The following is a 115,711-nucleotide window of genomic DNA, read 5'->3' on the forward strand; positions in this document are numbered from 1 at the left end:
GTATTTTTTTTTGGGGGGGGGGGTATTTCCTGGGGCCCTAAGAAAGGCAAGGCAAGTTTATTTATATAGCACATTTCATACACAATGGCAATTCAAAGTGCTTTACAAAAAAAAAAAAAAAAAAGACAAGTATGAGAAAATCAAAAAACAAATAATACAAAAGATTAAAAACAGATAAAACAGATTAAAATGTGTTAAAACAGGCTATAAAAGAATGAAAAGGAACAGAAAGACACAATAGGGCAATCTGTTGGACGTAACACAGCGCTCATTCAGTATAGGCACAGCTAAACAGATGTGTTTTCAGTCTTGATTTGAAAGTGCCTAATGTTGGAGCACATCAGATCATTTCTGGAAGCAGATTCATGCAGCGAGGGGCGTAGTAGCTGAAAGCCGATTCACCCTGCTTTGACTGAGTTCTTGGAAATTCTAGTTTATCCTCTGTAAAAAAAAATAATGTCTTTGATTTTAACAGTAAAATTCTGTACAATCTACAGTGAAAATCTGTTAAATGAATAACAGCTCATTTCTGCACCAAAAAACTGAAAATAACTGTAACAGATCTAACCTTTGTTTTTGAGAAAGTAATCACAGTGTCTGAAATTGTACCAAACACCCTCATTCACTAGTCCCTAAATTAGTCAATTAGTTTACTTCACTAGACAGAGTGAATGACCACAAATGAGTAAATTTAGACACTGATGAACACCTGCTGTTAACAAGCACAATCACTGAAGGAATAAGAAATTGAAGGAAGAAATAAAATAGACACCACCTCACACCAAATTAACTGAATTAAAACTAAGGATTAAACAACTCCATTAAACAGCATTACCAGCTTCACTGATTACAGTTTGACTTCATTTCTGTCATGTCTGCAAGAATATTTGCTAATTAACAGAGGTTTAATTTTTTTTAAAGAAAATGTTTATTTAAATTCCATCATGGAGATCAGAGGCTGCATTAATTGGACTCTTGCACCTTTATCTTTCTGTCTTATTGTTTCTCTGGTTGTTATAATTGTGTTTCTAAAACTCATCAGTTACAGCAAGAAAGGTGATGAGAAACTATACTATGTTATTTATTGTTACGGATATAATTTACAGTGTTTTGTAAGTTAATTCATGAAAAGAGATTGCAAATATATTTATATTAATCCTGTTTAGATCAATACTGCAGCTTTACATTGAGGGTCAAAAAACAATTAAGAAGGAAAAAATAAAAATGTATAATTATGCACAAAACCTTGAGAGCTCCAGCAGCACATTTAACACATAGACATCAAGAATCAGGATATGAACCTCAACCATGGTTGCTAAAAAGAAAAAAGCTGCATAATTCATTCATGCCGCAAAGCATGCTGGGTGCCAGCATAGTACAAAACTCCCAGCATGCGTTATAGCATAAATAAATTATGCAGCTTGTTCTAAAAATTTCTTTGTTAGCCTTTATTTATTTATTTATTTTTATTTTTTTGGGGGGGGGGGGGGGGGGGTGGGGGGGTGATATTTCAGTAGAGTGTTTTGTATTGTTCTGGGATGTTTTTTATTTGATTTTTTTTTGGTTGTCACCATTATTGAGATTCAAAAACTAATTGTTTACGTCTGTGTGTTTTTAAGTTCTACCGTAGATCGAACATTTTCTTTATGAATGGTGTAATTAGACCTGTTAAGAAGTAATTGTTTGCGTAATTTAAGGTGCATTTTCTGCCACCTTCTGAATTGGAGTATGGAGCTCAACATGGTTGGAAATCTTGAGGGATTAGTAGCAGCCAAAATTAAAAAAGCTAAAGAGCCTAACTAAAGCAGAGTCTGTTCTCCTTTATGGTGATTTCAAATGAACCAAAATTTTAAAATATTCCGTAAATCGAATTTACAAATGTAAAATGTTAAAAACAGTAAATTACTAGCGACGTCAGTTGCTGGTATTTTTTACAGTAAAAAAAAATGAAAAAAAAAAACAGCAAAATACTGTAAAACGTTTTTTGGGTTACCATTGAGGACGATATAGCGTCTGTGTACAAGTCCAAGATGAACTGAGAGTATCTGATGTTATGCTGCAGCTTCTTTTGTTTAAATGTAACTGTGTAGTTAGTAATGCAGTGAAAATCTGTTTGCCAATTTCAATCACACATGAACACATTAATGCATTTATTGACTTACATTTTTGTGCACTAAGCTAAAATTTTTTTTTAACTGAACGTTGTATCAGTTCATGAAATAAGGTTATTTAAACTTAAACAGCTCTATAAAACTTCCATACTTTTTTACGGAAAAATCCTGGCAACCACAGCTGCTGGTATTTTTCTGTAAATTTTACGAATTTTTTTAAGTGTATGATCCTGAAGATCTGAGTGATCTGTTAGGTTTGTATTCAGTGAGCATATTTAAAATGTATTGAGGTCCTAGGCCATTTAGTGATTTATAGACAAGTAATAATACTTTAAAATATATTCTGAATGTGACTGGGAGCCAGTGTAAGGACCTGAGGACAGGTATGATGTGCTCTGATTTTCTGGTTCTGGTCAGAATCCTGGCCGCAGCGTTCTGGATGAGCTGCAACTCTCTGACTGTGTTTTTGGGAAAGCTTGTGAGGAGGCCGTTGCCTCACTTATTTTCTAAACGGCCACTAACCTCACTTATTCCAAAGTCTATGCTATGAACTATAGTTTTATTTTTTTTTTTTTCTAAATAAACAATCCATTACATATTTTAGAAAATTACATTGCTGGTTACAACATCATCAAAATCCTCTGTAACTCACTATCTAGCCAACACCCTAACTAACACCCTAAAACTGACAAAACACATGTATGTATGTATGTATGTATGTATGTATGTATGTATGTATGTATGTACAGTGTATGTATTTATGTATGTATGTATGTACTTAAGTACATGTGTTTTTGTGTTACTTTTTAAAATAAAAAACTCAAGACAATTTTTTTTTAAAGTTTAAATATTTGTAAGTATTAAAAAAATTATTTCCATGTGAAGATCCAGTATCTTAACCCACTAACACAGTTTACTTTAAAAAGCTTGGTTTACAGTGGTAAAGGAACTTCATTAGGAAAAAAACTAATTCAAATCTTGAATTGGGTGGCCTATGACCCAGATTTTAAACCTGGAACAATGAATAATAGATTTAAACAATGGGTATATTTAGGAATCTCTTCATTTTGTACAATTATAAAAGATGGCAGAATGTAATGCTTCTAAACTTAAAAAGATAAGTTTGGTCATCTAAACCAAGATCTATTTAGATACTTACAGTTGCGGGACTATAATATAAAAGAAATACAGGAAGAGGACTGGAACCTCCAGCTTGTTCAGATTTTCATTCAGACATACAAGAAAAGTATCACTAAAACAATTTCTAAATTATATAGAGAAATAAGTAATTCTAGAGGACACTAAACAGACTATATAAGATTAAAATGGAAAAGTAGGCGTTTTTCTGAATCAAGACCAATGGGTTAAAATATGTGCTGTCCCACACACCTCAACAAGCTCAAGAATCTGGCATGAGTTTTATTGGGAAAAAATTAATTCGATTTTTTATTACACCAAAAATTTAATAATTACAATCGGGGACTACTTATCCTTGTTGGAGGAACTGTTGGGTAAAAGAGGCACACCATGCGCATATATTCTAGCAGTGCTCAAGAATGAACAGTTTTTGGAAAACTGTACACTCCGCCATCAAGGATATTTATTGAAGATACTTTTGGCAACAAGAAAAAAAGCTATAACCCGGAAATGGTAAAAAGAAGACCCACCAACTAAAGATTAATGGTTCAAAACTATAGCAGAAGTTGAGAAAATGGAAAAAATGACACATGCACTTCGATTTATTATATCTTATTTTATATTTATTTTGATGAAGTTAATTTAAAAAAAAAAAAAATATATATATATATATATATATATATATATATATATATATATATTTGATATATTTGATTTGATATATTTGATTTAAGAGAGAATATATATATATATATATATATATATATATATATATATATATATATATATATATATATATATATTTGATATATTTGATTTGATATATTTGATTTAAGAGAGAATATATATATATATATATATATATATATATATATATATATATATATATATATATATATATATATATATATTATATATTGTGTTTATGCATAAATGTATATTTATGTATAAATGTATTACTATTTTTTATTTGTTTGTTTTGTTTCCACTGGTTATATGTTCCTAAAAATTCTAAAAAACCAAGTAAAAAAATTTTAAGTATTAAAACTATTATTCAATTTATTTTGTTATACTAAAATAGCGCTTCTACTAAGCATTGCTCTGGCCATAATACCTTAACATCCATGCTTTCTGCATCCAAATCTTAAGACAAGTGTTGTAGAACCTCCAAATGGAACCTCTTCTTAAAATCCCCAACCAGCCTAAATAATCTTCAGTGTATTTTATGTAACAGTCTTTGGAATGCCGTAGGTACCAATGACCATCACTGTAAAACATATTAAAAGATTCTCAACTGGTCAAAGAAAGATAGAAAAAAAGGTGACTTTTTTCATTTTGAGAGTTTAGAAAGATCTAGAGAGACATAATGATTGAGGCATGTAGTGACTGAAAGAAGAGCGGTGCTGATAGAAGTCCGAGGCAGGTTCTAAATCCTTTTCCCTGTGGATTTGAAGACGTCCTGTTTTACTTTTCCTTTCCTGCAGGAAGCTACTACACACTGTGGAAAGACCTTACACACATACACACACATTATTTCAATCACATGTGCAAATAAATAAGAACACTTACAACCAGTCCAGGTGCATCTCAAGTTTTTTAGTGCTCTGAACTTTTAAAGTTTGTGAGTAGATTAACACCTACTACAACCATTTCATACACCTATATGTGTGTCAAGGTCTAAAATGAGACAATTTTAGCATTTAGCTACATTAATGATTAAGAGGGAAAATTAATGCATGATGAGTGTAAAAGAGATGAGGTGATAAAAAGTAAAAAGTCAAACAGCTGTGTGGCGCAGTTGCCATGTCATGGCTGCATTAACGTCTCTTGTTGTCGTGGAGACATGATGCGATAAGATCTCCCATGATTCTGAGCCACCCACATGTAGTTATGCCTTTTGTACTGTGGCTGCATCAAGAACGTTCTCTGGTTGCTGGGCAACAGGGCATGGGGGTAAAGACCATCCCATCATACAAAGGCCTTGTTCACCTGAAGTAAACCTGCACATTTTCAATCAAGTTTGAGGATTTAAACATGGCAGCTGTGGAAGTTGTTGTTTTCTCATTGTGAATGAATTTTTAAATAGCTTTGTGTGTTAACTACCAACAGATAATAAATTTGAACTGTTTCTAATCATGAAGAGTAAAAAATACAGCTATTAAACACTAAATACATAGCAATATGACACCTTGGTATAAACGTTGGTATAAGTACCACTACTACTGCTACAATATTTCTAATTTTATTATTAACTGTACATAAATATACTTAGTAATTATTATTTGATTTTTTGGCTTGATTTTATTTAAATAGTGATATATATATATATATATATATATATATATATATATATATATATATATATATATATATATATATATATATATATATATATATATGTGTGTGTGTGTGTGTGTGTGTGTGTGTGTGTGTGTGTGTGTGTGTGTGTGTGTCTATTGCTGATGTCAACCTGCCACAGTAAGAGCAGAAGAACATCCCTCCCTCTTAATCCCCTTTTCCGATACTCCATTTTCATCTCCACATGCACATTTGCCTCTCACTGTTTGCTTCTCCGAAGGAAATTATCTATATGTAGGAACAAATACATTTTAGTCATTCTTGCTACTTTTTGGTATGAACGCACATCTTTACATTTGTTTTTCTGGATTATTTAATTATTTATAATTTCTATATATTATATCTATAGTGGGCAATAAAATAACCAATCCAAAAAACAAACAAACGTAAAGATGTGTTTAAATTAAAAACCAGCATTCTTTCTTTCTCTCTCTCTCTAAATATGTATATTTAATATCAATTTGCAAATCTATACCTATATAGGCTGATGTAGCCTATATTAAATATATTTGTAACTTACTTGTAATAAAGAGATCTTAAAATCAAAAAGTCTCTCTCTCTCTCTCTTTCTCTCTCTCTCTCTCTCTCAGAAAGATCATCATGTTTCACATTAGTCCCGCTGTACACGCTTCAATAGTTTTGTCATTTGGACAATTGCCTATATTTGATAAAATACATTTTAGTTAGCATTTGCATTATTTCTGGGGTAGTTAGCCTATACTACGAAATAATTGTGATAATAACTCTATGTAAATAATGATACATTTTTTATCATCAATTGTATGCTTTTAATTAGAATCGATTATAATATTCGAAACAATTTGTTCGAAAATTCACTGGATGATCAGCTAAATCTGAGTTAATATTGTAACACAATGCCATAAACATTGTTTATCTCTGCGTACTGGTCTGACTATTCTTTCGAAGTTTAATATCCCTACAATACAAAAACTATCTCACTAATATAGTAAAACCTGGTGAATGGCGACAAACGAGTCGGACCTCTAAAAGGCGTTTACACAATTTTTTCCCTCTTCAAATATAGTTTCACAGATAGCTATGTGATGGTTATGTTAAAAGACAATACAAGATAAAACAGTCTATGAGATGCCCTAAATAAATACAGTAAATAAAAGCCTATAGCTAAATGTGAGGGTCTGCGCGCATGACACCAACCCCGATTTTAGAAGCTGCGGAGATCAGTAATCTTTTATAATACAGTTACTAATGCACGCATTATAAACGAACGCCTATCTTTCCCCTCTCTCCTCCCTCTTCCTTCCTTGCTTCTAGACGGTCTATATTATTTTTCTCACTGAGCCTGTGACAAACGATGGATGTTGTTCACACCTGAAAGAGCATTTAAATTCCACTCTTTGACTCGTGGTGGGGGCTTAACAAACCTGGTGAGTTTTACAACTAAGATCTGATATAGCCTGGGTAAATTAATAAAACTAATAGGCTAAAAGCTCACTAAATTGAAAGTGATTTCTTAATTGATTTAAGAGAGAATATATATATATATATATATATATATATATATATATATATATATATATATATATATATATATATATATATATGTTCTCTTAAAACAATCTATATTTCTTATTATATATTTCTATTAAGAATAGAATAATTAAGAATAATTATACAAATAATTTTAGCTTAATAACCACTTAAGCTAAAATTAATATTGCCGTTTAAATGTCATGAAAAGTATTTTTATTCAGTTGATTTGTTCTATTTATTCAGCAAGCTGAACTTTCTGAAACTTATTGTTCAACTTGACCCATTATGGACGAAAATACAGCTTAACTATTTTAATTCGTTCATTTGAAAACATGCTTGTACTGAACTGTACTGCAACTTAGGCCTAATATTTCCCAACGGTTTCTCATTAATTTTTCTAAGAGGATAAACAGAAGATAAATGCTTAGCCTTAATTAATGAGTAAGCCTTTATTAATCTTGGAGTGAACAAGAGCATATTTGATCAGAATTAAGAGTTGTGTTTTGGCTTTACGTTGAATTTGTGACAACTATCAGTCGAATGTCTAAGCTCAAAACTAAATGCTTAAATATATTATAAAACTTAATTTCAATTCTACACATTTTATGTACCGACACTGTTGTGACATGTAAAGCGTCTTTTTCTGTAATTTGCCGTTTTATACACATCACAGTGAATTCTAAATGCTTGCAAACCAAATTCATTCATGTGTATTTTATTCTACTTCAATAATTTAGGAGTAACAATGTTACTGAGTTTAATCAAGCCAGCATGTGATTACTTCAGAGCGTCCGTAAAGGAGCTGTCAGGTCCAACGGTGCTGAAAAAGTGTCTCCGTGTAAACCTAAATGAGATAAATAGGCTAAATGATGCAAAACTTAAAATTGCTTTTATTATTATTATTATTAGGCTAACAGTAATAGTAAATAATAATAATAATAATAATAATAATAATAATAATAATGATAATTATTATTATGCAATTATTTAATAGATAGCGACAAAAGCTGGCTTAAGACAATATTCTAAATGTTGCTATTCTACACGAATCTTTATCAGTTCTAAGTAAATACAGGTCACCTAAAAGTAAGGTAAACCACATTTCTGTAGCCTATTTTAGGCAAGCTAGCGGGAATTAATAAAACACTTACTGCCAATAACCTGTGAAATAACAGCTTAATAAAAAAAAAGATAGCCTACGCAGACATCTACTATGCATTTGCACTTTAGTAAACTGTAGGCCTATTTAAATTTGTGTTTTTATGATTGTTTAGCCTAATGGTCAAGAGTAAAAACAACATTTTTGAAATTTTCAAAAATGAATTAGAGTTATAAATAGCCATCTATCACTTAAGCCCCTTATAGGCTATGCACAAACTGCTTTTAAAGCGTTTTTTTACCTTCGCAAATCCGGTTTTTATGAAATAGAAAGGAGCAGAAATATCCGTCAAATTGAATGGGTTATGTAAATATACATCTTACACCATAGGCTATACAATGACTTATGATTTTATTAATTTAACTGTAGACCTTTGCATGCATGACTCGGGTAGGTCTAGCCTAGTGGAAAAGTTTATTGTACAATTTAGTAAATTAAAATGATCTGAGCGATCAGTCACATTGTCTTAAATAATAGCCTAATTATCTTTAAATAAAACATTACCGTCAAAGTAATATTGCAAACAATAATTAGGATAATAGACCCTAGGCTATTCTTATATTCGTGTTTGTATTTGAATGCTTTATGAGCTATTATTTGCAATAAAAAATATGCTCATTAAAGGCAATGTCTGGCTACACATTTAAAATGGTTTGACTTCAACAGACTTCTGCACCTGCTTTACGAACTAATTATGTCTTCTAAACTGTGTCGGTTTCCAGTTGTTAGTTCAATTGTTGTGATGAGAGACATAGTTTATGAATTTATGAAGCGAAATAGATTAGTCGCTTTCCAGGCATACGAATCAGGAAGATTTATGTCGTACTGCATCAAATATGTGTGAATGTGAGGGAGTGGGAGGAAGAGAAGGCGGGATTAGAAAAACCGAACCACAATTTGCCCTCCTTCTCCAGGGGTATCTAGTTAAGAAACTCTGAAGAGCAGCAGCTTGCAAAACCTTTAACGCTGATATTAAGCTCCACAAATAGGTCTAACCTACAAAAAACACTGGGAAGGTAAAGAAAATATCTGTACATGACTCCAAACGGACGATTTTACTGCCATCGAAATAACATTGGTTTGCAAAACTTGAATTTTTATTAAGTGATTTTGTTTTGGTATAGGTTTGCGTGCGCAATGATGGCCACCTACCCAGGCCACGAGGATAACGGCATGATACTCATGGACACAACCTCGAGTTCAGCGGAGAAAGACCGAACAAAAGACGAAGCTCCTCCAGAGAAGGGACCGGACAAATCCGACCCGACCCAGAAACCACCGTACTCATACGTGGCGTTAATCGCGATGGCAATCCGCGAGAGCTCGGAGAAGCGTCTTACGCTGTCCGGTATATACCAGTACATCATCAGTAAGTTTCCATTCTACGAGAAGAACAAGAAGGGATGGCAGAACAGCATCCGACACAACCTGTCACTCAACGAGTGCTTCATCAAGGTGCCTCGGGAGGGCGGCGGTGAGCGAAAGGGCAACTACTGGACCCTGGATCCTGCATGCGAGGATATGTTTGAAAAGGGCAACTACCGGCGAAGACGACGAATGAAAAGACCGTTCAGGCCTCCACCGACCCATTTCCAGCCAGGCAAATCTCTCTTTGGCGGTGAAGGGTACGGTTACCTCTCCCCGCCCAAATACCTACAGTCTGGTTTTATCAATAACTCATGGTCTCCTGCACCCATGTCATATACCTCCTGTCAGGTGAGCAGTGGGAGTGTGAGTCCCGTTAATATGAAAGGCTTATCCGCACCATCGTCGTACAATCCATACTCGCGCGTGCAAAGTATAGGTCTTCCCAGCATGGTAAACTCTTACAACGGCATAAGCCATCATCATCACCACCACCACACGCATCCTCATGCGCTCCCGCACGCCCAGCAACTCAGTCCCGCCACGGCTGCAGCACCTCCGGTGACCACTGGTAACGGAACAGGACTGCAGTTCGCTTGCTCGCGCCAGCCTGCAGAACTTTCAATGATGCACTGCTCATATTGGGATCACGAGAGCAAACACTCTGCACTACACGCGCGGATTGATATATAGTTCGGGCATCTCGAGATCAATGACACATCAACATATTCACTGAAAGACAGTAAAAAAAAACAAACCAACAAATAAATAAGACGAGTCCAGCCATTTCAAAAAACAAAGACACAAATATGCGACATCTAGGAAGACTGATAATAAGGACGGACCGTTTACTGGAGCTAAATTATGGAAGCACGGGCATTGATGGCAAAATGATGTTTTCTTTCACGGGAGACGTGGACATTTATTTTCTGAATAGATATAAATTGTTCAACCGCATCGCTAAGCCAAGTAGCCAGCAGACTGAAGTTATCATCGTCATGGAATAATTACAAATCCTGCTTAGCCTACCTGAAACCGTTCGCAACATTTTGTCAGTGACTCTGGAGTGAATAATTGGGCCCTGAACTCCTTTACCAGTTATTCTTTTTAATTCCATTTGCTTTTGTTACTGGATACAGTGCATCTCAAGATAAACTGAAGCTCTGTGGAAATGTGTTTGTGAGCAACACACATGCCCCTTGTTGCCGTGATTAGGGTCTCAAAAAGGTCAGGACACGTGACTTCCAGTTGAACAATTGTGTATGTACTTTGTAAAAAAAAATCATGTCTGACACATTGGGGTTGCGTTTAACTAGCACTTTTCAATATTTTTAATAAATCTAATTTTTATTCTTTAATAAACTCTTTATCAGCTTGTCACTGTTTTGGATCTTATTTTGGATATTTATTACGTATGTAATAAGCAAATTTACGCCTGCAGATAAGAAACAATTGCTTGAGACAAATCATTTAGCTCAATGTCACGCAAGTCCAAAAGGATAAAATGTTTATTGTGTTTATGCGGAGTAAAACTATTATGGTAGTTCCGCTTGTGGCAGCTATCAAACAATGTTCAAGCTATTTAATTCAAGCTACATTTGTCGCATTTATTCTAAAACACATTACATTTAGCCTACGTGCTAGAATACAACTGCTGTAAAACTTTTCAGTAGGCGTCTAAAAAACTTCGTATTTTTATATGAGAAGCGACTATACAATCCAACAGATAGCCTAATTAATTTTAAATAAAGTGTTTCAGTTAAATAAAGTGCATGTTTTTGCACGATTTAATTGTAGGTTACGCAAGCCCAATTAAACAAACCCTGAAACAACCTATTTTGATGTCTTTAATACAAATACATTTGTTTCTTTATATATTTCATAGACCAATGATGATGAATAAATATACAACATGAATGTGCAAATAAAGTTTAGACCTGTTTCAATAAATAATTTTTACAATGAATTTACAAATGCTGTAGCATTTGGAACTCAAAAGTGTATGTTAATGTCTTAATGTTGTTGTTTATGTTAATGTTAATGATAACTTTCTTCTTGCGCGTAGGCCACCACAAGACAGGAAAGTCTGAGCGCTCCTGACGCGTCATATCTACATTTTTATTTTATCATTATTATTATTATTTTGTAAAATATGCTCACACAAAAGGTTTGCTCACGGTTTTAAAACTTACGGTTGAATCAAACAATGTTTTAGCTACATTTTAGTGCATTTGTTAAATTAATATATGACAGCCGTTATTTTATCTTAATTTACATATAGGCTAGCTACTACTTCTCTACTACCGATAGTAACATAAATAGGCCTAATAATAACAACAATAGACTTAAAATAAAGACAATAATAATAATAATAATAATAATAATAATAAACTAATAATAATAATAATAGTAATAATAAAAATAACAGACTCATAATAGCCTAATAACAATAACAGCAAAAAATAGGCCTAATAGGAATTAAAAAGGACGAAAAAGAACGTGATTATTTTGAGAAATTATTTTCTCAAAGAAAAAATAATAGTTGCAAAATTCTGCTCAAGAGATGACGATTGCTTTCCATTTTTAACTATTTTAGGCCTTGGCCCCATCCCTCCGTCAACCACAGCCATTATAGGTGCCAGGTGTGCATCACATAATACGCCCGCATACAGGATGCTTAAGGCCATTGTGAGTTAAAGGTGGGCCCCCTTTAAAGTGTTTATGTAGGCCTATTTTTGTGAAAGCGCATCGGAATGCTGTCACAAAATATCTCCTTCTTAAATAGTTTTGGAGATGTACAGGTGTATTGCTCCTCTTCAAGGCAGTTCATCTGCAGCGCACGTGTGTTTGTAATTAGAAACATTTTTCAATGACAAAGAAAATCATATAAACTGCTCAACTAACTGCAAAGAAACTGACAATTATAAGTAGGACTTAAACGTAAGATGTGTAAAATGTGAAAATATAGAAATAGTATTAAAATAGTTAGCTATTCTTTCGTGTACGTGCAATAATTTAGAATTAAATAATAATAATAATAATAATAATAATAATAATAATAATAATAATAGTAGTAATATATTGTGCAGAATTACTGAAGAATAATAAGAAGAAAGAACAAGAACCGTGGAGTCTAACTTTCGGAATTTAAAGCTTGATTGTCTAATCGCTTGTCATTTTGACTTTATTTAGGCTTATGTTTCATGTTTAACGTTAGTCTATGAATTTAAATCAATTTTGACTTTTAACTTTTTTTGTCAGAATTTTAATTATAACCAAATGTTTAACATATTGTAATATTCTTGCAGAGTACTGACAACTTTTCTACAACGCTTGGGTAATCTACGCTGCGTTAACAAAAAGTATTTAGGAATTGTTGAAGACTAAAGTGCAGAGAGACACGCGCAGCCACCTGCAGGACAACTCAAAAATTGCATTAAAATTATTTGTTTATAGATTAATGTTCTATTTACTTCTAGCTTAGCACGCACACACACACACACACACACACACACACACACACACACACACACACACACACACACACACACACACACACACACACACACACACACACACACACACACACATACATTTTCATCCATTTCTCAGTGAATATAGAAAATGTATTTTGGTGCATTTAAACAAAAGAGATTTATTAAACAAATATATTTATTAAAATAATATTTTTGCCACAAAACATATTTAGAAATCAAAAGATAATACAATTAAATTGAAGCAAAATATTGCAAAAAAAAAAAAAAACTCCAAAATTTCAACTAAATTTTTTATTTTTTTATTTTGCTTCTCTTGATTTTTCCTTTTTTAAAATTAGTATTTAATATATTGTTTTTTATAACAAATTTGGGTGTACTAGTTTTTGGACCGTTGTGGATATTTATAAATATGCTCCAGATTTGTGCTGACTAATCTAACGTACATGAACAAATATAATGAGATGTGTATTTATATATGCTGAGCACAATTAGGAATACTAAAAAAATTTAATCGAAGTTGAGCAACACAAATGCCCGGCCCAATGGTGCGCTTCCTATTTAGGTGCGGAGCTGACCGAAAGGCAAGAGTCAGAAAGTTTATGCATGCCAAATGATTTGCACCCAGTTACGACTAAATCAAGTTTCAAGTGTTCGGTGCATGGTCAATACTTTACACATTATGTAACATAATTCGAATTTGTAATGCAGTTTGATTGCTTTAATTGTGAATATTATAGGTCAACATAAGCCTAAAGCCTTGCTTGTGCGGTTTATTTGATTTTTCTCAATATTTATTGTTGCACGCGTCCCCTTTGTCAGCACTAATTCTAAAATATAATTGTCCTTGTTATGATGTCATGATTTTGATGTAAACTGATTTAAATCAAAGAAAAAGAATCGTTCAAATTATTCTTTTTTGAAAATACAGTAGGCTACTTTGTGGCAGCGATGCACAACGACGCAGCACAAGATTCCTTACGTTTTGGGATTACTAATTCATGAGTTCTTCAGCCCAGAATATGTATGATGTTCCTGAGGTTTCCGCTGTTCTGACCTCGCGTCACGACACATGCTGTCGGTTTCCCAGTGGTTTTCACACAATTGAATTCCCAAGATTGTTAGGAAAGCTTTAAACTGGACGCAGTGGTTTCCAAGAGCTCCCGTGCCCCTCGTCTATTGAAAAAGGGGAGAAGGGTCAGCTGTGTTTTCTATGCACAGGAAAATAGTCGAAGATTTGATTTGCACAAAATCCGGCAATTGTTATGAAGGACATGATTTTTGTCAGAATTCATAATAATTTGGTCAGTGGTTTCATTTTATATTTTTTCTCCATTTACAATTGGACATTGAGTGAAGATTCACCCTACGTGATGTTTTGTGTTATTACCTTTGATGAACAATAGACGACATTAAATAGGCATCTCTATGCCAAGATTATTATTGGGGTGTGTTATGATATGCCACACTCGTTTGTAAATAGGAAATGTATACACACAATTTGTATGGACGACCCTTTCACCCTAGAAGGAACACGAAAATGTTATAATGAGGTTCAGAAATGGTCAGCTAAAAATAAATGATGTGTCATTTCCCTCTGGAAGATAATGAAGACAAGAGATTCTTGCTGAAATAAAGCAGTGACCTTAGAACGACCTTTGTCACCAAGGTCATTCTAATGTTATCAGTTGTATGTAATTTACTTTACATTGTGCATGTTAAACACTTTCAAGATATATATAAAAAAAGATATAAAATACAAAAACATATAATTGGTTTTATATTATATTTTTAGTAAACAACACAATGGAAAAAAAACATGAAGATTTAACATTTGTCACCTTGGATTTATAAGGTTCTATCTGCAATCTGAATGATTTGGAGATATTGAGCTTCAAAGTTTTTGCATTCCATATAGCAAACAGTATATGTGTAACATTTGTTTTTAAATAAAAAGTCTTAAAATGTAAACAACTTATAAAAAAACATCCCATAATGTAAATAAGTCGTCATTTAATAAGAATATGTGAATAACTCAATTTTGACAAATATGTCGGATAGAACTTTATAATTCTAAGGGGATGATTTATTGACCATTTGAATCTGAATCAGAAACGTTATGCAGAAATCAAACATATGCTAGCTTTAACATCTGTTCGATTTTTTTAGAACTATCATTAAATTATTTAATTCTGTGGACTACAAACAACAACAAAATACTACAGAAGATGTTAAGATACCATGCTCCTTATTTCAGCATATGATAATATGTTTAAAAAGCATACAATTAGCAAATAACCTTCAAACCTCCATCTACATAGTTAATTACAGCAGTACAGTCATTCCTGAGATTGAGTATTTTAAACACCTCAAATCTAATTAAGCAACAAAAAAAAGTACAAGCAATTTTATACTTGGCCAAGGTTCTCAAATTATGTTATGATAGCCATTATTATGCACTAGGCATGGGGGCTCCTTTCAAGTGTCATGTGTGTCTAGTTAAAGATGATGCGATTAGTAGTTAGGTTGGTTTATATTCCTTAAACAAAGTGTTTAATGAAATCAAATGGAATGAGTGAAAAATGGAAGTACTGTTTTCCGGGCTACCCCTTTAAGTTACAAAGAAAAAAAAGTGTGGATCCATTTAGTCTACAATAATCACATAAGCATCTTTCATACATTAACAACATGAGTGAAATTATTATGAACACATATTGTCATTCTCTAAATAAATATAAACATACCAAACAGTTCCACATGTATAGAGTCATCTGTGGGATGAAGATTGAAGAAAGCTGAAAACATAAACACTGACTTCTAAAGTAGGAAAACATACGAAAGTCAGTGATTTCGGGTTTCCAGCTTTCTTCAAAATATCTTCTTCTGTTTTCCACAGAAGAAACAGGTTTAGAACAAATGACATGAGAGTAAATATAATGACAAAAAAAGTCTTGGGCAAACTATCTCTTTAATGCAAAAAGAAAATATCAGTTGATCCAAATTGAATAGATTTTTTTATACTCAAAATTGTTTTAAAATTATTTCATTACGACAAAATAATAAATAAATACATTCATTGAATTATCGGTTTTGGCTGAATTCATGTAATGTCTGTCACATGTAGTGCTTTCAACCAGGCCAGATTTATGAAACATCTAAAGCAAATTAAAGGGACTCAAATAATTACTGTAATTACATTTACATTCACGTTTTAGAGTGCACTTCAAAAGTTTATAAAAATTAACAGGTAAGAAAAACTTGTCTGTAAACTTAATGGATATTGTTCTGAAAGAAATAAGCTTTTAACAATTTCCCTATTTCATAAAGTGCATTATCATTCTTGTTTGTCTAACGAAATGTGTCAGTAACGAAGTAAAAGGTGCCTGCAATAAAATTAAATATAAAATGAATATTAATTTTTTTTTATACAGAATGAGGCTGAATGAAGTCAAAATAATATTTAGGTTTAGATGGAAATTAGCCTTACCACTAGATGACAGCACAGTGCCGTAAATAAAAAGGCGTACCAGGTCATTTGAAGAACTAAAAAAGGAAAGAGAGTAACAGCTTGGGAACATAAAAAATAACCATTTGGTTAATAAAAATGAGCAGAACTTTTATAGTTGTCTAATCTCTAATAATTTTCAATTGTCCACATATTTGACGAACTGATCTAGCCTACGCTATTAAATAATTATGACCCATTAATTACTAAGGAGAATAAAATTAACAATTAAACTAAAACCTAGACAAATCAAATTAACCGAAATCGTTTAAATACTCATGCCCAAACAAACGAACGCTGTTAAGAAAAAAGTGAAACAATTACACCAGGCAGCCAATACGTCCAGTGCACCGTCATCCCAGCGGAATGGAGGAATGCGCAAGCTGAGTGAGAGTCACGCAGTTCATAGCCTACGGCCTAGGAGAGGAGTTCTGCGAGAAGATATTTGCAATACATTAAAACATTCTCGACTGTATAAGTTGTCATCGCATTACTTTATGACTATTTCCGGGTGAGATCACGGCTAGGTTCGAGTGTCTGTGAGCTGAACTGTTCGCGAAATAGCGGATACGTGTGGAAAGGGAGGGTGTTCAAAGCAAACAGGGAAAAAACTGAGCGATCGCTTGTTTCGCTCAGCCAGCTGAAAGAAGCAGGAAGCGGATCAAATCAGTTCACCTGTCGAAGGAGAGACGGTATTGGGAAGCTTCGTTCATTTTTTTTTTTCGTCGTGTCGTGATTACATCTCAAGTCGATGTTTTTTGGAGTTTAAATCGCAGTAAACTTTTAACATTCATTCTTTCGCTAATCACACAGAACTGGTGTCGTACATTTGAGCCCAGTGGAACACTCTGTACGGAAGGTGAGTTTATTTTTGCGTCATTTAATATTATGTACTCGGTTGTGTTTGTAATGTTTATAATGTATTGGTTTCAGTTTGCCCTAGACTTGTCAGATTGCACTGATCCTCACATGACGGCTTCTTCTTTGATATCAAGTGCTGATTGCCTCTGTGTTAGTTTGCTTATATCCGGTTAAATAATATTGTAAACCTTGACAAAAACGTCAAATTCGCGAAGAGGAGTTTTGTTTCTGGTTAGTTCATGATCTAGGTTTGTTAATTCCATAAAATTACGTTTCTATGAAGATTTCAGACTAGATTTTACAGATTTGGTGTATCAAACCCCAGTGCTTTACTTTGATAAATGTTTTATAGAGTTATATCAGATTTTGATGTTCGTTTGGTTAAGTGAATACTTTGACTCGCTTTAGTAAACATTGCAAAGAATAAGAATGGGTTTCTACTGGAAATCACTATCTAGCCTGCTGGAATCACATCAGTTGTTCTTGATATAAAAAATAGGGTGAGTTGCATGACATTCCTTTACAAGTTAAGCTGACAATCCATATAACGTGGCTTAATGTCGTAGACGGATGCAATGGCATAATGCTGAACTAAATGACTCAAAAGCTGTACTGACATGAGTAATGAAGGCACTCAGTCTCCACAAGTCACGCCCACAGGCTGTTCACAACCTCGGGGACGTGCAGAGACCTTTTACGGGCTGGGGCAGGGTCTCACGTGGAGAAAAGAGGATTTTTTTTTTAAATAAAAATTAATAAATAAATAGATTTAAAACTGAATTCAAAAAGCCATTCAAATGAGTTCATTCAAAACAGAAAATCACGCAACCATTTATGGATATTTTACTTGTTCTAATTTCTTACTCTGGGATTCAATAAAAATATCTTTAGTGTTCAACAAAATAAAGAAACACAAAGATTCTATACGGGTGGCGCAGTAGGTAGTGCTGTCGCCACACAACAAGAAGGTCGCTGGTTCGAGCAGCTGGGTCAGTTGGCATTTCTGTGTGGAGTTTGCATGTTCTCCCAGTGTTTGCGTGGGTTTTCTCAGCGTGCTTCGGTTTCCCCCACAAGTCCAAAGACATGCGGTATAGGTGAATTGGGTAAGCTAAATTGACTGTAGTGTATGTGTGTGAATGAGTGTGTATGGATGTTTCCCAGTGATGGGTTGCGGCTGGAAGGGAATCCGCTGCATAAAATAGGTGCTGGATAAGTTGGCGGTTCATTCTGCTGTGGTGACCCCAGATTAATAAAGGGACTAAGCCGTAAAGAAAAGGAAGGAATGAATGAAGGAAAGATTTGAAACACTTTGAGGGTGAGCAAATTTTGGGGAAAACTTTCCCTTTTCAATCTATTATGATTTCTTTTTGTTGTTGAACAAAATAATACAATATTTTGAAGATTGTTGGAGGGACTGACCTCCATAGTGAGAAAAAATTACTATGGAAGTCAATGGATAGTCTATAGGTAGCCTACCTAATTTATTCATGTGTTAATAAAAAACACTGCAAAACCGAGAGAGAAATACTCTCAAATTTTATCAAATTTACTTTGCTGGTTCTGTCGATCACATTGTGCTAGCTAAAGTACGGTCAGATAGTAACACCTGTTTCACACACACTTCTGCTGCATTCCAATTTGCATAATAAAACTATTGTGTCCCAGGCCATAGTATGTTGAAATACACCAAAGGTTGCCGGATATGCTTCTATTTCCGGTAAAAAATCAAAGTGTAAAACCATCCATACTTTAACTACTAATATTGCCCACAGAACTACAAACTCGGGTGAATGAACTACAGACATGCGATACCAACCTCAAGTAGAGAGGCTCAAAGATGTTTGAATGACTAATTATTAGTATCTAGCCTACTGAAAATTGATTCAAAGCTTGCTTGGAGCAGGTGAACTAAAACCTGTATATACTTTGATATTTAGTAAAAAAAAATTGACAAGGAAAGCTGTTAAATATAAAGCTGCTAATTTAACTCACGTGAACATATAAATGCATTCATCCATTTTTCTTCAGCTTATTAACTTTATTCATCAGGGGTTGCCACAACAGAATGAATCGCCAACTAATCCAGCAAATGTTTTACACACCAGATGCTCTTCCAGCGGCAACTCAGTACTGGGAAACAACCATACACACTCACATGCACACTCACTCATACACTACGGCCACGTTAGTTTATTCAATTCACCTATAGCGCATGTCTTTAGACTGTGGGGGAAACCGGAGTACCCGAAGGAAACCCACACGAACACGGGAAGGGCCCATCTGGCCCAGCTGGAACTCAAACCAGCAACCTTCTTGCTGTGAGGTGACAGTGCTAACCACTGAGCCACCATTTCACCCTTACATATATATTATATAATTATGAGTATTTAAAAAAAGTAATAATTATCCCCAGAAAAAAGTGCTTTTTATTTCCAGGAACCCCTACCACACACCCCTGCATGTGCCTAATACTCATTATACTCTATATATAACACATGACACTAAAAGCGCATTGTGAATATATTTGTTCCAGAAAATTCCAAACTTGAACGTTGAAAGTAACATGCAATGTAAATGGTCTTTGACCAAACTAAGTTTGTCACCATTCCTAAAGTGACATCTATAAGCATTTAAACTGTTTATGTTTAACATTTAAACATAAATAAACATTCAAACTGTTATTTTCAGATATAGAAAATAAATGTTCTAATACAAGGGTGTCCAACTTGGTCCTGCAGGGCCGTTGTCCTGCAGATTTTAGCTCCAACTTGCCTCAACACACCTGCATGAATGTTTCTAGAAAGTCTAGCTTGATTAGCTAGCCCAGGTGTGACTGATGGGGTTGTAACTAAACTTTGCAGGACACCGGCCCTCCAGGACCGAGTTAGGGCACCCCTGTTCTAATAGAAGACAACAAAAATCCAAATATTTTCACTTTTGACTTGATCTGATACACATCCTTCTTAATTTTAATATCATTGTGTGTTGTGTTTTTGACACACATTCATTAATTCATCAGTAAACTGCTCTCAATTAGGATCTATTTAAAGAAGGAAATACTATCCACTGTTAATGGTCCTCAGGTGGTTTGCCAACTTGTACAATAGTGTCTTTTGGTTTGAGATCATTCCTAAAGCTACTTCTAAATTAAAATTTTATCTGCTATTTTCAGCTAGGGCATTTGTATCTTTTGTATTATCTGTGAGTCAACACATTTCTCTGTTTTCCATTCAATAAGAGATAACACGAACAAATCAGATCTGTTTTTTCACTCTGTTTATATTTTTACATGACATGCTATTTTCAGCCATTGTATTTTTGTGTCTAGACACGTGTTTTTTGTGAGTTGAGCTCTCTGGCCCTCACCCAACTACATGTGACAAGTGCTTCAGAGAGACTTTGGTGGCAGACTGTGATGTCATCAGTCAGGGGACACAAACACTTTGGGATGCCGTACACACTCCCTCACAGTCAGCAGAGAGGTCACTGTGGTGACAGGGGCCATGAATGGGCTGATTCTCTCAGTCATGTGAGAGCACAGTGCGTGTGTTTGTTTTAGAAGCGCAGGGAAACATTTTTCCTAAGAAATGGGTACAAGCACACACATACACACCCCCAGGACTAACTGTATGGTTTAAAGAGCATATTATGTATGACAGAGCCAGTTATTCTGTTTATAAATCGGTAGAAAATCAGATAGGGTCAGTGTCTTATTAGAAACAAGGGTCAGTTTTGCCTAATGGTCAGTGAGCTGGACTGGTAACTCAAAGGTTTCTGGTTCCATTCTCATTCCTGGCAGAAATTGAAGGTGGGGAGTGAATGAACCACACTCGTTCCATCTTCATTACCCAGCTGAGGTGCCCTTGAGCAAAGCACCTAATCACTATTTGCTGCTCGGGCACTGGAAGCAATAACTGCCCATTGCTCCGGGTGTATGCTCAAAGTGTGTTTGTGGTTGAGTGTGTGCTCTCAATCCTCACTTATATTGCATGTGTTTGCACTTGGATGAATTAAAAGCGGAGGACCAGTTTTGAGTGTGGGGAAAAATCATAACTCACAAGGCTCACATAACTTCACTTCCTGGACAGGATTTAAATTAAACCAGGAGTATAGGCCTTAATCTACAATAATGTAATAAAGTGAAATCATTCATCCTTGCATCCTTTAGCCTCACAGCATTGTCATTTTAATACAGTTGGGACATGTTTCTGGCATATATGTGCACAGATATGTTTCGGGCATATATGTTGACATATATGTTTCTGGCATATATGTGCACAGATATGTTTCGGGCATATATGTTGACATATATGTTTCTGGCTTATATGTGGACATATATGTTTCTGGCATATATGTGGACATATATGTTTCTGGCATATATGTGCACAGATATGTTTCGGGCATATATGTTGACATATATGTTTCTGGCTTATATTTGCACAGATATGTTTCTGGCATATATGTGGATATATATGTTTCTGGCATACATGGGACATATATGTTTCTGGCATACATGGGACATATACGTTTCTGGCATACATGGGACATATACGTTTCTGGCATACATGGGACATAAATGTTTCTGGCATATACGTTGACATATATGTTTCTGGCATATATGTAGACATATATGTTTCTGGCATATATGGGACATATATGTTTCTGGCATATATGTGGACATATATGTTTCTGGCATATATGGGACATATATGTTTCTGGCATATATGTGGACATATATGTTTCTGGCATATATGTGGACATATATGTTTCTGGCAAATATTGGACATATATGTTTCTGGCATATATGTGGACATATATGTTTCTGGCATATATGGGACATATATGTTTCTGGCATATATGGGACATATATGTTTCTGGCATATATGGGACATATATGTTTCTGGAATATATGGGACATATACGTTTCTGGCATATATGTGGACATATACGTTTCTGGCTTATATGTGGACATATACGTTTCTGGCATATATGTGGACATAAAAGTTTCTGGCTTATATGTGGACATATATGCTTCTGGCATATAAGGGACATGTATGTTTCTGGCATATATGTGGACATATGTGTTTCTGGCATATAAGGGACATGTATGTTTCTGGCATATATGTGGACATATGTGTTTCCGGCAAATATGAGACATGTACGTTTCTGGCATATATGGGATATACGTTTCTGGCATATATGTTGACATATAGTTTTCTATATGCCAGAAGCATCTCACTGATTTTTCCTGCATAAGCAGATTCTTGATTATTAAAGAATAAATAATTATTTAGTATTGTAATAGTTTCAACATCCACAAAACAAGAGATGCCCTACAAGATGGTTGAACTTGATCAGTTAATGGTTGGAGGATTTGAGGTTGCCTATAAAACATGGAACGAAGCAAGAAAAGTTTAGATTCGTATGCAACTGAGAAGGTAATGGCAATGGCAGCTGAAAAGAGTACAATCAAAGAATTTTCTTAACATAAAAAAATTATTTTGAAGTAAATAGCTTCAAGACCTCCTCTTATTAAAATTAACTGCACACATCAGCTGTTTAATTTAAAATATATATATTTTTAAATCAATTAAACTTTTTCATGCACATCACACTGGTGTGATTAGAACTTTCCATGCATCACGATTAGCTTTTAAATCTGCTTTCCTGCAATAGCTCTCACTCAGACAGAAAAGCAGTCAATTACCAGTTTTTAACATTGTTAGAAAGCTGTAACTTGGGAGTGCAGCCACCTTGGACATTTATGGAAGGTCAGTTCTTCCGGTTCTTGTATTCCTCAATGTATGGAGTATATAGATGCTTAATGGGACTATGTGTCCCATCTTTGCAACCTATGACTCCTGGGAAATTATACTTCATCATACTCATAGAACATTACCTTATCAGATAGCTTGGGTTGCAGCACCAGGGAAATTTATGTAATGGTCTTAATTCACAAATTTCCCTGCATAATCTGTTTTCTTTGGGTAACAGATGAAAGCCCGGGTTCAAAAAGTTAAATAATTTTCACTGAATTTGAATTATGACTTGCAATGCTAAAGACTACTTATGCTAACAATTTCCATAACAAATACACAAAATTATGTTTATGAAAATATTGATTAGCCCACATTAAGTATTGATTTGATTTATTTCATCAAACGTCTGTCTAGAAGTACTTTTAGCTTTTTGGTAAGCATTGGTCTTCACATAATTACATTTAACATACTCTAATTAATCCTCCAAATTATATTAATTTATAGTTAAACCTGCATTTTTGTAGGGTCAATTTAAGCCTTATTTTAGTCCTGAGATCTTCTTTTAGTCCCTATTCTTCCTCCAGCCTAAAATCTGTACTAGACCAAGTCTAGAACATGTATTTGCTACAGAAAACACAAGACACAGCACTCAGGAAAAGTTAATGCAGGATAAAAAGCACACCATAAAGCACAAAGGTATCCAGACACTGCCACTGTGCACCTGTAAACAGAAACTTGCAACCGAGTTCTGCACTTCCGAGATCTGACTAGTCCACTGCTTTGGAATCAAGTGCATGTTTACATTGAAAGAAGAAGTCCTTCAGCTTCATTGTTGTATTTTATGTCAAGATATTTTACCCGTTTTGCATACTTTGTTCATTTGAGAACATATTTTGCACTTCTTAAAGACTTAGTTCACCCTCAAAAATGGCATTTAGTTATTAATTACTTAACCTCATGTCATTCTAAACCTTAGTTTGTCTTCAGAATACAAATAAAAATATTTTAGGTAAAATTTGTGAGCTCTCTACTCCTACACAGACTGCAAGTTTCTCGGGTTATTTAAAGTCTTGCCGCATTTATAATTCACAATATATCATATTGTGGCAATTGCAATACCCAGTCCTATTCAAGACTGCAGGTGCTGCCTGGTAATTAGATTTTCTTTTCTGTTTTTATGCATATCATTTGTGGGTGAACTAACGTGTGCAGTAAATGTATGAAGTTCTTTTAAGCATTGTAAGTCGTTAATGAATTAAAAAAAAAAAAAAACAATGGTACACTTTCCTTTTACATTCTCTGATTCTGCACCAATGATCAATAATTTTCAAGACTGTCAGTGAGCGTAAGACACCTGTTTGTTTTTAAGCCTTGACATAAAAGCTGATTTGCATTCTCAAAATTTCAGCTAATTTCAAATGTCAGGCCTACGTTAAATACATATGCACACCTAAGCAAGTACATGTGTGCACACCTGTGTACTTTTGAGAGCTGCTACAGTGTGAGTTGAGTTTTAAGTACTAAGCGTGCCCACACTCAGAATTCTACAATTCTCTGTAAACAAGTAAGGACATGCTCAAGAATTCAGTATTGAGGAACAGGAAAGGAGGGAGTTGAAAAATACCAAGAAAAAGTGACGATAGAGAAGTCAAGAAAATATAGGAAGGATTGTTTGATAGAGGCATTCTTATTCATTTATAAACGTAAATCTTTGGAAGTTCAGTATGTCACAGAAGAGTTCTCAGTGTGTTATTTGAGCTGATTGAGACACATCTGTCTTCTTCTTTGCCCTCAAACAGAGCGTGATCCTGAATTTATTTATTATCTGAGCAGGTTCAATTCACTTGAATGGTCTGAATTGTACACACTGGATTCTTTGATAATGTTTGTATTCACATAAACATAACTGTCAATAATGTTAATAAAACAATGGATATATTTTAACACACTACCTTGTTAAAGCATAACCTTGGCCCATTTTGGCTATATCCAGCAATTAAAAATTAAGAAATGGTTATATAGAAAAAGTTTGCATTAAGTTTTAACTACATTAACACTTTAAATAATATTGGCGTCACGGTGGCGCAGTGGGTAGCACAATCACCTCACAGCAAGAAGGTCGCTGGTTCAAGCCCCGGCTGGGTCAGTTGGCATTTCTGTGTGGAGTTTGCATGTTCACGTGTGTTTCCTTCAGGTGCTCCGGTTTCCCCCACAGTCCAAAGACATGCAGTATAGGTGAATTGAATAAGCTAAATTGGTCTTGTGTATGTGTGTGAATGCAAGAGTGTATGGGTGTTTCCGAGTGTTGGGTTGCGGCTGAAAGGGCATCCGCTGCGTAAAACATATGCTGGATGAGTTGGCGGTTCATTCCGCTGTGGCGACCCCTGATTAATAAAGGCACTAAAGCGAAAAAAATGACAGAATGAATGACTTTTGTATGTGACACATACACAATTTTAATAATTTTGTTAGTGAACATATTTATATACAAATAAAACCTTTTTTTCCATACCACTGCTTTTCTTGTTAGCTGCTGTGCTGCAGTTTTGTCAATGGAATCAATCTTTAAAGGGATAGTTCACCCAAAAATAAAAATATGACAATATTTATTTACACTCAAGAAATTCAAAACATAAAGCAATGTATTCTGAGGAAAGTTGAACATCAGCAGCCATTAGCTATGTTTCATAATCTAAGATGTGAATTGGATTTATGTCCAAAACTGGACTATCGCATAAATCATAAAGGTTTGCTGTTGTAGAAGAAGCCACTGTGGCCTTTTTTAGATAGAACACATAACTTGCATCTCAGTAGACAAAGTGCAATGAACTAATAGTATATAGCTGCAGACTTGCACATTCATGCTTGTTTTTGAGGAGTGAGAGAAATGAGAGCACAAACTCAAGTGGTTATAATAATAATAATATAATTAATAGTGGTGGAAAGAGTGCTGGAAAATCATACTCAAGTAAAGTACCATTACTTGCCTAAAAATGTGCAAGTACAGTAAGTAGAGGTAACTGTTGTAAATATTACTCAAGGATGAGTAAAAAGTAGCTCTTTCCAAAGTACTCAGGAGTAGTGAGTTGTGAGTATTACACTGTTTAAAGCTGATGCGTTTACATGTAATTTGGGGATGTGTTTAAACGTAACATTCTGTAGTGCACCTAGTTATTGCCTAGCAGGCACACAATCTCATAAGACATTAATTTTAGGTTAGATTTAGAATGTGGTGTCAGGTGACCAAAATTTAACGTTTAGCCAGCATCTAAGGACAATGTTATTTTAATGTCCAATAACGACGTCAAATGATTTGGTTTATTTTAGGTTGTTAGAAAGTCACCAAAATCCAACGTTGAGCCAACATCCTAAATCAATGTCATATTGACATCAAATACTGAAATTTATTTGTCAGGTATGGCAACCAAAATCCAACATCTAATAGACTTCATAGTAATAATGTCGGCACAACATCAAGCTGTAACATTATTAGACATTGATGTTAGGTTGGTTTTAGGTTGGACAATGACGTTGGCCTGACATTGAGTTCTGCCATCTATCCGATATCCAAACAAAATGCAACGTCCCCATGACATTAGGGTACAACGTCAATCTGACGTCATCTTGATGTCTTGTGCCTGCTGGGTGTTTAAGGCCATTTCTGTAAATCATACAGTATCATCTTTTCATCAGTGACCAACAGTCTAAACAGTCTCTGGGACCAAGCGTGAAAATATTTTGGACATCTTAAACACTTTTAATGCTTCCTAACAGTTTGCTGCAAGACCCATGTCTTGACTAGGTTCATTATGATGCGATTTACCTTCTATGTGTGATTTCATTTGACAAGAATCACAGGACTGATTCTTCTAATGCCTATAGACAGGAGAAAAATAAAGTAGTGACTGCAGGTTGAAGTAGTGGAGTAATAGTACCAATACTGCAGTAAAAATGTACTCAAGGTAAAGTAAAAGTACACATTTTGAAAACTACTTAGTAAATTACAATTCCTGAGAAAAGCTACTTAATTACAATAATTTGAGCAGGAAGCACCTAGATAGCCCCTGGGCCCGGTTTTTCAAAAGGTTTCATCTGGATAAAATTGATCCAGATTTAGTAATCCTGTTTTTGCGATCCGTGATCACGTAATCCAGCTTACTTTTTGAGCCAGTTTTTCAAAGCAACATCGGATTGGATCAATCTGATCCGAATAGGAACTTTTCAGGATCACTAAATCTGGATAACCAGTGCTCAAACAGCATAGGACATCACAATGTAGAACTATAGATATGTAAAGAGCGACAAGTAGAATAGCCAGCATGGGGCCAATATAACTTTATTTTTATTTGAAATGAAAACTAAAAAGAATTTAATAATTATTAAAATAATAATAAATAATAAAAACAAGAAAAACCCCACCCCATCCTCTTTCAGCAGTCCACTCATCTGAGACCTACAACACTGTACATTGAGGATATTTATAATAAGTTTCAAATATAGATGTAAATAAAAAAAAGACTTAATTTCAAAAACTCAATAATTTCCGACTTCCTCATCTGATGTGGAGAGACCAGCTTGTCTGAGCGCAGCCTTTAGGAGGCGAATCTCAAGTCATTGGCCTTGGTTTGCTGCAGTTTGGTTAGAGTCAGTTGTTTCTCTGCCAGACGAAGCTGTGCTTCTGCCCTTTCAGTCTCTTTTTGCAATTGTTGAAAGTGATTTCAAATATCAGCGATTGCCATTCTTTGCAATTTTTTTTTGTTATTCTGTAATCATTGCATGCATCACTAATAAATATTCTAAAAAGAAAAATATTTTCCATTGTGATGAATATATATATCAATTAGTGACAGAATAAAATTGATTGTTTTTGGTCAGTTTTGACAGCTGTTTGGGGGATTATTTTATATGGCCAAACTCTTTCTACTTTGCTGTACGCCTATACTGAAAGGCTGAATACGTTAAAGCCTATACTTACTATAGCCTGACAGATGAACAAATAAAATTAAAACCTTATGAATAAACAGTATATCTCGTAAGATACTGCATGATCCAAAAATAGTATTATTTAATACATTTTTTAAGTTTTCATTACATTTTGGGCATGAAATCCACGCTAAATCCACCCTTCTGATGGGATCAGTTTAATCCAGGTTTTTTGGATCAAAGTGATCCAGATCCTACAAAAAAAGGTCTGAAAAACCCAAACTAAAGGTTTGATCCGGATCAAAGCCAAGATTGGATTACATGATCTAATCCGATTACGTAATCCGTTTTTTCTTTTGAAAAACCCATTTTCAAGATTTGATCCAATCCCTTATCCAAAATCCTAGTGGATTACTTTTGAAAAACCGGGCCCTGAAGATCACATGAGTTGCCTGCGAACCTGTTCTAAAAATAGCTCAGCATAGTCTCATTTACCAGAAAGCTGAGCATAAAAATCTAATATTTTTTACCTTTTTTATTTTACTATAAAACACTTTTTAAATCCCACTTGCATTGGTGTAAAATTGAAAATGACATGAAGTTATACTGTATATAAAAAAAACTATTTCATGTTGCATATTGATATTTATCGGTTTCCTACCTTGTTAAATTATTGTTGACAACTATTGTGAGAAATCATTAACATGATCAGTGTCTTCACATAGATGAATATCATTAATTATTAATAACATATAAAAGTAAATTGAGCAAGTTTGTTATTTAAGTGTGCATCAAACTGGTAGCCCTTCACAATACTCGGTACTCAAAAAGTAGCTCTCAGTTTCAAAAAGGTTGGTGACCCCTGAATTTGAGTATTTGTAATTAGTTACTTTACACCACTGATAATTAATAACAATACTGCACCACTGTGATGACAGACTTTTGCTGAAGCTTTTTTAGAATTATTTTATATTGTGGTCAATCTGCTGGTTTGTCCAATAATGTCGTCCCATTGTGCCTTTTTTATTTGCATGCTGGAATTTATTTGGTAAATGTGTTTCCATAAAAGTTTATTCTACTCAGTTGTGTGCATATGTTTTTATGCAAATTTTGAAAATGTATGCGCTTTCCTTTCATGCATGATTTCTTACATGCATATCTAAAATGTGCATAAAAATAGGTGGGTGGAAACATAGCATCATGTAGGCATAAAAATATTATGCAGGCCAATGGCTGCTTCTTTCCAGCGTTCCTCAAAATATCTTATTTCGTGTTCAATAGAAGAAGAAAACTTGTTTGTAACAAGTGGAGGATAAGTAAATGATAAATATTTTTAGTTTTGGGGGTCTTTAACAACCCGCTGATATGCATGCAAGGTCAAAAAAACACTTTCATTAACTTATAATATGCATTTAGTTTTACCTAATTATGCCAATGACTCCCATATGATTTGTTCAACGATTCATTTGTTCCCAAACCATCTCTTTGCATGACTCTAATTTTTGTTGATTGGTCTGATGACCCAGTCTGTTGCAATTGGTCGACTGCTTTCAGCACGAGATGGAAAAAAATGCCCACCATGGCTTGTCAACATTGTTGAAGCAGCCAGCGTGCAGAGTAACTGATATATGTGAGCCCAATGCTGGAGTGCATTAAAGCAGTGTAGTTAAATATCAGCATATAGCTCTATTCTTAACCATAAGTAAAAAAACTACACACATTCAGTATTAATCACCACAGTGGCTAAAGTTGAACTAAATAAAAAAAAGAAGAAACAGAAATGCAACACATTTTTCAACACAATGAACGCATCTATGCTACTGAAAACACAAAACACGGCACTAAGGGAAAGTAAATACAGGATAAAAAGCACACCATGCAGCACAAGGATATTTAAACACTGCCACGTTTCTCCTGTAAACAGAATCTGCTATGAAACTGGCTTCCAAGATCTGATTAGTCCACTGCTTTGGATGTTTACATTGAAAAAACTATAGAAAAGTAGAGCATTGGAGTGGAAAACCATCCATTAAATTTACAGCCCTTCAATTTCATACTTCAAAACATAGGTAAATTCACTGATGTATTTTAATGTCAAGAAATTTGACCTTTTTGCATTTTTTATGTGCATGTGGGGTCATAATGTGCACTTCTTAAAGGGTTAGTTCACCCAAAAAAATTTATTTAGTTATTAATTACTTAACCTCATGTCATTCTAAACCTTCATTCGCCTTCTTAGACATTAATCAGATACAGTACAAGCCATGCAGAGTAACAAAACACAGTTGAATACATATTTTGCAAGCCAGAGAAAACGAGAAGGCAACCATTTTATTCACACTTACACTTGTGAACTGGAGGAAGAAGAAACTGCTCACTGACAAAGTGACAAAGTTTCTGTCAAGATCTCACAAAGTCCCATACATTAATAGTTTTTGCTGATCCTTTATTGACAAAAAGTCAGGGAGTCCCCCATTTCAGGGTAGGTAATTGTATTAATCACCAGACTGTTCACTAATTAATGTTTGCTTCTCTTCCGTCATGATCAGTCTCTCATCCACACTCCACTAGGGTTTTAAGTGAAGGGCACGTTCATGTTTTACCGGAACCGGCAGCACATATTTGATATAGCTTAGTGCTGACGTCGATACAAACTGACAAAAAAAAATTTAACGCAAGGCGACTCATTTAAACAACTCTGAGTCAAAAAACCCCATTAGTTTTAAGTAAGGTGCACTCAGATTTAAAGTTCGGCTGGAAGCTTTCATTCACTTAAAGCTGTGTTGCACGCTGCATGGAAGGTAATATTCAAAAATACATAATAGGCTCTTTCACTACAGCACTTTTTGTTATTTTTATGTAATATTAAAATATGAATTGATTCAAATTGTAAAACCCGACGCAGGCCGGGTGTAGATGCAAGTAGAGACTGAATGCAGTGCTTTTTATGCATACACCTAGCCTTCACAGTGATGTCACTAGCTCTATTGAGTGCATGTGTCTGAGTCTGTATGTCTGAGGCTTGCATGTGCATATCTGCATCCAGATACTATTGACCCTAAGGGCACAATTTTAAACGAATAACAACATCTGTGAAGTAGCAAAGACTATAGAATACACAAAACTTGTCACTCATATCTTTTTGAATATGGAAAAGTGTAAGTCAATATGGCGAATAAAGCCCGCCTTCTAGTACAGGAGCCAATCCTTGATCCCTATAGACTGATGATAGTCCGGGGGAGGGGCTCAGAACTGACGAGAGTTTTTGCAGATTTTGTGTGATTTAGGCATTTAGAAATTAAACTAAAGATGTTGTTTAATTTTAGTGGTGATTTCTAATATGAAATTTAATTGTAAGCTTGGCAAGCAGTTTTGGAGAATTTGATGTTTTCCTATTCACACAGAATGCCTGAGCATACTGCCCGAGAGGCGTTTCAAAGATGGCTGCCGAGTGAAATCACTTGTCTTAAAGGGACTTTGGAAGTAGTGAGCATTAGTTTGAAATCTATCATTTATTCAGGTAACGGTTATGGGAGGTTTCCATTTATCCTTAAAAACAGATGTTTTCGGAAAATAAAATCACAAATAACAAACATAAATTCTCAATATTGCTACAATAAAAAAAAACTTCTCCATCATTTGATCCTGCTGTTAAATTAAGAGGTAAATGCATTGTGCACGTGTGTTCAATGTAGCACTGCACACTTGCATTTTAAAAAGGACATTATTAACCATTGTTTTATTTAGCTTATCTGTGGCATAACTACATTATTGTTTGGAAATAAGGCCAGGGGCCTGTTCCATAAACCAAGCTTACAGAAAAACCAGGCTTATTTTGGTTTGTCAGGTTTATTTATGAGGTTTAATATCAGGTTTACACTGCCTCCATGCCTTCTTCATCTCCGGGGACTTTTTCAGTTTATTCATGACAATTTGCTTTTGTATAATGTTATTATTAGTATAGTAGTATTTATTATATGCATTATTAATGGCTGTAAACCCTGAGTGGAAAAATCGGGAGATGGATCCAGCCTCACTTTAATATAAGGATATTTTCCCACGGGCTGCGCGTACACAAGTGTCAAAGAGAAAGCAGCAATTTGCAGCGGTTTTGGGAGTAAATTAAAAATCCTGTGTGTGCACGGCTCTTTGTTGCCATTATTTTAAACTCGGTGTGCTTATTTTAAGCGTACTTTGAATGTTACTGGGAACCTGCAATGCATAATTTTTTTTTCCTTGTAAGCAACAATTGGCTGTAAGCAGACATTTTCTCTTTCTCACGCGCAATAACAACTTCAAGGTTTTTTTACAATTATGTAATTGAGTGTTAATAGGCCTAAATAATGGCCTATATTTAAAATCTGCAATTTCCTGTCAGCCTTCCCACTTGCTTTGTTGCAAGCCGTACTGTGGTTTTTGATTATTATGTTTAAATTATTATATGTTTGAACTCTAAAAACTAACGTGGCTCACTCGCTTTGAACATTGATTCACTCATTTTCTTGTCGGCTTAGTCCCTTTATTAATCTGGGGTCGCCACAGCGGAATGAAACGCCAACTTATCCAGCACATTTTTACGCAGCCGCAACCCATCCCTGGGAAACATTCACACACACATTAACACACACACTCATACACTATGAACAATTTAGCCTACCCTATTCGCCTGTACCACATGTCTTTGGACTGTAGGGGAAACCGGAGCACCCACGCAAACGCAGGGAGAACATGCAAACTCCACACAGAAATGCCAACTGAGCTGAGGATCGAACCAGTGACCCAGCGACCTTCTTGCTGTGAGGCGACAGCACTACCTACTGCGCCACTGCGTCGCCCTCGCTTTGAACAGCTGCGTCTCATTTCAGAGCTCTTTCAGTTGTCATAGTTGCCATGGTTGCACACAACATAATCGATGCATCTATGCTCGACCTTCAGGGTTTCACGACAGTAATGTGCACGAGCAGTTATCTAGATTATTAAAAATGAACTCAGATTAGTTCGATCAACTTGCTGTTATGGAACCAATTTAAGCGTGGATGTTTAGTTCGGCTCATTGAAGTCAGGTTTTTGACTTTAATCCCCACTTTTCTAAACGACTTTTATGAAAAAGCCCCCAGTTCTAGTTGTCAAAACCAGTGGAATTGTATTGTTTGTTTTGTGCATTAAGTTATTGGATGCCAAGAGTAAGCTAATATAATAATTATTCAGTTCAGTTTATTGTGATTATTTGGTTCACTGTTGTGATAAAAAAAAAGAAAAACATTTTGTTGTCATGCAAAACCAATCAAAAAAGACAACCAAAAGGCAAAAAGACAAATTGCACAGACATCAAATTATCATTTATCTGCTGTCATAAAACACAAAAGCTTAATCACTCTCACTGGATCTTTTTTGACTCTTTGTGTGTGTGTGTGCATGTGTCTGTATGTGTTTGTGCACAGTAAATAGAGTTTGTAAAGTCTGTGCTTTCCATCTGTCAGCCCTTGCATAACTTTCTTACGTAGATGCGTAGCTCAGCTTTATTCAGACATACAGTTAGCCATACAGGAAGAGTGAGAGAGACACATACATGCTCCACCCACAACTAAAATGGGACCTTTGTTCAATGCCTCAGTAGGTAACTGATTAACATCTTTGTATGTGTTTATTGGAATTTTGCCAGCATGGCACAGCACTGAAAGGGCAGCTGCACAATAAGCTTTCAATTTAGAGCTTAAAATGAAGCCAAAATAGCCCTATCACTATTTACTTTTATTTTAGAGGTTTAAATAAAAGAGGATTACATGATGTTAAATGATAAAACATGACTAAAATTGAATTAAATGCTTTAAAAATAGTTTGTACATTTATTGCAGGAACTCTAGCCCTAGTAATTATTGAATGTTCTGCTTCGATTTCTGCAAACTCCATCCTTTTAAGAAGCCCAGAGTGCTTTGTGATTTGCCAGGCGTTGTGACTGGCCAAACGCCACACACATGCTTCTAAAGTAATTTTAAGCACAATAATGGTCCATAATGGTTAAAGATTTGTTGTGTCAGTTCAAGTCAAGACCATGGCAGACGATGTGGATGATAAAGCATATCGATTACAACCAAGTTGTGCATTACTTGTGCAAAATTGTTCGCCAAGCCATTTAGCATCTCCACAACATATCGGCAGCTATACTCAAGTATGTCCTAGTAGAAACACAATAATTTTGTGTAAAAAAAAAAGTCCTCCAATGGGCTGTTAACTATTAAAGCCAGCACATGTTGGAGGAAAATATGCTATTTAAAACAGTTTTGGTATTTTGCTAGATGTGTTGTATTGAGCAATAGCTGATGTAGCTTGTGTGAAAGGGGAGTGTGGCAGCTACAGTGCTCTCTTTGTTTATTATGAGGTTGTGGCAGTGCATGTGGGCAGATATTGTACCGGTCATTTCGGCCACACCAATTTTAGTTGTTTTGTCAAAGCACATTTGACATCGTAATCTCAGATTTACTTTATAAAAAGTTTACAATTGTTTGTGATTTTTATTTTTTTTTAAGTCTTTGGAGTTTATTTATTCATAAATATGTAAGTGGCTAACTTCAGATCAGACAAACCTGTTGAAAGTTTGTCCCATTATTAATGGAATGACACAGTTTTTCAAACTAATCCAACCAATACTTCCAAGTTATTACTAGTGTAAGTCATTCATATAAACTGTTTTACTCATCGGCTTTGCAAATGAATTCTTTTTGAAATTTCTTTTAAAGCTTGCTCTTTTTTTCCTGGTTGGGAGAAAACTTGAGCAAAGCCCAGTGTTTTATGTGTGTGTGTTGAAAAGGTTGTAGGAAGGGGGATGTAGTCCTATGCAGAATCAAAATTCTTGACATTCCATTGTGAGAACGGAAGGTAGATTGAGGAAGAGAGTGGAATAGCTTTGGTTGGGGCCTAAATGGTTTGTCACTCTTACTTTTGTCTGTTTTTTTTTTAATGTAATGATGACACAGTGATCATCATGTATACAACAAGGATATAATAGTTTTGGATTTTTTATTAGTTTTAGTTTTTTTTTTTTTTCAAATTCAGTTTGTTTTAATTAGTTTTTAGAGGTGGATTTACTAGTTTCTATTAGTTTGTATATTTTGAAATTGCTTGGTTTTAGTTTTGTACTAATTAGTTTCAGTGTTAGTTTAGTTTTTACTGATTGTTTGTTTTTGTAAATTAGGATATTTGTTAGGTGCAATATTCAAAATAATCAGAAAAAATATTTTATAAAAAAAACTCAACCAAAGATGGGCTACATTTTGACACAAGAACACTGTCATCTACCCATCCTCAAATTCAAATACAACAGTCCACAAGATAGCGGGCCTAAGTACAATTTGTGTGCAAGGCTGCTTCTGAGGTTAGATACACAGTAGTGATGGGAAGTTCGGATCTTTAGAGCGAACCGGATCTTTTGTGACAATCTTCCCATGTTTGGACTCAACTTATCAAAAATAGGTAGTCAGCAATCATAATTTCAGTCAGTTAAAACATCACCATAACTTTAAGGGCCCTATTATACACTCAGCACAATAAGGCGCAAGACGTTTTTTTTATGATGTGTTGCTATTTTTAGCCCATAATTTTCCTGTTTTTCGCCACGCTGTTTAACTAGCAAATCCATTTGGGCCACTTTGTGGGCTCATGAGTATTTTGGTCTAGATAAGAGGCGTTTTAAGGCGCATTGTTGGCGTGTTGCTATTTTGAGGAACTAATAAAGACTGCACAATAGACCAGCTAAGAGCAGGTCTAAAGTCCAATACAGAGCACATTAGTTGTGCACCTCCCTCACACATGTACATCCTGTCTGCTTAATACACACAGCATGTACAGCAATACACACATATTTACAAATGAAAAAGAATTAAAGGAATAAAATATTACAAAAACTATTATTTTCTACATAAATATAAAAACCACAGCCTCCATGTCTTCTTCATCTCCTGGGGCCTTTTCAGTTCATTCATGACAATTTGTTTTTGTATAATGTTATTATTAGTAGTAGTATTATTTATTATATGCATATTTATATTTGTTTTATTAAAAAAAAGCATGCCCACCTGTCAGGTTTTGGACCATATGGGGCATAGCATAGTTTTTTGACCACACTTTGTTATTATTATTAATTTATTAGTTTGCTGGAAATTATTATGGAATTGCAGTTCAAGTTTGCCTCAGTCACAGCAGGCTGTCATGTACTGTTTGTGTTTAGCTCACTAATTCACACATGCGCAGTATTAGTGGTCCACCTCTTGTCAAATCTGTTATCGGTGTTTACTGTTCTAATAACTGAATAACTCTCTCTATATATTGGTTTATTTCAAAGGCGGTATCAGGCATGTTAGTAAGTAGTTTGTGGATAAGTGCTTAATGCTACTGGAGACGCAGTTCGATTTGGTGAGATAGCTAAACTGGTTCACTTAGGGTGCTTTCACACCTGCCTTATTAAGTTAGATTGAATCACACTAGAGTTCGTTTTCCTTCTTGGTGCGGTTCGTTTGGGCAGGTGAGAATGCAGCAATCGTACTCGAGTGCGCACCAAAAGCGGACCAAATAAGCGTACCAAGACCTGCTTGAAGAGGTGGTCTTGGTACGCTTTCAAACGAACCCTGGAGCCGTTCGTTTGTGGTGAGAATATGATTCGTACTAAAACAGGTTCAACCGCAAAAAGTACTGGGACTTTTGGACTAATCCAGCTGCCTTAGGCCGATGCGCTGTGCATTATGGGATATGGAGGAAAAATATTTGTTGACAGCGCTTTACTAACAGAGAGAGAGAGAGAGAGAGGCAAAACATTACCTGATGGATCATTGGTAATATTTCTGCAAGATGACTATGTTCCAGTTTAGCTAAATTAATTCACGCCTCCTCCTGAAGTGACGAGCGATGCATTAAAACGCTGTTTTCCAGTCGCAGCTAGAAATGTGTAGTTTGTCTAAAGCAGGGATAAAATCAGTCAGCGCAGTCGTCCCTCCAGAGTAAAAATGACATTTTGTGTCTGCCGGTTTTGTTTACTTGCGGGAGTTCATTGGCATTTTCCCGCACATGAATTCTAACTAATCAATAAGCAGTTTAGGAAATATGTTCAACAACATCTGGCCAATGAGAGATGTGGATTTTGTCAGATGACTGCATTTTGGTTCGTTTCAACTGGTTCGGACCAAAGCCAGCAGTGTTGTGTGAAAACGACCCAAAGATGGCAGAAGATGCAACAATGTATCATTTATTGCCCTTGTTCCGGACCAAATAAAGCGAACTACAGATGTGAAAGCACCCTTAGGAAATCTGGTTAAAAAGAATGACTCATTCAGCACAAATGATTATTTGGCACAAATGTGTTAAATTAATACTTTTAAATATCTTCTCGGGTTTAATGTTTTCACCATATTGCAATCACGTCCACTCTTTGTTTTTGTCGCGGGAGCAACAGCGAGGATGACTGGAGGACAACCGGCTTGATATGGCTGGATTACAGACTCTGAGGTGTCGTACGGGTCAAACACCTGGCAGCGTGAAGTAAATAGATTTACTTTTAAAAGGCATACAGTCTGAATTAAATACGTTAAAAAAAATGAAAATGAAGAACATTTTTGCTACAATTTTAGTTAGTTTTGTATGTACACAATACAGTTGTAGTTAGTTTTAGTTTTTTTTTTAAAACTCTCGTTTTTATTTTTAGTTCAGTTAACAAAAATCTTTTTTTCAATTCAATTTTTTTTTTTTTGTTTTTGTTAACTATAATAACCTTGCTATAAAAATGAGTAATGGTTATGCTTTCGCGTTTCTGAGTGCTCACAGATGCTGGAAGCTTTCTGCAGTGTGAGTGTGTGAGAGTGTGTGTGTGTTGCCTACTTTACTATTTTCTGGGGCATACCAAAACCTGACTAAATTAAAATTACTTGTAGCTGCACTATCATTTATAAAACTATTACAAAATAAATATGTGAAATTGTGAAAGTGGAGAATTAATTCAGTCCTAGCCATACTAATTAACAAAGAAAGACATGCTATTTGGCACATGCTACTAACATTGTAGTATAATGTGAGGTTTACCATGGATTAAAAATGCTTTGCTTGTTGCATGTGGGAAAAATATATTATCACATTACCACATCCAACACTAATAGCAATTCTTTATTTCTGAATACAATATAGAATCCACTAGATAATGTTTGCACGTTTTCAATAATAAGAGGGTATAACTGCTGTTGTACATTGAAATATTAGAGCCATGAGTTGCTGTACCAGCTGATATGGAGACGCTTAGTGCCCTTTCATCTTAAATATTTTGAATCCATCTGTGTTTCAGTGTCAGATGCAGCATCCTCTTCATCCGATCATGGAACCAGCTATGAAATAAAAACTGCAGAGACAGCAGGTGAGTAAGTGGGCGCATTTGTGTTCATGTGTTCATTTTTATAGGGATCAGACCATAGATCGTGCTGAAAAAAGCATGCTAAATTACCATAAATCGCAGGAAATGTGCTTAATTTACACTTATCACACATAAACACAATCTAAATATCATATAATAGGTCTGCTCGTACTGAACACTTTGCCACAAAAATCACTGCTGTCATTCAAACCATTTCAAACATGTCTCTGTTTTTTTTTTTTTTTTTTTTTGCTCAATCTGAGTAAACACGTGTAGTATGAATCTCTGACTTGCCTAGATCAATAATCATTGAGGAACATTTAGCTTTCCCCTTTGGATAGCTGGCTATAACACTGTCACCAGTGTAACAGGCTCAATTACAGAAGGGTCTTTATAGACCTACATGCCTGTAAAGACATAAAGAAAAGTCAAAGCTTCATGCAATGAGAAGAGCAGCACCCTCGCTCTCTATCTAGCTGTCTCATGCTCTCGTTCATAGAGGACGAACTGTAGCATATGGAGAAAAGGCTGTATTTCATTTTTATGTGACTAAGAGAAACAGTTTTAGTTTTGGTTGTGGTTTTGACATTCTATCATAGTAATACAACTGGTTATTTGTTTTTCTGTTTGAATGGTGGAATGACAGAAGGAAGTATGTGTAGAATGATAGTAGGCCTGCATAGTACTGCAATGAGCAATGTAGTGAGAATGTGGCATGTTGTCCAAGTGTATTATAAACAGTTCCTGTTTCGCAGAATCAGATAGGAAAATTAGTATGTGGGTTTCCCATTTGCCCATTAGAGTGCAAGAAAGCCTATAGTTCATGTATTTATTCATTTTTATACTTTTTACATAGTGATAATCTTTATGTGACCTCTTTTGAACCTAGCACTGTGTGTGTGTGTGTGTGTGTGTGAGGGGGTGTGCACCCCTATCAAGCTTTTTAGTACAGAGGTCTTTTGTTTCCCTGTGGTAATGAAACTAACACAAGTGTATTCTCTTGCTCAACGAAGCAATTCATTTTCACAACATGACAACATGGGAGGTTTTATGTTGCCCTAGCATCACACTTCATCAGAAATAGAGGAAGTGTCATACAACTGATATCCTGTGTTATTTCCTAATCTTTACATGGTGAAATAACAGTCAGTTATGACAGTAGAAGCAAAAGTTCTAGATGCATCGTGTCACTAATTCTGTACACTGCAAAAATTATTTTTTTTGCTTAGATTTTTTGTCTTGTTTCTAGTCCAAATATCTAAAATGTCCTAAATCAAGAAGGATTTCCTAGACAAGCAAAACATGTTGTCTTGTTTTGAGAAATAATAAGCTAATATTAAGTGAGTTTTTTCCTTAAAACAAGCAAAGTAATCTGCCAATGGGGTGAGCAAATTAATCTTGTTTTTTCTTTTGACGTAAGATTATTTTGCTTACCCCATTGGCAGATTATTTTGCTTGTTTTAAGGAAAAACTCACTTAATATTGGCATATTATTTTTCAAAACAAGACAATATGTTTAGCTTGTCTAGAAAATGCTTCTTGATTTAGGAATTTTTAGATATTTGGACTAGAAATAAGACAAAAAATCTAAGCAAGAAACGCATTTTTTGCAGTGTAAAAGGCTTGGTGGTGTTGCGTGAAAGCATAAAGACATTAAGGAGACTTTTTCTTTCAGAGATAATAAGAACGGGTTCATGCATGTATTTGTAGATTCATGATTTTTTGCCTTTTTTAGTAGGCAAAAAAGATGTATTGGGCAATGTTTCATAATTGTGCATTCATAGCCAGATTTCTTCACTCATTCTCATTTTAAAAGTCTATTCTTTCACCAGCACAGTGACATTTTACCCAGTGATTACCACTTTAAAGTGCTCCTATTACAATTTCTTTAGAAATTTCTTTCAATTCTATTCATCTTTATTTCTACAGATGTTTTGCAATGTAGATTGTGTCAAAGCTGCTTAACACAGATGGAGTTCTTCTCTAATTGAAACCGTTTCAGTCCAGTTTCACAGTTGCTTCGTTTTAGTTTTAGTTAAATCCAATGATGTGCTGCTTCATAAGTCCCAAACCAAGCAAGTAAAAATTCACCAATTAATGAATGTGAAGGAAATTTCCTTGAGAAACACCAGGCTAAGCTGAGCACGACCAGTTCTCCTCTGGCCAGATGTCTTGTGCAGAGCAGCAGTTTTGTTACCGGAGGCTTGAGAATTCTGGACGTCCACCGTGGAGAAGCTGCTGGTCTGAGTAGCTCACTGGCGGGTGTTCAGGCTAGCCCACAGGCTCATTGCGGTGACTCGTCTGTCACTGGGGTCTTTCAGGAATTAGTCTCACGCTCTCCATCTGCTCAGGTTACAGGCTGGGTGCAGGATTATATCAACCTTGGGATAGGGAGAAACAGATTAACATTAGCATTGTGGCTGGGCGATTTAGCCTAAAAACAAAATCTTGATATATTAAAATTTTAAATTGATTGCAACTAATAAACGATTTTTTTTTTTGCACAATGTGTTTATTTGCAAGACAGAAGGTAACAGAAAAAATTCAATTATTTCCCACCTCAACAAAAGAACATCACTCTCTTCTCCCCTATAGAAATACACAGAATTCTCTTACAAGAGATAATTTAAATGCAAAAAAAATATTGCTAGGTATCCAAAAACCAAGTATGTATTACTGTACTTTACATATAAAAGTTACATTATCTAAGAAAACAAAACGAAACACTCACAAAAAAAAACAAAAAAAAAAACACTATGACCAATATTATTGTTGTTAATGTAGTAATTAAATGGCTTCCATATTTATTCATATACATTCATTTTGTTTTTAATAAAAATATATTACTTTTTTCCATGGCCATAAACTGTGCCATGGCACTAATCCAAGTTCTAATAGATGGTGGATCATTCTTAGCTTGTATAATAGCATAATCTATGAATTTGCGCAGCTGAAGATTTAGTTTAAGGTTGTTTGGATAAAAATGTAGCAAAATCATTTTCTCATCTAGTGGAATATTCAAGGCTATAATTACCTTTGTAATATTAATCACTTTCACCCAAAAGTCTCTAACAACATTGCATTCCCAAACAAAATGCACAAATAAACCCTGAGCCTCTCTGCATTTAAAGCATGTATCAGGAATATTTTTATTAAACCTATTTAGTTTGACAGGAGTTTTGTAAGTCTGCATCAACCAGTTATATTGAAGTATTTTTAAGCTAACGTTCCCTCAGTGTTTCTGAGAATTTTTACAGACTTGTCTCCATTTATTCAGCAGACCCTGATACAGGCCAATTGTAAAAAAAAAAAAAAAAAACTGATATTAATCCTTTATTATTGCATTTCTTAGTAATTAATTCCTCCAGAGAGGAGAGTACTGGCAAGTATGATTATTGGTTCTGCCTAGAAAGAACAAAACTCCTTATCTGTAGGTATTTAAAGAAATGTTTTCTTAGATTATTGTAGTGTATACTTAGTAGTAAATTGCTCAAACGACATCAACGTTCCCTCCTCAAAAAGATCACTAATTTTGCCTAATCTTTTTTCAACCCACAACCGGAATCCTGAGTCCAATGAACAATTATTTTATTTTATTAATTAGTTCATAGTTCACTGATAGGTTTTGTACAGTAAATATGCTCACATATTACAAGTGAGAGATGTTTAAATGAAGGGTGCATTACTTGATTTTAAAATAATTGAAGAAAACATGCACACTCTACTATCTAAGGTTATTTACTTGAACAAATGAAATTAAGACACACATTGTCTAATACAAACAGTGACACTTTCTAATAAAAAAGTGCAAATAAATAGCATACCCTTTTGGAAATAAAATTTGTTGTTGTTGTTATTATTATTATTAATATTATTATGTTTTTCATATTAAAAATAGAAAATAAGCACTTTCTCTTCTAAATGAAATAACTCTATCCAGTAAATAATATTTTAAGCAGTGCTTTTATCACTACCTCTGTTAACAAATATGTTTCATGTAAGTAATACTTTTAGGGGCGAAGCAGTGGCGCAGTAGGTTGTGCTATCTCCTCATAGCAAGAAGGTCACTGGGTCACTGGTTCAAACATTGGCTCAGTTGGCGTTTCTGTGTGGAGTTTGCTTGTTCTCCCTGCATTCACGTGGGTTTCCTCCGGGTGCTCCGGTTTCCCCCACGGTCCAAAGACATGCGGTACAGGTGAATTGGGTAGGCTAAATTGTCCGTATTGTATGAGTGTGTGTGTGTATGTGTGTGTGTATGTTTCCCATAGATGGGTTGCGGCTGGAAGGGCATCCGCTGCGTAAAAACGTGCTGGAAAAGTTGGCGGTTCATTCCGCTGTGGCAACTCCCAATTAATAAAGGGATTAAGCTGACAAGAAAATGAATGAATGATAATACTTTTATTGTAATGGAAAATATGCTGTCTCAAGGCTTTTCTGGCACAGCTTTCAATCATCATCAATGTAGTGCAAACGTGTGCAATGTGTGGTTACATTTTTTGAGAGGTGCACAGGTATGCGACCGAGCAAAGGCTGTGCCAGACCACACCCGTGCATTTGACGCAGAAGTATAAATCAGTCTTAACAGAGTGGGGTCACATGACTCCATACACGGGGAAAGTAATTGAAAAAATTGGATCGATTGTAGGTTCTGAATATCGTTAACGATCATTTTTTGATTAATCGCCCAGCCCTAACAAGCATAGATGCCATTCAAATTATAATGCCTTTTTTTGGAAATGTTTCTGGCTCTGGTTGCCCTAATTAATGCAGCCTAACAAGGCTTTTGGTTAGGTTAGATTTAAATGTCAAAAGTTACACTTTTGTGTTTTATGTGTATGCAAATGCAAAGAGATGTTTGAGTGTGCCTGTCTCTTAATTTGTGCTAGGAGAGTGGTTCTCAAATTTTTTTCATCAAGTACCACCTCAGAAAAAAATTGTCTCTCCAAGTACCACCAAAATGAGCAGTATTGAAATACAGTAGTATAGTAGGCCCAGTAAAGCAGCTAAAACTCTGCACAGTTAAAAAATGTGGCAAATTACCTCAGAAATATAAGCTATATGTCATATATGGCATACTATATACATCATTTTTGATAAATTTTGAAATATATGTAGCATGTACATGCCATATTTCATTCCTCCGCGTACCACTAGAAGGAAGCCCGCGTACCACTAGTGGTACACGTACCACAGTTTGAGAACCACTGTGCTAGGAGATCTGTTCAAGAGTTTAGGTGGCAGATATGAAAAGGATCTACTGCTTACAGTACTTACTGCTTACTTGATAATTTCTAAATAATCAATTGTCCTGAATGAATTGAGCATAGTAGACATGAGGGGCTGTAACACACCAAGCGCTGCCTCAAATACTGGGGAGCTAAGCTATTCAGTAGCCAGAAAATTAAAAAATGTATACAGCTTTTATCAAGGTCCCAATGTATAATAAAAGAACTGGAGTGATATGATCATATTCCTTAGTTTTAGAAAGTACTCTTGCAGCTGCATTTTGAACCAACTGAAGTTTGTTTATTAGGCCTATAAAGTAATCAACCACTTAGTAACACAATGCGATAGGCCCAAACCCAATTCTATTTTAATACCCCTACTTCTTCCCCTTCCCCTTGGCCCTTTAAACAGAATGTGAAGAGGAAGGGCTTCAAAATTCAGCCCCAAGAAATGGGACAGCACTGCAGCACTGCACACGTCATCATATGTCATTGGGATCTCTGCGATCACAACCAGTGTAGTTATTCCAGTTGTGCTATTTGTTGGTATTTATCTTCAGGAAGTCACTGAAGGCAACGGTATCATGTTACCATAACGATATACTGTGGCAATAAGATCGTAACTGTGCATTTATACCATATTCATCTATATAAATACACAAAAAACACAATAACATTATACCAGACACTGTAAAAAGCTCATTCCCAGCCAATAGACTTTTCTGACAGGGTATTCGAGTGTCACTGAGTGACAGAATGTTGTGGGACTACTATACAGGAGTTATTATTATGTATTATAGATAGCGAAATTTATCGTTTTTTATTTTAGCATTTTTTTTTACACGAACATGGTCATAAATGTATTAAAACACATGCTTGTTTGTTAAAAGAATTCATATTAATGACAACAAAATACTAATTTATGAATCTCCTGACTGGTTTGAGCGTGGTCTTGACAAATCTCCATTTCAATGGGTATCTAGGACTTTACTCTAGCCTTACACCTTCAAGCTAAAGACAAAAGGGAAGGGAAAGGGGTAAGGGGTAGAATTGGGAAAGGATCCAGGGGTGCATATCAGCTCTCTATTCTGAAGAATTCCACAATGCACCATTCAAACCACATAGCATCAATGCTCACTATATTCAGAATATCAACAGTGACATTCTCATGTTACCATCAGTGTGCAAATCAGTGTTATGGATGCTGAGTAAGCCAGGGTGCTTACTGTATATAGCAGTGACTGAATTTATGTACATGAAACACATGATAAGATATGAAAGTTATTTAGGTGTGGGCATTTCTTTTTAATGTTTGTTGTTTTTACAAACCCCGTTACAGTTTTTCTCAATTGCTTTGGCACATTTTTCAAAACAGACATAACATACTCTAAACTGTGAGAGCAAATGTCAAAACTGTTTGCTGGAATTTCAGAACTTTATTGAATGTCTGTAAAACGCAGTTACTCCCCTAAAACATTTAATCCATGCTTCAAAACCTAGTTTTTGTGTCAATAATTTGGACAAGGCCACGAAAACATAAAGTGTATTTGTCCTCTGACACTGTAAAAAGGTCATTCCCTGCCACTATACTTTTCTGACTGGATTTTCCAATTGTTAGATATGAAAGTGTGTGGAGACTACTATACAGGAGTTATTAGTATTATGGATTAAAGGTAGCAAAATGATGGTAAAACACGAACGCTGTTATGAATGTATAAAAACACATGTTTGTTTTTAAGAATTCATAATAATGCCAAAAAATCCTAATTTGTGCATGTCCTAACTTCCGTGTGCAGCCATGGTCCCGTTGTAGCTGGTGTATTCTGGGAAATTTTCTTTTCCCTTGGTTTTGAGCGTGGTCCTAAAAAATTTCAGTTTTAAGGGGTTCTAACCCTTCCCCTTAGCCCTATGCCTTCAAGCTAAAGAGAAGTAGTGTAAGGGGAAGGGCCAAGAGGTAGAATTGGGATTGGGCCATGGTCTATCTGAGAGGTCGTGAATGCATAAATAAGCTTTTCAGCATTAGATGTTAATAGTATGTCGAAGTTTGGCACAGTTTTTTAAAATGAAAAGTTGCAGTTTTATAGTTTACTGTGTAGCAATGAATGAAAAGTTTTAAAGCTGCAAAGTTTTTTCAAAGAGTTGTTATCAAAATGTATCCCAAGACATTTCATGGCAATGTACATATAAAACAATAGTCCTCACTTGTAGCTACTAATTTTTTTACGGACACAAACTGCACAGACCCTGGTCTCGCATAGAAAGAACTCTAAAACGCTAAAAGTCTGGAAACTTTGAATGATGTCTTACTCTTATCTTCATGACCAAAATAACAGAACATTTGTAGTTTTTTGTACTGTCATTAGAATGCTTAAGCATACATACGTGTTTGTCGACATCATGGGTTGAAGCAATTATCCAGTGAGTATTACATACTTTAAATAATCTGGAGCCTCATGTATCAACACTGGCGTAAACTTTGTGTACGCCAGATTTCACGCTCACGTTTAGATTTACGAACGATGAAATGAATTTGAGAATGTGCGTTGGTTCATGCCAGCTTCATGTCTGGCGTACGTGCATTTCTTGTATGTGTGTGTGTGTGTGTGTTTATTTCCATTGGTGACTCCTAGAGGCAATCGTGTTAAATTGCACATTACAAAGTATCTTTGAGCCATGCAATGGCAGCTGTATGGGAAGGGATCATCTGCATGTCTAGAAGGTATATAAGGTTTCCATACCATGCAGTTGACCAGCCTAACATTAATGTGTAATTTGCAACGATCGCCATTTTTTTTTTATTTAATCGAAGCAATCGACTGCCCGCACATTGCTATAAAGGCGCCATCTAAAGACGAATTTGCATACGTTAATCGGAAACATTTAAATTCAATAAATGTGCAAAATATATGTGATGCTCAAATGCGCCTAGCAAATATTGTAGCAAGGTGGCCTTGGTGAACCCATTATTAATTTATCCTCACAAACAGCCTGGTTGGGATGAGGCTCCAAGGTGGCAGGCACTCGGTCAGTTATAGAGCGAGCCATTGGGCAGCTGAAATGCAAGTGGCGCTGCCTTGATTAGAGCTGAGGGGTGCTGCTAAACCGCCCTAACAAAGTGTTCCTCTAATACATCTGTTTCTCCCACAGACAGGCCCGGATTAAGAATTCAGAGGCCCCTGGGCACAATGTCTTGTAGCCCCCCAACCTGGGCGCATCCCTATAGTTGAATTAAAAAATAAAATTAATATCATATTTTTTTATAAAATTAATCTACAATGCATTGCCCGCATTTTTTAAATAAATGATATACAACACAGATATATCTAGTCTACAAATATTTAACTTATTTTTAAAGCACACTGAATAAAATATACTAAAACAACTAGTGAAAATTGATGGATTTTAATATACTTGTTTAAGTACACTGAAGCGGTACTAGAATTTATATTTAAGGGTATTTTTAATGTATAAATTCTACAAACTTATGATGCATTTGATTTGGATATAACACCTCTCCAATCCAGTTTAGTTCCATGAATCTGAATCTTTCATAATACACACACTTATTAATAATTCCTACTTGTCTTCCTCCTGATTAAAAGTAGGCAAAATCTGATATGTTGTGTAGGTAAAGTAGAGTCATTATCATATTTATTAGGGAGAGGAGGCAGGGAGGGGTTTTGCGCTCATGTACGTGCGCTCAGTGTCACGTCAATTTGAATGTACAAAGATAATATGCGTGGGATTCCGCAGTGTTTCATACATCTGAATTTTTTACTGAGTACGCATATTTACTTCTTTGTGCATACGCAAAGTTTTAGTAGGAATTTATTGCAAATCTTTGAGGTCCCTGGTGTTTAGTCAAATTAATAAATGCTTATTGTCACAAAGTTACAAGGAGTGCAGGCAGTAAATCACTGATTCATGAATGTCTAAAAGCCAGGACACACCAAAGCGTACAGTCGGTCCTTGAGGATTGTGGTGCCGTCTGTCAGCGTTGGTCTAGCTAGTTTGTTTGGTGTTTACATAAGTCATCTCTTGTCTTGTTAAAGGCAGAATGAGTTGGCCCAATTCAGCATGTAGATCCAATTCATCATGCCAAACTTAAAGAAATTCAGCTTTCCAGGACATTGATTAAGCACTCATCATGGTGCTTTAATGGTGCTCAAAGGTGTTTAGGAACATTAGGAACTCCTCAAAAAGTTTGTTTTAGTGAGCAGTTTACAGGTGCTGAAAAAGAACTTTGTTTTGACCAGATTTTGTTTAAAATTACATCACTTCAGTTCCTTAATTAATTTTGTTTAAAGTATACCGCAGGGCCTTAAATGTTTAGTCACTGTCAAAGGCTGTCCTTTCATTTTTGCTTGCATATACGGTGAAACAATCAAAATTGGTTCTTTAGGTAAAACTTGAAAATGATGACAAATGGTCCCTCTTATCTAGTCTTCAAACTAGTTAAGATGTGTCTTTTAGATTCTGTTGAACTGCCTCAAGCTAAACTCTTGGATATCATTTGAAAAACAATAATGACATGAGAGAGGCAGCGAGACTAAAGCTCACAGGGCCATGTCTAGAGATGGCAAAAGTACACGCATTCTTTACTCAAGTAGATGTAAAGATACTCATGTTTAAAACGGCTTTAGTAAAAGTTGAAGTACTGATTACACTTTTGTACTCAATTAAAAGATGTATGTAACAAAATAATTAAAGATATAATAAATTAAAAATAAATTAAAGATGTATGACCTTAAAAATGAAGTAAAAAAGTACCCATTACTACTACATGTTTTAGTTTCACTGGGTAGGAAAATATCCTGTTTTCCTCACAGTCATGCAGTATGGATGAATAGATAAACTAAATTGGCCACAGTGTATAATTGCAAATATATATGCGAGAGTGTATTGGTGTTTCCCAGTACTGGGTTGTGGCTGGAAGGGCATCCACTTGTGTAAAACATATGCTGAAATAGTTGGCAGCTCTCTCTCTGCTGAGGCAACCCCTGATAAATCAGGGACTAAGCTGCAGGATAGTGAGCTAAAATAGGTATTGATATTGATTAAATAACTTACATTTCCTTTTTTTATGTAAAATATTTGTTGCCAATTTTATGTCACATGGCCAAGCAGCATCACACCCTGCAAAATCTGCCCAACATTGCTCAAAAAGTTGGCCCATGTATCATCATCCTGACGCAAACTCACAGCATTCAGCATGTAGTTTTGCAGCTATTAGGTCAAAAACAACAGCTGCCATTCATGTTCATACACTTTAATACTATCTTTATAAATAATATAGACATTATAAACATTGTCTTACATTTTACATTATTCCTGTCCAAAATATATAGATTTTTTTGTTATTTTGCTAAAATTATTAAATATTTCAAAAATATTTAAATTATTAATTGAAGACAACAGTGTAGGCCCTTATGTAAAATTATATAGTGAATAATATTCAATAAAACAGCATAAGTTCTGTATTAAAAAATATGCAACTTATTGGAAATAAAGAAAATAAATGTCAATGCATAACGGTTTTATAAAGTACTTGATTGTTTTAGTAGCTACTTACTGTACAAATCTTTACAAAAAAGCCCTTGTTTTTTGTTGTATTAGATTGAAAGACCAAAGAAATCTCATGCAGTATGATCGAAAGTGGACAAAAGACTCTGAACCTTAAGCATTTACAAGGCATATTTTTAAACTGGAATGTATCTCTCTAGTTTACCTGTAATCCGATCAAGCAAAATGTGTTTTATTACCGTGTAAATAGGGCAGCATCAGACATGTTAAATTCTCTGACTCCCTCTGTCTTATCTGTGTAGTCATCCTTGCCTTTATCGTGGTAATCTTCATAAACTAGCCTACATAAGGTGCAAGATAACCTTGGTTGAAAAGTCACGCACTACAGCACGCAGACACACATTGACGAGAAATAGATTGATTGCATCGTGAAGTTGTTCAAATTGCGCAATAACAAGAAATAATATAGATTGTGCCACCAAACACATGAAAACGGAAGTAATGACCGTGGTTTAAAAATGTAAGGAGTAGAAAGTATAGATATTCGTGTAAAATTGTAAGGAGTAAAAGTAAAATGTTGTCAAAAAAATAAATAGTGGAGTAAAATACTTACAGTTGAAGTCAGAATTATTAGCCCCGTTTTGATTTTTTTCTCTCTTTTTTTAACATTTCCCAATTGATATTTAACAGAGCAAGGAAATTTTCACAGTATGTCTGATAATATTTTTCTTCTGGAGAAAGTCTTATTTGTTTTATTTCTGCTAGAATAAAAGCAGTTTTAATTTTTTTAAAAACAATTTTGGGACAAAATTATTAGCCCCTTTAAGCTATATTTTATTTCGATAGTCTCCAGAACAAACCATCATTATACAATAACTTGCCTAATTACCCTAACCTGCCTAGTTCACCTTATTAACCTTGTTAAGTCTTTAAATGTCACTTTAAGCTGTACAGAAGTGTCTTGAAAAATAACAAGTAAAATATTATTTACTGTCATCATGGTAAAGATAAAATAAATCAGTTATTAGAAATAGGTTTCTAAAACTATTATACTTAGAAATGTGCTGAAACAATCTTCCTTCCATCAAACAGAAATTGGGGAAAAAAATAAACAGGGGCGCTAATAATTTTGACTTCAACTGAATACCAGAAAAATCTTCTTAAGTACGGTAACAAAAATATTTGTTCATTTGTCCATTTCTGGCCATGTCTTTATGCTGACACTTTAATAGACACCGAACGACAGCACCAGTGTATGTACTGTACAGTATGCTCTTAGAAAACAATGTTGTTATGAATCTAAAGGATTGCATACAGCTTCTCAGCCACCCATCTCTTTCAGAACAAAATCGGAACCTATCAGAACAAAAAATGTGGGATATTCCACCCCAAAACCATAATGTGGCATTATGTTATGTTAAGGTGTACATTGAGAAATTTGGCACATCATTTATAATGAGGCAGCAAACACATGTAAAATGCTAAATCTTTTTTTTTTTTTTGACTGAAAGGACACCTATAAATGTCATAATTGCTTCTGTTTATGTAGAGTTTGATATTTACTTCCTGTCTGCATTTTGATATACGTTAAAGCTTTCAAATACAACTCGAAATGCATCTTTGTCTGTCTTTAATCAGGTTTAATTGTAATTTATATTTAATCCACCACACAACTAAGGAGCAAAATGGGTGATTTATATTAGTGATTTATATTAGATTTCCCTTTCACTTCATCTTGGTACAATAAACCTCACCAGTTCAGTTAACAAAAAGGCATGCACTTTGTTAAAATATTTTTTTGATGAATGAAGTATGATTATTTTGCATGTGTTTATTTAGTGCATCATTGTGTGTATGTGTGTCTGTGTGTTGTTGTTTATGAGGGAGAGAGAGAAAGCTTGGGTGAGCTGCATCTCAGAGCAGGGGTGAATAATATTCATGAACATGCCAAATATTGTCAATGGAGCTTTTAAAGAGCCCCTATTATGCATTATAAAGTTCAAATTTTGGTTTTGGGGGTCTCCAACAACAGGCTGAAATGCATGCAAGGTCAGAAAACACTTTCATTGTCTTATAACATGCTTTTATATTTACCTAATTATCCCAGTTACTCCCATGTGATTTGTCCTCTTGTTTGCATGACTTTAATTTGCGGTGATTGGTCCAATGACCCAGTCTGTTGTGATTGGTCGACTGTGTTCAGCACAAGACAGAAAGAAAGGTCCACCATGGCTTGTCAACATTGTTGAAGTAGCCAGCATGCAGAGTAACTTATAAATGTGAGCCCAATGCTGGAGTGCATTAAAGCAATGTAATTAAATATCAGCATATTGCTTTATTCAACAACTAGCGACAGGGGATTGCAAGCTCACAAAGGCATTTAAACCAGTAAAGAAATTGGCAAAAGTCATGCTTTCAATGTGGTTTTTAGACCCATGTGAACCAAATACAGTACAAGCCGCATGGAGTGATTATAAGAATAAAGACATAATTTTGTTACTATACATTTTGTTAATATATATTTTGCAAGCTAGAGAAAACAAGGAGACAACCATTTTAATCACACTTACACTTGTGAACTGAAGAAAAAAGAAACTGCTCCATGAACTGTGTACTGAAAAAGTTTGTGTCAAGCTCTAACAAAATCCCATACAATAATTCTCAGTTGATCGTTCCTTAACGTCTGGCGAATTCCCCATTGCAGGGTATGATATTTAATTAATCACCAGAATGTTCACTCATTAATGTCCGCTTCTCTTCAGTCATGATTAATCCCACATCAGCACTCCGCTATGGTTTGAAGGGAAGTTTGTGTTCACGTTTTACCAGATCAGGCACCTCATATTTGGTATTGTTACATGTCGATGTTGATATACGAACAGGCAAAAGATTTGGACAAAAGGTGAATCATTTTAAACGACTCTAAGTCTACTCTTCTTCTTTTTTGTACTAAATACAGTACAAGCTGCGTGGAGTGATTATAAGTAAAAAGACATAATTTTGTTACTATATATTTTGCAAGCTATAGAGAAAACAAGGAGACAACCATTTTAATCACACTTACACTTGTGAACTGAAGGAAGAAGAAACTGCTCCATGAACTGTGTATTGAAAAATTTCCTGTCAAGGTTTGACAAAATCCCATACAATAATTCTTAGCTGATCGTTCCTTTAATAGCAAACGTCCGGTGAATTCCCCATTGCAGGGTATGATATTTAATTAATCACCAAAATGTTCTCTCAATAATGTCCGCTTCTCTTCAGTCATTATCAATCCCACATCCGCACTCCGCTATAGTTTGAAGGGAAGTTCGTGTTCACGTTTTACCAGATCAGGCACCTCATATTTGGTATTGTTACGAGTCGACGTTGACATACGAACAGGCAAAAGATTTGGACGAAAGGTGAATCATTTTTAATGACTCTGAGTCAACTCTCCTTTTTTCTATTTCTTTCTTTTTTTTTTTAAATCAGTAGGTTTAAACATGGTCTACTTTTCAGATTTAAACCTCAGCTGGATGTTTTCATTCACTTAAGCTGTGGTACACACTGCATAAGAGGTCATTTTCAAATACCCATAATATGGGACTCTTTAAATCAGATATAAAACAGTTCCGGAGAATTATTTAACTCTAAGTCACACACGACTATTTATAAATCAGAGATCAGTTTACCTTATTAATTCAATGCTCTGTAGGCCGTAGCAATTACTGCAGCAGAAGCCCCAAACTTAAGCTGTATCCTAGTCAATTTACCAATGACTGCTAGAGTATAGCAGTTTAAATGTGTATCATGTAGAATTCAGTGGCAGGTTGTTATTGAAAGCTTCATTAGCATGTTTGTACATCTTTTAGAAGAATGTATTTGGACATCTCGTTATATTTAGGTTTGAATTGTGGTAAGTCACTATTTAAGCCATGTTTTTTTTTTGTTCATACAATCTTCATAAAATCTTCAACACTTGATAAACCATAATCCAGTAACTGTGATGGGCATTCTCTTTCTGCTGCACAAAGTAGACCAATCACAATGAACCAATCACCAAAAATTAGAATTACGCAAATGAGGGGTTTGAAAAAAAAATCCATTCTTTTGGGAGCCAACTGACATGCAATTGTATTTACATATGAAATTGTAATTTCCATCCACATCCTTTTGCTCTTAAATTGCTCCTTTATTTGCATTTAGTAGTACTGTACTTATGCATACCACTAAGCCCTCCAGCAAAAGTGATAAAATACAAAATAGTCATATACAGGACACAATATCAAATAATTTTTGGTACATGCAAATAAGATAAATCAGCAGAACTGTGAGCATAGTTCTGATGCCCCTTAGTAGCTTTAAACTGTTTTGTGTGGCCATTCATCTGCATTTTAAAACGTCTGTGTAAAGTGAATATCAGGAAGTTAACTTAGCTTAACATGCTTCATTATTTGTTTTCAGCATTTCTGTGTGGCTGGGGCATAAGGTCTTACATTAGTCATGCTAGTTTTGAGAGGGGGAAAAAAAGAGTTTGTGTTGCCCATAAACATTCTGGTTTGGTTTAAACATTATTAAAAGACAGTTCCTGTACAGTTTTGTTGTTTAAAGATTTAGTTTGTTTCCTTTGAATTTTGAATGTAATGTCAAAAGTTTTTAAAAAATAAAATTATATATATTTTGAAGACGAGTAATCAAATAACCAAAAATATCACACATTCATACTGTATGCCCTATACATATGCAGACAGTGGTTCCCACAGGTTTGAAATATACTTGTGGTGGCAGTCGGATTGAAACAAACCTTTTACCAATGCACATAAGTGGTTAACTACATGCATCAAACAAGGGTTGGGTCGATAGATGATGCTGAGCTGGAATCACAATCACTCTGCCTATTCATGCTCTTCATGCGTCCCACAGAAAAAAGTGATTGACATTTGGTAGTTTGTGTGTAATTTATATTTATTTTATCTTTGTTTGTTGGTTTGTATCTTTATATACTTTATATTATTTGGTTATGGGTGAAACAAAGACCATGCGAGTCAGGTAGTTGAAACAATAGCCTACAAATAATTATTTATAATAATTTATTAATAATTAATTCTTCAACGCCTACGACGACAATGCCATCGTCCATAGCGGTGTGTTTCACATTAGACATCATACAATGTTAAATTGGTCAACATCCCCCAACCCTACATCAAACAGAAAATATGTTATTTTTAGCAATTATGCTATTTATTAAAATTAATTTTAATTACAAAAAAATATTCCACAGATCCAACTAACCACATGGGAAGAGTAAGATAAAACTAGAACCTAAAGTTCATTGATAAACTTTGATGTTGGCTTGAGAAAGTCAAACGTTTATGGCATTCTTAGGTGGTTGCTAAGCAATTGCTAAATGGTAATGCTCGTGTACATGTTTGATCAAATGCTAATACTTAGTAGGCATTCCTAGCATATGTTATTGCATTTAGATAATCATTCATAGCATGTAGCTAATCGTTATTAGCACTTGGCTTCCATTATCATTGTTACCATGCAAAGTACACAGGAAGTCCCATTTGCTAGCATGAGTCAAACAAGCCAATGCCCAGGTCCCTAGGATGTTCTGATGTAGAGATATTGCTATTTTTTAATGGTTGCTAGGTTATACTGTTTTATTGCTATGGGGACATTTGACAGGTTAGTGATGATACATCAAAGCTTCTTGGCAATATGAGTGATCTAAATCAACCCCGATGTTTCTATGACAGTCTTTATGAGTGTCAAAAACTGGACTTGAACATTATGTATTCCTGGTGTTGGGTTGCGGCTGGAAGGGCATTCGTTGTGTAAATCAAATGCTGGATAAGTTGGCGGTTCATTCCGTTGTGGCGACCCCTGATTAATAAAGAGACTAAGGGAATGAACATTATGTAAAAATGGCTTGCTGTATTTTTTTGAAAATACAATGCTTAATAAGTGTGAAGGTGATACATTCAATAATGGCTTGCCATATCAGTAAAAAATATTGAGTTTAAGTCAAAAATGGCTTGCCACATTTTGATTAAAATAATGCTTAAAATGATTTATTGGAAAACTAAAAGTCTGATAAACATTAAAGATATAGCAACAAAATCTAACGCATCTAAATACAGCTTTTGGCCAAATTTGGGGCTTGTATATTTTTTTTATATGTCCGGATTATAAACATTTAATATTTAACATTTTTTTATTAAAAAAATTATAAGTCTTACAGGCATGAGGAGATATAGCAACAATCTTAAATGCAGAAAGCACATTTTGACCACATTTGGGCCTCGTGGCATGAATGGCCTAGGAGGAGATACGTTTGTTTTCAAGGACAGAGTAGCATAACAGTATGTTGGCTTTCTCAAGCCAACTTAATAAAGATAGACACTCATGTCCAAAGTTGGCTCTGTTTATAAGAGCACTTCTACCATTCTATTTAAATTAAACTGTTACAATGTAGACTGTGCCAAAGCAACTTAACATAAATAACCTCAGTAAAATGAAACTGCTTCAGTCCAGCTGTCAGAAATTTTGTTAAATTTAATTCGGTGAAATGTAATGCCGATTCACACCTGACTTCAGCGTCAATGCTTGATGGAGGGCGTGTCTGAAGTTGGGACTAACATTGTCATCATAGCAGTGTCAGCCAATGAAATTAGTCTGCAATCAGCTACTGTCTGAGCTGGGGTATTTGCTTAAAGTAATCTGATTGGCTGATGCTTCCGTTGGGGCCTAAAGTTGAGAATTTTCCAACTTCTGCTGCGAGGATCTTTACATTCACGGTTGAAGTGAACCATTCAAAGTGAATGGGAAGCATTGATGCTAACACCCCATGTGAATGGGTTGTAAATGTCACTGCTGAAAGCCCAAACACTGAAGAGCAAATCCAGTGATTCACAGCTCCACAAGTCCGAAACCTAGCAAGCCAGTGGCAAGGAACAAACTTCACCATTTGACGAAAGTGAAGGAAAAAAAAACCCTTAAGAAAAACCAGGCTTAGCTGTGCATGACCGGTTCTAATATAATAAATTTGTCAAGTAAATGCATATCTTTGATATTTAATTGTTTTGTTTTAATTGTGCAGTTGTAACACTACAATTACCTTTTCAACTTTTTATAAATGTAAAAACATTTTAGCAAAATCGCATAATTTCAGAAATGCACTGTTACACAAATACATAGCCCTATAAATACAAATAAAACGGAATTAATATTTTTATATATAAATATATATATACATAAATATATATATATAAAGTATATACAAGTATATATATATATATATATATATATATATATATATATATATATATATATATATATATATATATATATATATATATATATATATATATATATATATATAGGTATATATATAAGTATTTTCTTTACTATGGCCACTTGTGCTTCAACACTGTCTTGATAAACCATGTTTTCTGCGCCACAGAGGAATGAACCGCCAACTTATCCAGCATATGTTTTACGCAATGGATGCCCTTTCAGCTGCAACCCATCACTGGGAAACACCTAAACACTCTCAGTCACACACATAAACTACAAAAAATTTTAGCTTACCTAATTCAACTACAGCATGTCTATGGACTTGTGGGGGAAACCGGAGTACCTGGAGGAAACCCACACAAATACAGGGGGAACATGCAAACTCCACACAGAAATGTAAACTGACTCAGCCGAGTCTTGAACCAGCGACCATCTAGCTGCAAGGCGATTGTGCTATCCACTGTGCCACCGTGCTGCCCCTGGGATAATTAGATAAAAATAAATGCATAATATTAGACAATGAAAGAGTTTTTGATCTTGCATATTAGCCTGTCATTGGGGACCCTATAACCAAACTATGAACTTTTATAATGCATAATAGGGGCTCTTTAATATAATTAAATCAACATAAAATACAAAGCCTTCTTGCACAGGAAGGAATAAAATGGACCTTCAATCCTGAATGACTGTCCAATAACACTGCCTTCAGATGCACTTATCCCAGACCATATTCTTTAACTAAGTTCCAACCCAGTTTTACCTCCAGGTTGAAAATCTCCAATTTCCTAGACATTGGAGATAGGTCCAATACATGGTAGACCTATTTTGGAAAAAAACGGACAAGGGAGTATATTCTGTTATTGCAAAAGCGACAAGCATAAAAAAGGGCGAAACTTGAAGGTTGAGAATTTGGTGCTCATAATGGACGAAAATTTTGTGGCAATTGGGATGTGTAACAAAAGCAATATCAACACTCCAAAGGATTTGTTTGGCGTGTTTGTCAAAACCAAGTGGCAACCTCCTGCTCTCCCTTGTAAAGCAAATACGGAAGTAACTGAAACTATAATTCATCGAAATTCCGCTAGTCCTGGCTCCACAATAGAGCAAATTTCTATTGACCCCGCTGTTAAAATGGCCAACTTTACAGCAGATAAAAAGATGTTTACAGGCTGGTACAAAGAAAGATTTTGGTTCTTATAGCTAATATTACACTTCATGACAACTTTGAGGGGGGTGAATGTTTTTATAACTCATCCGTTTCGTTTATATTAAGTTATATTAAATCTGCATAATTTAGGGTGTGGCCACTTGAGTGACAGCTAGGTCTCACTGGTCGCTGTCACTTAAACTCAGCTGATTCTGAATAATTAGCTGCTGAACTCGGCATATATATCATATTTTTGTTTTGTTTTATGTGGCTTTACACAGTCAATTGCCTTTTGGAATTATTTTGTACAATTAACAGATAATATGGCACTTAATTGTGCCCACAAACTATTCAAGTTGCCTCCATTTCCCAAGTGAGTGAAATTATATACTTTAATGTATTTATTTAAAATAAACTTTTTAAAATCATTTATATCATTTATAATTCTCTCTAGAATCTGACAAATTGGTTAGCTGTAGGCTCTAGAACAGTCATCTGAAAAGTTGTCATACAGTGTAATGCCTGCATTTCAAGAAGTAGCCTTGCATTTACTAACACTTTTCAGTAATTCGTAGTAATTTGCGTTTTCTCCAATAGAAAAACATCTTAAGAATAATGTTTAGTGGCTCAGTGTATTACAACAGATTTTTCAAAAGATTAATCACTTTATTAATAAAGTATAAAACCAAGCCCATGTGGTCAGAACACAAACGAGTCGCAGGTAATGAAGTATTAGCGTTTCTCCTAAAGAAAAGCCCATCTAAGCAAAATGCTAGCAGGCATCTGTAGTCCTGCTCACGCTCCACCTCTTTGCCCTTATTTGGTTACCCTCAAATGAAGGGATGACGCGCAAACAAAATGGTGCCAGTTGGCCATGCCCACTTGCAGCTTCATTTGCGCTCTTCAGAAACCTATGGGTGACTTCACGGATACTACATCCATATCTTTTACAGTCTATGGTCAAAACGCTCAACTGGGCTGGAATGCCCAATCAACAAGGTTTACCTTCTGCTAGAAGGAATTTATTTCAGATTATTTTGAGTGGAACATTTACACTTTTTACTCACTTATGTTGACTACCACCACATTAGGCAGTTGCTGAAAATTTTAGTCCGAAAGAGAAAAATGTCTAAAAATGGGACACTGTTCATGCAACTGATTTCATCATTCCTGCAGCTTTATACACTGTATATGAGGCACTGGGCTGGACTAAAGTGAAGTGAAAGCAGAGATAGAGCTCGCAGCGATGCGCAAGACAGACCCAACATGTGTTTAATCTGCTTTCGCTTCACTGTTCTATCTGCTTATGCATGTACCACACATGCTCACCGGAAAAGTCCACTGAACAGATGCCAGTGCTGTGTGAACATTTCTATGTAGTAACTCTTCCTGCTTCGTGCAGTAACATCTAATAAGAGGCTTTTAAAAATTCTAAATACAGGTGCTGGTCAGTTAATTAGAATATCCTCAAAAAGTGTATTTATTTGACTAATTCTGCCCAAGAAGTAAAACTTGTAAAGTATAATGTATACATTCTTTCCACACAGACTTGTATATTTCAAGTGTTTATTCCTTTAATTTTGATGACAACTAATGAAAGCCCCAAATTATACATGTACCCCATGTAGACATTATAGAAGTTTTACTTCTTGAATGGAACTAGTCAAATATATAAACTTTTGGAAGATATTAATATGATTAATAAATAAAGTGTTTAGTAATTTATATTACTAATTGACAATTGACTTTTGATACATTTACAGTGGAAAAACACAGCAAAATATCTTCATGGAATATGATGTTCCTTCCTTGTAGTTCTAATAATTTTTGACATAAAGAAAAATAATAATGGACCCAAAATAATTTTGATCCATTGAATTTTTTCACAGCCTCAAATGCCAATAGCAAAGCAGATGAAACGCTATACTAAGATCGCATCATTATGTATGAGCCACAAAATATGCAAAACATCTATAATAGACAGTGTGTTAAGGACGCTGGCAGTGTGCAGCTGGAAGCAAGACATTAGCATAGCTAAGAAATCATCGCTTTGAAATGACTGAAAGAGTCAGTTTAAACAGCTGGGCATTACATTCATCTGTGCATAAAATCTCGCTGAAGCACTTAGTAAATGTATGTGTTGTAACTTGCTTCTGAACAAGTTTTTGCAAAGTTGAGTACCTGTAGCTTGACTGAAATCTCAGATCGCTTTCATAAACATTAAGTAGCCCAGCTCATGAATAAGTAAAAGATCAATGTCACTTATCTTTTAGTTGTTTGTTATGTTGTGATGATTTTGGATGAATGTCAGCGCTTGTGTTAAACAACACTGAGGATTTAAAATGCTGAGAAGCAAACTCATTGGCTGCAGAGGCAACAGCAACCAGTGTAGCTCCAGCACTGTGTAGTCAATGACGTATGGTCAGATCAGATGACATATCAGAGTGTGTGCATAGACTTTCATGACAGAACTTTGTATTAATTAACATTTTGGATAAAATAGTGAAACTGCCATGAACTCTATGAACCTGAAATAGTGTATAGTGAAGTGTAAATAATTGATCATGGCTAACTATTGTAAGCTGAGAAAATATTATATACTTTTCCTTCTATGCTAATGAAGGACTACTGAGACAGTCCAAGCATGGGATGGGTCTTCCTGGTGAGGCAGAGTTCCTCACAGCTTTAAAGGGTCACGAAACACCAAAACACATTTTTTGAGCTGTTGACAGTCGTATATGTGTCCCACACTGCTAAAAACACTATTAGGACACCTATATTTCACTAAAAAGTGTAAATTGGTTGTTTTTGCGTTATTTCCAGTAAATTCGTACTTCCTGTTTGAAACGAATTTTTGAAGCTGCGTCACGGTCATGACATAATAGCGTGTATTCCAGTGTGCAGACTGAACGTCTGAGCCAGAGTGTGTCTTATTACGTCTTACAGTGTGTTGCTTTAATGCATGAGTAAGGCTTGGTTCAAACCAATTAGCGCGCTCTATTGTGCAACTTCATTAATATTCATTCCTGTCACCGCGTTTACGCCACAGAGACGCCACGTTGTGTTGGCAAAACAAGCGTGAAGTGTTGCTTTTATAGTTTGCTGCCATTAAGTTTCGTTTTCATTTTCTCTCTGTGAGAGCTTAGCTGGATCACGTGTGGATTAACAGTGTACGTGACGCTCGACAACAATAACTTGAGTGTCTAAGGAGGATTATTGTTTACCTGAGAGCTTTTCTCATCTGCAAACGCTGAAATCCGGATTCGCTTGTAACGTTAGTCTTCTCTTCATAAAGACTTGGCTCTAGTTGCTGGTGATTGTCCTGTCTCTACAGATTTGGTAAGTGAGCAACCAGTGCTTTTTGTTTAATCAGCTTGTTCGTATCGAATTAAGTTAACTATTGCACTGAGTGCAAACATAGCACCGCATTTTGTGACCGGAATAACACGCGCGGCTTTCTGAAGCTACCTGCTGTGTGCATCTAAGTTTCCAGGAAATGCTGAGTTTTTTTTTTCTCTCATTCGCCGTGCGGTATCAAACATTGCATGAAAAATACACGCTTAGAGCAGATCCTCGAATCAAATATCGCGTTTGTCGCGAGGGGCATGAATGAATTCCCTGAATGAAAGAGCCAAACTGCAGTTAAAGTCCAACATTTAATAATTAGGCAAATAATTCGACTACAGATGTCCATGTAGGTTAAACACCATCACTTTCTCATGTGTGTGTATTTTGACTGAAACTCGCGCATGCCCAAATAGACACTCCCACACCATCCCACTTTTGTTCCTCCGACACTCCCCCCTAAACAGAGCTGGACACGCCCACTTTTCTGACTTTTTTCAAAGTAGAGGTGTGAAAACACCCTGCTGAAACGAGGGGGTTTCATGGCCCTTTAATACACATCTCTGCCATTTGCTTACAGTGACCATGTGCTTTTCTCCATACACAATTCATCTGCTCGTGATCCTCCTTCAGATAACTTTGTCATGTTTGGTGTCATCTGACAGTTTATGACTTCAGTGTTGTAGTGATGAAATCAACAGAGGCATTGATTAATTGTATTTCAATCTATAATATATTTACTATTGTTGAGTCATGGCCTGAGGAGAGTATGTTAATGTACTTCTCCCCCACTTTATCTCCTCAACTTTGCTCTCATGTCCAGCTGGTTTTGGGGGTTGGTTTTCACTCATGTTTGACAATGCTTTGCTCAGGGTATAAGAAGGAAAGGTAACTGTTGATCTGGGAGAACGGCTTTTACTCTGCATCTCCCGCACACCAGTGCGTAGCCTCATATGCTAACAAAGGCAGTTTCACTGTCTTTGTTGCTCAGCAGTGCATGTGTTACAGCTAATTTATTTATACAGTATGTTAGTTTGTTTCATTCTACTGTCTGTATATTTAAACATGTAACTTAATGAACAACTTTGCCTGCTTTAAGGCGTAGAGATTCTTTCTCATTATCAATCATGATAACAAATTTAATGGAGTCAGATTAATTACAATGGAGTCAGATAAATAATGGATTTAAACATGCCATCCTTTAACTGCTTTCTGCTTCCGACTATTGGTTCAGAATAGCAGCGTAAGCTTCGAGCCTTACACTATGTTATTGTAATTAGAACAAATATCATTTGATATAATTTGAATCTTAATTTTTATGCATTGTTGTCAATAAGTTGTGTGTAATAAAAAAGGGTCAAAAGAGTGTGATTGGAATTAGATGCCTTACAAACAAAGCATGTATGGCACCATACTAGATCAAATAGCCAGAATGTGTATATTTATTGAAGTATAGATTTTTGAATAAATTAAATTTCACAAAAATCTAAATTAGGCCGTCATTTATTCACCCCTTGGATATTTTTATCCTGTATAAGTGTCTATTCTTAAACTGTTAACCTTTTTGTATTTGTCATTAATGTTATTAGATAATTTTTATATACAGTTTATAGAATTTTATAAAACATTTGTTGTAAATTCATAATACCTTTGTTGTCACGTGACCAGCACTTTAGTGATGTCGATTCATACTGAGCCATAGATATATACAACAGATATTGCATATGGACCCTGTGCATGTGTCAATAGCGCCGCCACATTTGTACAGTGCTCTCAGCACAAATGTCATTCAAGAATTTGGTGCTCATAATGGACGAAAATTTTGTGGCAATTGGGATGTGTAACAAAAGCAATATCAACACTCCAAAGGATTTGTTTGGCGTGTTTGTCAAAACCAAGTGGCAACCTCCTGCTCTCCCTTGTAAAGCAAATACGGAAGTAACTGAAACTATAATTCATCGAAATTCCGCTAGTCCTGGCTCCACAATAGAGCAAATTTCTATTGACCCCGCTGTTAAAATGGCCAACTTTACAGCAGATAAAAAGATGTTTACAAGCTGGTACAAAGAAAGATTTTGGTTCTTATAGCTAATATTACACTTCATGACAACTGAGAGGGGGGTGAATGTTTTTATAACTCATCCGTTTCGTTTATATTAAGTTATATTAAATCTGCATAATTTAGGGTGTGGCCACTTGAGTGACAGCTAGGTCTCGCTGATCGCTGTCACTTAAACTCAGCTGATTCTGAATAATTAGCTGCTGAACTCGGCATATACATCATATTTTTGTTTTGTTTTATGTGGCTTTACACAGTCAATTGCCTTTTGGAATTATTTCGTACAATTAACAGATAATATGGCACTTAATTGTGCCCACAAACTATTCAAGTTGCCTCCATTTCCCAAGTGAGTGAAATTATATACTTTAATGTATTTATTTAAAATAAACTTTTTTAAATCATTTATAATTCTCTCTAGAATCTGACAAATTGGTTAGCTGTAGGCTCTAGAACAGTCATCTGAAAAGTTGTCATACAGTGTTATGCCTGCATTTCAAGAAGTTGCCTTGCATTTACTATCACAGACTATATTTTATACCTTTGTTGATTTTATACCTTTGTTGTCACGTGACCAGCACTTTAGTGATGCCGATTCATACTGAGCCATAGATATATACAATAGATATTGCATATGGACCCTGTGCATGTGTCAATAGCGCCGCCACATTTGTACAGTGCTCTCAGCACAAATGTCATTCAACGCACTAGTCAAGACATTGTGCCAACGTGAAGATGCTGGACTTTGTGCTTTGTTTTCTCATTATTACACCTGTACACAGCACTAAAGGCAGAACATTTCATAGGTAAGATTTTGTTGATTTACATTTTTGTTAAGAACTTTTTGTGCTTACCAAGTAACGTTATTAATGATAATACAGTCACTTACTGCATTCACCATAGGGAAAAGTAGCATCAACTTGCACTAAATACTAGGCTTATGCTAGTTTTGTTGAATAAAATAAGCAAAAAATGCTAAAGAATTCTGACAACAAGATGCTGCCGTGCTAGAAGCTTGTATTATTGTCGGCTAAGTGAACGAGTCTTGCATAACAGGATTCATTCACAAACGAATTGCTCCCACCATCAGAATGAGAAGTGAATCCAGGAGAGGGGGTGTGTTTCAAGACACGGATTGGATCAAATTTAACAGAGAGGGAGGATAGTACATTTCCAAACACACACTCTTTGTCAGTAATGCCTGTGCAGTCACTACCCATAGATGTAGCAAAGGGATGTAAAATGATATTTTTCGTAATTTAAAATAATATTTGCAAAATGACCACCGGGAAAACTCCCAATTATGTATATATGTATGTATGTATATTAGGGATGGGAAGATTAATCGATATGTATCGATACGCGGTCATGCGCGTGCACGATGCGAGTGCATCGGTAGAGCAGCAGAGGAAGAATGAAATTTTGGAAGCAAATCGAGATGCATCGGTTTTTGCGAGATACAGCTTATTTTTTTAATATAGAATGTATTTTTTATTTATTAACAAGTGTTGTCAACCTGTTTTTGGTGCATAATTTAATCGACCTACATAAAGTAAGCCTTAGCAACGGATTTGCGGATGTGTATCAGGTGTGCGGATGAAGCTAGTGGTGCGCCCTCAGAAAGCGCGAGAAGCAAAACAAACATTTTATTCCCCACTGAGTTTTAAATCTAAAGTATAGCAACATTATGGATTTAAGGATGGACGACTTGACAGGACAGATGCAATTTGCAAAATGTGCCATACATGGGCAGTACGAGTAATCTGAAATCTCACTTGAAGCGGCGCCACGGTGTTGTTGTGAAAGCATCTTCCAGTGTTCCTACATCCCCGGCTTTCGCACTGCTTGATCTGTAGCTACCAGCTCCAAAAGTGGTGAGAAAAGCATTGCAAGTTTTTTTTTTCCATGCGCAAAAGTTTTGTGCGCTCTATGCCAATAACGGATGTTACTGCATTGTTCATCTGCAGGGCCGGAGCAAGCTGAACTGCTGCTCTAGGCAGAGGACGATCACGCCGCCCTCAACCCCAATGTGAAAACGAAAGTGACCGGTTATGAAAATGAAGTGACGTGTCGCGGACCGCTATTCTGCCGCCCTATGCGCTGATATAACTGCGGACGCGCAGGTGTCGCGGACCTCTATTCTGCCGCCCTATGCGCGGATATAACTGGGTGTTGCAGACGCCGCCCTCTCTATACTGCCGCACTAGGCGGTTTTAAACACCTCCTCCTGTTAATTTTTATTTAATTATAATAATAATAATAATATTAATAATAATAATGATAAAAATAATGGGTGTCACGGTGGCACAGTGGGTAGTTTGACCACCTCACAGCAAGAAGATTGCTGGTTTGTTATATTTTTATTAGCCTGTTGTTTACAGTGACAGTGATGTTTCAACGCAGCATAACACTGCTAGTTCACGACCTTAAGTTTTGAATAATCAGTGGCAAAATATATCTTTGTAAAACTTGTTTTCATAGTTGAAAAGTTAAATCACAATTCTTGTTGTGCAATGCTCAACCTTTATGTTGAAAGAGTGCAAATATATATATATTTTAATATATATTGCACTTATACATTCTGTTTATCTTGAAAATACTTAAATAATATGTGCTATATGTTCTAAAATGGCCCTCTACTGTAAACTGACACTCTGGCTCTGAGAGAAAAGCCAGTTTGTAAAAAAAGTCTTGGTTTTGCTTGGTTAATAAATAATCAAACTCATTCAATGGCACAGCATCCTCTTTCACATAATATCATAAACTTGATTTAATTAGTTAGTGCTGAATTATCGCATTGTATCGTGATATGGGTGTGAATCGTATCATGTCGCATCGCAATATGTCATAAATGTATCGCTAATATATCGGATCGTATTCTTTGTATCGAGATGGGTATCGGATCGGCATTATAGCTTAGATGCCCAACCCTAATGTATATATATGTGTGTGTGTGTGTATACCTAGCTCTGACACATTCCTTCATTAGACAGCAACAGGGTAGGTGACATCTTTGGCGAATGCCGTTGACAGTGATTGTTATTTTGATTTGAACATAACCCTTTGTTGCTTTGTTTTATTGCTGAGCTACAAAAAAAAGTCAAAAATTAAATGTTTTAATTAAATGTTGTAAATGAATCAGACTTTTAAAATGTAAAACATGTCTTGACCAAAAGCGATGCACAAGACATCGGAAAGCAAATCAAGGCAAAGGTAGGCGCAGGTCGACTAGTGTTTTCAGAATTACTCCATTGTGGTATAAATGAGATTATGTTTTTATTGTAATAATAAGTTTATTATAAAATGCTAAAAATTGTGCTTTAGTTCATATGATTTAAAGCAACATTTTCTAGCTATTTTTAAACAGTAGAAAATAAACTAGGAAATAACCCATGGCAAATTTTATGTTATACGATGTAATATATATTCAGTATGCTATATATTCAGCCTACATCCCTCAGTCAAGTTTTGTTTTTGGGCCTTTATAAGAAAAAGTTTGGGCACCCCTGTTCTATACATGCATGCAACTTTCGCTGGCTAGGAGCAGTGAAAATGTTTCCGATAACTAATGTTTCAGAGCACTAGCTCATGAAGTACCTACTTAAGCGAAGGACCAACATGGAGGATAAACCTCAGCTCTTAACAAATGGTGTCATCAGCAGAGAGAGGTCAGAGGTCTGAGATCACTAGTGATATTGAGCTGTGGTGGATGTGGAGGTTGGGCTTCCTGAAGCACTTCACAACAGTGTTCACAACAGAGTTATTATACGAGCTGTAATGTCTGTGGTGGACTGTCTAAAAGCATGCAAAGTGCACTTTGCTGCACTGACACAGCAAGTATCTCTCTTCTGTTTTTTTTTTTTTTTTTCGATTGTGCATACTTTATTAAACAATAGTAAAACAAAATGAAAACATTCTGTTTTATTAATGTAGACATGTATGTTTAACTTACCATATATATATATATATATATATATATATATATATATATATATATATATATATATATATATATATATATATATATATATATATATATTTTTTTTTTTTTATTATTATTTTTTTTTTTTACAAGGGTTTGTCTTTTGTGGTGAGCCATCTAAAAACATTCTAGCACACTTGTCCCAGTTTATCAGATATTGAAACATTGTTTGAATTATTTTCCACTCCTGTCTGGACACTTGTTTGTGTTGTCATGTTTAAGACAATTCTTTGCTTGTAAGGTGAGAGCAGAGAGGTGAGCAGCAGCATGTGATTCAGAAAAGTAAAGACATTGTCACTGAACGAAGCACTTGAGACAGTTTGGTTATGTAAAGAAGATATTTAATTTAGACTTAATTTACAATTTCTTAATTACATGTAAACATTATATTAATTATAAAGGTCTGTTTTTTTTTCTTCCGTAAATGTACTGCTTAAGTTAGACCAAGTGCGACCACTTTAACATCTGTTTATCACCAGACCAGATCTGGATAAGTACATGGTGATTTAACAAACTACATGTTTGGATGGGATGTAAGGCTGAAATGTAGATGGTCAAAAATGAAGCTGAGCACTGACGTAACTGTGATTCATCCTGTATGTCAATGAGGTTTATTTTACTATTCGTCATGTACTCCATAAGCACTGTTCAAATGTCTAATTTGCAGACAACTGAAAACACAAAACAGAACAAGAATGAATTTGTACTTCTTCCCCAACAATCATACCAGCGTCATTGTGATATTAAACTGCCCTACAATGTTAGTTTTATAGATATCTGTAATGCTCTGGTCATAAAACTCCAGTCCTGCCCACGGAGCCCTTAACTTACCACAACAAATTGTTTGACACATGCTCTACATCAGTGTTTCTCAACTATGTTGCTGGAGGACCACTAGCACTGCATGTTTTGGAAGTCTCCTTTGTTTATCACATCCATTACAGGTCTTTCGGTCTCTGCTAATGAGCTGATGATCTGAAATGTGCAGAGCTGGTGGTCCCCAGAAACGTGGCTGAGAAACACCGCTCTACATCAGTTTCTAGGGCTTTGTCTGAAATTACCCCATAGTTTTTAGCCACATGATTGAGTCATTCTATTATTATGTTGGCTTGAGAAAGCCAACATACTGTTATACTACTCTGTCCTTGAAAACAAACGTATCTCCTCCTAGGCCAATCATGCCACAAGGCCCAAATGTGGTCAAAATGTGCCTTCTGCATTCAAGATTGTTGCTATATCTCCTCATGCCTGTAAGACTTATCATTTTTTAAATAAAAAATGTTAAATATTAAATTTTTATAATCCGGGCATATAAAAAAATTATACAAGCCCCAAATTTGGCCAAAAGCTGTATTATGATGCGATAGATTTTGTTGCTATATTTTTAAGGTTTATGAGACTTACAGTTTCCAATTAATCATTTTTAAAGCATTATTTTTCTCAAAATATGGCAAGCCATTTTTGACTTAAACTCCATATTTTTTACTGATATGGCAAGCCATTTTTCCATGTATCACCTTCACACTTATTAAGCATTGTATTTTCAAAAAAATACAGCAAGCCATTTTTACATAATGTTCATTCCCTTGGTCCCTTTATTAATCAGGGGTCGCCACAACGGAATGAACCGCCAACTTATCCAGCATTTGTTTTACACAGCGAATGCCCTTCCAGCCGCAACCCAACACCAGGAATACATAATGTTCAAGTCCAGTTTTTGATACTCATAAAGACTGTCATAGAAACATCGGGTTGATTAAGATCACTCATATTGCCAAGAAGCTTTGATGTATCATCACTAACCTGTCAAATGTCCCCATAGCAATAAAACAGTATAACCTAGCAACCATTTAAAATAGCAATATCTCTACATCAGAACATCGTAGGGACCTGGGCATTGGCTTGTTTGACTCATGCTAGCAAATGGGACTTCCTGTGTACTATGCATGGTAACAATGATAATGGAAGCCAAGTGCTAATAACGATTAGCTACATGCTATGAATGATTATCTAAATGCAATAACATATGCTAGAAATGCCTACTAAGTATTAGCATTTGATCAAACATGTACACGAGCATTGCCATTTAGCAACTGCCTAGCAACTTTCTCAACTTTCTCAAGCCAACATCAAAGTTTATCAATGAACTTTAGGTTCTAGTTATTATTATTCTTCTAGCTTCTGTTCAGGGAGTCTATGGCAGCCCTATATGAACCATTTGTGGCATTTGCGCAAACCTTGGCACACTGATGATAGAGGACCGTCTGATCTTCGACCACAACAAATTTGGACTCCAACTCATAGTGCCACCACTTGTCTAAAGTTTCACTTATGTTTATCTTGTGAACCGATGTCTAAAGTCTAACTTTTGAAGCGAATGGGCTATTTTTTCTTTAAGCCGATTCAAATGCACCACATGACATCAATTTCTGTCATGACATTTTTTTTTTTTTTTTTTTGTTATTTCGAATGTTTTGCAAAACCTATTTGAACAAACTCGTCTCAGGCTGTTTGTCTGATTTTCACCAAAATTGAATCACATAATGTACAGACTACGCTGACCATGGAATTCAAGTTGATTAGACAAACCGTTTTCGATGACCTTGCGATCAAATTTAACATAGAGCTTGCACAAATTGACTTAAGGTGTTATCTCCGTAATGTATTGATATATTCACACCAAACTTGGTGTGTGTTATCACAACCATAGTCTGATGTGAGCTGCATCATTACAGGGCACTGCCCCCTTGTGGTCCAGAGATGCAAGAAATGGCTTTTTTGTCCAAAATTCATAAAATTGCTCTTTTTATTACATTCGGTGGAACATGCCAAGTCGAATGATGTCTGATGTTCCTAGGTCAGCCATTTTGGCCTAAAATTGTTATATTTTACGGACACATTAGTGAATTGTTATGACAGTAGGTTTGTGCCTTGGGGACTGTGCCCTGAAGGTGCTTAAAGTTTTGTCACAGCACCACCTTTTGGTCAAACGTTATAACAATATTTCTAAAAATGCTAATAACTGTTGACTAATTTTGCCTATTGTTACGAAACTTATCTTGATACATTCACTGGGTTATCCTGAGAATATTGATACCAATTATGCCTTAATTAACTAAATCTTCTGTCCGCCATCTAGCCTTAAGTCCAAAACCTACTTTTTCAAATTCCTCCAGCATCGTTTGGCTGATTTGGACCAAATTTGACTCAGATCATCTTTAGAGTTCTCAATATTTTTCATTTCTTTCTTAAGATTTGTCACTCATTTAGACCAAGATAATCGGTCATCATTTGTAGCATCATTAATGACTTTACATAACAGACCATTTAACTGACTCACAGGAGTTTTCCAAAATCTTGGTCCTGATGTCTTCCAGTCTCAACATGATAAACGATTTGCTCCTCAGTTCCTGAAGAACCAAAGAACTCTGGTTTAAAGTTTTTTGGCTCTTTAAAGTTTTTCAAAGTGTAAGTCGAAGTAGAATGGTGCGGGTCAAACAAGCAGGAATGTTGCAGCTGAATCGAGTGGTCGAAAGCACAACCCTAAAGGCTGGTTTATACCTCTCCGTGCTGTTTGTGTTGCTCTGCAATAACACTTCTAAAATGCTAGCTGGCAGTGATGTTTTTATGTTCCTCTGTGTCAAGTTTCTTCGAGGGTGTTTTGTTTTTTTCTAAATGCTACCATCATGTGCAAGCAGCTCAAACTCTCTCATTCAGAGGCGGGAACTGGTGGACGTGCAATAACTTTAATCATAAAGTAAACACAAAACAAAAGTTTATATTTGGAGCTCCTTCACAGGACTCGACACTTGTAAACTCTTGCTACATCGGGCTTGCGTGGCTTTTACCCCCACCCACACTCGTCAGCACTACCAAGCCAACCAATCACTAAGCTTGCGATACACGTCATTGCGACGTGTAGTTAAATTTTTTGAGGGGTGCGTGACAGTATATGCAACCACGCAAAGGCTGCACCGGACCAATTGCGTGCGCTTGACGGAGAATTAAAAATCAGTTTACACTCTTTTTTTCAGTTGAGCATTAATGATGTGCTGCATGAGCATGGTGATCAGTTTTTATGATCTTAAATCCAGAACTGCTGAAACAGCCGTCTCAGAACATCAAACCCAGAAATGTCAGGTTTCGATATCCAGATTTGGTGCAAAATTTATTCAGCCAGTTTTTTGGTTCATTGTCTGATGGAGGTGGTCTGATTATGGGGAAAACTTGGGGTATCACTTTATTTTGATGCTCCATTTGAGTATTAATAGACTGTCTGCTTAATATCTGTTGATACAGATGTTCAACAGCCGTTTAACTGACTATAACAAACTTTGCAAGTACATGTCAACTTATCCTAACCCCAACCCAAACTCCAACCTAACAGTCTACTTATAATCTAATCAGAATTTGTTGCCGTGTAGATGCAATGTAACTTAAATTCAACAACCAGACCAGAAAATTCTGAAGAGAAATGTTGAGACATGTATGTATTATTGTGGTGGTCAGCATGTGACTAGGGGTATTTGTGCATTTAGTATATGGGCGGAGACATCTGGGAATCCTCTGCGTGTGAAACAGCTAAACTTATTTTTTTATATCGATCATTCAAGTCACATCATTTAAACAACTAGTCTATGGAGACAAAAATGTCATGCAGCATGTCGGCATCTCGCCACTGGATCAGGAGCAGGATTTTATACATGATGACACGATCATGATGTTCATCAGGAGGTATTATTCCAGTATTAACCTCATTGGTCCAAATTTGACCAGGATTAATAGGGATTACTTTAAAGTCTTCCATGACTAAGATATAATAGTCAGACTATTACTCACGCTATATATACATAGAAAGAACCTGGAGATGGCAAACCCAAACTCTGTCATCTTGAGGTGTGACCTACATTGGTCTCATGGTTCAGTTACAATTGCGATTATTATGCCATTGATTCGGTTCAATTTGATATTTTTGTGCATTATGGTGCAATGACAATGCGTTTCATACACAATTTTATATTTTACTTTACAGCACAAGAATTCTTATATTAAAATATATAATTTTAAAAAAAAAATTTAAGCCTGTGTATTTGTAATACAATTTTGTCTTTTAATACAAGCAGTCAGATATATGACCTGTTCCTTTAATTTTACCTGCTCAAAGAAAACACTCTGCATCAAACAAAACTTAAAGACATGCACAGAACAACATGAGCATTGAAAGCAAATGAACAAAAATGTAAATATTATCCTGGTTGCTTTTGGGACGTTGTCGAGTGAGTTGTTAAACGTCTTTGATTGGCTCCACAGAAAGATCCGCGATTAGCTCTAATGCGCTGGCACTGTTCACCGATGAGTGACACTGATAAACGGCAGCGCCGATCTCAGCTGATCCATGATAGACGTGGTGGAGAAAACTTGCTCTGCAGACATGCTCATGTCTGAATTCACAAGTATAGCTTTAACAACGGAGAGAAGAGGAAACGTCACACCAGCAGGTCAAGAGAGAGTGAAAGAGAAATTGAATTTACTGCAGCTTTCTCTATGGCAGTGAAATAGTGTCACTATAGCAGATGTGTGTGTGTGTGTGTGGCATGACTGAATATGTAGTCCATTTACAAGCAGATTTGTAGTCCTATGTGTGTGAGTGTTTACCAGTGACATCTGGTGGTTAGATTGCTGGTGATCATGACAAGTACATAATAACCGGTTAGGATCTGTTACTGTACCGATACCGAATTGTCCGCGTCTGCATCGCGGTGCTTCGAAGAAACAATTAATTTAAACACCCCCACTGTCAGCTATATGATATTCCAGTACATTCTTATCATCATTCACCATTAGGAAAAACAACCATTTATGGTTCTATCTTCCTGAAAGGTGTCATCTAATAATTAACAATGATCCGACAGTTTTTTTTTTCTTTATCACCGAACACCATATATATTACCATATAAATGGTAACACCCATCAGTTATGTGGTCCGTATGTGTGATATAATTCTACGTGATATGATGATCTTTCACGGATAGTTCTAATGCTTAGTAAATTTCTTTCTTATCAACTGACACACACACACACACACACACACACACACACACACACACACACACACACATGGGAGAAACACACAGTGTAGTACTGTATGAGGCTAAAGTAAAATTGAAATGTTTACAGTGATAGTTTATTAATATAATAAATTATCAAAGATTACAATATTATATAATGATTGTATTTTTATTTATAGTTTATTCAAAATAATATAATTATAATACTTTATTGGAATAATTAAAATATAATAATGGTTCTAATAATAGTTGGAATAATTTCATTATTTTGAATACATTCTAATAAAAGTTGGCATAATTTAAATAGTTTGATTAATGTTACAGGAATCATAATTTAATTGATTTGATTATAAAGTGGATGTCAGGATTCTGCCACTTTAGTCTTGTTAATTCTTGTTTTGGTGGCAGTCTAGACACTAGTCCTGTCATGTCTTGTAGGTTGTGCGTGGCTGAAGTTTTCTCGGGTCGATCACTTATATTTCCTGTCTATTTCTGTCTTCAACTTAGTATGAGTGCCGTCTTGGGATTTTTTTGCAAGTTTTATTCGCATCTTTGAATGGAGAGAGAGCTAATGAGACTCTTTAAGCTCGCTGTCGGAAGGAATGAGCCTAACTGATCAATCTTGTTCTCTACCTCATCAATTTCCTGTGAGCAATAGTTTACAGTAAAACATATATATATATATATATATATATATATATATATATATATATATATATATATATATGTGTTATTGTTTTTACAACAGTCGTCTAACTGCACAATGTTGCCCTAAGGCAGGGGTGTCAAACTCAATTCCAGGAGGGCCGAAGCCCTGCACAGTTTAGTTCCAACCCTGCTCCAACACACTTACCTGTAGGTTTCAAACAAGCCTGAAGGACTCAATTAGTTTGATCAGGTGTGTTTAATTAGGGTTGGAACTAAACTGTGCAGAGCTGCGGCCCTTTTGGAACTGAGTTTGACACCTGTGCCCTAAGGCAACAAATGAAAAACTTTTATTTTAGTATATAGACAATAACAAAAAGTGTCTTTTCTCAAGCAAATATGCTTCTTAACATATCCATACACATCACACATATTTGTAATGTACTGTAAAGATTTTTAGATTTTAATATGCTAAAAAGTTAAATCTATCTTATATTTTGCTAGCAGTGTGCTCAAGCTTGCTATGGTAACAAAAATGGCTTTTTTGCCTCCAGAGGACAGGTCAAATCCACACTCACCTGAAATTTCATTGGTCATCAACTTATTATTAGACTTTTTTTCTGATATTTTATTTAAAAAAATATAAAGGGGGGTTCGTGGGCCAAAAAATTTGTTTGATATAAAAGGGGTGGAAATCCTTCCCTAAAGGAGCAGTGCTTAAACTGGAAGTAATCAATTATTTTGACAGTACCTTACATATATTCTCTCTTTCATATTTTCCTAATAAAACAATATATATATTTTGCATAATGGCCGGTTATAGGCTTTATATTATTATAATTTTTTTGTTAGCAGTGTTTTAAATGGAACAACTTTTATTTTGACGTTATCCAAGAGAAATGGAAATCATTGCTTACTCAATGAAATGGGTCATTAAACATAACATATCACAATGACACAATTTTTAAAAATGTTTTACAAAAATTTACATCGAATGATGCTAAAATCTTTTATTTTGTTGTTTTTTTTAATTACTTTATTTTAAGCATTTATATATATATATATATATATATATATATATATATATATATATATATATATATATATATATATATATATATATATACACACACACACACACACACACACACACACACACTGAACAAGAACAAACATTGGCTCGTATTTTAGACAAACAAAAGACAATATAAAAGAAAACAACAAAGAAGAGACAAAATAAACAAAGAAAAAAGACACACACATCATAGTCACAAAACATACAATCAAAACTAGTGAGGATGTATAGCTTAAACCTCAGAGGGGTCACTGGATTGCTCTTGAGATGTAGATTTGTCAAATAAATCAAGAAATTGACCTCAAGTAGTCAAAATTTTTCTCGTGGAGCTAGTCCGTAAAAATCTGAGTTAAAATCTATTATTTTGTTGAAAAACAAAACTTTTGTTATACAAGACAGCTGAATGTGAATGTGCTTAGAATTTCAGGGACGCTTTACAACAGAACAGAAAACTTGTGAACATTCATGTATAGCCCCAAAGCATAGTCATTGAAATTCCCAGTCACAGAAAATTTCAGAATTTTGCCTGGATATCAGACTGAGCCATTTATGTGGAGGGGTAAAAGGCAAACATTTGGAAATTTTTATTTTATCAAATTGAATTGTTTCTGTGGTTTTGTTCCCTGGCATAACTAAAATCAATATTAGAAATATTTACAGAACAGGGGCCTGCATAGTGTAACTATAGCATGGTACTATATTTTGTGGGGCCCCCTGGGCTGTGGGGTCCCTATAATTGTCACCACCTTTCAAGCCACTAGCGATGGTCCTGCTTCTGCTCCTCTCTGCCACGCATGCAGATAAGACATGACAGTGCACATTTGATGTCATTACTTAATGCTTTTAATTTAAATAGTTCCAATGGCCAATCACAAATTGCCTGAGTAGCTGCAAGAATAGAGGCCTTTCTACTTCAGTTGTTTGCTTTATTTTGTAGCTAATTTGAGTTTGTTTTGATTTGTGTCGAGGTTCCCATGGTTTGGCTTCAGTGTGTTCTCTGCCATGCCTCCCGCAAAGACAGATCAGCTGGACTTGTGGGCGGAGTCGGGGTTAGATGGAGACGACCAGGTTATGGTGGACTTCCTGTTGCCCACTGGAATCTACATCCAGATGGAAGTCCCTCGCGAGAGTACCATCCAACACATCAAACTGGTGCGTATGTGGTATAAACAGAATATATATTACGGATGCTTATTTGATTTTATTTATTTATGATTTAAAGAGAATTCATATGTATCATTTTGTTTTTGCATTTGTGTAGCTATTATGGAAGGAGGCGCAGACATATCCTCTCTTCTCATTGCTGGGGGAGATGGAGGGTCACATGTTCGAATGCGTGAACCAGGCAGCAGTGCACGAGGAGCTGGAGGATGAGACCAGGCGACTATGTGATGTGCGACCATTCCTGCCTGTTCTCAAACTGATCACACGTAATTGTGGACGTGCAGAGCGCCTCCTAGATTCCAAGATTGGAGTTCTCATTGGAAAAGGTGACGCATATGTACATAATCACACGCATAATATTATGCTATACTTTTAACATGGTAAAATTCCAATTAAATAGAATTAGACAATTTGCAATTTTGGTTACACTTTATTTGAAGTGAAGCCGTTCACTGGACTACTGAGCAATATTAATTAATTACATGCACTTATTATAAGATTAATGGTAGAATGTGGGTTAGGTTTAGGGTTAGTTACATATCATATTTCATTAAAATACTATAATAAGTGCACTTTAAAGTTTTACCACAATTGTTATTCCTTGTCTTTTTCAGACTACAATGGAATATAATTGCTTTTGTCTTACATTGTTTGATGTGGTTATGATTATCAAATTAATGATTTATGAAGTACAATGGAAAAAGGCAAAGATGGTTTAGTAAAGGTCAAACTGTATTTTAAAAGGATTACTATTGTTAATATGGCTGGATACAATTTTTAGAGCAATGCATTGTTTAAACATGTATTGTTTCAATGAAAATGGTGCCTTATGGCAACCTCTGATAAAAGAAGGGAATTACCCGAAGAAAGAGTGTATGCGAGTTGTGTGAGTGTTTAGACGCATTGAAACATGTGTCTTTATATATATATATATATATATATATATATATATATATATATATATACACACAGTTGAAGTCAGAATTATTAGCCCCCCTGAATTATTATCACCCGTTTATTTTTTTTTCCCCAATTTCTGTTTAATGGAGGGAAGATTGTTTCAACACATTTCTAAGCATAATATTTTTAAAAACCTATTTCTAATAACTGATTTATTTTATCTTTGCCATGATGACAGTAAATAATATTTGACTAGCTGTTTTTCAAGACACTTCTACAGCTTAAAGTGACATTTAAAGGCTAAACTAGGTTAATAAGGTGAACTAGGCAGGTAAGGGTAATTAGGCAAGTTATTCTATAACGATGATTTGTTCTGTACACTATCGAAAAAAAATAGCTTAAAGGGGCTAATAATTTTGTCCCAAAAATAATAAAAAAAAAAATGTTAAACTGCTTTTATATTTGTCGAAATAAAACAAATAAGACTTTTTCCTGAAGAAAAAATATTATCAGACGTACTGTGAAAATTTCCTTGCTCTTTTAAATACCATTTGGGAAATATTTAAAAAGAATAAAAAAAAATCAAAAGGGGGTTAATAATTCTGACTTCAACTGTATATAAAGCCAAAGTCAGCTTTATTGTCAATTTAACCATGTGTACAGGACATACAGAAAGTCAAAATTGCGTAACTAAGACCCTCAGTGCCTAACATATACTATTAATACAAAAAGTAGAATTTTAAAAGGAAATTAAAATAAATAAAATTACTCATATAATCTAAAAATAATAAATATAAGTAAAAGATATTTTTTTAAACAATACAATTACACTTAAGGGTGTTTGGCAACGAGTGCAAACTAAAGTTTTGCAGAAGCAAAACAGTATATAGTGCTAAATATTAGTGTATATTTTTCATTTACTCATAATGCCATTTCAATCCTTTATGAATCTTCATATTATAAGAAAACTTGACTCAAAGAATTGAAAATCGTATTATTCAATTTAATGTGTGAAATTTTATTATAAAGAAAGTGCCACCTTTAATGTATATGATTGTAAGAATCAGCGTAGACTTCAGTGTAATGCTGATTGTTTGTTTGTATGTATACAAAGTATGAATCATGATGGAACTATGAGATGTCAGGCAAAGCCTGCAAGGGTTACACTCTCAAACACTCCACTTGCATTACTCATTCATTGGATCTGAAACACACATGCACACACGCACACACACACACACACACAAACACACACACACACAGTATGGGCAGTCTTTCTTTTTAGAGAGGATCAAATGAATTTTTAATGCTCTCTAAATGTCATCATGTGTGTTATCAGGAAGCCATTTGAAACCTTTACCCTAGTGCTCTGTCTCCCAACAAAACACTCTGATGTCATTTAACAGAAAAAGACAGACATTAAAGGAGTAGTCCAGTCAAAAATGAAAGTTGTCCTTTACTCTTCTTTAGTTTATTTAAATAAACAAAAAAGTACACAGTATCACATTACATAATTTACTCAACATATATTATGTGTAATATTGTTTCCTTGTTAATGTTACTAGTTCATTTAGGAAATCACAAAAATGTGAACAATCAAACATTTAAACAAATGATTATATGATGTTTATAACCATATCAAGTACTGATATATTGTCTTTTATAAAAAAAAAAAAAACTTGGATTTTGGAAAAAGTACCACAAGTAAAATGTGTTTGGGTACCAATCAAGCAAGCCTTTAAAGCGGATATTAAAATTTTCATAGTTGCAAGAGTGTCAATGTTATCTGTGACTGAAGGATTCATGCTGTGCTTTTCACATAATTTCAGTTGAGAAGTTATCCATGTTATTCAGTGGATAAACAGCAGCGGTATGTTCTTTGTACATTGCTTAATTGATCAAAGATGATTTGGCATATCCTGGGTCTTTTAACAAATTAGTTTTTGTGTGTGTGTGTGTGTGTGTGTGTGTGTGTGTGTGTATGGGTGGGTTTGGGGGGGGGGGGGGGTGTATGGTGGTTGTTGGCAAATTTGGTTCTTCAAGGTTGCAAATCAGAGTAAAATATTTGGATTAATTGATCTTGTATTGCTGCATGTTTAAAAGGACAAATCAATCAATCCACAAAATCATGATCAGCAATGCAGCAATTGGTTTAAGGCAAGAAAGTGACAATCTGATTATAATCTGATACATAATGTGATCAAAGTGTGCATTAGTATCTAAAAGATCCATGTTGGAATCGTAAAGTATATTAGTACTCATTCATTTATTTTTAGTTGGCTTAGTCCCTTTATTCATCAGGGGTCACCACAGTAAAATTAACCACCAATTTATCCAGCATATGTTTTCACAGTGGATGCCCTTCCAGCTGCAACCCAGTACTGGGAAACACCGATACTTTCTCACATTTATACACATACCCTCTGGACAATTTCGCTAATTGAAATCACCTATATCGCATGTCTTGGAAATCCACGCCAACATGGGGAAAACATGCAAACTCCACACAGACACACCAACTGACCCAGCCAGCGCTCAATCCAGCAACCTTCTTGCCGTGAGGCGACAGAGCTAACCAGTGAGCCACAGTGTCGCACCTAGCACTTATCTTATCTTATTAGTACTTAAAGTGAACAGGTTTTTCACCAAAAAGTCTTTAATCCCCTTCAAAAAGTTATCTCCCCGTTTTTGTACCTTTATTTCGGAGTGTAGATTACATAATTGTTTTCATTTTTAATTTAGATTTTGTTTGTTTTTGTAATTTTTTTGTAACAATATTACAATATTTGATTTCTCCACTGTCCAAATTGATGCAGTATTGGTTAATTGGATAAACTAAATTGACCAGTGTGTGACTGGCAGAGCGTGTGGAATGGCAGTATTGGGGGTTGTACTCTCAGGGCTGGGTTGAAGCAGGAAGGGCATTCGCCGGTAAAACAAATGCCACAGGCTGAAGGCTGATTTATACTTCTGCATCAAGCACATGCGTATGGTCCGTGTGGTCGCATAGCTATCGTTGTGGCTGACGCTGACGTGCACCTATCAAAAAATGTAACTATGCTTCACAGCAACGTGTAGCGCAAGCTCTGTGACTGGTCGGCTTGGTAGCGGTGATGAGTGTAGTCAGTGCTGAGAGCCGCAAGTCTGTTGGATCGATCGTTTAAAAGTGTCAAGTCTTGTGAAAGAGCTCCAGATGAAAACTTTTTGTTTTGTGTTTACCTTATGATTAAAGTTGTTGCACGTTCATCGGTTTTCCCTTTGAATGAGCAGGTTTTAGCTTCTCGTACATTAAAGGTTCACGAAACACCAAAACACATGTTTTGAGCTGTTGACAGTCGTATATGTGTCCCACACTGCTAAAAACACTATTAGGACACCTATATTTCACTAAAAAGTGTAAATTGGTTGTTTTTGCGTTATTTCAAGCAAATTCGTACTTCCGGTTTGAAACGAATTTTTGAAGCTGCGTCACGGCTATGACATAATAGCGTTGTATTCCAGAGTGCAGACTGGACGTCTGTGCCAGAGTGAGTCTTATTACGTCTTACAGTGTGTTGCATTAATGCATGAGTAAGGCTTGGTTCAAACCAATCAGCGCGCCCTATTGTGCAACTTCATTAATATTCATTACTGTCAGAGTGTAGACGGCAGAGACGCCACGTTGTATTGGCAAAACAAGCGTGAAGTGTTGCTTTTATAGTTTGCTGCAGTTAAGTTTTGTTTTCATTTTCTCTCTGTGAGAGCGCAGCTGGCGTCACGTGTGGATTAACAGTGTACGCGACGCACGACAACAATAACTTACGTGTCTAAGGAGGATTATTGTTTACCTGAGAGCTGTTCTCATCTGCAAACGCTGAGATCTGGATTCGCTTGTAGTCTCCTCTAAATAAAGGCGCGTCTCTAGTTGCTGGTGATTGTCCTGTCTCTACAGATTTGGTAAGTGACCGACCAGTGCTCTTTGTTTATTCAGTTCGTATTTTATTCGTATCAAACAAACTATTGCACCGAGTGTAAACAAGTTAGCACTAACAGTTACAACCAAATTATAACCTCGTGTTGGATTTTGTGACCGGAATAACACACGCGGCTTTCTGACGCTACCTGCCGTGTGCATCTAAGTTTCCGGGAAATGCTGAGTTTTTTTTCTCTCATTCGCCGTGCGGTATCAAACGTTGCATGAAAATACACGCTTAGAGCAGTTCCTTGAATCAAATATCACGTTTGTCGAGAGGGACATGAATGAATTCCCTGAATGAAAGAGCCAAACTGCAGTTAAAGTCCACCATTTAATAATTTGGCAAATAATTCAATTACAGATGTCCATGTAAACACAGTCACATTGTCCCCTGTGTGTGTGTGTTTTGACTCTGAAATTCAGCGCGCCCAAATAGACACTCCCACACCAAGCCTCTTTTCTTCCTCCGACACTCCCCTCTAAACAGAGCTGGACACGCCCACTTTTCTGAGTTTTTCCAAATTAGAGGTGTGAAAACACCCTGCTGAAACGAGGGGGTTTCATGGCCCTTTAAGGTAGCATTCAGAAAAAACAAAACAGTAACTTATGGAACATAACCCACTGCCAGCTAGCGTTTAAGAAGTGTTATTGCAGAGCTACACAAACAGAGTGCAGAAGTATAAATGCACGAGTACATGCAATGCATGTGTTGGATTTCACGGCAGTCACTTGACGCAGAAGTATAAACCAGCCTTAATTTATTCTTCTGCATCAAGCTCACGCTCACGAGTGTGGGCGGTGCTGAGAGCCACGAGCCCAATAGAGCGAGTGTTTACAAGTGTAAAGTCCCGTGAAGGAGCTCCAGATGAAAACTTTTGTTTGGTGTATACCTTATGATTAAAGTTGTTGGACGTCCACCGGCTCTGCCTCTGAATGAGCGAGGTTGATCTACTAAAAACTCAACACAAAGGAACATAAACCTACTGCCAGCTAGCGTTTCAGAAGATTTATTGCAGAGCAACACAAACAGCATGCAGAAATTTAAATGCACGACTACAATCGTGCAACGCAAGTATAAATCAGAATTGGCAGTTTATTCCACCTTGGCAATACCTTATTATTTCCATAATTTAATGCAGTACTCTTGTAAGAGTTGGTAGCAGTTGGTGTATAATTTCAATAACACTTTTGCTTGAACTAATCCTGTTTATATAAATATATATATATATATATATATATATATATATATATAATTTATATAATATATATATATTTATTTATTTATTTATTTATATGAAATTATTTTTTTCTACCAGAGCTGTTGCTATGATGTTGAAAATACAACTCTAGAGTTTAACAAAAGTCTTTACAAAAGATTTTAGTAATTTCAAACATTATATTGTATGAAAAAAAATATATGATGAAGTCTATAACTATTTAAATGAAAACCAATGAAAAATGAAAATGGTGTTTAAATGAAAAACACCAGTCCAGACAATCTATAACTTCAAACTATTAAAAATGTCACTAAAAGTCTAATTTCTCAAACATCACATTTTATAATGCAAGTCAAAAGCAAGATTAAATGGGAACTTTTAGTTTACAGATCATTTTTTACAGTAAAATTTGCGGAAAATTTGCTTTAATAATTAAAATATATATATATTTGTATTTTTTTCCCTCACAAATCCTGGATGAGTTTTGAAGAATGAATAAATCCTAGATAGGGTCAAATTATAAATAATCAAATGTAGCTAAATCCACATATTTAGAAGAACAGACCCCAGATTTGTAGTGGATGTTGTTTATGTTGCGAGACTGTTAAGTCACAGAACTTTATGGTGCAGGTCTTCATGAGTTGGATGCCCTGCAAGACCAGGAAGTAAAAGACTTTCGTTCCAAAATGAAAAGAATCAGCGAAGAGAAAATGCAGCAAATGCAAATGATGTCATGGGGGCAGTGGCTTCGCAGCTCTTATTCCCCACAGCTGGACACAAGCTCATTGGATAATTTGATTGAGAGGCATGAGGGCATAATTAAAATCACCATGCACTACGACCAGTCACAGGTAGATCTGTTTTTTATTCAGGATATGGCCTATTACATATGTTTCTAGCATGAAATTCAACATCAATTGTATTCTCTCTTTTTTTTTGTCTGTAGGACACAGCCAGCCTGAAAGTATCGTTGAATTGTACAGTATCTGAAGTAATGGATCATGCTCTCAAGAAATGGCAGACTACTCATGGGCCAGAGGAAGACATTGGTGCCCGTAGCAATTATGTGCTGCGTGTCAGTGATAGACTTGAGTTCCTGTTTGAAGATTATCCTCTTATACAGTACAAAGTAAGATAAAGTGCCAGAAATGGCTTTTAAAGGTCAAACTTAATTTTCCAAAGGTTGCTATTGTTAATATGGCTAAATGCAGTATAGCAAGTATCATTTTTTAAAGACAATGCACTGTTTAAAGATGCATTAAAAGCATTTATTATTTTCTCTCTTTATTTACTCATCATGCCATTTCAATGCTCTGACTTAACATAATATTCAGAAGACTTGAGATTATTATTTATATATTTTTAGGGCTGAATTAGTATTTGATTTGTGCAATTTTACTCGCATTTAAAATTCCAGATGCATAACATTTTAACACTAATCTTCACTCATATATTTATCATGCAAGTACTTACAGCGAAGTAGATGTACAGTAAAACCCTGGTTGGTTTTTCAAAAAAGCAATGAAAAGAATTCCTCTAGAAAATTGTGTCTAACTGGTAGGTCATGTTCAGACATCAAACACAAGATTTTTGTGTGCATAATAATTTTGTTTATTCGTGAGCCTAAAACCAGTCAGGTGAGTGATTAAGGACACGTTTTGTTGTGTTTGAATCGTAAGAGCTGGGTTGTTCCAAGAGATATAACTCAAGCCATTAATATTCAAATGTAGGTTTGGAACTTGCACTTAATTGGCATCATTTGTTTGCAGTATTTGTTTTGGTATTGTATAGCATAGGGATCAGAAGTGATATAAATATTTCTTATATGAAAACATTAAAACTACATGTGTGTCTGTCTCTGTGTGTGTGTAGTACATTAGGGCTTGTTTGTCGACCGGTGAAAACCCTCATCTAACAGTGGTTCACTTTGACATAGTGAAGAGCATGTTTGAGAAGGAAATCGCTACTGTTGGCTCAGTGCTTGCAAGGAAGACCTCAAACCCTCCGCTACCACTGCCCCCAAAGAAGAGACAAACAACTGTAAGGACATCGAGTATGTCTGCGTCTCAGGTAATCGACGTACTATTTTTTTATTTCTACCCCTAGCAGCACCAAATGACAATGCACATATATATATATATATATATATATATATATATATATATATATATATATATATATATATATATATATATATATATATATATATATATATGTATGTGTGTGTGTGTGTGTGTGTGTGTGTGTATATATATATATATATATATATATATATATATATATATATGTATGTGTGTGTGTGTGTGTGTATATATATATATATATATATATATATATATATATATATATATATATATATATATGTGTGTGTATATATATACACACACACACACACACACACACACACACACACACACACACACACACACACACACACACACACACACACACACACACACACACACACATTCTCACCTGCTATTGCTCAAACAAATAGGCAGTCCCACCCCAAACTTACATCATTTTTTGAGGCAGTGCTCAACCAGTCTGTCTTTGATTTTGTGCCAACAATTTTAAATTTTTTTAGCCAAAAACGACTGATTTTGTGGTGACTTTTCTTAAAATCTGAGGTAATATTACAGTATTTCTTGTGGGTTTTTACTGTGAAAATCTAAACAAAATTAAACATCTTAGTTCAATATTTAAATTTTTTTTTTTATTACAATAATGCGGCAACTAGAGGATTCACACAGCAGATAAGCAATTTCTATATGCAAATATTATGTTTATCAGTATAAAGCAATGCAGATGTTGTGGCAGAAATTTAACACTGTCCTGTCTGTCTGTTTATTACACGTTATGTTACCATGATCTCTGTTAATGATGAAAATTCAGCTCTGCAGTTTAACAAATTCACTCAATCCAACTAGGGCTGTGCGATCAATTGAAATCGAAGCGCGATCACGATTTGAAAAGTAGTGATTAGCTAATCGCAAGAAGCTGGGAAATGAAATAAATATATGTATTATTAAATTTCCTGCGGCCAGAACAAATGCGTGACCGATGTCTGTGTGTGATAGTTTTACGAGCCAATTGAGTAAGCACACTTTCGTTCTGTCCAATCAACCGAACTATGTGGAACATCCACAATAAAAAACAAACAAACAGACAAACGAGTGACATGATGGCATTTGCCGCTTTAGAAGCATTAATAGACCAATTAATATCAAAGAAAAACAGGACATCAATAATATGGGAATAATAATTATTTTATAACAAAAACAAGTCATTTGTAAGAGCTGTCGCAGAATTGTTGCCACATCACGAGGAAATATAACAACAAGCACCTAAAAAAGCAACACAGGTGGCTTTATGAGGAATGTCTTGCTAAAAAGTCAACTAAAAGTATTGCCAGTGACACTCAATTTAGAAATTAGCAACAGTAAAGTACAATTTCAGAGATGTTTCAGCATGCTTTAGTTATGTGTAGTCAGAATTATTAGCCCCTCTGAATTATTAGCCTCCAGTTTTCTCAATATTCTGTATCGTAGTATCATAGTATATATATATATATATATATATATATATATATATATATATATATATATATATATATATATATATATATATCGTCACCTTAGAATTATAAGGTTCTATCTGCGTTCTAAATGATTTTGAGATATTGAGCTTCAAAGTTTTTGCATTCTATATTGCAAACAACGTGTGTAACAGATCTCTTTCATACATTAACATGACAGAGACCCTAAGGGTTCTCCAAATGTAAATTATCAAAGTTCTCTTACATTTGCAAATTGGAGTAAATAAACCACGGTAAATTCAGATAGAACCTTCTCATTCTGAAAATACATTTTCCACTTGGAATTATAAGGTTCTATCTGGCAGATCATTCATTAAAGCATTATTTATCAAGAAATGCAATCAAAAAAATATATAATTTAGTGTTGTAACAATATGTTGATGCTTGAGAAAGTAAACATTTTGCTTTCTGTAACATTTATTTAATGTTTTAGGATGAATATTTTTTCTTGTTCAAATTAAGCATACAAGGCTGTAATAAATATTTCTTTCCAGTGCAGCTGTTAATTTTATCTAATTACAATAGTTAATTTTTATTAAATTTTATGCTTTATATGAATTATTAAATTATATTTATTGAATTATATGCCCTATGAATTAAATTAAGTATTTGCCCTTCAAGGCTTAATATTAAACTTATAGACTTTAAAAGAAACAGACAATGAACAAATGAGTTTAATAAACACTGAAAAGTGTTTCACTCACTATATATACACAAATAAATATATTTCCTGTTTAATATACAAATTTTTAAATATTCATTTCTTTTTCAACAATGTAAAATTGAGCAATTCATCTCATTGTTTGCGACGCAGTAGCGCAGTGGGTAGCATGATTGTCTCACAGCAAGAAGGTCGCTGGTTCAAGCCTTGGCTGGGTCAGTTGGCATTTCTGTGTGTAGTTTGCCTGTTCTCCCCGTGTTTGCGTGGGTTTCCTCTGGGTGCTCTGGTTTCTCCCACAAGTCCAAAGACATGCGGTACAGGTGAATTGGATAAGCTAAAATCGGCCATAGAGTATGTGTGTGATTGAGTGTGTATGGGTGTTTCCCAGTGTTGGGTTGCAGCTGGAAGGGCATCCGCTGTGTAAAACATATGCTGGATAAGTTGGCGGTTCAATCCACTGTGGCGACCCCAGATTAATAAAGGGACTAAGTCGAAAAGAAAATGAATGAATGAATCTCAGTGTAAAGAAATGCTTCTAAATCATCACATTTACACACATTTCAATTGTGTCTGGTGCGGCATTATTTAATTGACTCTGATTGTGTGTGATTTTTGTCTTTCTGGTCTTTCCCGCTGTCATTAGAGCGGTCCGGCGAAATGACAAAGAAAGTTGATCCTGATTGGTCCTCGTGCATGCATTAAAAATGCTGATTGGCTTACAGATAGAACCTTATAGAGCCAAGCTAGAGTTCAACTTTGTAGATGCACCTTTTTTGTTTTTTAAATCTTAAAATGTAAACAACTTATACAAAAACATCCCATAATGTAAATAAGTTGCCATTTAATAAGAATATGTCAAAAACTCAATTTTGACAAAAAGTTCAGATAGAACCTTATAATTCTAAGGTGACGATATATATATGTATATATATATATATATATATATATATATATATATATATATATATATATATATATATATATATATATATAAATATACAGATAGCTGAAGCTTGACTACAAAATTAAATTGCACATCAAATCAAAATAGCAATATGTCAAAAAAATCACAATTACATATTTTGCCCACATCACACAGCCCTAAACAATATGTTGTATAAGAAATTAAATATAGAGAATTAAGTGAAAAACAACATAACTGTAGTTTGTGTATCATAGTTGACAACACAAACGGAGACAATCGTAAGCGAATTGGAAGACATTGCTTCTAACTATAAAAAATGTCAATCAAAGGCACAATCACCTCTTAGGAAGAATATCGCTAGTTTAAGCCCTGACTGGGTCAGTTGGCATTTCTGTGTGGAGTTTGGATGTTCACCTCGTGTTTGCGTGGGTTTCCTCTGGGTGCTCTGGTTTCCCCCACAAGTCCAAAGACATGTTCTGTAGGTGAATTGGGTAAGCTAAAAATTGGCCGCAGTGTATCTGTATAAATGAGTGTATATGGATGTTTCCCAGTGATGTGTTGCAGCTGGAAGGGCATCCGCTGCGTAAAACATATGCTGGATAAGTTGGTGGTTTAATTTCGCTGAGGTGACCCCAGATTAATAAAGGGACTAAGCCGTAAAGAAAATGAATGAATGAACTTCTCTGGAGAGACAGCTGCCTTTTTAGTCAGGGATAGTCAGGGAATTTGATGTTTGGCTTAGAGTGGGAAGCCTGGTTGTCTCATCTACATTGTAAAGGACACAATCTATGTTGTAAAAGTGCTATAGAAATAAAGATGAAATGAATTGTAAGATTCTCAGAGCTGGTTGATGTCTTTGTTTTTTCATTGCTTAGTGAAGAAACGGAACATTGTTGTATCTGTTGCTGCCTCAAAACTGTAGACTCATATAGTGGAATTTGTTCTTTCACTTCCTTTGCAAATTGATGACTTTTAACTTGGTAATATGTTAATGTCTCTCCTCTATTGGTTGAATGGGGAATTTGTATTTGATGTTGTTATGGTGAAGGCAAGATTTAATTTAGCTACCTCTGAATTCCAGTGACAATCAAAATGCTTCAAACTCTTCTCCAGGGTTGGATTAAGCGAGGCGACCCTCCGTGGATTTTGGTCATGGAATGTTGTGTTTCAATTATGTGCTGTTTTATTAATTTTGTGCTGCAAGTGCCGTAGAAATGTTTGTGAATGCAAAGTACTAGACTCTCAAAGGAAATCTCAAACTTGATATATTTTTACTGTGATAATATAATTATTTGCTGCCATGTGGATGAGTGTAATGAGTATGTATGTGTGTCTGACAGACATATAAAGTGAACTGTGATCATGTGTACTGGCCAGTGCACAGTAAAGGTCATTTGCTAACAGATTTAGATGTTTTGGGCCAATGAGTTTTAAAAATGTGTTCCAGGAAGTGAGTCAGGGAAGTATGTTAGAACTGATCATGTGATTTATTATGTCAGATTGCTGACCTCAGGGGAACTGCTGATGTTAAAATCATCTGCTAAAATAATGTATATATGTGAGCTTGTATGAGCATTTATTTCAATGTGTGTATGAGGTCAATGTATAGATATATTTACAGTATATACTTATTTAGGTCACACTTTATTTTGATGGTTCGTTTGTTGAATTTAAGGTACATTGCATCCACATGCCAACTAATTCTCATTAGATTATTAGTAGACTGTTTGAGTTAGGGTTGAGGTAAGTGTTACTCTAAGTTGACTTGTACCTGCAAAGTCAGTGAAATGTTTGTTTATCAGCAGTATCAACAGATATTAGGCAGACAGTCTACCAATACTCAAATGGACCATCAAAATAAAGCGTTACATTATTTATACTTACGCCTTTTCTAATGTTTACTTCATTGTGTTATTTTATTACATATAATTAATCTTAAACTTTGACACTTCAAATTTGAAACTTTAAAAACGCATTTGTTCAAACCATTGCAAAGGACTCTCAGATGTGATTTAACAGAATGTCCAATCCTCTTATTCGTAAAAGTGTCACATTTAAGTGTGTGTTGTTCATCACTCCCCATAAATAGTAACTGATGAAAATGTTTTTTTTTTTTTAATAATTGTGTTTGTTAATGTTAAACCTAACTGAACTCTCTTTTTGTCTTTCAGTTACCACAACAACTTCATACATGTGTTTGGAAGGTTCATTCTCTGTTTAGAATTAATCTTGTGAAAGCTAACAAGGTGAACGCTGAAGATGCTGCTAAGGTAAACAAGGACAACGCCTCTAAATTCTGAATGATCCTACATGCAATAATGATTATCTGCCTCCTGGTGGCCTAGAGAGAGTATTACATTAAAATAAAATATATACAGTTGACGTCAGAATTATTAACCCCCCCTTAATTGTTAGCCCCCTGTTTATTTCCCCCCCCAATTTCTGTTTAACGAAGAGAAGGTTTTTTTCAACACATTTCTAAACATAATACTTTTAATAACTGATTTATTTTATCTTGCCCGTGATGACAGTAGGGCGACGTAGTTTCCCCCACAGTCCAAAGACATGTGGTAAAGGTGAATTGGGTAGGCTATATTGTCCACAGTGTATGAGTGTGAATGAGTGTGTATGGATGTTTTCCAGAGATCGGTTGCCGCTGGAAGGGCATCTGCTGTAAAAAACATGTGCTGGATAAGTTGGCGGTTCATTCTGCTGTGGTGACCCCGGATTAATAAAAGGACTAAGCCAAAAAGAAAATGAATGAATGAATGAGGACAGTAATTAATATTTGACTAGATATTTTTACACTTCAATACAGCTTAGAGTGACATTTAAAGGCTTAACTTGTTTAATTAGGTTAACAAAGCAGGTTAGGGTAATTAGGCAAGTTATTGTATAATGATGGTTTGTTCTGTAGACCTTAAAAAATATATAGCTGAAAGGGGCTAATAATTTTGACCTTAAATGGTTTTTAAAAAATGAAAAACTGCTTTTATTCTAGTTAAAATAAAACAAGACTTTCTCCAGAAAAACAAATATTATTAGACATACTGTGAAAATGTCCTTGCTCTGTTAAACATAATCTGAGAAATGTTTAAAAAGGAAAAAAAAAAAAATTAAACGGGGGATAATAATTCTTCAACTGTATATATTTGTGTAAAGGAGCAGTATTCCAAAATCCAAAGTTATTGGAACTCACTCTCGTGGTATGTAATAAATATGTTTAAAAGATTTGCTGACTAATTTGTACAATCACATTTGCAAGTTTACATATCTGCTTTCACCCCACTGATGGTAAGATTTGAGGCGTGGGTCTTCATGTTTGTTTTTTTTTTTTTCCACCCCATAAAAAATAGTTTCTAAAATTCTTTCTCATGAAATACAGTCTGGAATGCTTTTCCAAATATACAAAACTACATAGGACAATAGTTGTATTACCAATGGGCTCTATGCACAGCGAGAGTTTTAAAGCCAACGATAAGCATCCAGTGAAAGCTTACTGTGACTATTTTCAATTTCAAAAGGTTGTTTTTACAGCATCGATGTTGTAATGTAATTACAATATATTCAGTTAAATAGACTTCAGTATCCATTTAGTTGCTTAAGCGTAAAACGAGATAAAAGACCGTTGCAACCACTAGCTCCATCAGGAGCAACATGCTAGCGCAGATATTCCATTGAAAATACTGGGGTAAAATAAACTGTCATATTTTAAAGACATAAACAGGGAGGGGGGAGTGGAATTTAAAGCAGTGCTTCTTGTGCGATCTGAGACCCACTTCATATCCTAAATCTAACAGGCTGTGAATACCTCTAATCTTAAACGTGACACATTTTGTAATGGAAAGACAGTTCACCAGAAGTCCTTGGGCTGCCTGGCTGAAAATTAAGTCAGTGTGCATATAGCCCATTGCGTGTGGAAAGTTTTTAGCATTTAGTAAGATGTCTATGTGATGCTTTGGTGTTATGTTGTTGATTACCACGGACAATAATTTCACTTGTTTCTCAATTCTTTGTAAATTAATAAACTGTTTTCATATTTTTAAATGGAGGTTTGACTGTCAAGCCTGCTCACTGTGGAATAAATTCATACAACTTTCACACTTTTTTTGGATAAGGATACTCTGTTCATTGTTCATTGTTGCACAAGACAGAGGGCATTTACATGAAATCACCATTAGCTGGAGTAACTTTTGATTTTTGCCAACAAGTGTTTACTTGTTACCCAGTGTTTAAACCACAGTCAAGACAATACAAACAAAACAGTAACAGTAATCAAACATTAGGGGCCTTATCATACACCCGGCGCAATAAGGCTCGAGACCTGTTTGCACTGAGCTGTTGCCATTTTCAGACCAACGCAACATTAATTTTCCTGTTTTCAGCCATGTTGTTCAACTAACAAATCCATTTGCACCACTTTTTGGACTCATGGGCGTTTCGGTCTAGAAAAGAGGTGTGTTAAGGCACAAAAACTATTTTAGATTTGTCCAACTGTCAGGTTTTCGACCATATGGGACATAGCATGTGTATTTGGATATAACTCTGTTTTTTTATACCACACTTCATTATTACTGTTCATTTATTCGTTTCCTGGAAATAAGAAGTGAATTTAGAAATAGTTTTGAAACAAATCTTTTCACTTGACAAACAAAATTATGTAGGCTAATGGATGTCTTCAGCGGAGCGTGTATAACACTGTTTCCTTATCCACGAATGAGAGAAAGTGAAAGTAAACGTAAAGGCAGATTGTAGGAAGCTCATTCTTTATCCTTGCACTGCAGATGGTCTGCTTAACTGTTTTCTTGCTAGTGATGCGTTCAGTTTTTACACTTACAAAGTCCGCCATGTAAAAAGCAAATGTGCCATGGCGCAACACAACTGACTCTTAAAGAGAATGGGAGATGAGACTCTAATTGTTTTATTCTCCAAACACACAAATAACTCATTAAGAGAATAAGCTCAACCCTGTTAGACCATGCGCCGTGGCGCAGAGCGTTTTTTTTTCTTCCTTAAAATAGCAAAAGTAGATTCGGACAAGCCCTTAATGCTTTTTCGCTCTGCGCTTTAGACTTAGATCGTTAAAATAGAGCACTCAGTGATGCTAAAAGCTGGTCAGACAAAGTTAACTTGTCATACATCTAGAAACACTTTAGCATTATTAATGTTCTCTTTTTTCTCTCCTTTTTTATTGTAATATGTAGATCCAGGTTCGAGCAGGACTTTTTCATGGTACAGAGTTGTTGTGCAAGACAGCTGTCAGCAATGAGAGCAGCAGTCGATCTGAACATGTGTGGAACAAAACACTGGAGTTTGACATTCCTGTTTGTGATCTGCCACGGATGGCCCGCCTCTGCTTTGCAATTTATGCTGTTATGGATAAAGTGAAAAAACAGAGATCCACAAAGAACACACACCTGAACAAATACCAGACTATCCGCAAGGCAGGGAAAGTAGTAAGTCTAACCCACACTAGCTTTATTTATAACACTAAATCATGTTATTATAGTAATTCCAATTATGTTTAGTTTTGTGCAAAATCCTCTATTCAGTCAATTATTCTAAGCACTGACACACACATACACACACACACGTGTGTTTTCATTTAATAGCACTACCCAATTGCATGGGTGAATACTATGGTATTTGACTACAGAGGGCAGCTGAAAACTGGTGACATTATCCTCCACTGTTGGTCATCATTTCCTGGTGAGAACACACACACACACATATTCTCAATTTACTGGGGTGTGATTGTGACTGTGCTTGTGTAAGCTGCTGGATCTATGTCTCATAGGGTGTGTGTCTGTGAAATTAGAAAAACACTGCGTATTTTGTGTAAGACTGAGAAATGATGCTTAGTAAAGGAAGGAAATGTGCTCAGGAAATGCCTTTTCCTGTATGTTGCAGATGAGCTGGAAGAGATGTTGAACCCTATCGGCACCATTCAGACCAATCCATACACAGAGAATGCCACAGAGCTACATATAAGCTTTCCAGAATACTCAACGCAACCAGTTGTTTTTCCTGCTTTTGACAAGGTATGGCTATTTACTGACATACGCAACGAAGCATATACACATGGTCATATGTTGATCATATGTTTCTGACTTGCGATTCACTTAGTCTTGCACAGTCAGAAAAGGACTGGCACTTTTGACTCTAAAGGAGGTCAGCAACCTGAGGCTCTTAAGTCGCATGCAACTTTTTATCCTCCCTGCTGTTGCTCTCAAACAACATGTAAAAATGTACACAGTATATATAACGTAGTAGTTACATAGTAAGAAGAAATGTTTCAAAAGAAAGCTCTAAAACTTTTTAAAAACATTTATTAAACAGGAAGCAATGGCAGTTCAGATTGTTATGGCTGTTAGGCTGTTAGATCACACCCTGGGGGCTGGCTGCAGGACAAGTCATAAACCCCACCTCCTCCGTGTTAAAGAGCCCTATTTTGCATTATAGGCCCCGTTTACACTAGTGCGTTTTAGTTTGAAAACGCATAAGTTTTGCTACGGTTACGCCATCCGTCCACACTACGCCGGAGTTCTCGAGCGCCGAAAACTGAGCTTTTTGAAAACGCTGGAAAGGCCGTTTTCATTCTAAAACGCTGCTGCTCCGTCTCAGTGTGGATGGGGAAAGACGGAGACATCTGAAAACGGAGGCGGGGGTGCAAACGTTCGCCTATCTGATTGGGGCTTTTCCTCAATATTAAGTAGCCCACACACAGTTCAGTCTCGCATCCTCTTCTTGTAAGTTAAGACTTCGCAAGTTTGATCAAGGCTGCAGTCTCCCCCTTCTCAGTTTGATATGGAAAACATACCGAGGACACGCGTAAATCTTCAAAGGGAACCGTGTACTTTATAACTTCATTCACATCACCTTGGCTACGTTGTTTCACTTTCTCAACAATAAAATGTAAACATGATTTAAGGAACTGCCTATTTTCTTTTTAATATTAGCAACTTAACAGACAGCAGAAATGTTGAGGCGTCGTGCTGCATATATGAGCGTCATCTTCACTGTGTGGATATTTATAACAAAACGGAGCCAATAACAACTGTTTCCTTTCAATTTCAGTAAAAATACGAAACACACCCTCTCTTTTGCTGAATATCAGTTTTAATAATCGATAATTATAAAAGTATAACATACAATAAGTTTATACATTGTAGGAAATAAAGGCAAGCGATCAGTCAATGTACCTGGATTAATCATTAACTTATCTTTGCGCTTAACCAAAACATGTTACCCGTGAACAAGTAACTTAATAGATTCCAATGACCAAAGTCAGGGAATTGGCCTATGTCGTTAGATAAAGACAACAACATGAATGAAATATCACGTTTAGCAAATATAGTGAGATTAGATCCAGCGAGAGATGCTTGAGGAGCAGTCCGACAAGCAGAGCTCTCATCTGGGTAGAAAAGCTGGTGCGCTTGCCCGAGAGTGTGTGTGTGGTCACGTGATGTGCGTTTTCAGCGTTTTGGTGTGGACGGAGAGATGTTCAGAAACGCTGGGTAAAACGCGAGTGTGGACGCGGATCGTTTTCATTCTACAACGCCGTTTTAAAACTAAAACGCACTAGTGTAAACGGGGCCATAAAGGGGTCATATTTTGCTTTAAGGGTCTCCAACAACAGGCTAACATGCATTCACTTTCGAGGCTTTATGGCATGCATTTATTTTTACCTAATTATCTCAGCGAATCCCATATGATTTGTTCAGCAATTCATTTGTTCCCAAACCCCTCCTTAGCGCGAAGCTAATCTGCGCTGATTGGACCGATGACAGCCTGTTGCAATTGGTCAACAACGTTCAGCGCAAGACGAGCGAAATGCCATATGCATATTGAAGCAGTCAAGTAGTCACTCCTGCTTTTCCTGTGAGTATAAAAACCTCAAAGGCAGGTGCTTGATCAAAAAATAAACACAGTACCAAAAGCTCAAAAGAAAATCGGCACACTGCTACTTTAGCTCTCAAAAGTTCTTTAATATCACTCACAACGTTTCGACCTACATGATCTTCATCAGGTAAAACAATACATGAGAATACTCAAGAAATAATGATGCAGCTCTACAAACTCAATTACACCTGAAATCAATCACCACAATCAGCCAACAAGCCAGTAAACAGGCACATTAATAGGCTTTTTTTTTACGTTTTAGATGGCCGTAAAGTAAATTTATTTATGCCCCAAAGTTGTGTTTGTTCCATCATGTTAATTGCTGTTCTGTAATAAATGTTTTTCATTAGATCCTGGAAAAAGCTGCAGAAATAGCTGGAGCCAGTGATTCCATGTCAATGGTAAATTATATTGAAACATTAACTTGATTTAAGAATATTAAATATTATAATGATATAATGACCCAGCTTCCCGTGGCCCTTAAGCCTAGTTCACACTACAGGATTTTAAACCTCAGCAGATCGCTGTGCCGTTCACACTACATGACTTGACTTTGTGTCTTTTAATCTCTGTGGTGTTCACACTACGCAACACTCTGTGAATGATCCACAAGAGGGGGGTCACACACTACATGATCTGACAACAACTCATTCCCCATCAGCTCATTCAAGCTACCAAACCACAGCCAATGAAATTTTGAGGGAGGAGTCGTCAGAAAAAGCTGAACACTATTGGCTGCTTGTGTGCTGATGACATTACTGACAGCGTTTCAAGCTTTGGAGAAAGCATTTAAAAACATCGTCAAATCAGCTGATTTATCAGCGGATTAATCACTCATCTGCAGGTTCCAGTGGATAGATACACAGAGTTTTTAATTTTTGTAATTTTATAACTCTTTGAAATAAAACTAACATATTTATAACACCCTGCCGTTTTCTAACTATCGGTGTATTTCTTTCTGACATTGTTATTTTTTTTTTATTACAAAACAGTAAAGAACTGAGCATTTCTGCCTTAAATTACCATATTGGTTAAAATGACTGCATGCATGTCTGATACTTTTCACTGTGACTTTAAATATGTGTGCATTTTCTTGCCTAGCAACTTCCTGCTAACATAAACAAAACTTTCTGATGGCACAAACATCAGTTTACTTCAGATATCTTTCAAAACAGCATATTCTATGCTGTGAAATAGCTCCTGTTTGAAAGTGAAAATGAAAGCCAAGACCTTTAAGTGTTTTAGTATCTTAACTACATATTTATAGGCTGTATTACCAAAAAAAAGATAATATTTTTATGGTAATGGTGTCATTAAATATGATGCCAGACATTCAAAGCTTAATTTTAATATCTCAATAATAGCTTTGAATGTAAATATGTTGTGACAATATGGCGTTTTATATGAGAATGGTCAGAATGAGCAGTATGGTAAGTCTAATAGTTACAGAAGTCTAGTTCCACTGTTAATATAGCCTACTCTCATGTCTGTGTTAACGCAGAATGAAGCGAGTGCACCGATGCCCATTCTGACCAATCACAGATGTTTCTGCTGAGCTCCTGAACACACAGGCATTCAGCTCATGCTGATATGCTCTCTCATTGGCTGCAGCTCGTCACTACATCTGACCACACGTGGGGTTGAGTCGGCCGACTGCTCTGGAGTATTTAGCATGCTGAATGTTGGATTTCCGTCTGCGAGGTGTCGGCGACGCGTCAGCGAGCCTCGTTGATGCGTTGTTCAGTAGTTCACACATAAAGAGCGTCGAGCGCCGAGCACCCGCAGATTTCTTCTTGATCACAGCCCGATCTGTCGGCGAGCTCGTTAACTTCCAAATCGGGCTCAAATCAGGTTTAAAATCCTTTAGTGTGAACCAGGCATTATTTGTAATGGTATGATTTATTTGGATCATCCATCTATTACTATAATCACTTTCATGTAATTACCATTATGTCTATTTGATGTCCTTATTAATGTATTGAAATAATTGTAGGGTCGTGGGGGTAAAAAGTTTTACATAGAGCTGAAGGAGATCATGGAGAGGGATCCTCTTTCTCAGCTGTGTGAGAATGAGAAGGATCTGATCTGGACACTTCGCTATGACTGCAGAGAAAATTTTCCTCAGTCTCTCCCTAAACTTCTACTCTCTGTCAAATGGAGCAAACATGAAGACATGGCTCAGGTATTATGAATAAACAGACTCATGCATATACATTCCACAACAGACATTTTCAAATGCCTCACTCTTGTACTGCAGCTACAAGCTTTGCTGCAGATTTGGCCTAAGCTGAGTCCTCGTGATGCTTTGGAACTTCTGGACTTCAACTATCCAGACCAGTATGTCAGAGAATTTGCAGTCAGCTGCCTCAAAGATATGAGGTGAGGAGCACATGCTGTCAAGCAACCTCATGAGAAATGCGGAAATCCTAAATGTTTGTTTTTGTGTGTGTTAGTGATGATGAGCTGTTGCAGTATCTGCTGCAGCTTGTGCAGGTGTTGCGCTATGAGCCATACTATGACTGCAGCCTCAGCCGTTTCCTCCTAGAACGTGCTCAGACCAGCCGTAAAATTGGTCATTTCCTCTTCTGGCATCTCAGGCAAGTATATATCTGAAGAAAGCCTGCATGTGTAACTATGTTCGGTTCAACCAGTATGTCATTATGTTTATGCAGAACTAATGTGTGCGCTAATTGTGTTTGTTTGTGTTATGCGATACAGGTCTGAAATGTACATGCCAGCTGTATCGGTTCATTTTGCTCTGATCTTGGAAGCCTACTGCAGAGGCTGCATCCCACACATTGAAGTTCTCAAAAAACAGGTGCCAAATGCCATGCCAACTTTTTCAATTATTATCGATTACTGTCAGAAGTAAAACTTTAGGATTTAAAGTAAAATCCAATGTCAAAAATGAAAGGATTTAATCTAATCATAGATGTAGGCAGAAGACGAGGGTCAGAATAAATGTGGGAAAGGGCAGTACTTTTAGTAAATAGATTTAAGCTTCATTGACCCAAATTCAGCATCGCTAGTTTTTTTGGTTGGTAATATAGTACATTTTCTTAATTGTTTGTTATATTTTAAAGTTGCAGCACATTTACAAGTAGAAATTGATTGATTGATTGATTGATTGATTGATTGATTGATTCAATTCTTTTGTTTTTCTTTTTTTTAATCACTTTTTTTACAATAATTGTTTTAAAGCAGCTTTACAAAAGGTGCACATTATTGCATTACAATCAAATTCAGAGAAGTTAAAGTTATTAGTTAACATAACTTTAGTACTTACTAATACCTTTAATTAACTAGTAACTAATAGCTTTTAACAGTTAAAGTTATTATTTATAAACTGGTTTAACCTGCAGTTTTATTGCATATAAGTGATGTACAGTATATGTGTACTCAGAAGACCCTAACATCCACCTAGCAACACCTTAGCAACCACATAGCAACCACTTATAACACCCTAGCAACCACCTAGCAACACCTTTGCAATGACCTAGATCACCTTAGCAATGGTCTAGCAACACTTTAGCAACAACCTAGTAACCAATCAGTACGCTTTAGCAACCGCCTAGCAACATCTTAGCGACCACCTAGAGCACCCTAATAACACCTTAGCAACCACTCAGAACACCCTAGCAACCGCCTAGCAACACCTTAGCAATCAAGAGCACCCTAACAACACCTTAGCAACCGTTCATAACACACGAGCAACCGCCTAGCAATGCCTTAGCAACCGCTCAGTGGTTGACCTAGCAACCACTCAGAATACAATAGCAACCAACTAGCAACATCTTAACAACTACCTGGAACACCATAGCAATGCCTTTGCAACCACTGAGAACACCTTAGCAACTGCCTAACACCTTAACAGTCAAATGCCCTAGCAACCCCTTTAGGACACCCTAGCAACACCTTAGCAATGACCACCTAGCAACCACCTAGCCCGAAACATGCCAATCTTTACTATAAACCAGCTAACCTATATGTAGTTATCTCTCTATGCCAGCTGCTTCAATCTTCTTAAAAACTATTTCAATTATTTAATTTTTAAAACTGCTTCAAAATGAATGAGGCTTTCTCAAGATACCATAAAGTATGTCTACGAACTCTACTTTTCTAGTTGTCTTTTTACTATTCTGCCCTTGTAAAATAGTTGCCCTTCTTTAACTAGACAGATAGACATCTCCTTCCACTGAGATTTTGAACTGGAACATTTGGATTCATTGTGACCACCATTTTAAATGTAGGTGGAACAGAGTAAATCTGAAATACAGAGAGTACACATACATAATAAAATGAGAATTGAAGAAATATTACTGTACAATCGAAAGAGATGTTCACACAGTATCACCACAATGATGTGGATGCATGTATTTTTGATCTAAACTAAAGCAGTCTTATTAAACAAAGTTTATCATAAAAATGTCCCCGACACTAGAAAATAATGCACACGAAATCCTTGATAAAAATGTCAGTGATTACAGACAAAGCTTCTATAAGTGATTACCAAATGAATAGATGGCTGAAAGTCTGAGAGACTGTGTGGCTGTCTGCTTCAAATTTTCTCAATGCTAAGATTAGAAGAACAGTTCCACCCAGTGGACCAAAAATGAACTACACTGCAACCAGCACATGTTTAAATGAACTTGCATTTTCTTACAATACAAAACCTATATTATACAGTTGAAGTCAGAATTATTAGCCCCCTTTGGAATATTTTGCTTTTTTAAATATTTCCCAAATGATGTTTAACAGAGCAAGGAAATTTTCACTGTATGTCTGATAATATTTTTTTCTTCTGGAGAAAGTCTTATTTGTTTTATTTCGGCTAGATTAAAAGCAGTTTTTAATTCAAATGAAATATGTATTTTAAGTCAAAATTGTTAGCCCCTTTAAGCTATATATTTCTTTCAATAGTATACAGAACAAACTATCATTATACCTTGCCTAATTACCCTAACCTGCCTAGTTTAAGTAATTAACCTAGTTAAGCATTTAAATGTCACTTTAAGCTGTATAGAAGGGTCTTTAAAAATATCTAGTAAAATATTATTTACTGACATCATTATTATTATTATTAGAAATGAGTTATTAAAACTTTTATGTTTAGAAATTTGTTAAAAAAAATCTCTCTGTTAAACCGAAACTGGGGAAAAAAATAAGGAGGCTAATAATTCTGACTTTAACTGTATGTCAATAAACCTAAAAGTGGTGGTGCAGATTGTTTTTTTAAGGATCGGTTGTGTTTATGGGTTGCAAAGCACTTTGAAACACTTGATATGCAATAGTTCCAACAGACTGTTACTCACGTGAGTTGTGCATAAAGACTGTAAATACAGATGTAGCACCACATCTGTAGACAGCTTTCAGCTGCTAATCCTAACCTACACATCATTTACCTCCTCACGTTGTAGCACTGCTGATGTGTAATATGGGTGCGCACTGGAGTCTTCGGCTTTAAAAAATTTGTCAACTTAGAATTATAAGGTTCTATCTGACATAAATTGAATTATTCATTCATTCATTCATTTTCTTGTTGGCTTAGTCCCTTTATTAATCCGGGGTCGCCACAGCGGAATGAACCGCCAACTTATCCAGCAAGTTTTTACGCAGTGGATGCCCTTCCAGCCGCAACCCATCTCTGGGAAACATTCACACACACACACTCATACACTACGGACAATTTAGCCTACCCAATTCACCTGTACTGCATGTCTTTGAACTGTGGGGGAAACCGGAGCACCCGGAGGAAACCCACGCGAACTCAGGAGAACATGCAAACTTCACACAGAAACGGCAACTGAGCTGAGGCTCGAACCAGCGACCTTCTTGCTGTGAGGCGAACGTGCTACCCACTGCGTCGCCCCTGAATTATTCACATATTCTTATTAAATGACGACTTATTTACATTATGGTATGCTTTTTTTAGAAGTTGTTTACACTTTTTAGACTTTTTATTTAATCAATAAATGTTACTAGGGATGCACCGAAATGAAATTCTTGGCTGAAGCCGAAACTGAATAATAATGAATTGCTTGGCCGAAGGCCGAATACTGAATGCGGTGTTTTGCATTTTTTTCCATTTAGTTTGCCAATTTTTTCACCATTACAATAATTAAACAGTAAAAATTATCTTTTAACTATTTTGTGTTGCTTTTCAGAGAAATAAATCAAATAACAAAAATACAATTTCAAAAATATTTATTTAACACTGAACATTTTTTAACATTCCAGCAGATAATATACAAACAAAGCACAATATAACTTTAAATAAATAAATTTATTTATCCGTAGTACGAGCCCGTTTACTCTCTGCGCTGTTTTCATCTCCTGCGCTGTGCATCACCTGACCGTCCGTCTCCAACACCTAGCGGCTTTCCCAAGTCCAACTCGGCCTGGATCATTTCTCGTGTGCGCAGCTTTTTGCCCATATCCAAGTAATGATCTTTTATATCGCGGATCAAGCACAGTCGCGATGAAGTACAGGTGTTCTGAGTCCGCCTGACTAAATCGTGCCCTGACAGCTTCTAAGAGCGCACTTTTAGCTGTTTTCACTCCGCGGTCCTACTGGTTTGTTTAAAAGACGCTTTAGTGCTGCAAGTAAATGTATGACGTCTGCCACAGATGAGCTTATCTCTCTTGTTATCTGCTCAAAGGGGGCGAGAAGACAGAGAACGTTCCTCTGGACAATTCAGCAGAACAGTGTCTGCAAACGGCCGTTTTTGCCTCTTTCTCTTACACTTTAAAGCGCTTCCACACTGCTGACATGTTTGCTGCATAAAGCGCGCGCCTCTCACTCTACGCGGGTTACTATTTGATCGCGTCATTAAAAACGTCATTGTTCGGCAAAATTTATTCGGCCTTTTTGCTTATTCGGCCGAACACCGAAAGGGCTTTTTTGACTATTTTCGGACGAATAATTTCGGTTGCCGAATATTCGGTGCATCCCTAAATGTTACACACATACTGTTTGCTATATCGATGGCAAAAACGTTGACGCTCAATATCTCAAAATCATTCAGAACGCAGATAGAACCTTATAGTTCCAAGGTAACGAATTGTAACCAATTGTATTATTATATATTCATAGCATATTTTCATAGTATGCTATGAAAAAATACTGCTGTGGTAATATTTTTCTTTCACATCAAAATTTTTTGTGTGTAAATCTCTTTAAATAATCATGTTTTGTTATTGCATTTTGTCTTTCAGAATAATTTTATAATCCACTTTAAGTGATGGGTTACACATTATTTGCATCTTGCTGTTTCCATTAAGTTTGTTGTTATACCCTAATATGTCAATAAAGATAATAATAGAAATATATTATTCTTCCAATAATTTCCAGTAGTACTGTTGCTTTACAAATTGTTCAGGACAGCATTCATTGGACTAAGACATTTTTGAAAGCAGTGAGCTGGCCAGTCAACCTGACACTGAACATTTTCATGTTTTGTTATTATTTTGTAGGTTGAAGCTCTCAATAAGCTGAAAGCAGTAAATGAGTTGATAAAACTGGGCACTATAAAAACGAAGACAAAGCAAGCTCATCTGAAAGAGGCCATGATGTCATGCCTAAGACAGACAGGATTCATCGAGACACTCTCCGATTTGCATTCTCCCCTCAACCCAAACATATTGCTTGCTGGAGTCAGGTAGGATTTGTGCATGTGTGTGTTTTGTTTTATGCTTGTAGATAGTAGATGCTGCACATGAGTAGAATTTGACCAATAAAAAGGCTAAATACGAATAATGGACTATTTTAATTTGTGAAAGTTGGGACATTTATTAGAGAAAATATGCCTTTATACTTTCAGAACACTTGTGTGTTTTATCTGGCTGTCATTTTAGAAAAGACTGCATATAAAAAATATATATTTTGTAACTTTTTTTGGTAGTGTGGAGAAGTGCAAGTACATGGACTCTAAGATGAAACCTCTGTGGATCGTTTACAATAACAAGTTGCTGGGAGGAGAGACAGTGGGCATCATCTTTAAAAATGGAGATGGTAAGGGAAAGATCTTGGATGATAGCTAGAAGCTGTCCCAAGAAGACAATAACACTTGTAAACTTCTAAAATCTGTCTTTTTCTCAGATCTGAGGCAAGATATGTTGACTCTACAGATTTTAAAGTTGATGGATCTGCTGTGGAAAGAGGCCAACCTGGACCTCAGGTATAGAGAGATTGTGTGTCTGTGAGTGCGAGCAGAGGCATTGAAGCAGGAGACATGCTTATTTTTTAAAATGTAGGAAGCAAAGAGTTAGGGTAAATTGGGCATTATCAGACATCATTAATATTTCCACAGGCTCTCCACAAGGCGGCGTACATTCTCCTGTTCTTTTTATCTTAAGCACAAATGATTGTCCGAGTACACAGGAAAATAGGTACTTGATGAATATGCAGATGATACTGTGCTTTTATCCTTGCTTTCTTACTCAGGAATATGAGCCCCTTTCACACAGTGATACCGGTAAATATCTGGAAAATTTCCGGAACGACTTTACCGACATTTTCAAAAAAGCGCTGTTCACACAGGCTAGGACGTTATGGAAATTTTCCGGAAAAGAGCATTCACACATCCATTCCAAAATACCGGTAAATTCTGACATCATTCACCACAAATGAGCTTTAAACGGCTGCGCTTGTATTTGTAAACATTTGACTAAATTACAAACTCTGTGGATCATCAATATTGTGAACAACTTTCGCAGGATCACTTTCGCATGTCGAGATGTTCATAATATGCGTGTGCAGGCGCTTACAGGCTGTTTTACAGGCACACGCAAAGCTTGAAGGTAAACAAACAACGGCTTATCATAAGCATCTCATTGATGATTATTTACACAGTTGGCATTAAGAAGAACATATAAACATGATCTGACTAACTTCTAGCAGCTAAATGTGTCTGGAAAAATATTCAAAGGTTTTTATCCTCACAAACCGCGCGGACGTAAATGCGTCTGACTGTTGTGATTGGCTAAAGCAGACGTCTCACGTCAGCACGTTCTAGACGTGCACGCGCTTATTACGGTAATCTTCCTTCTGCATTCACACAGCGCAGCATTCTGGCAAATTGCCGGTAATGTTACAACTTCTCTTTCCGGAAAATAGCCAGAACGAATTTACCGGTATTTTCAAAAAGGACCTGTTCACACATACAACCTTTCCGGAAAATTGCCGGCAATTTTCCGGAAAGCTCTGTATGTGTGAAAGGGGCTATGGTCAAGTCTTGCTTAATTTTGTCTCATAGTGCAATAAAATGAAACTAGACCTGAATGTGTCAAAAACCAAAGAAATGCTCATTAACTTTGGCAAAAAAAACAAAGAACACCTGGGGCCTCATGTATCAACGCTGCGTACGAACAAAAACTTTGCGTATGCCAGGTTTTACGCTCAGAATCGCTCACGTTTGGATTTACTAACGATGAAATGAACGTGGGAATGTGTGCACCTCCTCGCCAGCTTCATGGCTGGCGTACGCACAGTTTTTGTGCGTGTCTGTTTTATTTCCATTGGCGACTCCTAGAGGCAGTTGTGTTAAATTGCACTCTACAAAGTGTCTTTGAGGCTTGCAATGGCAGCTGTATGAGACAGGTTCATCTAGCAGGTATATAAGGTTTCCATACCATACAGCTGACCAGCCAAACATTAAAGCACAATTTGCAGCAGTCGCCTGTTTTCCCAATGTAATCTGAGCGATCTACTGCACGCACATTGCTATAAAGACACCATCTGAAGATGAATTTGCATGCGTGAATCAGAAACATTTCCATTCAATAAATGTGCAAATAAAATATGATGCACAAACTTATTAATGATTCTTACTTGTCTTTCTCGTGATAAATAGTAGGCAAAATCTGATATGTAGCTGGGAAAAAAAGAAGGATGAGTTCATCAGATGCTGGATTCGAACCGAGTTCATGCTTGAATGTGTCAAAACATGTTGACATGCGTTTTACCAGCTGCACCACTGAGAGTGTTAAGGGTACTACAACATTTTACACATTTACATCGCACAATTTATTTTTTAAATCTACACAGTGCGATGTTCAGACTCAACTGTGTTAACCGCATCAGCTAAACTCTCCCCACTCTATTTTTTTCTTTTGTTGTTAATTCCGGAGGACAAACTTGCAAATAACACTGTTTCCCTGTTGTCTACCTCCGAAAGGAGCACCTCCAATTCACATTCTGTTCAAAGTTTCTCTTCTTGCTTGCTTTTGCCTTTACTTTTTCGTTGGGTTTTGCCAAAGTAGAGTCATTAGCATATTCATACGGGGGAGGAGGCAGGGAGGGGTTTTGTGCTCGTGCATGTTGCACTCAGTTTCACGTTCATCCGGATGTACAAAAGAATATGCGTGGGATTCGGCGCACGCAATGTTTTAGTATGATTTCCACGCAAGTCTTCGTACATGAGGCCCCTGCTCTCCAAAGCGTGGTCATAAATGTCACACAGGTCAATGTTGTGAAGTAATACCTAGGAACAATTATTGACAACAGGTTGAAATTTGATCAAAACACACATACAATTATTAATAAGGCTCATCAAAGACTGTTTTAATTGCGGAAAAGCTAAACTCTTTTAACATAGAGAAAGTTAAGTTCTTAAGACCTTTTACAGTTAATTTATTGAAAGTATTTTGTCCTTTTCCTTTATTTGCTGGTTTTCTTCTCTGTCTATAAAAAACAAGAATCATCTTCAAGGCATTGTTAATTTGTACTTAATTTTAGGAGTTCACCTACGAAGTCTTGCATACTATTACGAACAGCTGGTGTTGAGGATGGCACATAAAATACTAGGAGATGGCACACACCCCTTGAGCAGATATTTTGAGTGGATGCCCCTTAGGCAACAATAAGATGTTCCGCAAAACATTATAAATTAACATTTGTGCCTGAAGCAATTTGGTTACGTAAGAAATGTAGTTAACCAATGCTTATTATTAATTATTATTATCATTATATATTTTTTTTTCGTTTTTTTTTTGTGTATACTTGCTATTAAGTGTTTGTGTTCACGGCTCACAAAGTTCGATTCCTGCCTCACGGTCCTATGCCGATACTACCCCTCTCTCTGCTGCCCATGCTTTCCCGTCAATAATCTCTACTGGCCTGTCCATTAAAGGTGAAAACCCTGAAAAAAAAATACAAAAATAATAAAATAATTAAAAATAAATTAACACCTCAAGGGTACATACAAGTGCCTTAAATGTACAAAAGTGTTCCTTTTCAGGTACTAATATATACTTTTGAGGTACCAATATAGACCCTTTAAGTACAAATGTGTACCTTTTGAAAAGTTACCACCCTAGTGACCACTTGCATACCTTTATTTCTGAGAGTGTGGGCAACAGAGCATTCAGCTGCTCTGCTCCCTGGCTTTGGAACTCACAACCACCTACCATCAGAAACATTGACTCCCTTACACTATTCAAATCAAGACTAAAAACCCACTTATTTAAGATGGCTTTTAATACTTAATTGAATCTGCACTACTGCTGTGTATATTTTTTATATTATTTCTCTTGTTGTTTTATTGCTCTTGTTTTATTATACGGTGTCTTTGAGTTGCCAGAAAGGCACCTTTAAACAAAATGTATTATTATTATTATTATTATTATTATTATTATTATTATCATCATTATTATTATTATACCTGTACATATGGTTGTCAATTTGTATATTTCCATTCACTATTTAATTTTATTTTAAAAATATATTTATGCTTTTTATACTGTCTCTTTTATTCTGTTGCACTGTCGAGGCTCTGTCAAGTTCTTTCTGATTCTGCTATTGTGGTACTTGACAAAGATTTGCCAAAGTATTCCTGAGCCCATGTGGTGATATCGCTTATAGATGAGTGACGATTCTTGATGCAGTTGCTGCCACAGTTATTCAGCGTAGGCTTGCACTCTTGTCCTTTACGGACTGAAATTCCTCCAGATTCTTTGAATTTTGTAATTATGTTTTTGAAGAAATATATCCCAATTTTTTCCTATCTGTCTTTGAGAAACATTGTTTTTAAACATTTTAATAATTTTCTCACGTATTTGTTGGCAAACTGGTGATCTTCATCCCATATTTGCTCCTAAAGGACTAGACCTTTCTTGGTAATTCTTTCATAATTAAAGTCACATGTTGGCATCACCACGTTCAAATTGCATTATTTAACCAATTTACCTGATTAATAGTCTTAAAGTGCTCCTCTCCCAATTTTTTGCGATGTGTTGCAGGTCTGAATGACATGAATGGATAAGAAAATGTTTCAAATCACTACTTTTTTTTTTTTTTTTTTTTTGCGTTTTCAATACTTTGCAAATTTCTATTTATTTATTTGTTCGTTCGTTCGTTTGTTCGTTTGTGTGTGTCATCCAGCTATATAAAATTGGCTGTCTACTAAATTCTGAGTCATTATATACAAAAGAGTAAGCTGCTTTAAAATAATCATTGTTTATATATATATATATATATATATATATATATATATATATATATATATATATATATATATATATATATATATATATATAGGCACATTAACAAAAAAAACAATTACTTGGAGCCTTGGAAAATTCATTGTGCCATTCAAAAAAAAATAAACACACACTTCAAACACAACAGCTAAATCAAAACATTTTCCAAAGTATTTTAAATATGAGTGTCTTTCTATAAATTACACAATAAGGATGATGTATGAAACATCTTCACAATTTAGTTTTTTGCTTAGAGAGAATATACCAGGCCATGTTTTAAGCATAAGTCAGAAATGTAATAGGTGAGATGAATGGGTAATAATGTGTAAATATGGCAATGAGTTAGAGTATTGCATGTGTCAGTTTCTCAAACACCTGTAAAGAGGGATCGGTCTTAATGAATTAAGATATTTTTATGTGATGCAGCTATTCATTTTGCTCTCTGAGATCATTTCAAATTGTTTTTTTTTTATGTCTTGTAGAATTGTGCCTTATGGTTGCTTGGCGACAGGAGATCATTCTGGACTCATCGAGGTAGTATCTTCAGCTGACACCATTGCGAACATCCAAAAAACAAGCAGCAACATGGCTGCTGCTGCCGCCTTCAATAAAGACGCTCTGCTAAACTGGCTTAAAGATAAAAACTCTGGGTACGTTAGACCTGTAGTAGACTATGACCTCTCTTATAAATTGATGATTTCTTTTATCCTCACTTGTAAGTCACTTAGATACATGAGTCTGCTAAATGAATAAATGTAAAATTATCAGTATTTATTAACTTTTTAACTGTATTTATTTTAATGCTAAAGTAGATTGTGCAAATCAAAGCAGCTTCAAATATCTTGACCATAGACTTATCTCTTATCAACAATTTATTCATTAAATTGGCAAATTAATAGATTGCCATCACATGCAGTAAGAAGTTTTCACAGGGGATGACAGCCATTTTCTGGTAACACGTTAGAATAACTATCCATTTTAACTAGTTAATAGATCATTAAAAACTGTTAGTTAATGAATTATAAATGATTTGTTTAACTAAAGTTAATAGTTTGTTTATTATTTAAAACTGTGCCAAAAGATAACTTACAAGCTGTTAGTTAACAAGTTATGAATGACTTGTTAACTGTATTTTAATGATTTACTATAGCTAATATATTAGTAATAGATCATGAACAAGCTGTTAGTAAATTACTTACTAAAGACTTGTTAAGCATCAGTTAATAGGTTATATACATTATTGGGACATTATTCCAGTTGCAGCTATTCTTCATTTATTAACTGTTAGTAAATAAGGAACAGTTGCAACTTTAGAATAACGTCCTAATAACATACATAACTTCACATTTTATCAGTTGTTCATAGTTTGTTAACCATCTTACCAGTGAAACTTTGTAGAACAGCAAATGGATGGAACAAGTTCAAGCTGCAAAAAATTGATGTGATATTTAACAAATGACATTTTTGTACCTTAACCTTGTTCCACTCATAGGCTTTTCTGTGTGCTGTATTTAACCACAGAAACTTCACAGATGAAATGTTGAACGTTGTGTTTAATGTTTAGAAACACACATACTGAGCCATCACATGGCAGAACAGCAGTATACAACAGAATACAAACCCATGAGGTTTGGGCACTTTTTGTGCTAAACATGAAAACAAAATAAATAAAAAAAATCTTTTATTAAAAAAGTTCTACAAAAGTTTCACCGGTATTAGTAGATGGTAAACAAACTATAAACGACTGATCTGTAAAGTGTGAGCTACTATATGGCCCCACTTTATAGTAAGCGTGCTTATCTACTATGTACTTACATAAAAAAATTAATGAAATGTACTAACTGTGTTTATAATGTATTTGAGAACACTTGTGGCGCTTTTGAGTTGGGATAGAGGTTGGGTTATGGACAGGTTTGGTGGCATAGGTACGTTTAAGGATGGGTTAAGGTGTAAGCGATGGTCAACTGTGTATTTACAAATGTAATAACAAAAGTTAATTACAGATGTAATTACATACATGTATTTAATCAATATTAAGTACACAGTAAATACATATATACAAAAAGTACATTGTAAAAACTATCAATTCCTGTACATATTAGTTAAGGCCACTTAATATAAAGTGGGACCTAATATATTAGTTAAGTGTTAGTTATCAGCTTATGTATGTTATTGGGACGTTATTTTAAAGTTGCAACTGTTCCTCATTTACTAACAGTTAATAAATGAAGAATGTTTGCAACTTTAGAAAAACGTCCCAATAACGTATATAAAATATTAACTGATACTTAACAAGTCTTTAGTAAGTAATTTACTAACAGCTTGTTCATGATCAATTACCAATATATTAGGTATAGTTAAAAATCATTAAAATACAGTTTACAAGTCATTTATAAGGGATAGTTATTCTAAAGGGTTACGCATTTTCTTATTAAAAATAGTTTCAAATCTGATTGGCATCATGATGTTTTAACAGGGATGCTTTGGACAAAGCCATTGAGGAGTTCACTCTATCATGTGCTGGTTATTGTGTTGCCACCTATGTCTTGGGCATTGGTGATCGCCACAGTGACAACATAATGGTCCGCAGTACAGGGCAGGTAGGTTGGAAAACTACTGTATATATGAAGCCATTTTAATGTTTTCCCACATAATGTGTAGTCTTCTAAAATGTCATTCTAATAAAATGCTATATACTAACGTAGTGTCTGTCTGTCTGTCTGTAATTCAGCTTTTCCACATAGATTTTGGGCACATACTGGGAAACTTTAAGTCTAAGTTTGGGATTAAGCGGGAACGTGTTCCTTTCATCCTCACACATGACTTCATCCACGTGATTCAAGAGGGAAAAACAGGCAACACAGAGAAATTTGGAAAGTTAGTAACAAACATCCTTAAGCATATTTCATCATTTTGCATATCGCTCTCACACAATATATATATATATATATATATATATATATATATATATATATATATATATATATATATATATATATATATATAAAATATATATAAAATCCTTGATTAATGTTCTGTATATAATGTGCTTGTTTTGTGTGTAGTTTTAGGCAATATTGTGAGGAGGCATATATGATTCTGAGAAAGAATGGAAATCTGTTCATCACACTCTTTGCTCTCATGCTCACCGCAGGCCTACCAGAGCTCACGTCTGTCAAAGATATACAGTATTTAAAGGTAATCAAAGTATTAAGCAAATACAACATTGTGTGTGTGTATATGTAATATATTATATATATATATATATATATATATATATATATATATATATATATATATATATATATATATGTAATATATTATATATATATATGTAATATATTATATATATATATATATATATATATATATATATATATATATATATATATATATATATATATATATATATATATATATATATATTTCAGTCAGAATTATATATATTTTGTCTTTTTTAAAGATTTCTCTAATAAGGTTTAACAGAGCAAGGAAATTTTCACAGTATGTCTGATAATATTTTTTCATCTGTATAAATTTTTATTTGTTTTATTTGTTTTATTTCAGCTGGAATAAAAGCAGTTTTTAATTTTTGAAACAAATTTTAATGGCCAAAATTATTAGCTCCTTTAAGCTATATGTTTTTCGATTGTCTACAGAACAAACCATCATTATACAATAACTTTCCTAATTACCCTAACCTGCCTAGTTCACCTAATTGACCTCGTTACGCCTTTAAATGTTACATTAAGCTGTATAAAATTGTTTAGAAAAAAAAAAAAAAACGGGTTGGAAAAAAATCTTCTCTCCGTTAAACAGAATATATTGAAAAATAAAGGGGGCTAATAATTCAGGGGGCTAATAATTCTGACTTCAACTGTATATATTGCACACACATTTCACACACTTTTTAACCGAATGCAAGAAATACGCTTTTTCCATACAAAGTTATGTGAATAATAATGTATCTGTCAAACTCAACTGCAAATTGTTCTCTTCCAAATCATATGAACAGAAATGAAGTATGAGTGGAACACTGGGAGATGTTTACAACACCACAATTCAGGTTTATTAGAAACTGCTGTGCAGAAATACCTTTAACATGACTACCTATCATGTCAAAGAATATTTTTAGAACAGGTTATGCCACGCAACTTTTTTTAAAATGGGACTTGTGATTTGCACAGAATAAAAAACACTTATTATCACAACACTTACATGCAGGATTTTTGCCCTGTTGATCTTTAGATCAGTTGTGAAAAGATGATACATATTAACCGTATCAGATTTCAGATACTATAAAAACACTGCCCTTCCATACCTTTAATCTCTTTAAAGAACACAAAACCTCTCTGTCTACCTTTGGGTTTCATGAAGAAAAAAATACTACACACTCAATCAATGACTTCATATTTTAAGTGATCACATTATTAAGGATAGATTTGCCACCACATTTAATTATCATTTAAATTAGATATTTAGTCCAGTTAATAGACTCATATAGAGACATGTAAAAAAAAAAAAAAAAAAACTTGCACTGTTCCACAGTATATACAGTTAATAATATAGATATTCCTTTACTTAGATTTGTTGTTATTGCTTTTAAAATTTCTATTCTTCCTGTTTTATATTGTTTCCACTTGTATAGATGTACTTTGTATTGCTATTGTTGTATTTAATAAACATATATGACAAGTACTATGCTTTTATTTTTTTGTTTACTGCAAAAATTGGATAAAGTCAGGGGAAAAAAAGAGGGGGGGGGGTCACATTTTAACAATAGATTGAACTGTTCAATGTATCATAAAGCAAAACTTTTTAAACATTACAGAATTGTCTGAACATTTCACCTGTGTTTTTTTTTCCCAGGACTCTCTGGCATTAGGCAAAACTGATGAGGAGGCCCTCAAACAGTTCCGGCAGAAGTTTGATGAAGCTCTGCGAGAGAGTTGGACCACCAAAGTCAACTGGATGGCCCACATTGTGGCTCACCCTTCATAAAATGAGTGAAACACTAATACTGAGCTCCAAATGAACTTAGACTTCACCATTAAGTGATTTAAGTGCAGTAAAACTATTTCAGTAAAAATAACTTATTTATGATCTTAGAAAATTAATCAACAAATTGCATGGATCTAAATAATCATCAAAGGTCTATAGTCTGCGGGAATAAACAAACAAAACAAAAAATAGCTTGCACAATATCATCTGCCTCTGACCTCCATATAACCATACAAACATAAAGCGTTACCATATTGGGACTGACAAAAATGGATGAGTACAAGCTCAGAGGATCAAAAGGTAAAAATGTGCCTCACTGCACAGGAAACATTATTTGTAACTGATTTCTGTTTTTTATTATTTTATTTTTTTTATTTTATTTTTTTTTCATTTGCAGGACTTTATTAAAAGAAATGACCTTACAAACACTGGAATCATGTTATAGGTATAAATATTTTATGGCTTTTAAACATTGTCATATTAAAGCACTATTTTTATTCCGCAATACTACTTTATGTACAGTATAGCAGAAATTGCTGTAAAAAAACAGAGGTTTTACACAGATTCACTGAAGAAAACTTTGAACAGACACTGTGTAGATGGTGGACCTTCTCCAATGTTTTACCTCTTTACTTCTCTTTGTTGAGCAAAGCTCATGAAGTGCCAGCTGTAAAATAGATACTTAATCTAATCCTAAGCACAACATTGTAGCCAAACCGGTTATTTGATGGTACAGTCCATGAAAATTGTTCATTTTTCTTGCCTGTTATTTTAAGTCACTGTGGGTTTACTGTATTCCTGTTGTATTCCTATTCAAAATGGAAATTCAGAATTTCAACAGTTTATTCAGTTTCAGCTTATTTGTAGAATTTCTGCACAAAAGACTCAAGAGGACCAAAAAGGGGAGGTCTAGCTGTCATGAAAGCTACTGTCTACTGACAGCTCAGTAGTAATCACAGAAATAATCAATGTTTTACTACTGATAACATGCTGTCTTGTAGTGCTGCTTTTCCTTTTTTTGGCTACGTGACTAGACGTGTATAGATGCACTGAGCATGTTATTTTTACACTGAATACACTGTGCGAATGGGATGAAAGATTGTTTTCTACTGTGATATTATTAAAACAATGCAAAAGCCTTGGACCAACATTCCAGAGATATTTGTGTGTATTGCATTAATGTTTGGGCATGTACTGTTTAGTATACGAGATAGGAAGACTTAAGAGTTGTGTGTATCAAACAAATAAAATTTTGTACTCGAGCAGGTTATGCTCAAATGTCCATTGACCTTACTCCTGCTATTAGGGGATTTCACATTTTGATGCCTTTCTGCAATATGCCAATGTAAAAGTGCTACTGTAAATGTTTTATCAAAGAGATATGGGCTCATGCGGCTGTATGCTACACAGCTCATATTTGATTTCACTGTTAATTTAATTGTGGATTTTTCTCTGTCTTGCCCATTTCATATGAATAAAAGTTGTTTTCATTTAATTTCTATTTATAACTGCAATTTTGTTTGTTGTTGGGCAGGTGGGAGAGGGAAAGCTGTAACATAGGCTTGGAATTAAAGTTTCAAAAAAAGATACACAATTTATAGTAGCTAATATGTTTTTTTGCTACTGTCAAAATTTGATAAATGACTTAGGTCACACCCCATCCATTTATATATATATATATATATATATATATATATATATATATATATATATATATATATATATATATATATATATATATATATATATTAGGGGTGTCACGATTTCGATTTTTAATCGAAATCGATCGAAATTTATTCTCAATTTCGATTATCGAATCAAAAAATAGAATCGTCGATGCTGCCACGCCCCATGTCACGTCAGCTTGGCTTGCAAAGCGGGAAAAAAACAGGCTTGTTGAAGTGCTTGTTAAACTGCAGAAGCAGGAGACCCGTCGACAGAACTTAAACCCTCTCCTCTTTCAATGAAGTCGCCGGTGTGTAAGCATTTTGGATTTCCAGTGAGTTATGTTGACAACGTTCGTGTTGTCGACAAAAAAAAACACAGTTTTGCTAGCTCTGCTATGTACGTATTACGTACGGTTCGTCCGATAGACAACACCGGCATCGCGATCCTCCGCCCGCCCCCGTTGCAAATCCGCTCGCGAAAAGTATGTTTACACTTTACACTCAGGTCCTGTTTACACTTTTAGAACGACAACGATTTGACATCCACAGTGGCGTGTAGCATTTCTGAGCAGCCCTCCTTCCTCACTACCTCTGAAAATGCACATCACATGACCACACAGACACAGACGCACACACATCCATGCCCTCGAGACAGCAGGTCCAGGCAGTCAGATGACTGCTTCAATCTTTCACTCACTTGTACTTAGTCATTTTAGCGAACACCTCAGATACTGTTGGCTGGTTCCTGTTGGTTGTGCGTCTTTTTTACAGACGCCATTATAACGACACAAATCACTGCCTATTCACGATTCCCCCAGGAAAAGTGATTGACAGGTGTTAATTATGTGTGTAACTTGCCTTTATTCATTTACTGTATGATTTGTTTATGGGTAAAACAAAGACCATCCAGGTCAGGTAGTTTAAACGGTAGGCTACAAATAATTAATTGGTCATTAATTAATTAATTATTCATAATCGAATCGTGCCTTTAGAATCGAAAATGTAATCGAATCGAGAATTTGGAGGATCGTGACACCCTTAATATATATATATATATATATATATATATATATATATATATATATATATATATATATATAGTTTATTCTTTCTGGTAATTCGATTCTTACTACCAATCTATTTAAATCCTATATATTTTAGAATTTTGGTAATTAGATTATCAGTTTAAATTATATATAATAATTCTGGTAATTAGATTGTAATCAGGTTAATTCATCATAATTCTGATAATTAGAATGTATTCAAACTAATTAAATTGTATATTTTATAAAGGGTGCATATAAATTGGTAGGGTGGCAG

At 35.4% G+C, this 115,711-nt stretch overlaps 2 protein-coding genes and 1 long non-coding RNA gene across 4 annotated transcripts; 2 read left to right on the plus strand and 1 right to left on the minus strand.

Annotated features, from left to right (window-relative positions):
* Positions 1-6,934: 6,934 nt before the first annotated feature.
* foxl2a (forkhead box L2a) lies at positions 6,935-11,019 on the plus strand. Of its 2 annotated transcripts, none has more exons than XM_087283288.1 (2): positions 6,935-7,012; positions 9,402-11,019. In XM_087283288.1, exon 2 carries the CDS (start codon positions 9,415-9,417, stop codon positions 10,333-10,335), a length of 921 nt encoding a protein of 306 aa, XP_087139414.1. In that variant the 5' UTR covers positions 6,935-7,012; positions 9,402-9,414; the 3' UTR covers positions 10,336-11,019.
* A 6,247-nt stretch (positions 11,020-17,266) lies between these two features.
* pik3cb (phosphatidylinositol-4,5-bisphosphate 3-kinase, catalytic subunit beta) lies at positions 17,267-114,219 on the plus strand. Its single transcript, XM_087283485.1, has 25 exons — positions 17,267-17,333; positions 17,455-17,500; positions 38,506-38,574; positions 75,893-76,076; positions 76,186-76,414; positions 82,791-83,011; positions 83,107-83,289; positions 84,033-84,230; positions 89,516-89,614; positions 92,549-92,800; positions 92,957-93,053; positions 93,255-93,385; positions 95,597-95,647; positions 97,240-97,428; positions 97,504-97,625; positions 97,700-97,843; positions 97,965-98,064; positions 102,720-102,904; positions 103,148-103,257; positions 103,345-103,423; positions 108,206-108,373; positions 110,200-110,323; positions 110,455-110,600; positions 110,789-110,921; positions 112,593-114,219. Exons 4-25 carry the CDS (start codon positions 75,927-75,929, stop codon positions 112,722-112,724), a joined length of 3,243 nt encoding a protein of 1,080 aa, XP_087139611.1. The 5' UTR covers positions 17,267-17,333; positions 17,455-17,500; positions 38,506-38,574; positions 75,893-75,926; the 3' UTR covers positions 112,725-114,219.
* LOC147833576 (uncharacterized) lies at positions 22,645-33,429 on the minus strand. Its single transcript, XR_015509013.1, has 3 exons — positions 32,926-33,429; positions 23,598-25,209; positions 22,645-23,298 (listed from the first exon to the last, which is right to left on the minus strand). It is a non-coding gene; the product is annotated as an uncharacterized LOC147833576 (long non-coding RNA).
* Positions 114,220-115,711: the final 1,492 nt, after the last annotated feature.

Source organism: Danio rerio, chromosome 15 (assembly GCF_052040795.2).
Source record: "Danio rerio strain M-AB ecotype USA chromosome 15, GRCz13ab, whole genome shotgun sequence".
NCBI lineage: Eukaryota > Metazoa > Chordata > Actinopteri > Cypriniformes > Danionidae > Danio > Danio rerio.

Coding starts and splice junctions, on each gene's coding strand:
- foxl2a (XM_087283288.1), top strand. CDS start 9,415: ATGATGGCCACCTACCCAGGCCACGAGGATAACGGCATGATACTCATG.
- pik3cb (XM_087283485.1), top strand. CDS start 75,927: ATGCCTCCCGCAAAGACAGATCAGCTGGACTTGTGGGCGGAGTCGGGG. Junction 76,077..76,185: donor CCATCCAACACATCAAACTG/GTGCGTATGTGG, acceptor GCATTTGTGTAG/CTATTATGGAAGGAGGCGCA. Junction 89,615..92,548: donor ACGCTGAAGATGCTGCTAAG/GTAAACAAGGAC, acceptor TGTAATATGTAG/ATCCAGGTTCGAGCAGGACT.